This window comes from Perognathus longimembris, chromosome 8 (assembly GCF_023159225.1).
Source record: "Perognathus longimembris pacificus isolate PPM17 chromosome 8, ASM2315922v1, whole genome shotgun sequence".
NCBI classification, from domain to species: Eukaryota; Metazoa; Chordata; class Mammalia; order Rodentia; family Heteromyidae; genus Perognathus; species Perognathus longimembris.
Window position 1 is genome coordinate 1505303 of NC_063168.1, and position 138905 is coordinate 1644207.

General features: G+C 51.7%; 6 protein-coding genes, 1 long non-coding RNA gene and 1 other non-coding gene across 9 annotated transcripts in view; 3 read left to right on the plus strand and 5 right to left on the minus strand.

Moving 5' to 3' along the window:
* The first annotated feature begins 25652 nt into the window (after positions 1-25652).
* Positions 25653-32489, plus strand: Neurl3 (neuralized E3 ubiquitin protein ligase 3). Its single transcript, XM_048352332.1, has 5 exons — positions 25653-25748; positions 28972-29463; positions 30142-30192; positions 32033-32231; positions 32421-32489. The coding sequence occupies exons 1-4, from the start codon at positions 25721-25723 to the stop codon at positions 32224-32226; spliced, it is 765 nt and encodes a 254-aa protein (XP_048208289.1). The 5' UTR covers positions 25653-25720; the 3' UTR covers positions 32227-32231; positions 32421-32489.
* Positions 32490-43873: 11384 nt separating this feature from the next.
* Ncaph (non-SMC condensin I complex subunit H) lies at positions 43874-72438 on the minus strand. The gene is made up of 18 exons (XM_048352314.1): positions 72396-72438; positions 68422-68662; positions 68193-68283; positions 67083-67175; positions 66619-66757; positions 65889-66013; positions 60185-60371; positions 58247-58338; positions 57332-57531; positions 54006-54154; positions 53156-53259; positions 52687-52809; positions 49641-49739; positions 47764-47946; positions 46437-46553; positions 45376-45467; positions 44766-44841; positions 43874-43977 (listed from the first exon to the last, which is right to left on the minus strand). Exons 2-18 carry the CDS (start codon positions 68655-68657, stop codon positions 43918-43920), a joined length of 2166 nt encoding a protein of 721 aa, XP_048208271.1. The 5' UTR covers positions 68658-68662; positions 72396-72438; the 3' UTR covers positions 43874-43917.
* A 7083-nt stretch (positions 72439-79521) lies between these two features.
* LOC125356076 lies at positions 79522-86772 on the minus strand. The gene is made up of 3 exons (XR_007211811.1): positions 86762-86772; positions 85323-85326; positions 79522-80036 (listed from the first exon to the last, which is right to left on the minus strand). It is a non-coding gene; the product is annotated as an uncharacterized LOC125356076 (long non-coding RNA).
* On the minus strand, positions 80030-82281 carry Itpripl1 (ITPRIP like 1). The gene has a single exon (XM_048352319.1). It carries the CDS (start codon positions 81799-81801, stop codon positions 80161-80163), a length of 1641 nt encoding a protein of 546 aa, XP_048208276.1. The 5' UTR covers positions 81802-82281; the 3' UTR covers positions 80030-80160.
* A 1482-nt stretch (positions 86773-88254) lies between the features above and the next one.
* On the plus strand, positions 88255-119560 carry Snrnp200 (small nuclear ribonucleoprotein U5 subunit 200). The gene is made up of 45 exons (XM_048352311.1): positions 88255-88366; positions 88805-88968; positions 90272-90443; positions 92025-92217; positions 93865-93920; positions 95681-95779; positions 96587-96739; positions 96846-96945; positions 97419-97555; positions 98035-98118; positions 98211-98384; positions 98888-99025; positions 99250-99405; positions 99932-100102; positions 101200-101393; positions 101843-101966; positions 102668-102817; positions 103006-103116; positions 103990-104121; positions 104247-104435; positions 104711-104908; positions 106147-106299; positions 106423-106503; positions 106770-106853; positions 107494-107600; positions 107902-108020; positions 108286-108440; positions 108530-108719; positions 108908-109081; positions 110094-110254; positions 110720-110947; positions 111217-111408; positions 111502-111680; positions 111813-111964; positions 112725-112833; positions 113789-113897; positions 115579-115768; positions 115862-116026; positions 116234-116355; positions 116561-116704; positions 116802-116978; positions 117243-117403; positions 117489-117570; positions 118802-118894; positions 118992-119560. The coding sequence occupies exons 1-45, from the start codon at positions 88322-88324 to the stop codon at positions 119133-119135; spliced, it is 6411 nt and encodes a 2136-aa protein (XP_048208268.1). The 5' UTR covers positions 88255-88321; the 3' UTR covers positions 119136-119560.
* Positions 119561-119831: 271 nt separating this feature from the next.
* LOC125356981 lies at positions 119832-119938 on the minus strand. The gene has a single exon (XR_007212014.1). It is a non-coding gene; the product is annotated as a U6 spliceosomal RNA (small nuclear RNA).
* An 8721-nt stretch (positions 119939-128659) lies between these two features.
* Positions 128660-133931, minus strand: Ciao1 (cytosolic iron-sulfur assembly component 1). The gene is made up of 7 exons (XM_048352328.1): positions 133730-133931; positions 133146-133294; positions 132846-132957; positions 132305-132393; positions 131553-131754; positions 130446-130533; positions 128660-129328 (listed from the first exon to the last, which is right to left on the minus strand). Exons 1-7 carry the CDS (start codon positions 133866-133868, stop codon positions 129088-129090), a joined length of 1020 nt encoding a protein of 339 aa, XP_048208285.1. The 5' UTR covers positions 133869-133931; the 3' UTR covers positions 128660-129087.
* Positions 133932-134147: 216 nt separating this feature from the next.
* Positions 134148-138905, plus strand: part of Tmem127 (transmembrane protein 127) — a 15393-nt gene continuing 10635 nt past the window's right edge. Inside the window, exons 1-2 of one of the 2 annotated variants that reach the window (XM_048352333.1) lie at positions 134148-134287; positions 134639-134939. In XM_048352333.1, coding sequence (XP_048208290.1) covers positions 134696-134939 — 244 coding nt within the window. In that variant the 5' untranslated portion in view covers positions 134148-134287; positions 134639-134695. The remainder of the gene's footprint in view (positions 134288-134638; positions 134940-138905) is intronic. The other variant, XM_048352334.1, reaches the window with a different exon arrangement.

The window sequence follows — 138905 nt, forward strand, 5'->3', positions numbered from 1 at the left end:
CGGCTCAGGGAAACCAACGGGTTGCAAAAATGCGATTCCTTCGCCATTGCAAAAATCACGACTGCTGGGCGCTGGTGGCTCACGCTTGCCATTCTAGCTACTCAGGAGGCTGACATCTGAGGACCGTGGGTTAAAGCCAGATGGGGCAGCAAAGTCCATGAGACTCAACCACTAGAAAACCAGAAGTGGCTCAAGTGGTAGAGCGCTAGCCTTGAGCTGAAGAGCTCAGGGACAGCACCCCAGCCCAGAGTTCAAGCCCCATGACCGAGGAAGGAAGGAAGGAAGGGAGGGAGGGAGGGAGGGAGGGAGGGAGGGAGGGAGGGAGGGAAACCACAACCATTGGAAACTGCCTCAGCTACTAAACGGGTGGCAGAGCAAATCTGGCACCCCGAGCCCACATCATGTGACTACATTTTTTTTTTTGAGACATTTCACTAATCATGTAACTCAGGCTGCCTTAAACCCTCCATCTTCCTCCCTTGGCCTCCCAAGTGCTGAGATTACAGGCAGGTACAACATCATCTATTTTTCTGCACTAAGGATCAAACCCAGGGACTAGTGCACATTAGACAAGGATTCTGCCACTGAGCTCCAGCCTTGGGTTTTGTTTTTGGGTTTTTTTTTTTGAGACAGGGTTTCACCACACAGCCCACTTTGACCTCTAACGCTCAGCCCTTCTGCCTCTGCCTCTTGAGTGGTGGGATCGCAGGCAAGAACCACCATGTCTGGCCTTGACAATGTCTTCTTCTGTCTTTTGCTTTATGTTAATCTGCTATGGACAGGTCCTTACTCCTGGTCCACCACTGCCTCAGGAAATCCCTACCGTGGGAAACTGAGATTTCCCCCTCCATCCCAGATAAGAGAATGTTCTCAGGCCTGGGTGCTAGTGGCTCGCGTAGGAAAGCTGAAATCTGGAGGCTGGTGGTTTTAGGCCACCCTGGGGAGGAAAGTTTGTGAGACTCCATCTCCAAAAAATCAGCAGAAAGTGGTAGAGGGTCAGCCAAGGAGCAAAGGAATTAAGCAAGAGCGTGAGGACCCTATTTCAAACGCTGCAACCAGAAAAGCAAACCAGATGTGTTTAGGAACGTAAGCACACTACCCCCACCCAGAGGGCGGGAGGCACAGAGACCTCAGGACCTTTGCCACTGCTCACTCGCATTGTACAGGCCCGCGGCTCTCTCAGACACCTGCTGTCACTCAGTCCCAAGAGGGGGCAAACACGAGACGGGCCACGTGGCTTGTCTTCCTGGGGAACCAGGGCTCAGGATGAAGTCTGTCTGACCACAGGTCCCTTAGCAAAGCCCTGATAGGGACTCCGTTTACACGGGGGGAGAGCTATCCATCCGGAGGCCCATGGAAGACACAGACCCAGCCACCCTCTTAGCTGGCTTCAGTCATTCACTTCGCACCGATCTCCAGAAATGCTGGGTGTTGACAACTTCCAAGTTCTCAGTCCTTTGCTCTGATAGAGGAGAGGCCTTGAGCTCTGTTACCCCTCTTGCCTGTCCTCTCCGCCTGCCCTGCCCCTTCCTGGGCCTCACCCCGCCAAGGGCAGGGAAGGATCTCCACCTCCACTGGAGTGGTCCTGATCACCACGGGTTTCTCACTGGAGCAAACGGAATGGCACGTCACCGTCCTCTGGCTTCCGATACAGAGGTACTTGGGCTATCCCAATCATCAGGGGCTTTGTTTTAAAGGCTGTCGCTTAAGGTCCTACCAGGGGCATCATGAGAGCCTGAAGCCCGCTCCCTGCAACCGGCGGTCAGACTGCGAGCTCTGCCGACCATGCTCCTGGACAGGAGGCCACCAAACCTGGGGAAAGGGACCAGAGCTCCTGCCACTGCCGCCCAGAGAAACACACTCCCCCTCTCCTCGTTCATTCTCTTCCGGTCACTTCTGCAGCTGAGGAGGCAGAGACTCTCCTCACTCCCCCAGGTGTCTGCTGCCCACTCCCGGCCTGCCCTAGCCCCGCCTTTACCCAGTCATTCTTAAATCCCACTCCCAGGGAAATGTGCATTTGTAAAAAGGGTGCTGCTGGGGCTGGGGATATGGCCTAGTGGCAAGAGAGCTTGCCTCGTATACATGAAGCCCTGGGTTTGATTCCCCAGCACCACATATATGGAAAATGGCCAGAAGTGGCGCTGTGGCTCAAGTGGCAGAGTGCCAGCCTTGAGCAAAAAGAAGCCAGGGACAGTGCTCAGGCCCTGAGTCCAAGGCCCAGGACTGGCCAAAAAAAAAAAAAAAAAAAAAAAGGGTGCTGATGAAAATTAAGTTAGAGATGTGGAAGGGGTGGGGCTCTGGCCTGCCCAGCTCAGCTCTGTATGTCCTCATGAGAGGCCCAAGCATGGGGAAAGGGGGGCTACGCCTCACTTCTGGCTCTGGGAGGGAAGTGGATTATGAAACTGGTGACCCCACAGAGGCTGGAGAAGCCCACCCGTCCCTGGGTAACCGCACTGCTCAGTGTCTTGCTCTGAGCTTGTGTGTAAGGTTCCCTCCAGACAAATCCTTAGTGTCCCAGGGGCGGATCAAGATTAAAAAACCAGGGCTGGGAATATGGCCTAGTGGTAGAGTGCTTGCCTTGTATACATGAAGCCCTGGGTTCGATTCCCCAACACCATATATACAGAAAACGGCCAGAAGTGGCGCTGTGGCTCAAGTGGCAGAGTGCTAGCCTTGAGCGGGAAGAAGCCAGGGACAGTGCTCAGGCCCTGAGTCCAAGGCCCAGGACTGGCCAAAAAAAAAAAAAAAAAAGATTAAAAAAAAAACAAAAAAGCCTCACAGGACAATCTGTTGGGAATTAACTGTCCAACTCCGGGGAGTGAGGGGAAGGGAAGGTGGGAGAAAAATGAGGGGGGTAACAAGGATGAGAAGAAATGCACTCACTACCTTACATACGTAACTGTAACTCCTCTGTACATCACCTTGACAATAAAATTTCTTAAAATATGTAAAGCCTCTGCCCATCACAAAAATGTCTTTTAGGCCTCACTCTTTCAGTCCACAAAACAGTAATGATAACAGGGATTGTTGTTCCACTGTTTCCTTATAACACACCTAGAATCCACTCTGGTGGTGGTGTGAAGTGCAACATAGAAATCTACCAATATGGGGCTGGGAATACGGCCTAGTGGCAAGAGCGCTTGCCTCCTACACATGAAGCTCTCGGTTCGATTCCCCAGCACCACATATATAGAAAACGGCCAGAAGGGGCGCTGTGGCTCAGGTGGCAGAGTGCTAGCCTTGAGCAAAAAGAAGCCAGGGAAGGTGCTCAGGCCCTGAGTCCAAGGCCCAGGACTGGCCAAAAAGAAAAAAATCTACCAATATGCACACACACACACACACTAGTTAGGGTGTCAGTACTGAGTGACCACACACACACACACGTTAGGGTGTCAGTACTGACCACACACACACACACACACACACACACACACATTAGGGTGTCAGTACTGACACACACACACACACACACACACACACACACGTTAGGGTGTCAGTACTGACCACACACACACACACACACGTTAGGGTGTCAGTACTGACCACACACACACACACACATTAGGGTGTCAGTACTGAGTGACACACACACACACACATTAGGGTGTCAGTACTGAGTGGCCCATGCTCCCAGTGACATTCCTGAAATGTTACTTCCCCACAACCCCAATGCTTATAAGGAGCCCCTCTGGAACTATTTCTGGACTTTCTATTCTGTTCCATTCACTGTGGAATGCTGGCATCTGTGAATACTCTTAAGTTTTGTAGCTTTATGAAACAATTTTCTATCAGAGGATAAGTCTCTCATTATTGCACATACTGGGTTCGATCCCCAGGGGGAGGGAGGGAGGGAGGGAGGGAGGGAGGGAGGGAGGGAGGGAGGGAGGGAGGGAGGGAAGAGAGAAAAGATAAAAAGTTAAAAACAACAAACCACAAATCATCTGAACTTTTGAGTAATGTGGCCACATTTTCTAAAACTGAAGGAATGGATGAATGAAGAACTGAATACACCAGTGGGGTTTTGATGGAATGAAACATACAGTTAGAAGCTTCTTTGAGGAATAATGACAGTGTTTTGACACTGCACCCCTCTTTTTAAGACCACTGATTCAGGGCCCCCTCAGAGACTGGCAGACGCTCCTGCCTAGGCCCTGTGTCCTCCCCACCGAGTTTATTACTACTTTGATTCTAGAATGTTCTGCAGCTAGGCAATGGCACTAGAAAAGCCCTGATGTTCGACATAGGACTGCACTCCACAAGCCCCTTCCCTTTCTCACCCACAGCATTCAGGAGGACGGAAGGAGACCGGCTTCCGGGCTTGCAAGCCAGGCCCGCGAGCGAGCAGAGGCATCCGGTGGGGCAAGTGGTGGGCGGGGCAGGCAGGGCTGCCCAAGCCCCTGGTGGGCTATGGCTTTGATGTCTGCTCAGCTCCATGGCTTGTGACTGAGGCAGCTCAGCCTTCACATCAAGCTAGAGCAAAGGGCTTCCGTTCAGTCACGCATAGTAGAGCATGCTCCCCAAAGTGTGTTCTCAGATGACTCCTTCCCTTTCTAAACCGTAGGGCCACCGCTCAAAGACGGGTAGTGTTCTGGCCAGCCTTGGACCAGGCATCTTGTAGGCACCTTCCTCAACCACCCCAGCCCAAGGATGATTAACAGACGTCATACCTGAGGTTGACAGGCTCAACAGTCCGTCTCAGCCCACAAAGCTGTCCAGTGGCAGAGCCGCGATGCGGAATCAGAGAAATGGGACTGTTCCAAGACACCAAACCCTGACACTTCGCGCTGCCTAAATGCAGGCTGAGGGTACAAACTGGCCCACTTTTCCTGAGCGGGTCTGTCTCCCTGTCACACCATGAACACGAGCAGGTCTGTGTGGCAGCTCAATCAGCCAGAGCCAAGATGGGAGGGGGGCCAACCTCTACCACTGTGAATCCCCAGCCCTGGCCTCAGAGGAGAACTGTTGACAGTTATTGTGGATCCTGTAGGCAATTACCACCTGATACCAAGGGGCTGCTCTGGGCAGGGCTCAGCCTCCTACCTGGGACAAGCAGTTGGGGGTCTATGCAAAGGAAGGAAAATGGAGACAGTGGGGGCTCCCAGTGGTGGAGTCTCCCCTGGCTTATCCGTGACAGAAGCTGGATAGGGACAGCAAGGAGGCCACCGGGAAGTCAGGCCCCCTGTGGGTCTGTCCTCTGACATCAGATGAGCCTGGGCAGGAGGAGAGAGCTGGGAACCGCAGGCCCACCGTTTACCAAGTCTGCCACTGCTGCTCCTCGGTCTCTCTATCTGGGAGCCGTGCGTGCCGGCCTAACGGCCAGCATGCCAAGCAGAAGAAAGCATGAAGTGACTTTCCCACAAGCCACAACGGAGCCTGTGTGTGCACACCTCCTGGGCGACATCCCAAGCAGCAGCAGGTCCTGCCCAGCCTCCCCCCAACCCCAGTGGCTCACTACCCCCGAGGAACTCTCTAAACACCGGCCTGGGCATTGGGGACGAACCCATTTGACTCAAATACTCCCGATGTCCAGAGAGGGCCAGAGCCTAGCGCGAGGCCACATAGCTCCGAGCTGACTGGCCCGCTAGGTGTGGCGCTCTCTCTCTCTCTCTCTTGCTGGCCCCACTCACTCTTGGTGTGATGGGGAGGAAGTGACACTTCCTTTCATGAAAAGTCACTGGCTGGGAAGACTGCCTCAATTACAACAGTAATTGCAACAGCAGCCTCAATAACAACCAGCAGACAGGGCACCGCCCCCTTGCCTGAGGTGGTTGGCTTAAGTGTCTCTGGGCTCCAGCTGGAACAGAAACAAAGAGAGCCTTTGAAGCAGCCAGTCCACTCTGTGGCCCAGAAGCAGCCTGCCTGACAGTCCACCCGGGGGCTTGCTCCAGGGGGTGGGTTGGGCAGGGAGCTGCCCAGAGCCAGCTCTGAGAACAGACAAGCTGGACATACCCGGCGGACCTAGCATATAACACACCAGCCACAACCCAGCCTCGGCCCTCAGCTGGGGGTGGGGGAAAGGGACATGAGGGGTCTGCAAGCACAGCCCAGAGAGGAGTGCAAAAGCAGAGGGCATGGTGACCCCAAATGCCCAGGCCCCGGTGCTACCCAGCTCTGGGATGTCCTAGAAAATCCTATTCCTAGATAGGCTGAACCCCTACCACCCCTCCCAACCCAGCATGCGGGATGCTTGATGGTCACCTTAGAATTCCACCCATGGCTCCTGGCCCTTCCCTCAAGGAGAAACAAGACTGGGGGGGGTAATCTCCCAGCCACACAGCCAGAACCCCTTCCTGCAAGGGGCACCCCTAGCCCCTCTGCTTTTCCGCTTCCCTCCTACCACCCCACCCACCCCATTGTGGTCCTCCAACTCCCTTGCACAGCCTAAGAGGGGCCGTGGGCCGTTCCAGGGCGGTTCCCCACCCAGGAAACAGAAGACCCTAGGGAAAGGGGGCACGGGGTCTTGGCAGCTCGTCCCTCACTGCCAGACTTGGTTTCTCTGCCTGTAAACTGAGTCTGAAGCCCTTTCTACCCGTCCCGTCAGGTCCTAGGTCCTCGGTAGTCAGACTGGGCTCTAGAGACGGACAGTGTCTAGCTGCCATCGCCCACGTTCCTCTGCCATGGCACCACCTGTGGTACAGAGACCCTCACGCGTCACGCGTTCCCAGCCGTGGGGCCGGGCAGGGGCCCAGGAGCACCGGTTACCTCGGCGCGCCCCGCGCCCCTCCCCGCGCCCCAGGCTGGCCTTCGTACCCCGGCAGGCGGGGTGGGTCAGGGTGGGGGCAGCGGGGTCTCCGGAGCCCTGGGCTCCTCATCCGGGTGGCCAGCATGGGGGGGGAGCGGAGGGTGGTGCGGCCCCAACCTGGCCACAGCTCTCAGACGCGGCGCGAGGCGGGGGCGGCGAGCCCGGCCGGCCAGCGGCCTCCCCGCACCGCACCGCACCGCCCCGCCCCGCACCGCACCGCCCCGCACCGCCCCGCACCGCACCGCACGTGCCGCGGCCGGCACCCTCCGCTCCTGAAGAGGGAGGGGGGGAGGACACGCGCAAGGGGCGGCGGCCGGGGCCACCGGGACCCGGGGCCTGAGGAGGGCGGGACGAGCCGCGGGACCGGGCGCTCCCCCGCGCTCCCCCCGGCCGCGCTCCCCACGGCGCTTCCCGGCGCTCCCCCGCGCTCCCCCCGGCCGCGCTCCCCACGGCGCTTCCCGGCGCTCCCCCGCGCTCCCCACGGCCGCGCTCCCCGCGCTCCCCACGGCCGCGCTCCCCACGGCCGCGCTCCCCCCGCGCTCCCCACGGCCGCGCTCCCCCGCGCTCCCCACGGCCGCGCTCCCCCGCGCTCCCCACGGCCGCGCTCCCCCGCGCTCCCCACGGCCGCGCTCCCCCGCGCTCCCCACGGCCGCGCTCCCCCGCGCTCCCCACGGCCGCGCTCCCCCGCGCTCCCCACGGCCGCGCTCCCCCGCGCTCCCCACGGCCGCGCTCCCCCGCGCTCCCCACGGCCGCGCTCCCCCCGCGCTCCGGGCGAGTTCTTCAGAACCCCGCCAAGCCACTTTCCGGAAGCGGCGGCCGGCGTGGGAAGCGGCGCCGCGGTTCTGAGAACCCGCGGAGGTCACGGGGCGGGTCCGGAGGGTCCGGGGAGCCGGGGAGCCGGGGCCGGGGGTGGCCGGGGAGCCGGGGCCGGGGGTGCCGGGGAGCCGGGTGACCCTGGGGTGGCGGGGGTGGCCGGGAAGCCGGGGCCGGGGGTGCCGGGTGAGCCGGGGGAGCCGGGGCCCCCCGCGGTCACGAGGCCGCGCGGGAAGGGGGATGACAAGCCCGCGGGGCTCGCGGGAACGCAGCCCCCGACGGCGACGAGGGAAGCCCCGGCCGCCCCGACGCCCCAGCCGGTCCTTCTCTCGGGGAGCGCGCGAGGACCCCCGGCCGGGCCGCGGCCTCCCGCCCCGCGCCGCGCCCGCCCCGCAAGCCCCGCGCCCGCCCTGCGCGCCCCCAGCCCCGCGCGCCCGCCCCGTCCCCCCGCCCCCGGCGACGGTGCCCGGGCCCTCGAGGGCCGCGCCCGCCCCGCCCCGCCCCGCCCGGCCTCCGCGCGGCTTACCCATGGCCGGGCGCGGGCCGGCGCCGCCCGTCCGGAGACCCGCGGCGGGGACCGCACTCCGGACCCCGCGCTCCCGGCGCCAGCGACTGCGGGCGCCGCTCCCCGGCCGGCCGCTCCTCGAAGCCCCGCCCCGGCCCCGCCCCCGGCCCGCTCTCGGTTCCTATTGGTGGGCCCTTTTCTTTCGGTGCCCGCCCCCTGAGCCCGGTGACGCTTGGGAGTTGTAGTGGGCGCTGAGGTGAGGCCTGGCCAGAGGCCGTCGGGTCTCCCCCCTCCTCCTCCCCCTCCCCCTCCCCCCTCTCTTCCTTCCTCTCCTTCCTTTTCCTCTTTCTTCATCTCTTTCTTCTCTTTCCTCCCTGCCCCCTTCTTTCCTTTGGTTTTCTTTCCTTTATTCCTTCCTTTTCTTGTGCTGGTAGCGGAGCTCGAACCCAGGTCAGCCTGGACAGAGGTTCTCTTGTTTACACTCCCTGCTCTAGCTAGGAGGAGACGCGTTAGCACACCAGACCCAGATCTTTCTGTTGAGATAGGGAGTTCTTGAACTTTCTTTATGGCCAGGGCTGACATTGAACTGATCCTCCCAAGTAGCTAGGGTGACAAGTGAGCCACCATTACAGACGCTGTGGGTTGGTTTGTAGGGGCTGCACTTGCAGATTTGGTGACATATACGGTATTGCCAGTGTTTAGCGGCCACCCAAGCAATGACTACAGTGTCCATTGTGCCCCTCACTTCCAAGATGAGAAGCTACTCCTACCTCCAGGACAGCTGAGGTCGTGGTAGAGACACTGATGGGATGTTGTTAGGATGCGTCACGGGCCCTGAGTCCATTCTGTAAAGATCACTGGGTGAGGTGTGAGACCAGGTTCGGCATGAGGAACAGAACTGCCCTTGGGGTCACAGTCTGGCCAATTCCTCCCTCCTGGATTTGACATCGGGAGTCAGAACTCCCTACCTTATAACATCCAGGCCGCCAAGCACCGTCTTATAGACAGGGGCTGTTGTGCAAAGCTCCAGCAAGTCCACACCTGCCTGGCCCAACCTGGGAACAATATGACCTAAATTTTAATTGCCTCCTGAGGCAACTATTTGCAAGAGAAAGTAATTTACAGCAGCCAATGAATCCTGCTGAAGAACGGTATCTCCATTTGCCTCCCTGAAACATAACATTCTCCTTGCCCAAGTTTCTATCTGACACACCTCTGTCTCCAGCCCCTAGCTGCTCTCCTCCTTCCCCTGCAAACCACACGTTCCAGCCCAGCAGAGCCTGAGGGGCTGCCGGGTCGCTCCACGTCTTCATGTCTCTGTGCATCTCCAGAAGAAAAACAAACCACTGCTCATACACAAACACGTTCCTCCTGTAGAAACATCGCACATCTATCAGTCCTCTCTAGCACCACCCCCAATCTAAGTCTCTCCTCTGCTTATCAGGTGGATAAAGCCTTCTACAATGTTCTCGATGTATTTTCACAAATACATGTAACCATAGTGTAGTAAAAAACGTTGCTGTACTGTGTTTTAAAATAAATGATACAGGGGCTGGGGATATTATAGCCTAGTGGCAAGAGTGCCTGCCTCGGATACATGAGGCCCTAGGTTCGGTTCCCCAGCACCACATATACAGAAAACGGCCAGAAGCGGCGCTGTGGCTCAAGTGGCAGAGTGCTAGCCTTGAGCAAAAAGAAGCCAGGGACAGTGCTCAGGCCCTGAGTCCAAGGCCCAGGACTGGCCAAAAAAAATAAATAAATAAATAAAAATAAAATAAAATAAAATAAATGATACAGTCTAATGGTTGCATTCCCTAACAGATCATAAGGATCTGTCCCATTAGAGTACAGGTTAGTTTTTCTCTCTTGCCTGCTCAGTTGTGTGCCTTTCCAGGGATTTGCTATAGTGGCTCTGATCTCTTAAGGGATCTTCTTTTTTGGTCATGGGGCTTGAACTCTGGGCCTGGGCGCTGTCCCTCAGCTCTTCAGCTCAAGGCTAGTGCTCTACCACTTTGAGCCACGGTGCCACTTCTGGTTTTCTGGTGGTTAACTGGACATAAGAGTCTCACTGACTTTCCTGCCCAGGCTGGCTCTGACTGCGATCCTCAGATCTCAGCCTCCTGAGTAACTGGGTTACAGGCGTGAGCCACCGGTGCCTGGCTATTTTATTTTTTAAAAAACACTTTCAGGGAGGACTTAGCTAAGGCTGTCTGTTGTTGCTGCTGCTGCTGTATGGGTACTGAGATTGAACTCAGGGTCTGGGCACCGTCCCTTGGCCACAGTTCCACGTCTGGCTTTTTAGTAGTTGGTTGGAGATAACAGTGTCACAGATTTTCCAGTCCCAGCTGGCTTCAAGTCTCGGTTCTCGTTCCGCAGCCTCCTGAGTAGCTAGGATTACATGCGTGGCCCTCCGGCACTCAGCATTAAGGCTGGCTTCTAATTCCTCTCATTGGCCCATTTCGAGGAGGAAAACTTGACTTGGGGAGGTTTTTCAGCTGCTCAAGATCCTTGGCCATCTGGGTAACGAGCTACCCGAGGTCACACAGCAAAGTCAAGGCCATGGCTTCCTCTGGGACCCACAAAGCCATTAAGTGCCCAGAAAACTGAGCACATGGCCAGCTTTCTGCCCAGAGATGCTCTGTTCCCAGGCTCAGCAGTTGCAAAATGCCCCCGGGGCTTTTTTCAAAGGGCTTTAAGTGGGAAGTATTTTCAGTGCTGGCCCTGCCCCCCCCCCCCCCAAGCTGTCCAGGAAAGGCCTGCTCCGCAGTCGCTTCTGCAACCCTTGGAAAACAACCGCTGGAAACAGACGCTACCCAAGCTCGGGAATGGAAAAACCTGGCTCATGCTTTCAATGCCTCTTTTAGAAAAAAAGACAAGAATAGCCGTGGCCTTTGGGGGACGGCCGGGGGGTGGGGGGTAACGCTGGGGTAGGGCAGCTTCCCTTGTTGGGTTAGGACTAGGCTGGGGGTGCGGAGGGGGCGGTCTTCCCAACACCCCCACTTCACACAGGAGAAACCTGAGGCTTGGGGCTTTCCGAGCCCTGGAAGGAGAGCGTTGAATTTTCCTAGCGAGAGGAGAGAACGCTTAGGGGTCTGTGGGTCTGTCTGCATCCAGACGCGCCGGGACCAGAGCCCCCCACCGAGGCCTTCCACTGCGCCCCGCGGAGGGGAGCCCCGGGCCCACCGAGGCCTTCCACTGCGCCCCGCGGAGGGGAGCCCCGGGCCCACCGAGGCCTTCCACTGCGCCCCGCGGAGGGGAGCCCCGGGCCCACCGAGGCCTTCCACTGCGCCCCGCGGAGGGGAGCCCCGGCCCCACCGAGGCCTTCCACTGCGCCCCGCGGAGGGGAGCCCCGGGCCCCACCGAGGCCTTCCACTGCGCCCCGCGGAGGGGAGCCCCGGGCCCCACCGAGGCCTTCCACTGCGCCCCGCGGAGGCGAGCCCCGGGCCCCACCGAGGCCTTCCACTGAGGACGCCCCGCGGAGGGGAGCCCCGGCCCCACCGAGGCCTTCCACTGCGACTGCGCCCCGCGGAGGGGAGCCCCGGGCCCACCGAGGCCTTCCACTGCGCCCCGCGGAGGGGAGCCCCGGCCCCACCGAGGCCTTCCACTGCGCCCCGCGGAGGGGAGCCCCGGCCCCACCGAGGCCTTCCACTGCGCCCCGCGGAGGGGAGCCCCGGCCCCACCGAGGCCTTCCACTGCGGACGCCCCGCGGAGGGGAGCCCCGGGCCCACCGAGGCCTTCCACTGCGGACGCCCCGCGGAGGGGAGCCCCGGGCCCACCGAGGCCTTCCACTGCGGACGCCCCGCGGAGGGGAGCCCCGGCCCCACCGAGGCCTTCCACTGCGCCCCGCGGAGGGGAGCCCCGGGCCCCACCGAGGCCTTCCACTGAGGACGCCCCGCGGAGGGGAGCCCCGGCCCCACCGAGGCCTTCCACTGCGCCCCGCGGAGGGGAGCCCCGGCCCCACCGAGGCCTTCCACTGCGCCCCGCGGAGGGGAGCCCCGGCCCCACCGAGGCCTTCCACTGCGCCCCGCGGAGGGGAGCCCCGGGCCCACCGAGGCCTTCCACTGCGACTGCGCCCCGCGGAGGGGAGCCCCGGCCCCACCGAGGCCTTCCACTGCGCCCCGCGGAGGGGAGCCCCGGCCCCACCGAGGCCTTCCACTGCGCCCCGCGGAGGGGAGCCCCGGGCCCCACCGAGGCCTTCCACTGCGCCCCGCGGAGGGGAGCCCCGGGCCCACCGAGGCCTTCCACTGCGCCCCGCGGAGGGGAGCCCCGGCCCCCACCGAGGCCTTCCACTGCGGACGCCCCGCGGAGGGGAGCCCCGGCCCCACCGAGGCCTTCCACTGCGGACGCCCCGCGGAGGGGAGCCCCGGCCCCACCGAGGCCTTCCACTGCGACTGCGCCCCGCGGAGGGGAGCCCCGGCCCCACCGAGGCCTTCCACTGCGGACGCCCCGCGGAGGGGAGCCCCGGGCCCCACCGAGGCCTTCCACTGCGCCCCGCGGAGGGGAGCCCCGGGCCCACCGAGGCCTTCCACTGCGCCCCGCGGAGGGGAGCCCCGGCCCCACCGAGGCCTTCCACTGCGGACGCCCCGCGGAGGGGAGCCCCGGCCCCACCGAGGCCTTCCACTGCGCCCCGCGGAGGGGAGCCCCGGCCCCACCGAGGCCTTCCACTGCGCCCCGCGGAGGGGAGCCCCGGCCCTACCGAGGCCTTCCACTGCGGACGCCCCGCGGAGGGGAGCCCCGGCCCCACCGAGGCCTTCCACTGCGGACGCCCCGCGGAGGGGAGCCCCGCGCGCAGGGCGGTAGCGCCTGGCCCGGGTCGTTCCCTCCCGGGTCGCCCGGCCTGGTAAGCCAGGCGCATGCTTGCCTCCAGAGGACCTCGTGGAACCGAGGACGAGTGCGTGCGCAAACTCTGGAGGGTGCAGCCTTCCCGAAGGCCGAGGAAGGGCCGGGACGAGTCCAGCGAGAGGATGGGGGCGCCTGACTCCCCAGTGCAGCTCCGCGCAGAGCTGGGGTGGACAAGCCCCCCGGGAGGTGGGGGTGGGGGGCGCCTCGGCCGGGAGAGAACTACAACTCCCAGGCTGCCTTGCGAGGGGGCGTGGCGGGGGCGTGGCCGCGGCTTGGCGCGCGGTCGGGCCGTGGAGTCGGAGCGCTGGGAGGCGCGCGTCACGTCTGGGAACGGCGTCGCCGGCGGTGAGAGGTCCGGTGAGGTCATTCCTCTGGGCGCCGTTCCTCGTGAGAGGAGGAAAACACCGGCCTGCATCGGCGCGGGGAGCCGGGGAGCGGGGCGGGGAGCGCGGCGGGGCGGGGAGCGCGGCCGGCCGGCCCGGAGCTGGGCCCGCCCCCGGGGCGCTCGCTGCCCGCCCGCCTCGGCCCCCGGCCCCGCCCCCGGGCCCCGGCCCCGCCCCCGGCCCCGCCCCCGGGGCGCTCGCTGCCCGCCCGCCTCGGCCCTCGGCCCCGCCCCCAGCCCCGCCCCGGCCCCGCCCCCGGGGCGCTCGCTGCCCGCCCTCCTCGGCCCCCGGCCCCGCCCCCGGGCCCCGGCCCCGCCCCCAGCCCCCGGCCCCGCCCCCGGGGCGCTCGCTGCCCGCCCGCCTCGGCCCCAGGCCCCGCCCCCGGCCCCGCCCCCGGCCCCGCCCCGTGCCAGGCATGGCAGGTGCGTCTCACTACCCCCAGTCCTTGTGCTTCCCCACAGCACGAATAACCAGTGCCTGGCTTCAAAGAAATCAATTAAATAAATAAAAATTCAAAACCGGACATTTAAATCCCTGCATACATCAGCTCAGATGATGTGAGATTCTCTCCCTCAGTCCTGAGTTGTCAGTCAGGGTCAAAACTGGTGTATGAAGTGATGAGTATTTCCCTGCTACTAACTTTTGTGAAAACTCTCCCTCCCACCAAAAAGTAAATGGCACCCCTCGAGCAAGGGAAAATCTGAGGTTTGTTGAAAGACCGGCTGTCTTTAGCAGGAGTCAGAGGAAGTTAAGGAAAGGTGAATGAACTATCCACGGTACCGTGCAGAACGCTATCCACCCTGAGCTGAGCATTTGAGTGATTCCGGTGGTTTCTGTGCACAGCAAGGCCCTCAGTACCTCATAAGGGGACCAGTTGTCAACACAAGAATGCTTTGGATACGAAGTCTAAATAAGTCCAACTACGGGGGGGGCGTGTTTCTGAGCCTGTGCAGGAAATCAGTAAAGAATGCTTAATCCATGTGCCCTCCTCAACACACACACACCGACGCAGCCATCTCAGTGTAATTGGCCTCTTCTCTACGCCAGGGACACACACGTACTGCCCCTCTGCTCAGTGCTGTCTTCTGCTCACCCTCAAACTGAGTGAGCCCTCCACTCGCGCCCTGGGGAGCTGGAGCTGGCACCGGAGACTCCACACCCCACCAGTTTCCCAGGCTTCAAGCAGTGGCTTCACGATGCTCAGGTTCTCCCCGGGGCTCCAGGATCTGGCCACGATGTCCAAATGCAGAGAATCTTGGTGATTCCTCCCAAGCTGAGAGGTCCCCCCTCATCTCTCCAGTGCTGGAAACCAGGCTTTGAGGAGGAGGCCTTGCTCCAGTCCTCGCTGACCACTTGGTCATTTGGATTCATAGGACATTATTTGTGGGAGGCTGGCTTTGAACCCGTGACACCCTCCTTCCTCCAGCAGTGGGGATTGCAGGTGTGCACTGCCAGACCTGGGGTCTGCAAATATGAGAATGAAAGCCTTCAGACTTGGAGGGGTTCCGGCTCCATGGGATTCAAGAGCTGGGGATCCCCATGGCTCCCCACGCCCCATCCTAGACCAAAAGGCCTGGCTTCCATGTTCACCACCGAGGTATTGTCTTCCTGGGCACTGCCCTCGCTGACACGGGGACCGCATTGGAGCCACACTGGGCAGGAAGAACCCACTGCGGACCTGAGTCTAAGTTGCCCTGGAACCCCAGGCCATTTTGCCAACCATCGGTTTCCCTGTGCCAACATCGTCCAGCTGCTGTACAGCCAGAATCACGGGTGCCAGTCTACTTGCACATCCGTTCACGTGCGAGGGTACGTGTGCATGCAGAGGGTCCCACAGGCTCGCACACACATGCACACACTCATGGAGATTCACTAGCAAGTCTCTAAGCCCCTGGGGCTTCCGTCCCCACCTCAGGGTACCCCTGGATGGTTGATGGTCAGCCCTTTCCCCGCCCAGCTGCCTGTCTGGATCGCCTCCTGCCCGGGCCTTGGCTTCGGCATCTTCCCGCCCTGCTGGGTGGCACCGGCGGCCTGGAGGCGGCTGCTGCGGGGACGGCTCCCCTCCGGGTCTGACACCCCGTCTCCCTGCCATGCTCAGCAGTACCGCCCTGCAGGGAGGCCGCACCCCAACGCCCAGCACAGCGATCTTGTTCCCTCCGGCTCTCCTGCCCTGCTGACTTGCTGGCTCCGGCCCGGCCTGCTCCGGGAGTGCTCCGGGAGTGCTCGGATTCCGAGCAGCCTTGCCGGCTCCCCGCCACGTAGGCCCAGTCCCTCCGTGGCCCGTGGCCTCTGTAGATGCATTCCCCACACGACACGCGGCCCCGGGAGCCGAACTCCCGGACCACAGGAACACGCTGAGGTGAGGGGCGGGATGGTAAGTCCAGGACTCGGGAAGGAGGGTGAGGAGGAAGGAGGGGCAGGTGGACGCCCAGCCCCGACACCCCAGCCTGTCTCCAGCAGGCCTAGGCCGCATCCGTGCTGGGCAGGATTTGCCTCGGCACGGTGGGGGAGCAACGAGCATCTTTCCCCTCGGAATCTGGTACCCGAGTCCGTCCATCGTGCTCCCCGAGTCCACCGTGCTCCCCGCGCTCCGGTGCCCCTGTCTGAGGGTGGGCGCAGCCCTGCAATGCACGTGCGCTGGGCGGGCTTTTCCTGACACGGGCATTAGGCGTGTGCCGGCTGGAGGAAGCACCCCACAGTGCTGCTCTCACAGCCCCGGGCCGCGCACAGGGCGTGGGGGAGGCCTGGGCTGAGGTGGGGAGCCCCAGGCCCGGTTCCAGCGCCGGCCCCTCCCCCCCACACCCACATGTCCTGTTTTGTTGGCTTTGGGGCTTTTTTTCCTTTTAAATAAACAAGGGCTGTATGACACCCCTAATATTCGGGGTACGTTTTGAAACAGCTCAGAAATCCCCACCTCCCCTGTGAGTCAGCTGGGGACCCAGAAGCAGAACTGCGAGCGGCCGGGAGGGAGGCGCCGCGTCCCCGGTGACCTGAACCAGGGGCTCCGAGATCCAGGGCGCCCTGGTGCGGAAAGGAGGCCCGGGGGGGGGGGGGCTGCGCACGGCTGGAGGGGCTGTGGAAGGCCTGGGGGGCCCCTGTGCACGGTGGGAGAGCAGGAGCCCCCCCCCCCAGCTGGGCCTTTTCTCCGAAGGAAGGAGCAAATGGCTTCCAAGCATTCTTCCTTTTCCACTTTGGTGACTGCAGCACAGTGCTGGGCGGACCAAGTCCCCAATGTCCCCAACGACCTCGAGCGGCGGGGACACTCCAGGGGCTGGTGGGCGGGGCGGAGGGCTGCACACACATGCACACACACGTGCGTGCACACACACACACACGCACACCGACCCCTCCCCTGCAGCCCAGCCACCCTTGAAGGACCCGCAGGGGGTTTTGGAAATCGCTTTCCCTGCTCAGCCGGATCTGAGTCAAAATGGGGCTCTGGCTCAAACCGAAAGAATACTTGGGCTCGCCGAGGACGCCGCGATTTCTCTGGGCTCCCCCCACCATGGCCCCCAAGACGGGCCTGGCACCCACAGGACGCCCGGGGCGCCGGCATTGCCAAAAGCCCGGCCCTGCAGTTCTGCTTTCCACCCGGAAAAGGAACCTGGAAGGCAGAGGGGAGGGTGTGTGTGTGTGTGTGTGTGCACCGTGGGCTCTAGGGCTTGCACTCAGGGCCTGTGTGTGCGTGTGCGTGTGTGCGTGCGTGCACGCTGTGGGCTCTGGGCCTTGGACTCAGGGCCTGAGCACTGTCCCTGGCTTCTTTTGCTCAAGGCTAGCACTCTGCCACCTGAGCCACAGCGCCGCTTCCGGCTTTTTATTTTATTGAGGAATCGAACCCAGGGCTTCATGCGTGCTAGGCAAGCTCTCCACCACTGAGCCACACTCCCAGCCCCTGCCCTTTGCTTTCTTCGCTCAAGGCCGGCACTCTACCACTTGGGCCACGGCGCCGTGTTCAGGTGTGTGCTTGTTCACTGGAGATGAGTCTCACTGACTTTCCTGCTCCACCTGCCTTCAACTTGTGACCCCCAGGTCTCAGCCTCCTGCAGAGCTGGGATTACAGGCGTGAGCCGGCGGCGTCCTCGTTGTGGCTGTGGTTGTGGTGTCGGGCTGACCCTGGCAGGGCGTCGGGGCTGGCCTTGCTCTGAGCGTGCCTCACTGTTCTGAAGGTGACTGCGTGACTCTTGTCCTCAGCCAGCGCGGGGATCTGCAGACTCAGGCGCTCCCGCCCGCGGCAGGTGCGGGGCGGCTGCTGGCTCATCTCCCCGGCCGCGCGGAGCACCTGGCGCGGCGTGGGCCTCGCTGCTGGCTCAACACAAAACCCTCCCCGCGGCGGCACGCAGCTGCTCCCGCGTGGACGCGTCCTCCACACGGCAAGACAGCCGGCGGCTCGCCCCACGCGAGGGCAGGCGCTCGGAATGGCCAGGGACAAGGGCACCGTGGTCAGCCAAGCCCATGGGGAGGGTGCCCCCGCCGGCCCGTGGCCCCACCCTGCGCCCCGGGACGGCACCCCGGCGCCGGGCTGACCGGCACCGCCTCGCAGGTGGCCGGCAGCTGCGACGGTGGGGAGAAGTCTCCGGAAGGGGCACCGGGGTGGGTGTGGGCCGCCCGGGCCTCGCTGAGCAGCCGCCAGTGCCAACCCTGCAGACATCCAACAGGGTGGCAAGTGATCTGGGGGGTCCTCCATCCTGAGGGACGGAGGGAGCTCGCGTCTTCCAGAAAATGGTTGGGAACGATTTCCTTTTTAAAATGTGTGTGTGTGCACGCCAGGACTCGAACTCAGGGTCTCAGGGTGTTGGACGGGGGCCCCCGGGGCCGCTGTGCACCCCGTCCCTCGGCAGCGGCTCCCTGCTTTGGCCTGGGGATCTCCGAGCCCACGCTACATTCAGAGAACGGCCTTGCTGCTTTCCGCACGTCGTTCTTCCTGTGGTCGGCCCCCCTGTCAAGCGTGCTGTTAATCAGAAGATCAAGGGCGCCAGGCTGTTGTGGGGGAATTCACTGTTCCGGGCAGCAGAGGGTTAACTGGAAACCAAGGTTCTTAGGCTTTATTGAAAACTTTTCTACAAATGACGAGCGTTTCCCCAGTTGAGTATTTTGAAAAGTTCCACCACTTTCTAAATACATGACCTCGGTCGAGTTACCTGACCTCAGGAACCTCAGTTTCCTTATCTGCGAAATGCGCAGGGCGCTCGCTCTCGAGGCTGTGGAAGGCACTAGAAGTAAGAAGCAAAGCCCAGTGCACAGCGGAGGCTCCGGAGACGGCCGTTATCAGCTCCCCATCGCTGCTGTCAGGGGGCGGTTGAGGGCCGGGGCTTAGATCACACGCACGGCACCCCATCTGCACATGGCCGCGCTTCTGCCTCCATCCCAAACACACCACCCTGTACCACTCGCTGCTAGCTCCGGAACGCCGGCCAAGGCTTCGCACGCCATGCGCTCGGAGCCTGTCTGGAGCTCGCGCGCGCTCTGGGTTTGCCCCCTCCTTGAAGGAGGAGCAGCTCACGGAGGGAAGGACCTGGGCCCCAGGTCTCCAGCGTTCCTTCCCACTCCATCCACCTCCTGCCAGCCCCCTGCGCTCAGCCCAACATCCTCTCTCACCATGCGATCCGAGGGAGGGAGGGAGGGAAAGACCTGGTAAGATCCAGATTTAGACTCCTCCTAGCCCTTCCGGTCCTTGGCCTAGATTCTAATGATCCTCCTGCCTCAGCATCTAAGAAGCTGGGATTACAGGTCAGGGCCACTGCACCCCATCCCCAATTCCCTCACTGGTCAAGGAGGTTTGGGGTTGTTTGCTTGTTTTGTTTTTCTGTCGGTTCTGGGACTTGAACTCTGGGCCTGGGCGCTGTCCCTCAGCTCTTGAGCTCAAGGCTGGTGCTGTAGCCCTTGGAGCCACAGCGCCACTCTGGTTTTCTTCTGGTGGTTCACTGGAGACCAGAGTCTCAGGGACTTTCCTGCCCAGGCTGGCTTTGACTCACACTCTTCGGATCTCGGCTTCCTGAGTAACTAGGGTTCTAAGTGTGAGCTACTGGCGCCCAGCACAGCTGCCAGTTCTTTGTGTTTTATGCTTGGGCGAACATAGCAGGTGGGTCTTTAAAGCTTATTTGCTTAGAATGCTACTTTGTAAGGCTGATGGAGGATGTAGACGAGGTCATGACGCAAGTATGCCATTGGTCGTGGTTGTAATGTTCCTCTATAATTTTGGCAGCACAAACCAGCTAGCCTGTCATGAGGGAAGTCTAGCTTGTTGTTAGGAAAGGGGCTGTTTGACGGACAGCTCCCTACTCAAACAATCCACTTGAGCTAGTTTAATCCTTCATAGAAATCACTGAAATGGCTGGACACTGGGATTACGTCCTTATAACAAGGACGTAATCCCAGTTACTCAAACTGAAGAGATCAGGATAAGGAAGGATTGAGATGTGAGGCCAGATAGCCTCCTCCAACAAAAAGTCAATGAGATCTCCATCTCAACCAATACGCTGGGCATGAAAGGACATGTTATAATCGTAGCTACCCAGGAGGCCGAGGTAGAAGGAACATTATTTGGGGGGGGGGCTGTCAGGACCTCAGAAATGCTTGTCTGAAATACTATAGTGAAACCTGTTGGTGTAATTAAGATGTACTTTTTCTTAAAAAATTGACAGAGAGCCAGGCACTAGTGGCTAGGACTATGCCTGTCATCCTAACCACTCGGGAGGCTGAGATCTGAGGAATATGGTTCAAAGCCAGCCCAGGCAGGAAAGTCCATGAGACTCTTATCTCCAATTAAGAACCCAAAGAGCTGGAAGTAGCGCTATGGCTCAATTGATAGAGTGCTAGCCTCGAGGAAAAAAAAGCCTAAGCTTTGAGATTAAGTCGCAGGACCAGGACCAGAACCCAAAAAAGAAAATAGTAAAATAAAGAAAAGAAAAAAAAAAGATGGGGAAGTAAAACATTCTTTGACTGGAGTGATGCTGTCAGCAAGCAGAGAGGGCTAACCAAGAGGGTGCAGGAGAAGGAACAGGCTTGAAGATTATTCACACATAATATTATATTTTAACCAAATAACCCTTCCTATTGTTTTCTCTTCCCCTGCCCTGGAAACCCACTATTGGTGAATAGCTTTCTTCCTGCACATCGTGGCTGCTGTGTGTGAGTTCACCCTTAGGGGGCGCTCCTACCCTGTGGACGCCCTAGGGGTCCTGGCCCGTGAAAATGGCGCGTGGCCAGGCTCTTGGGATGCACTGTGGGAATGGCTTCATGTCCGTTTGTCAGCTCGGGCGTTCTTTGCCGTATGGATATCATAAATTTGGATGTTCACTTGTAACCTCTTGATCGCTTTTGTCCGAGATAGCCTCAACATGGGATCTTTCTGCTGCCTCCCGAGTGGCTAGGACTAAAGGGATGGACCACCATGTTGGGCCCGGCTGGCCAGCGTTGAAAGGGCCATTGTACCGCCTTCTTTGATCCTGACTGATACTTATATGGTCCTTGTTGTCCAGAGGGCTGGGTTTTCTGGCGTAATCCTCCCCGATTTCAGCCGTGGGGGAGGAGGCAGGCAGAAAACAGCAAAGTCCAGGCAAGCAACGTCTAGTCGTGGTCCCAGGGCTCCGAAAGCAGGGCTAGGAGCCGGGTGGCGGGCGGGCGCTAGCCCATCTGCAGACGGGGAGCGAGGAGCCTGCGGCTTCCCCATCCAACTTCTCAGGTCCGGAGGCATCTACGAGCTGGCCACCCCAAAAGCACCTCGTCCTGACAGGGCCTGGGCAGACTGAAGACTCAGTCAGGACCCCCCCCCCCCCTTCGGGGCGTGCCCATCCCGAGGAGGGGCTCAGGGAGGGCAGGGTAAGGGGCCAGGTTGAGGAAACCTCAGCTTCTTCACGTCCCTCTTGGCTTTGAAAGCACCCAGAGCCCCAGCACATCCCGCAGTACCGGCCACAGCCAGCGGAGGCCGCCGGGCAGCCGTCCCCGGGCCAAGCCTGCCCCGGGTCACCGGGCCAAGGGCCGCACATCTGGGAACCAACTTCAGCCACCACCTGCCAGGCACCGCCCTTGCTGAAGAGAGGAACCCGCCGGGACGACTTCCAGCCCATCTTCCAGCTCCAGCCAGCCAGTGCCTGCCAAGCTCCCGCTTGCCTGAGCCCCGTCCAGCGGCGGAGACCGTGAGGAATAACAAGTAGATGGTGACCAGACGTGGGGCGGCCGGAGAGGCCTGGGGGTGACCCCCCCCCCCGCCCCACGCTCCTGAACCGCACGCAGAGGCTGGGTCCCGGTTCTCTGACTGCCTACCTTGTGATCACGAGAGAACGCTGGGCTTCCTTGTGCCTCCGTGTCCCCCACTGTGGCGGGGGGCGGCGGGGGGGGGGGGGCGATGACACGGCGTTGCTGTGAGGATTCGCAAGTTCATACACTGCTGGTCGTAGAACAGAGGCGTCTAGCAGGGAGGGAAAAGCGCGGTGACTCCACTCAGCCCCGGGTTTCGTGACTTCACTCCCGCCACTTAGGACGGATTACAAACAGGACAAAAAACATGCATCTGATGAAGGGTGTGTGGTGTATGTGTGTGCGTACATGCCCGTGCGTGCATGTACGTGTGCGTGCGTGCACACATGCCTGCCAGTTCTGGGGCTCAAACCCAGGGCCTGGGCACTGTTGCTGAGCTTTGTATTCAGGTCTAGCACTCCACCATTGAAGCCACAACTCCACTTCCGGCTTTTTGATAGTTAATTGGGGATAAGAACTTCAGACTTTCCTGCTCAGGCTGGCTGCAAGCCATGACCCTAGATCTCAGGTTCCAGAGTCGCTAGGATTATAGGTGTGAACCACTACTACGCAGCTTATGTTTTATGACACCCGAGAGTCTTCCAAAATGAAGATCCAAAGGAAGGGGGAAAATCCAAGCAGACAGTATGATCGGACACACTGTGATATCCAAGTGTTCTTGGGCTGGCGCCAGTGGCTCACGCCTGTGATCCTAGCTACTCAGGAGGCTGAGATCTGAGGATCGTGGTTTGAAGCCAGCTCAACTCTTAAACTTCAATAAACTACCACAAAAGCTGAAAGTGTTCAGGCTGGGAATGTGGCCTAGTGGTAGAGAGCTTGCCTAACACACATGAAGCTCTGGGTTTGATTCCTCAGCACCACATAAAACAGAAAAATCCAGACGTGGCGCTTGTGCTCAAGAGGTAGAGTGCTAGCCTTGAGCAAAAAAAAGCTCATCATGGACGGTGCTCAGGCCCTGAGTTCAAGCCCCAGGACAAGCAAAAAAAAAAAAAAAAAAAAAAAAGCTCAAAGTGGAGCTGTGGCATAAGTGGTAGAACACTAGCCTTGAGCAAAAAGTAGCTCTGGGACAGCGCCCAGGACCTAGTGTAAGCCCCAGAATTGGTGCACGTGCGTGTGTGTACACATACACACACACACACACAAAGAAGCGTGCTTGGACAAAGGGGGTGCAAGAACCCGGTGCCCAAGCCCTAGTAGTGGCACATACACAAAATTCACAGGGGTGAGTGTACTGTGACCAGCTCGACACTCCCGTCTGATGGGTGCTGGCCCGAGCAGGCAGAGCGGCGGTGCCCACCCCCCACGGAGGGCCTGCAGATTGGCTTCCGGCCACCCGACAGCCACAACTTGCCCAGGAATTTTCCAGATAGGCTGAACCCACAGACTCGATTTCCTGATAAGATGCCATGCATAGCTCTTCCGTGGGAATGTGGTTTATCAGCAGGTTCTCTTGGCTCCTGCTCTCGGGAGCCACTTGATGCTACGGTAGAGCCGGGCAGGGGAGGAGGGGGGAGGGGCCGGCACTCACGGGGGCGGGGGAGGCTTCAGGGGGCCCGCGGGCCTGGGGAGGGGTGCAGAGGCCCCCAGACTGGGCCGGCAAGCTCCGTGGAGGGGATGAGGACGCTTGGCCTTAGGATCCCACGATTGCCATTGGCTGTCTACCACTTGCCGTGGCTTCTGGCAGAACCCAGTGTTACCGGAAGGGCAGGGCGGGAGAGCTGAGGGGGCAGGGTCGCGGCGATGTTTTGGAGGATGTTGTCCCCACAGCCGTACGTGTGGCGTGGAAGGGACCAGCTCATCCTGGCTCCTGCGTCCAGGCAGTGGAAGGAAGGGACCTGCAGGCTATGCAAGAAGAGCAGACGTGGAGTCTCCAAATTCCCTCTCTCTTGCACCCTAGTGAACCTGCTGCCAGCCCAACCCAGGGCAGCGCCACCGCCAGTTCCCCCGGGGACCAGACCTAGGGCTGTTTCTCCTTCCGTGCCTTCCGCGGTGGAGTTTATGGGTGGCAGAGCACTTTCATGACCTCCGCTTTGCACCTTAGCACCATAAGGGAAAACACAAGACAAGTCTGGTGCGGTGGCTCACGCCTGTAGTCCCCAGCTACTTGGAAGGCTGAGAACGGAAGATGGAGGAGCCACGCCGGGAGCGTCCATCTCCCCAGCGGGAAGCCAGACACAGCGGTGAGCACCTGGGAGCCCAGCAGTGATAGGAAACCTAGACGTGGGCAATCGCAGCAGTCACGCCCAGGCGAGAAGCAAGACCCGGTTCCTTTGTCGTGGTTGTTTTGCCAGTCCTAGGGCTTGAACTCGGGGCCTGAGCACTGTCCCTGACGTACAGAGGAGATCCAGCTGCGTAAGTCAGGCGATGAGTACATTTCTTTTTGGACAATGTCCCCCTTCCCTCCCTCGCTCCCAGTTTTTCCCTCCTGTCCCTATCCACAGGTTGTAGGGTTAATTTGCGACACCATGTTGAATGGGGAGGGCGTCCTGGCTACATGGTGGATGGGAGGGTCTGGCATCTTGAATTCAGAGTACCACTGCTGCACTCCTCCGCTCTTTGTCCCTCACAAGACTCTATTCTTAAAAAGAAAAAAAAAAAAGCCAGCCCCGGAGGTGTGGCTTAGGGGTATGACATCTGCCTAGGAAATACAAGGCCCTGAGTTCAAATCTGAGAACTGAAACAAACAAAAAAGCAGCCAAACTCACCCGTTAGTGAATGCAGGGCCGTCACTGCCCTCGGCCTGACTTGGAGTCTCCAGAAGATCTTGGCCTGGCCCAGGGGCTTCACAAGCGCCTAACTAATTTCAGCTTTGCTATCTAGAAGGCAGGGGGGTCCCAGGTTAGAAACACAGACTCCTACCAGGTGCCAGTGCCTCGTGCTTGAAAGCTGAGACCTAGAGGATCATGGTTCAAAGCCAACTTCACAGGGAAAGTCCAAGAGACTCCATCTCCAATTAGCTAGCCAATAACCAGGCTGGAAGGCTCTGGGGTAGCGCCCCAGCCAGGAGTAAAAGAAAGGCCTGGGTGAGTGTTCAAGGCCTCAGCAGGACTTTAGGCCTTCCGAGGCGATCTGCTTTTGGTATGACCCCAAGAGGTTCAGATGCCCCTTAGAAGCCCCCTTCTCTCAATGAGCCTCAGTTTCCCTTTGGAAGTGGGGGTGGAGGGAGCAGAGATCTTATTTCCAGAGAGACCACCCGGAGACCTAGGCCTTTGCTGTGTCCTCCGGTGGCACTCTGTTGGTCTTGGGGGACGGCTCGGAGCTGTGGGATTCCCCGCTCCAGCCCGTGGGCAGGACGATGGAAGGGGACCTTGTCAGCCGAGGGACACAGCGCAAACAGCTCCCTGCGTCCTAGAAGGCAGCTCATGCAGATCAACCCACTTCACTCGGAAACACCTTCCGGGTGCTAAGATCTGAAGCTGTGCGTATCCACCTTCGGAATACCAGAGTCACCCTCAGGTTACCAGAGTGCTTCCATTCTTTTTTATGGTATTGGGATTTGAACTCAGGGCTTCACACTTACTGAGCAGGCATTCTACCCCTCGAGGCACAGCTCCTGCCCATTTCTGCTTTATCTCAGGTGGGGTCTGGTACTTCCCCCAGGTCCCACCAAGCCTTTGACTATGATGCTCCTACTGATCGCTCCCAAATAGCTGGGCTCACAGGTGCCATGCCCAGACTTACTGAATTCGAAAGGAGTCGGCTGGCCTCGAGCCACAATCCTCCCAAATCTGCCTCCCCACTGGCTGGGATCGTAAGTGTGAGCCATCATGTCCTGACATCAAGTTTCCTGAACCCAGCCCAGGCCGGTGACAGCACAGTCTTCTGGGCAGGTGTGAACACAAGTCATCAGTAACACACCCTGGGCGATTATACCGCACAGCCACGTTAAGAAAGGAATCAGAAGTCAGAGAGAGGGCTGCCTGAAAGCTGGGCGCTCTCTGGGTGCTGCTTCCTTGTTCTCAGGCCGGCCAGATGACACGTGCCTTCCGCAAGCCAAGAGAAGGGATCAGGAAATTCCCTGGATGTGGAAACGCTCGCCAACAACACAAGTTAATCATCAACCTGTAATACGATCTGCGGCTTGTAAAAGGGGGACTTGAGTCTTCAGGAACCCGATCCCGCCTCCACCAGACGTCTAGCCTCCAGACCCAGGGCTCCACGCCCCAGGACCCCCGGCTGATGGGTGCCCACCTCAGCTCCAAGGCCGGTGAGTGGACGCACACCCTGCAGGCCCTGAGCCCGGCTCCTGACTCACCGTGCGAGGCACAGAGGCAGCCGCGGCGGGAGCTGCGGGAGGTAAAGGTGTGGTCAGTGGCATAAGGCCCAGAAAAGTCTCTGCCGTGGCCTGCCGGGCTCCCTGCGTGTAGTGAGCGTCCCGGCTCTGCTCGAGGGCCGCAGGGCTGGCGGGTCAGGTCCCGGGTCTCCACATGGCCTCCCCGCAGGCCCTTCCGCGGGAAGCCAAGCTGAGCTGCTGGATCACGAGCAAGTCACCGTGTCCGTGAGCCTCAGTTTCCCCATCTGAAGGCTGGGAATAATGCCATCCACGCTGTGGCTTACAGGGTTGCCAGAATGCCCAAACCTGAAGGGTGATTGATCGGCGAGGCTCTGAAGGCTAGGTGACTGACGGGGACGGAGATGGAGAACCACCTCTTTTTTTTTTTTTTTTAGTACTTTTTTGGTGGGGGAGGGTGTTGGTGATCCAACCCGAGGCCTGGCACTCTCAGCTAAGAACCAGGTGTCGTGTGTGTGTGCGTGTGTGTATGCGTGTGTGTAGTCCATGCATAAGATGCTGAGCCGGGGATTTGCCTTATGGCTGGGAATTGAGGTAACATCTACCGACTCCCCACGCTCTCCGTGCTCTCCCTGCAGGAGGGAGAGAAGCACAAAGGGTTTAGTGGGCGTCTGAACCCCGAAAGCTCTGACGGCTGTGGGGTGGTGAGCGAGGTCTGGGAGTCCTTGGTGAAATCGACCGAGGACCGTGTGCCCTGGAGGCCTCACTCTGTTGGTTGAAGCCACTTGTGCGTGTGGGGGGGGGGTGGGGGGACACCTCGAAGGACGGCTTCCCAGTAGCCAGGGTGGGTCCTTGCCAGCCCGGCCCGTCTCTGCTCACCGCGGGGCCGCACGGGGCGGGGAGGCTGGTGGGATCGAGGCGGCCCCTCCGTGGGAAAGCTGCTACGCCCCCACGGGGCTCAGGACGGGGCTGACAATGGAGCCCATGGTGGAGGGGGCTCCTCCGGCGGGAGGGGCGCTGAGCCCCGGGCCGCCCCGCCCTGGGACCTGCCGGCCTTTGGCCGCCTCCGCCCCTCCCTGTCCAGCGGCGGGCGGGCCCGGCAGCCCGGTCAAAGGCCCAGGAGCAGCCGGGGAGATGAGGGTGGCGCCCGTTTCCCGGTGCCGCGATGGGGAGCACCTCCAAACACCAGGTGTGGAGGGGCCCTGCGCGGGGGAGGCGGGCCAGGCCTGACGCCCGCACCGGCCTGGCAGAGCGAGGGGGGCGTCGGGCGCCCTCCCCCGGGCCCTGAGCCACACAGGGGAGGGTGGGGGCCACGGCGCCCCCAGCCTGCCCCTGCCCAGTCCCAGCAGCCCCTGCCCGGCCACGCGGCTGCCCCAGGTGCGAGTGGAGCCCACGCGGGGAGCTGTGCCCCCCTCCGTTCCCGCCCATGAATTGGGGTGACAGGAGGGTGCTCCCGCAGGTAGCAGGGACGGCCTCTCCGAGTTCGAGCCCTCCTCCCTTCCCCACGAGGGGCGCGGGACCTCGAGGCCGTTTCCAGGGAGGTTCCCCTCTCCTGGACCGCCTCCCCGACGGCCAGGCCCCTGAACGCCCTCCCTCCCGCCCGGGACCTGGAGACGGTTGCGTGGACTCCGTCTTGTCTCTGCTGACTGTTCGGCCCACGGAGCTCCGATGACCCAACAAGGACAGACCCCGTCCAGCTGGGCCTGCGTGGCGTCCGGGGTCTCCCTCCTTCCCCTTGGCTCTGTCCCCGCTGCCCGCCTGGTCGCCAGGGTCCCCGTGGGCGCTCCGGGCGAGGAGCAGGGCTGCCGGTGGTCGCCCGGGACCCCTGCGCTGACCGCTCCCTAAGCCCCCAGGAGCCCCCAGTCCACCCCGCAGGCAAGCAGCTGTGGGGGGAAGCGGGATCGGATGGGCCTGGGGGGGGGCAGTGAACACCTCACGTCCAGGGGCCCCGTCCCTCGGCGCCTGGGGAAGCCGGGTCTGCAGCGGGGCGTGGGTGCCCCGGCCACTCCGCAGCGGGCGCAGGATGTGGTTCTTGGCGGTGGCGGTGGCGGTGGTGGCGTGGTCTTGAACCCTGGGGCTGGGCGCTGTCTCTGAGCGCTCTGCCATTTTGAGCCACTTCCAGGTTTTTTTGAGTAGTTCACTGGATACAAGAACCTCACAGGGACTTTCCTGCCCAGGCTGGCTTTGAACCACAATCTCAGATCTCCTCCTCCCGAGTAGCTAGGATTGCAGACGTGAGCCGCCGGTGCCCGGCTAGGGTGGGCTTCTTCATGGCAGGGCCCCTTGGGCTGCTGCAGCTGCTCATTCAGCCCCCACCCCCGTCAAGCGCAGTGTGGAGAAGCATGGGTCGCGCTGGGCACAGCTGTGTGATGGGGAGAGATGGGGGCCCGCGTGAGTGTGGGGACGAAGCCCTCGGAGGGCCTTTCCGGAAGCCCCAGGGCCCGAGTCCCCCAAACCCCAGGGCAGGGATGCGGAGTCCGGGCCAGCGGAGGCTGGGAGTGGACTTTACAAAGCTTATCTGTGGCCCGGGAGGTCAGGCCTGGACTCACCGTGGCCTTGAAGGTGGCCCTGTGCCGAAGCAGAAGGAGCCCCTTCCTGGCTCTGCTGGACAGCGGCAGGTGTGTGTGCGTGTGTGCGCGCGCGTGCGTGCGTGTGCGTGTGTGAGCCGATTTGGGGCTGGGGGCTGGCTCAAGTTTAGACTGAGTTCATCGCCTTTCAGCAGCAGGCAGCCAACGTCAGCTTCGAAGGAGCAAGACCAGGGCGCGGGGCGACTGTGCCCGGGGGCAAGCAACGCCTGGGGGCAGGAAGCCCCCCCAGCTTCCTCCGGGCCGAGGCGGGAGGGAAGGGCTGCACACGCGGGGATTGCCCTTTCTGGCTGCCAGATGATCGCTGGTGGGAAGTCCCCGGGTTCGCCAGTCCACGGGAGGCCTGGGCCGGACCCAAGTCCGGATCCCGTCCAGGCTGCCCCCGAGCCCTTCTCCAGCGTGTGTCCCTGCCACCCCGGCCTTCAAGCGCTGCCTGCGGCCCCCTGTGGGGAGAAGCGGGAGCCTCAGGTGGGGGGGGGGGGAGGAGGACTGCAGCTGCCCGGCGCCCTCGGCCAGTTCTAGGTCGCTAGGGACGGATGCGCGGACGCCCAGCTAGGCCTGGGGTGCTGCCCCCCCCCCCGCGCTGACGGCCCCGCCCCCCCCCGCCCCCGCAGCCGCCGCGGCCGACGCCCCGGGAGCGGCGCTGCGCTTCCAGGAGGACGCGCGCGGCGCGCAGGTGCAGCTGGACGGGCGGGCGCGCACGGCGCAGCGGGGCGCCTCGTTCCACGACGGCCTCGTCTTCAGCCAGCGGCCCGTGTGGCCCGGCGAGCGCGTGGCGCTGCGCGTGCTGCGCCAGGAGGGCGGCTGGGGCGGCGGGCTCCGCGTGGGCTTCACGCGCCGGGACCCCGCGGGCCCGGCCGCGCCCGGCCCGCCGCCCTTCGTGCGCCCGGACCTGGAGGCGCAGAGCCCGACCTGGGCGTCGCTGCTGCCCGAGGGCTGCGTGCGCGCCGGGAGCGTGGTCTGCTTCTGGGTGAACCGCCGCGGCTGGCTCTACGCCAAGGTCAACGCGGGCCGCCCGCTGCTGCTGCGCCGGGACGTGCGCGTGGGCGCCCCGCTCTGGGCCGTGATGGACGCGGACGGCGCCACCGAGGCCATCGAGCTGCTGGGTGAGGCGGGGCGCGCGGGGCGTGCGGGGCGCGGGGAGGGGGACGCGCGGGGCGCGGGGAGGGGGACGCGCGGGGACGCACGGGGCCCGCGGGGACGCACGGGGACGCACGGGGCCCGCGGGGCGTGCGGGGGGGTTGGGAGGCCCGGCTGGCGGGGGGCGGGGGGGGGGGGAGTAGGGAGGCCCGGCTGACGGGGGGCGGGGTGGGGAGTAGGGAGGCCGGGCTGGTGGGGGGCGGGGGGCGGGGGGGGAGTAGGGAGGCCCGGCTGGCGGGGGGTGCGGGGGGCAGTAGGGAGGCCCGGCTGGCGGGGGGCGGGCGCCCCGCTCTGGGCCGTGATGGACGCGCAGGGCGCCACCGAGGCCATCAGGCTGCTGCTGGGTGAGGCGCGCGCACGGGGCCCCGGCCGCGTGGGTGAAGGGTGGCACCCCGCGGGTGGGGGGCTGGCCCGGGCTGTGAGTCTCCCGGGAAAGCGGCAGTGAGGATGGGGGGCTTGGGAGGAGGAAGCCACCCCAGGACTCGTCAGTGGGGCTCAGCTGGAGAGGAGCCTTTCAGAAAGCCACAGGGGAGCCCCGCAAGGCAACCCAGAGGAGAAAGGGGGTGGGTGCTGGCTGCAGGGCCGGGGTGGGCAGGAGCCCCCCAAGGGCTGCCCGTGACCCGGAGCCTCCCTCTCTGCCTTAGATCCCGCTGCGCCCTGGGTCTCCGGTGAGGATGCCGGGTCTGATCTCAAAGGTGAGTGGGCCGAGGAGGGGGACGGCCAGGCTCGGGGTCCTCTTCCTGGGTGCCCTCGTCAGGGGTCCTCCAGGCCCCATCTGCGAGAAACCTCACCGCTCTGCCATCTCGAGCCCTGGCTTAGCCTTCCACACCGCAAGAGCCTAAGCGGACCGCCTTCGGGGGCGCGGGAGGGCGTCCTGGGGCTTGAACTCGGGGTGCTGCTGCCCCTGAGCCGCGCGGGCTCAGAGCTAGGGCTCCACCGCAGCTGCATCTCTGGCTGTTTTGGTGCTTGATTGGACACAAGTGTCTCCCGGTCCCTCCCGCCTGGGCTGGCATTGGACTGAAATCCTCATTTTTTTTCCGTTTCTTTCTGTATCTTGGCACTGGGGTTTGAACTCAGGACCCCCAGGGTTTCACCATGTCCCAGGTTGTTTTAGTGATAGACATATACATTTGTGCGGGCGGGGAAATGCCTGCATTTTGTTTTCCTTTCCTATAAATTAGTCTTACGTGTGTATACACCACACGCACCTATGCAAACATACACATACACGTAGGTAAAACCCTTTATCCTGGGCGGGTACGTTTCAAGCTCCACCGCGGGCTGTCAGCATGGATAGTTCTACATGCTATGTTTTTCCTAGACACCCCTACTTAAGATGACGTCAAATGGATAAGTTAGACATAGTAAGAGATTGACCTCGACCGATGTTAAAATAGGACAGTGTTACCATCACAGGTATTTAAAACTCATGACGTCGTTCTGGAATTTCCCATTCAATAGTTCCAGACTTTGGGTAACTGAAACCTTGAAAAGCAAAAGCTCAGATAGGCAGCCTGTTGTGTGGGCAGTTTTCTTCGTGTGTGTGCGTGTGTGTGTGTGTGTGCGTGTGTGCGCGTGCCTGCACACGCGCTGGTCCTGGAGCTTGAACCCAGGGCACGCACGCTGTGTCTGAGCCTTGGTGCGCAGGGCCGGTGCTCTGCCCCTGGAGCCGCAGGTGCCGGCCGGCTTCGTGGTGGTTAATTGGCGGGGAGCCCTGCGGGCTTGGCTGCCCGCGCTGACACGGGGCCTCCCGAGTGGCGGGGGTTCCAGGCGTGAGCCCCGGGCGCCCGGCTCCTCCGGCTTGTTGGCTTGTTTTGCACGGTGCGTGTGCTCCCCACACGGCTCTGCTCCTCCGAGCGTGTGCGCGTCCGCAGCCTGGCTGGGTGAGGAGTGGCGCGCCCCCCGCCCCGGGCGCCCCTGCCCCCCGCCCCGGGCGCCCCCGACCCCCCCCCCCCCCCGCCGCCCCCCCCCCCGCGCCCCCGCCCCCCGGCCCGGGCGCCCCCGCCCCCCCGCCCCGGCCGCCCCCGCCCCCCCGCCGCCCCGGCCGCCCCCGCCCCCGCCGCCCCGGGCACCCCCGCCCCCCCCCCCCCGGCCGCCCCCGCCCCCCCCCGCCCCGACCGCCCCCGCCCCCCCCCGCCGCCCCGGGCGCCCCCCGCCCCCCGCCCCGGCCGCCCCCGCCCCCCCCCCCCGCCCCGGCCGCCCCCGCCCCCCGCCGCCCCGGGCGCCCCCCGCCCCCCCCCGCCCCGGCCGCCCCCGCCCCCCCCCCCCCGCCCCGGCCGCCCCCGCCCCCCGCCGCCCCGGGCGCCCCCGCCCCCCCCCGCCCCGGGCGCCCCCGCCCCCCGCCCCGGCCGCCCCCGCCCCCCCCCCCCGCCCCGGCCGCCCCCGCCCCCCGCCGCCCCGGGCGCCCCCGCCCCCCCCCCCCGCCCCGGGCGCCCCCGCCCCCCCCCCCCCCGCCGCCCCGGCGCCCCCCCCCCCCGCCCCGGGCGCCCCCGCCCCCCGCCCCGGGCCCTGACCCGCGCCGCCCCCCGCCCACAGCCGCGCCCCGCGAGGAGTGTGTCATCTGCTTCCACAACGCCGCCAGCACCCGCCTGCTCCCCTGCGGCCACGCCGACTTCTGCAGCGCCTGCGCCCAGCGGGTCTTCAGGGACTCCGCCCGGTGCCCCGTGTGCCGCTGGCAGATCGACGAGGTGGCCCTGGTGGGGAGCCCGCGGCCCGGGGACGACGCCTGAGCGGAGGTGGCCCTGGTGGGGTGCCCGCGGCCCGGGGACGACGCCTGAGCGGAGGTGGCCCTGGTGGGGTGCCCGCGGCCCGGGGACGACGCCTGAGCGGAGGTGGCCCTGGTGGGGCGCCCGCGGCCCGGGGACGACGCCTGAGCGGAGGTGGCCCTGGTGGGGCGCCCGCGGCCCGGGGACGACGCCTGAGCGGCGGCGGCGGGGCCAGCCTGCCCTCCTCGGGGGCGCCGACCAGCACCCCGAGGGCCGGGCCGCAGGCTCAGGACGGGGCCCCCGCCCGGGCACCCGCGTTGGAGCGCGCCCCACGGAGCGCCGCGTTCGGACTTGTCACTGCGCGGCTGAGGAGGTGCAACTGTCCGTCCATCCACCGTCCGTCCGTCCATCCGTCTGTGTGTGCGGGAGGCCCGGAAGCCCCGGGGGCCCCGGCGAGCTCTGCCCTCTTGTTTCTGTGCTGTGTGCTGGACCCGCAGCTCCCTTCGCCCTCACGCCTGAGGCTGGTGCTCTGCCGCCCGAGCCACGCTCCACGCCCGGCTTCCCAGCCCGGGCTGGCTTAGAACCGCGGTCCTCAGATCGCAGCCTCCTGAGCGGCTGGGGTGACGGGCGGGAGCCACGGTGCCCGTCACCCCCAGGTGCCGAAGCCAGAAGCAGGGCGGGTGACGAGGGTGAGCGGGTCACCCCAGGTCTCCCGGGAGGCAGAGGCCCCCGGGCCCAGGGGCCCCATTCAGCTGAGCCCGCGCAGATGGCTCCGTGCCCCCCGCCCTGGGGCTCCGGCTGACCTTTGCCCTTGCGTCCATCTGAAGGTGAGGGCGATGGATGTCTCCACGAGCAGCCCAGCCACCTCCCGCCGGCTGCGGGGTGGGGATGCGCGGCTGGGCGGCACCAGCCAGCTTCCCGCCGCGGAGACTCCCGAGGCAGCCCCGAGGGGCCTCGCCCGGGGTGCGGCCCGACCCCCGGGACCCCGGGGCCACGGGGGAGTGGAAAGAAGGGGACTGGCTTGCGGGCAGACGGTCCGATCGTCACCGCGCCGCTGGCCGCCTTCCTAACCTGGAGTGCGGCCTCTCCCGGGAGGTCGAGGGCCTGGTTTCTCTAAGGACCGCAGAACAGCACGGTTCTGGGTGCGTTCGAGCCAAGTAAATTATATGTGTGCTGTGAATTCACAGCAAGTCCCACTGGTGCAGTTCATACTAATAAAACATTCTGAACTAAGGTTGGTTTACCTTTTGGGTTTTTTTGGTGCTGGTCCTGGGGCTGCCACCCAGGGCCCGGACGCTGACCCCGGGCTTTGTGGCTCAAGGCTGGCGCTCTGCCACTGCGCCGCAGCTCCACGTCGGGCGCTGCGGGTGGTTGATGGAGGTGACGGCTCCCGGCCCCGGCCCCGGCCCCCCGGGGTGACGTCTCCCGGCCTCAGCCCCCCGGGGTGACGTCTCCGTCTCCCGGCCCCGGCCCCCCCGGGGTGACTCCAGCTGGGATCCTCAAAGCTCGGCCCCGCGTTGCTGGCATCACGGGCGCGAGCCACCGGCACCGGCGTTTGGACGTAGCGTTTTTAACCCTTTGCGTGTGCACTGCTGCTGTTGCTGCTGTGATGAACGGCCGAGCAGAAACGACTTAAAATGAGGGCAACAGGACAAGATGCTCACAGTGACAACAGGCTCACACCTGCCGCCCCAGCTATTCAGGAGGCAGGATCCGGGTTCAAAGCCCGATCTGGCAGACATGTCTGAGAGACCCTATCTCCACTTGGCCAGCGCCGTGTGGGAGGTGAGGCGAGCCTCTGGTGACCCAGCCCCCGGCCGGAGCAGAAAGTGGATGAGAGCGTGAGGCCCTGAGTTCAAGCCCACGCCCTGGCATGTCCTCACACAGACCCAGGCTCTCTCCCGCGACCCCCGCCTCACACGCAGATTGTCGTAGTTCAGGGTCGCGGGGACTCAGGAGCCCCGGCTGAGGCATGGACCCCGCAGCCAGAGGCCAGGAGACCGCGGCCTCCAGGCAGGCAGCCAGCAGGGAGAGAGGAGGAGGACCTGGAGGACGGTGAGCAGGGAGAGAGGGGGACATGGAGGAGGAGGACGGTGAGCAGGGAGAGAAGAGGAGGACCTGGAGGACGGTGAGCAGGGAGAGAGGGGGACATGGAGGAGGAGGACGGTGAGCAGGGAGAGAGGAGGAGGACCTGGAGGACGATGAGCAGGGAGAGAGGAGGAGGACCTGGAGGACAGTGAGCAGGGAGAGAGGAGGAGGTGGAGGAGGACGGTGAGCAGGGAGAGAGGAGGAGGTGGAGGAGGACGGTGAGCAGGGAGAGAGGAGGAGGTGGAGGAGGACGGTGAGCAGGGAGAGAGGGGGACGTGGAGGAGGACGGTGAGCAGGGAGAGAGGAGGAGGTGGAGGAGGACGGTGAGCAGGGAGAGAGGAGGAGGACCTGGAGGACGGTGAGCAGGGAGAGAGGGGGACATGGAGGAGGAGGACGGTGAGCAGGGAGAGAGGGGGACGTGGAGGAGGACGGTGAGCAGGGAGAGAGGAGGAGGTGGAGGAGGACGGTGAGCAGGGAGAGAGGAGGAGGTGGAGGAGGAGGACGGTGAGCAGGGAGAGAGGAGGAGGACCTGGAGGACAGTGAGCAGGGAGAGAGGGGGAGGTGGAGGAGGACAGTGAGCAGGGAGAGAGGGGGAGGTGGAGGAGGACAGTGAGCAGGGAGAGAGGGGGAGGTGGTGGAGGACGGTGAGCAGGGAGAGAGGAGGACGTGGAGGAGGATGGTGAGCAGGGAGAGAGGAGGAGGTGGGGGAGGACGGTGAGCAGGGAGAGAGGAGGAGGTGGGGGAGGACGGTGAGCAGGGAGAGAGGGGGATGTGGAGGAGGACGGTGAGCAGGGAGAGAGGAGGACGTGGAGGAGGATGGTGAGCAGGGAGAGAGGAGGAGGACCTGGAGGACGGTGAGCAGGGAGAGAGGAGGAGGTGGTGGAGGACGGTGAGCAGGGAGAGAGGAGGAGGTGGTGGAGGACGGTGAGCAGGGAGAGAGGAGGAGGTGGTGGAGGACGGTGAGCAGGGAGAGAGGAGGAGGTGGTGGAGGACGGTGAGCAGGGAGAGAGGAGGAGGTGGGGGAGGACGGTGAGCCCTGCCGGCGGCGTTGCTCCTTGGAGGGTGTTGGGAACTCAGGAGCGTTCCCGAGTGGAGGCAGCGCGCCTCTGTTCGGGGTCCCCGGGCCCTTCCTTGCTTTCTTCTTCCTGTTCACCATGGAGTGACGATGGTCCTCCCGCACACAGCACCGCGGGAGCTGCGCCCTCCGCCCCGCTCCCCCCGCCGCTCCCCTGGGTGCTGGCCCCCGTCACACCCGGCAGCCGGTGGAGGTGGCGGGGCCTGCGGCCTCCCGGACCCGGGGGGAGCTGAGCTACCGGGGGGAGCTGAGCTATCAGGGGGAGCTGAGCTGTCGGGGGGAGCTGAGCTATCACCATCGCGCACCCCAGCCGGGTTCCGTCCTTGGAGACGAGCGGTCAGAACAGCAGTGGCCGCGGACTGGGGATATGGCCTAGTGGTAGAGCGCTTGCCTCGTACACATGAAGCCCTGGGTTCGATTCCTCAGCACCACATATATAGAAAACGGCCAGAAGTGGCGCTGTGGCTCACAAGGTAGAGTGCTAGCCTTGAGCAAGAAGAAGCCAGGGACAGTGCTCAGGCCCTGAGTTCAAGGCTCCAGGACTGGCAACAAAACAAAACAAAACAGCAAAGCAGTGGCCGGCGAGCTTCACTCTGCCGGGAGGCTGCCATTTCTGCGTTGCTGCTTGCTTGGATGCAAGGTCCTCGGATCAGACCGGAGACGGCCTTGCTTCCCGTGAGCCCCAGAACACCCTGTGCAGAGCACCAGGAGAGGAAAACCGCCAGCAGAACTGTGGGTGTCTACTGTGCACAGGAAGCCAGCAGGGCCGAGTCCAGAGACCTGCTATGCAAACAGAGCGGGGGAGGACTCCCCAGGACTTGCTCGGGTGACCTCCACGCCGGCTTCCTGTCAGGCCTCTCGAGGGTCCGGAGGCCTCGGCCTGAGGACCACTCCCTATAGGAAAGGAGATTTTGAGCCCTTCAGTTTCCCTTCTCCCAAACACTTCAGTCAGCAGAACCGTGATGAGCTGCGTCTGACTGAATTCTTGACGGCGCTGGTGGCTCGCGCCTGTCATCCTAGCTACTCAGGAGGCTGAGATCTGAGGATCATGGTTCAAAGCCAGCTAGGCAGGAAAATCCATGAGACTTATCTTGAGCTGTGGCTCAAGTGGTAGAGTGCTGGCTTTGAATATAAAAAGCCAAATAAGAGCATGAGGGTCAAGCCCTAATACGAGAGAGAGAGAGAGAGAGAGAGAGAGAGAGAGAGAGAGAGAGAGAGAGAGAATCATATTTAGATCAAATTGCATAAGAGAAACTGGAAGAGAATATGGTCTGCTAATATGTGGCTCACAGTGTAAAGAAAACCCCTTTGGAATTAGAAATCTTCTATTGGCCAATTATTTTATAATAAAATTCTTATTTGTAGATATAGGAAAAGAAGCCACTGGAGAGGATGCAGGGAGATGGAGGAGTAGTTAGGGATAAAAATAAACAATTAAGGGCCAGCAATACAGCCTGGTGGTAGAGCGCTCACCTCGTATTCATGAGGCCCTGGGTTCGATTCCTCAGCACCACATATATAGAAAATGGCCAGAAGTGGCGCTGTGGCTCAAGTGGCAGAGTGCTAGCCTTGAGCAAAAAGAAGCCAGGGACAGTGCTCAGGCCCTGAGTCCAAGGCCCAGGACTGGCAAAAAATGAATGAACGAATGAATAAATAAATAAGAAAACAGGAGACTGTGAAACAATGATCATTCACTGGATAAAGATAGATCTCATTATTCTTTTTTTTTTTCCATGTATACAAGGTGTGCATTTTACCACCAGGCCATATTCCCAGCCCCCGATCTCATTATTCTTTTTTTAAAAAAATTATTGTAAAGGTGATGTACAGTGGGGTAGATTTCATTAATTTCAGATCCAATGTAACCTTTAGCCTACGACTGTAACTTCAATGTGTTTCCAACATAGGTTTATTACAGGAAGTGGCACTGGTTAATATGTAATAGGAAATTGTGCTTGTGTTTTACAGTTCAAACCATATTATAGCTCATAATATTTAATCTCCCTATGGGTCAAACAACTGTGGTATCATTGGCTTTGCTATAATTAACTGAACCAATATAAAAACTTTATAGAAGCCAGAGGGTAGTGTCTCATGCCTGTAATCCTACCTACTGAGAAGGCTGAGATCTGAGAATCTCTGTTCAAAGCCAGCCTGGTGCAGGAAAGTCTGTGGGGCTCTTATCTCCAATGAATCACCCCAAAGCCAGAAGTGGAGCTGTGGCTCAAGTGGTAGAGCACTAACTAGCCTTGAGCACAAAAGCTCAGCGACAGCACCTGGGCCCCGAGTTCAAGTCCCAGGACCAGTGTGCACACATGTACACACACACACACACACACACACACACACACACAGCTATATAGAATCTTCTGGAAATAGGTAAGTAGGCTTACCCTGCAAAATCTGATTTATGAGTTTTATTTTGAGAGCGTGGTCAGTGCTGATGGTTAAACGCAGGCAGTTAACGCTGACGATTCACCGTGGGCAGTTGTTAGTGAGTTGCTAGGTAAGCACCCGTCTCAGAGTCAGACCCCCCCAACCAAATTTTTGAGAGAAGGGGAGGCACTGAGGATTGAACCTAGGGCCTTGAACCTCCTAAGTGAGCACTCTGCCACCCACGCCATTTCCCCAGTGCTCTTCTTTTTGTTTTGAGATAGGGTTTTGCTAACTGCTCATCTGAACTCAAACTTTTTGTTGTTGTTTTGCCAGTCCTGGGCCTTGGACTCAGGGCCTGAGCACTGTCCCTGGCTTCTTTTTGCTCAAGGCTAGCACTCTGCCACTTAAGCCACAGCGCCACTTCCAGCCTTTTCTGTGTATGTGGTGCTGAGGAATCGAACCCAGGGCCTCATGCATGCTAGGCGAGCGCTCTACCGCTAAACCACCTTCCCAGCCCGAGTGCATTTCTCTTTGAACAATGTCAGCCCTTCCATTGCTCTCTCCCAATTTTTGTCTCCTGTCCCCACCCACAAGTTGTACATTTCATTTTCTCCAGTGAGTACCACTGCCGCATTTATTCACCCTTTGTCCCCCCATTTCTGCGTTCCTAAAGACAGATAAGCAAACAAGACAGAAAGAAAAAGAAACTCCTATTTCCATCTCTCGGAATTCGTTTAGGGAAATATTATTTTATATAATCAGAAGCACAGGGGCACTGTGCCTTTGTCCAAGCCCCAGTGTGGTCACTTCTAGGTGTGTGATCCAGGGGCAAATGCTGGGTGTGAAATTCAGCATACTCACATTTTTGTGCAGCCATCACCACTATACAATTTCAGAAGCATATTTATAGGAGTATCATACTGGGTATTTTTAAAAAAATTTTTTAAGTAGTTTTACAAAGGGATTTCAATTCCACAAGTCAGATTATGGGTACCATGCATCTTTATGTCATCCCTTCTATCATTCCCCCCATCTTTCCCAATCCCATCCATACCCTAAAGTTACCGTTCAACTTTTATATAATATACATTGAATATAATGACTGTATGAATTGAATTCTACAACCTTTTAACCATATCACATTGAAACATTGTACACATTAAATAATTTCCTACTTCCCTCCCACCCCAGCCCCTGACAACCACGATTCTATTTTCTGACTTCATGAATTCACCTAATCTCAATATTTCATTTTAGCAAACTTGCACAATAGTAGGGTTATTTTGCTTGGACCTTTTCATTCTGCACGTCTTCACTGTTCATCCAGTGCAACGTGCACCAGACCCCTTCATTCTTTTTCACGGCTGAATAACTTTCCATTGTAGCAGGTGCCACATTCTCTTCATGCATGCATCTTTCTAGACATGTGGGTTGTTTCCACCTTTGGGCTATTGTGAATAAATAACCTAAATTCACAACATTGTGAGTAAACTTGCTGTGAATGTGAATCTATCGATATCTGACCAAGTCCGTGGTTTTCTGAATCAGTACTCAGAATGGGAATAGGTAGTCATGTGATCATTACAAACGGCTGCAACACATAAACTCCTCCTAGACAGGGGTGAGGTCTGGAAGCGGCTCTCAATGGGAAGGGTAGGGAAGCCCGAGGGGCTGGGAGCCGCTGTCCTACTGCAGTGGCGGGAGCAGGGCCGACGGCAGGGAGAAGGCGCCCCTTGATTCCCTCTGCAACTTTGGGGTCTCTATTTTGTGTACACAACCCTGCCTGTCCACTGACTCCACAAGATCTGTGTTGGGCCAGGGGAGCTGGGAGCAGCGCCCCCAGAGTCCTGCCTGCTCTAGGGACGCAGATATCCTGGGGTCTGGCAGCAGGAAGAAAGGCAGTGTAGGATGGGTCCCCTCGGGGCTCACTGCAGTGTACACTGGCGTGCTGAGCCGTGCCGTGTACACTGGCGTGCTGAGGACGTGCCGTGTACACTGGCGTGCTGAGGACGTGCCGTGTACACTGGCGTGCCGAGCCGTGCCGTGTACACTGGCGTGCTGAGGATGTGCGATGCACACTGGCGTGCTGAGGACGTGCCGTGTACACTGGTGTGCTGAGGACGTGCCGTGTACACTGGCGTGCCGAGCCGTGCCGTGTACACTGGTGTGCTGAGGACGTGCCGTGTACACTGGTGTGCTGAGGATGTGCGATGCACACTGGCGTGCTGAGGACGTGCCGTGTACACTGGTGTGCTGAGGACGTGCCGTGTACACTGGCGTGCCGAGCCGTGCCGTGTACACTGGTGTGCTGAGGACGTGCCGTGTACACTGGCGTGCTGAGGACGTGCCGTGTACACTGGCGTGCTGAGGACGTGCCGTGTACACTGGCGTGCTGAGCCGTGCCGTGTACACTGGTGTGCTGAGGACGTGCCGTGTACACTGGTGTGCTGAGGACGTGCCGTGTACACTGGCGTGCCGAGCCGTGCCGTGTACACTGGTGTGCTGAGGACGTGCCGTGTACACTGGTGTGCTGAGGATGTGCGATGCACACTGGCGTGCTGAGGACGTGCCGTGTACACTGGTGTGCTGAGGACGTGCCGTGTACACTGGCGTGCTGAGGACGTGCCGTGTACACTGGTGTGCTGAGGACGTGCCGTGTACACTGGCGTGCCGAGCCGTGCCGTGTACACTGGTGTGCTGAGGACGTGCCGTGTACACTGGCGTGCTGAGGACGTGCCGTGTACACTGGCGTGCTGAGGACGTGCCGTGTACACTGGCGTGCTGAGCCGTGCCGTGTACACTGGTGTGCTGAGGACGTGCCGTGTACACTGGCGTGCTGAGGACGTGCCGTGTACACTGGCGTGCCGAGCCGTGCCGTGTACACTGGTGTGCTGAGGACGTGCCGTGTACACTGGTGTGCTGAGGATGTGCGATGCACACTGGCGTGCTGAGGACGTGCCGTGTACACTGGTGTGCTGAGGACGTGCCGTGTACACTGGCGTGCTGAGGACGTGCCGTGTACACTGGCGTGCTGAGCCGTGCCGTGCACACTGGCGTGCTGAGGACGTGCCGTGCACACTGGCGTGCTGAGGACGTGCCGTGCACACGGGCGTGCTGAGGACGCGCCGTGCACACTGGCGTGCTGAGGACGTGCCGTGTACACTGGCGTGCTGAGGACGTGCCGTGTACACTGGCGTGCTGAGGACGTGCCGTGTACACTGGCGTGCTGAGGACGTGCCGTGTACACTGGCGTGCTGAGGACGTGCCGTGTACACTGGCGTGCTGAGGATGTGCCGTGTACACTGGCGTGCTGAGCCGTGCCGTGCACACTGGCGTGCTGAGGACGTGCCGTGTACACTGGCGTGCTGAGGACGTGCCGTGTACACTGGCGTGCTGAGGACGTGCCGTGTACACTGGCGTGCTGAGCCGTGCCGTGCACACTGGCGTGCTGAGGACGTGCCGTGTACACTGGCGTGCTGAGCCGTGCCGTGCACACTGGCGTGCTGAGGACGTGCCGTGTACACTGGCGTGCTGAGGACGTGCCGTGTACACTGGCGTGCTGAGGACGTGCCGTGTACACTGGCGTGCTGAGCCGTGCCGTGCACACTGGCGTGCTGAGGACGTGCCATGTACACTGGCGTGCTGAGGACGTGCCGTGTACACTGGCGTGCTGAGGACGTGCCGTGCACACTGGCGTGCTGAGCCGTGCCGTGCACACTGGCGTGCTGAGGACGTGCCGTGTACACTGGCGTGCTGAGGACGTGCCGTGTACACTGGCGTGCTGAGCCGTGCTGTGTACACTGGTGTGCTGAGGACGTGCTGGACGTCCTGGAAGATCAGGGCGAGGGCAGCAGAGCCTGGGCGGTGTCTGGCACCGCCCCCTGCTGGTGGGACGCAGTGCGGCAGCCTGGTGCACGTCCCCTCCTCCTGTTGGGTTCTGCACCTTCCCATCCTTGAGTCCCCCAGGCCTAGGGCTTTTGCAGCTTTTTTTTTTTTTCCCTAATACTGAGGCTCGAACTCAGGGCCTGGGCACTGTCCCTAAGCTCTTTTGCTCAAGACTACAGCCCCACCATTTGAGCCACAGCTTCTCTTCTGGCTTTGTGGTGGTTAGTTGAAAAATCTCATGGACTTTCCTGCCCAGGATAGCTCTGAACTTGGATCCTCAGATCTGTCTCCTGAGTCTCTAGTATAATGAATGGGTGGTGAGCCCAAGGGCCTTCCTTTTTTTTGGTTTTATTTTTGTTTTGTCAGTCCTGGGGCTTGGACTCAGGGCCTGAGCACTGTCCCTGGCTTCTTTTTGCTCAAGGCGAGCACTCTGCCACTTGAGCCACAGCGCTGCTTCCGGCTTTTTCTCTATATGTGGTGCTGAGGGAATCAAATCCAGGGCTTCATGTATACGAGGCAAACACTTTACCACTAGGCCATATTCCCAGCCCCCAAGGGCCTTTCTTATAAGGGCCAAATCTTATATTCAAAAGGGTTTTTCCTTCATGAACGACTTAACACTGTACTGGAGATTAGCTTTCAACATATGAACACAGGTACATGTGCAGAACACAGTATCCACTTAATTCTTTCCTATTATAAGTAACTAAACTAATTCTTTTGTTTTTCCAGTCCTGGGCCTTGAACTCAGGGCCTGGGCACTCCCTGAGCTTTTGCTCAAGGCTAGCACTCAACCACTTGAGCCACAGCGCCACTTCTGGCTTTTTTCCTCATGTATGTGGTAGTGAAGAATCCAACCCAGGGCTTCACGCATGCGAGGCAAGCACTCTACCACTAAGCCACATTCCCAGTCTGTTTTAATTTTTTTTTTTGCGGGGGGTGGGGGGGTGGTCGTGGGGCTTGGCTGTCCCACGACCTTGGCTGAGGACCTTGGCTCCTCAGCTCAAGGCCAGTGCTCTACCCAAACTAATTCTAATGGACACAATAACCATGCAATACAGGGAGAAGCAGAGCCAGGAGGGGAATTCACTGAAGCAGCTCTATTCCAGCCCAGGGGATGGAGAAGTAGAACCGATCAAGGGGGCATGGGGTCGGCCGGTTCAACCCCCAGAACTAAAAGGTACCAATAAGCTAGAGGACCAGCACTCACTTGGCCGGGGGACATGCGCTAGAGGCTCCAGTCCCTGCAGAAACCTCAAGAGAACCGGGGGGGGCGGATATTCTGGGCAGTGCGCAGAGCACAATCCTGGGGGTGGGGGATTACACTGTTGTACGCGGTTCGGGGCTCAACAGTGAGCTAGGAGGAGTAACAGTTGGCTGCTTCCGGCTCTCCTCCAGGATCTTGTCGGCCAGCTAGCTGTGCCAGGAAGCCCAGGGCCTACCCAGAAGCCAGTTCTGTCCACCCATACCTAGAAAGCTTCGGGAGCTGCAGCAGTTCTCCTGCCTTGTGGGGCAGGGTGCCCTGAATTCTGTGGCGCTGCTCCCCCTCTGTGAGCGGCAGGGAGTGCTGGAGGCCTCCCACTCCACGGTGCTCCACCTCTGTGCGCCTCCCACCGCGGTGACCCGGGGCGCAGCAGCTCGGCGCCCGGACGCCGGGGCCTGCAGGGGGAGGCCCACCGAGAGGCCGGCCAGCACGGCCGTGGACCTCCGGGGTTCACACCCATCCGGAAACCTCCATTTCCAGCGGGGGACTTGGCTTTTCCCTCCTACGTGGACCTGTGGGCATCCTGGACCGCGAGGGACCCCATCCCCCTCGAGGGACAGAACCAGGCCTAACGCTGGCGCTGAAAAGCAGGCTGGGCTCAGGCATTCCATGCTTTTATTTTAAGGAATATAATATATACATGTTATATGTGTATATGTGTGTATGTACACACACACATATTCATCAGTGTGTGTATGATATATTTTCTGTACACGGACTCGGGAGCCCTTTAAGGACAATCTCAAAAGCCAGCTGAAGAGTTATTCTCTATAAGAGCAAGGCGGCCTGGGGTAGGGTACCCAGGGGCGCACGCGGAAGCACAAGGCCCCCGTCTCCTCCTTTGCCCTCCCAGGTGGTCCTCAGACACCGTTCTTCCTCGGTCATGTGGAGCTTCAGGCTGTGGCACCGGACTGTGACGGGGAGCGGGGAAGGACGAGCGGCAGCCCTGCCACAACCCCCCCCCCCCCATTGTCCTCGTCCCAGAGGGGAAGGCGCCGAGACGCCTACTGCCGCCTTCTGCCACGGCTCAGTCCTCTAGCCTCACACGGACGTCAGAAAGATCCTCGAACCCTTCCAGGGTCAGATTCTGAGGGAACACCAAGAAACACGGGGACTTTGAGAGACTGAGAACAGAACACACCAAAGAATCACAAAGCAGATCCGGAGGTGGCAAGGTGGTGACTACAAACCACAGGCTCGTCTCATAAAGAAAACGATGGGTGGGGCATGGCTCAAGTAGCAGAGGAGCATGAGGCCCTGAAATCAAACCCTAGTGCCACCAAAGAGAAAACACGACCATCATGCCAGTGTAACCGACGTGAGGTCAGGGAGCAGCAGGGCAGCCGGCGGAGACACAGAGGGTCCACTGCCGTCCACACGCGCCTCCGGGCACTCCACCACTGCCCGCGGCGTGTCCACGCCAGCTACCACGCTCCAGCCCCAGGAAACTGTCTCTCCTGGAGCTAGACAGCCGTCAGAAGTGTGGCAGAACAAAGATCCTGTCTAGCCACAGCTGCCCTGCCCCCACTTCACCCTGGAGGGGGAGACATGTTGGTGCTGACCCTCTCTCCACACCTCGTGGGGGGCTTTGCAGCTCAGAGGCCTTGTGTTAGTGGTGGTGGTGGGGCTTGAACTCAGGGCCTGGGGACTGTCCCTGAGCATTATCCTTGAGCTGAAGAGCTCAGGGACAGCATCCTGGTCCACAGTTCAAGCCCCATGACCGACCAAAAAAAAAAAAAAGCTATTCTATGAGACGTTTTTGCTCTTGTCATTTCTATAGAAAGCATAGAGTCCATGGGAGATGTGGTAAGAGGTTCCAGTGAGGTGACAGGAAAAAAGCACAGCTCAACACTCCCAGCTTTCCCAATAGCCTACCTTCTCATTGGCCAGATGCAGGAGACAGGCAAAAGCCAGAGGTATAGAGAGATTCTGAGCCATGAGGGGAGGCAAGCTGTAAGTAAAGAGGCAGATTTTGAGTGGATTACTGCAATTTGAAGAACAAAGATTCTTTCATCAAGTATGACTAATATACATATACTATAACTAAACTAATACAAAACAAAGAAATACCTCAGATGCATTTTATAAACAAGTTTGACCACTTTCGTATTTGAAATTAAGTACCGCCTATTCTATTTCAGGCACTGGCACAAAGAAATGCCTTTGTGTTGCTGTTGTATTCTTTGGCACTACTGGGGTTTGAACTCAGAGCCTTGTACTTGCTAAGCAGGTACTCTAGCACCTAAGCCCTGCCCACAGCCCTTCTCTTCTGTTTTGTCTCACTATATAGCCCCCGTTGGTCTCAGAGTTGTAATTCCACCTATTTCCTATGAAGATAAGACAGAGAAACTGATACAAGTGTTACTTATATAAAGCAGGCCTCCAACAGCAAGCCCATCATGCTAGCAAGCCTTGCTGAGCAATGTTAGCTAGGGAACGGAGGGAGGCAGCTGCCCCCGCCTGCCCTGAGTTTCCCAGTACTCACCTCTTGTGCAGGTCCTTGGTGAGCCCACTGAACATCTTTCCATCAGCTACCTTCACTGAGGGCTCTTCCTTGCCATTTTCACTGGGGTTTGCCTAACAAAAGAAACACATCTATAGGTTGGCTCAAGCTGGTTCTTGTCTAAAAGAACAACAGAAACTTACAAAGCTGTAGTTCCATTAAAAAAAAGTTTGCACCCAGCGGCTGTGGCTCAAGTCTATAATCTCCTGAAGGAGACACTGAGACTCGATGCCTTGTTCTTTGTTCTTTCACACTTTGCAGTGCAGCGTGTGGCTTGGCCTCCCCATGCACTTCCGCTATCACGTGCCATCACAGGGCCAAAGCAATGAGGCCAACCCATCACGGAGGGAGACTTCTGCACCTCTGAGTCAAAATAAGCAAATATCTGACGAGCTACTTGTTAGCGTAACGAAACTCAGCCAAGTTTTCTCGAATATACCCAAGACTGCATAGAATATGTTCCTTAAATCATTCTTGAGTGGTCACTACTCATCCAGAAGGTGTTAAGAGCAGTTGAGTTTGTAAAGCTCAGGGCATTTTTTGAGCAGGAAGGGTCCAAAAGAAGAGGAAAGCATCTAGTTAACTGAGAATTCCAATAAATTAGAAAAAGTTAATCAAGGTCTTACCTTATTCTCAAGGAAAAGGAACATAACAGCACAATGGTTTTCCCACTACTTTCTACTGAGAATACATACCCCAAATCAGAACTATTACATCAAAAGATCAAAAAAAAATTTTATGGCACTTGAACTATTTACTATTTACTTTCCAAAACTGGATAAGTACTTCAAGTTTTCCTCATTTCAATAGTGCGCAACACTGTTTAGCTACTAAACTGCTGCTGTTTAAATGCAGCATGGCAATGCTTTCATCTGTGTGTTTTCATCACCAGTGAGGCACTAGGGAGACCTTTGGTGTGACCTACGTCGGACGCACTTCTTACAGATGACACGTCTTCTGGGATGGTGGAATGTTAGCCCCACTGAGGCACTGGGAACTGCAGCTCTCAGCCCCCCTCCCCGACACCGGGCAACATTACCTACCTTGGCACTTGCGTCCTTTCCAGAGACTTCCGCCAGCAAACTCCACATGTTCTGCTTCAGCTTCTTCATGTCCATCTTCTTGGCAGTCTTGGCATAATGGATTTCAATTTTATTAACCTGAAATAGTATAGAACACAGTAAAACTAGACAGAAGGAAAAGCATTTACTATTGATTTCTGTAAAAAGTCTGGAGTTAAGTCAAGAATCCGGTTTTCACCATGGAATTACAGAGCTCCCTTTGGAGACACAAAGAGTCTCTCATGAAAAATCCAGCTTTTTGAGTGTGTTGGACACTGAGCCAAGGTCTTGCTATGTATATCAATTCTCCAATTCTCAATTTCTATGCTTCAGCCCCTCGAGGGCTAGGATTTCGCATTTCTTTTTTACTAGGAATAATCTCTATTAAAGCTAACTTGGAATTCCAGTGTAAAAAAAAGTAGATAAAAGAATAGTGAAAGCATCAGGCCTGCCACCTGGTATGGAATAACCTGGTATGGAAAAAATGCATGGTAATTTAACATGAACTAAATCTAGCCAGCAATTTTCAGAGCTACATAGCACTGCATTAGCGTAAAGGCTGTTCTTTTTGTTGTTGTTGTTGTGTTTGCCAGTCCTGGGGCTTGGACTCAGGGCCTGAGCACTGTCCCTGGCTTCCTTTTGCTCAAGGCTAGCACTCTACCTCTTGAGCCACAGCTCCATATCCAGCTTTTTGTGTGTATGTGGTGCTGAGGAAGTGAACCCAGGGCTTCATGCATGCTAGGCAGGCACTTTCATTCACATTCTTTATTTAGGTGACCAGTTCACCTCTGGTTATCCCACCAAGATCTTAGTTGCTGGGGATATAACTCAGTGGTGCAGCATTTGCCTTGCCTGGATGAGGGGCCTGGGTTCAAACCCTAGCACTGCAAAAATAAATTTAAAAGAAGAAAAGTTTTCCAGGTGCAGTGACTTATGGCTGTAATGCCAACTACTCAGAAAGTAGATTGGGAGGTCACAGTGTGAGGCTAGCCAAAGTAGTACGTTACTAATGTCATACTTGACAGTCTTTACCTCCTATTTCCTACATGGGGAGCAGAGAGTATTTCTCTCTTTCCTATTTTCCTCACTACAACCCTGTCATACTAAAATAAATTCTTGCTTAAAAACAAAACAAAACAAAAAACCCTCAAAAGTCCTATTTGAAAACCAAAGCACAAAGGACTGGAGGAATGGCTCAAGAAGTGGAACACTTGCCTAGGAAGCAAGCCCCAGTTCAAGCTTCCGAAAGAGCTGACGAGGAGGCAAGTTAAGTGGATTTCCCACACCGTTTCATCTACTTCTTCCTTACCTTATGAGGCTCAGCTACCAGGTTTGACTCCCCATACGTGGTGATATCTATTCCTTCGTTTCCAGGAGCGTCACCATTCTCCTGTGCTGTCTTAGGTGTATGGCAGGGATGAGATGTGAGGTCAAAGGTCCCAAGTGGTCCTTCAAATAGATTGTCCCCCTCTTCACAGTCACTGTCAGCAGCCTGGACAAGGAAACAGCTCTTAAGGTTCGGCAGGGGCTGTCAGCAGGTCGTAGAAGCACCCCTGCAACAGACTCCAAGCGCACAAAGTAAGAACAGACCATCTGAGAGTCTGTTCATTGGATACTCAGTGAGTCACATCAAGATGAATTTTTTTTCATTTCTTCCTGTTTCTCATGAGCCTTACTAGGAAAGTATGTTATCAGCCTAAGCCCTCTAAAGCAGAGGTTAAAGGAATTCAATAATCACAATGTCCAATGTCCCCTTAACCTGCTAGTCAGTTGAAGATTTATATTTTACAGAAAATTTTCCTGAAATACTGGAGACATGACTTGTGTCTGCAATATGGAGGTCAGATCTAGCCAGCACCATCATTGGCTGTTGAGGGGTGTCAGATTGACTCCATCTCAGATTAAAGAGAGCAGAAACCGACTCCATCTTCACTAAGCTCTCCCCCACCCTATCCAGGGAAGTTCCCCTTCGCTGCGATAAGACTGTGTAAACTGCTGGACCACCTGAGTAGTGGAAGGTTCAAGGAACGTTCAAGGTTAAACCCGTGCCCTCCCATGAGTAGGCATATCCGCCTTCATCATGTGTGCCCCGCCAAATCTGTGTGCCAAGTCTAACTAACATGATAGGATGGTTCAGACAGTTGCTATGAGGCAGATTGTAACTCCATTGGCTACCTGTGTGTGGCAGGCTTGACTATGTGGTATTTGCCTTTATAACCCGACCTCGAGTGTGGCCCGGGGCGCGCGGTCCTAGCTCCTGAGTCTGGGCTGCATCCCTGGCTGGTCAGCCTGCTTTTCACGGTTGTGGTTCCAGCTCCTGAGTCTGGGCTCCCTGGCTGGTCAGTATACTTTTTTTTTTTTTTGCCAGTCCTGGGCTTGGACTCGGCCTGAGCACTGTCCCTGGCTTCTTTTTGCTCAAGGCTAGCACTCTGCCACTTGAGCCACAGCGCCACTTCTGTATATGTGGTGCTATATATATGATGCTGCAGGATGGAACCCAAGGCTTCATGTATTCTTGCCACTAGGCCAAATTCCCAGCCTGGTCAGTATACTTTTTACTTCCCCAATAAATCCATCTTTTTAGTTGAGACTGTCTCTGAGTGGTGGACTCTTGGAGGGATGGGGGAATCATTCTACCCTTGGACCCGATTATATTGTGGTCCCCTCCCTTGGGGGGACCCCATTACACAAACCAGGAACTAAAGATGAAGAATGGCTTGTGCAAGTTCACAATAAGCTAACCATGTAGAATTAAAATCAGAGCAGGAAGCCTGGTCTCCTGAGATAGAGCTAAAGACTTCTCTTGTCCTACTAGACCACATCATCATCGCTTGTCTATATGTTTGCCATTCAGCCAAAATATTAGCTCCTTACAGCAGGAAGAGAATTTCTTGCCTATTCCTCTGGGATCACAGAACAGCCAGGATTAGTACTGTGGAGCACAGGATAGACTCATTTAGTAATGCCTGTCCACTGTTTGCTGCATACAGAGTATGAGGTAAGCAGGCCACCGCTGAGTGTTTCCTAAGGGTTGTTTAGGATCCTGCTTCAGTGCAGCATACCTGCAGCCAGAAAAATCCCCATTACATTTAAAATTCCCACAATCCTCTGTCATATGGTAAGCGAGATGAAAAATGGAAAAAGCATCATACTTAGAAGAAATGATAGGGCTCTTCTCCTCTTTACCTGTAGTCCAGGGCAAAAGTTGGAGGTGTCATTAGGGTTGTTGTAATCATAGTCTCCAATGTCTTCATAGTGCTCAGGGCCCTGGCCCTTCTTAAGAACCTAGAAAACATCAAAGAAAAAAAATGCAAAAAGCAATTTTTAGACAAGCAGCGACTTAATGAGGCTGGAAAAACCAAGCTTGGTTTTTTTTTAATATAATTTTATTGTTAAGATACTGTATATGTTTTTTTTTTTTTTTTTTGGCCAGTCCTGGGGCTTGGACTCAGGGCCTGAGCACTGTCCCTGGCTTCTTCTTGCTCAAGGCTAGCACTCTGCCACTTGAGCCACAGCGCCACTTCTGGCCATTTTCTGTATATGTGGTGCTGGGGAATCGAACCTAGGGCCTCATGTATACGAGGCAAGCACTCTTGCCACTAGGCCATATCCCCAGCCAAGATACTGTATATGTTTTTAATGTTGTCTGTCTTTTGAGCTATTCCTTTAAGTTTGCTACTAAAATACAGTAAACCACCAAAAAATTAAAAAAAAATATACATAGGAGCTAACATTTCCTAAGTCAGGTAAAGAGTCCATTTTGTTGTTGTTGGTGGTCATGGGACTTACCTCAGGGCCTGAGCACTGTCCCTAGGCTCTTTTGCCAAACGCTAGCATTCTACTGTTTTCAGCCATAGTGCTACTTCTGATTTTCTAATGGTTCATTGGACATAAGAGTCTCTAGAACTTTCCTGCCCAGGGTGGCTTCAAACCATGATCCTCAGATCTCAGCCTCCTGAGTAGTTCCGTTTATAGCATGAGCCACCAGCGGCCCGGCAGTATCTTTCTTTTTCAGACAATGTCACCCCTTCCTTTGCTTTCCCCCAGTTAATTTTCCACATAGTGTATTCTGAGTATCATGACTGCATTTCTTCACCCTTCCTCCCTTCCTTTCTGTGGCCCCCCTTGTCCACCTAAAAAGACAAAAAGAGAAAAACCAAACAATACCACCGCCACCAATAAAATCCCATGTTTCCACTTTCCGAAATTCATTTAGCTAAACGGTATTTTCAATGTTCAGAGGAATTGACTGAGCATAAGAATTGAACATAAGAATCAAGCTTGATACTTATGCTCAATCTCCTCCAACTGCCCAGTGTTAAAGCTAGAGATAAGCCTGGAGATTACCCAAATCTCAACTTCCTACAGCAGGCAGCAGAGCGCAGAGCTTCTGCTCAAACAAATCAACCAGAGCACCTCCACCTTGGATTTGCAATTATGTCTTCTAGACACTTTCATTGGAAGGGAAAAAAAATTCCTTCACTAAAAACAAAACTAAAGTTGTGAAGCTTCAAAACCAACTGCCCAAACTCACAATGTTTTTTAGGAGGTTGAAGGGTTGGCAGGCAGTACTGGAGTTTGAACTCAGAGCCTCTCAATTATCCAGTTCGCTTTGCTTGGCTAATATTCTACCTAAGCCACAGCTCCAGTCTGGTTTTTGTTGATTAATTTGGAGATCAAGTCTCCTGGGATTTTCTACTTAGGCTGGCTTCAAACCTTGATTCTCTAGATCTCAGCCTCCGGAGTAGCAAGGATTCCAGGGGTCAGCCACTGATGCCTGCCTTCAAAACTCTCAATGCTGGGCTGGGGATATAGCCTAGTGGCAAGCGTGCCTGCCTCGGATACACGAGGCCCTAGGTTCGATTCCCCAGCACCACATATACAGAAAACGGCCAGAAGCGGCGCTGTGGCTCAAGTGGCAGAGCGCTAGCCTTGAGCGGGAAGAAGCCAGGGACAGTGCTCAGGCCCTGAGTCCAAGGCCCAGTACTGGCCAAAAAAAAAAAAAAAAACAAACTCTCAATGCTTTTGTAATACAAGTAAAAAATAGCATTAAACAAAAAAAAGGACAACATTTTCTGCTGTTCCTTCTGTGACATAACTTCTAAGTCCCTCTCCATTTCTAACACTGCCCTCTGGGCATTTGCTAGCTTATCTCTAGCCAAACTTCCAGTGCTTATTAGTCCATTTACTAATGCGGCTCTGTGGAAGCCTGGCTATTTGGCTTCACACAGTGAAAATGAATCCCAAGGATAGGAGAAACTTGTGCCACACAATAATAGCTTCCAATTAAGAGCCAGGTACAGTGGCTAACAACGTGTTATCCGAACTAACTGGGATCTGGAGATTGGTAGGATAGCGGTTTGAGGACAACCTGGGCAAAAAGTTTCAGAGACTCCCTAACACAACCAATAAAAAGATGGGCATGGTTGTGCCATCTCTCACCCTAGCTACACAGGAAGCATACATAGGATTGTGGCATAAATATGCGACTCTATTCCAAAGCCAAAATGGCAAGAGGTGTAGCTCAAGTGCTAGAGATCTTGCCTAGAAAGCATAAGGCCCTGAGTTCAAACCTCAATATAAATAAACGAATGAATGTTGTGAAGAAAACAATAACAGAAAAATAAAAACACCAGGCCCTAGAGTGAAAGTTTCCTTCTACCACTTTTACCTCTGAATATGCAAATTAACATGATTAATCTTAATCACTAACCTGACTTCTCTAGATGTCTATTAGAAAAGCACACCTCGGTACACCTGTAACTAGATCATGAGGACTCTGAATAACTTAATCCACTGATGGAATTAAAATTTGAACAGTCCACCGGGAGGTGGTAGAACTGTAGAAAGTAGGGCTGATTGGAGAAGGAGGTCACTGAAGGAGTGTCTTTTCAGAGTCTATCTTGCCCTCTCCCTTCTTGCCTCTGCCTCTCTGCTTCCTGGCCTCCATGAGATGAACAGCTATGCTCTAGTCAGCTTCATGGTCTGCCCAAAAACAATGGACTGACTGTGGACTGTAAAGCTTTGAAACCTCGAGCCCCGAGTTTTACTCAGGTATTTGTCATAAACTGACAGATTCATCACATTATTAGCTATATATCCCTCCTCAGGCTCTCTTCTTTTTTAAAGGTGTGACTTGGCAGTCACATTATCTATCAGCCAGTTGATAACGCACAAGCCACCAACAGATATGGTAACAAGAGTAACTTAAGGACCCAAGGAACAGGCTTACCCTTATGCCTGGTTTGAGATGGAGCTGGACAAGAGTATCAATCTCATAGTGGAAATCGGTAGGAAGAGTGGTAGCTTTCCAGGTCTGGTTCTCTAAAGTGGTTTTGGTCAAAACAGTAGCAGCCTGTTCATTCAAAACAAATTTTAAAAAGCACTTGTATTAGTAATGGTCTATGTATCTTTTCTTTTTATTAAAGGTTGGGGCAACAGTAGTCTACCATCTGAGATCTCATTGTCCTGTATATTATTTTTCAAGCCATTATTCTCATTATTCCTGCTACAGAGTCTGAGACTACTTCTCAATGGTCCTTTAAGGGAATGAGAGAATGAGAGTATCCATTTATTAAAATTACAATGATTTTCTAGCGCTCTACCACTTTGAGCCTTAGCACCACTTTTCTAAAATCCTTTCTAAAAGAGAAGTATATAGAATAACTTAAATCACAGCTGCTAATAATCCAAACACAAACCTTTGTTTTTCGAAAATATTCATCAAAGTCAACATCATCATCAAAGTTAATTTCAAAGTCTTTCTTTGCACTCTTCTTATTTTCTGATAGGGACGTAGATTCTTCTGCAGAAATGAACAGATGACAGTGCTGTTCACCTCTAACCATGGCCTAAGCCACTTCCTCATTTCACAGACTCTACTGAACCATAAGGCAGCATTGACAGCTGAGCCTCCCAACAGCCGAGCACATAGGCTCGCACACCTCTTCCAGGGCTGCTGTGCTTCCGTGTGCACTGACTCCCTGGGTCCTCTAAGACGCTGTGGCCACTCCCACTGGAAGACACTAAGTGTGAAATTGTGGGACCCCCCAGACTCCTGACTCTAAGGTTATTTTTCACTCTTCTCAGTAGGCCAACTTTTTTTTTTTTGGGGGGGGGGAATGTCGGTTGTGGGGCTTCAACTCTAGGCCTGGGCACTGTCCCTCAGCTCTTTCACTGAAGGCTAGCACTCTACCACTTTGAGCCAAAGCTCTGAACTTGTGGTTTTCTGGTGGCTAAATGAAGGGACTCACGGATTTTCCTGCCCAGGCTATTTTAAACCATGATCCTCACTCACATCTAAGCTTCTTGAGTAGCCAGGATTACAGGTGTGAGCCATCAGCACCCAACTCAGTATGTCAATCTTAACTGACCCCTTCAGACCAGGCCAGGCAAGCTGGCCAATGGGGAGGCCGGCTCACTTGTGCTTCTTCCGCTTCTATGAAGGTATAAAGGGAGAGTGACTGGCACTTCCTTTCCTCGACTGGCTGGAGAGCTGGTCAGCTCCCATGCCTGCCTATTCTCTTAAAAGTTCCGTCTGGAAGTACATACGCTTGTGTCGAGGCCTAAATCGCCAGTGTTCTGGACCAGCCCACATCTTCATGGTCCGGGGACTGAAATAGGAATATTCTCCAGGCTTCATGGATAGAAAGGGACACATGGTACCAACGTCTCCATCTCCAAGGGAAATCATTTCTTTCCTATAATGCACATAAAATCATTTGTTCACATTTACATGTAAAATATATCGCTGGACATGATATCGAATCCCCATTCCACAAAAGGAGCAGCATTTCTATAGTAACTCCAATATAAATCCTTCATTAACAATCCCTTAGTTTTCACTTTTCCAGTGGTTTTCCTTTACTTAGTTTTATAACACATTCATATCTGTACATTGGATGTTTTAAAGCACTTTACAAAGTGCTAATTTTCTCTCTTGTTAATAGAGCTAGAGCGAAATTAAGGTGTTTGTGTGTATTTATATTTCTTTTCTTCTGAAATAGTTTCTTTTGGTTCCCTCCCAGAACTAGATTTGAACTCAGGGCTTTGTGCTTACTAGGCAGGTGCTCTATCACTTGAGCTACACACTAGCCCTCTCTGCTTCAGTTTGTTTTCAGTCTTAACACGTTTTGCCCAGGCTGGCCTTGGACCAAGATCCTCACATCCCGTGTCTCCCATGTTGCTGGGATTACAGGTACGCACCTTCGTGCCTGGCTTGTTTTCGAGATAAGGTCTAGTTTTTGGCCAGGTTGGATGTGAACTGCAATCCTCTCATTTCTACTTCACAAACTGCTGGGATTGTAGGCGTGAACCACCGTACTCAGCTCCTTAGAACTTTAAGTTTTTAGGCTGGGGATATAGCCTAGTGGCAAGAGTGCCTGCCTCGGATACACGAGGCCCTAGGTTCAATTCCCCAGCACCACATATACAGAAAATGGCCAGAAGCGGCGCTGTGGCTCAAGTGGCAGAGTGCTAGCCTTGAGCGGGAAGAAGCCAGGGACAGTGCTCAGGCCCTGAGTCCAAGGCCCAGGACTGGCCAAAAAAAAAAAAAAAAGAACTTTAAGTTTTTAAGCTGGGTGCAAGTGGCTCACGCCCATAATCCTAGCAACTCAGGAGGCTGAGATCTGAGGACCTCAGTTTAAAGCCAGCCTGGGTAGGAAAGCCTGAGAGATCCTTATCTTCAATAAACTACTAAGAAAAGGCTAGAAGTAGCCCTGTGGCTCAAGCAGTAGGGCACTAGCCTTGAGTAAAAGGAGCTCAGGGACAGCACCCAGGGCCAGCGTTTAAGCCTAGTACTGACCAAAAAAAAAAAAATTAAAAAAAAAAAATTTTATATAAGACTACATTGTTGAGCCAGGTGCCAGTGGCTCAGGCCTGCAATCCTAGCTACTCAGGAGGCTGTGATCTGAGGGTTGTAGTTCAAAGCCAGCCTGGGCAGGAAAGTTGGTGAGATTTTTAAATTTTTTTTTGGCCAGTCCTGGGCCTTGGACTCAGGGCCTGAGCACTGTCCCTGGCTTCTTTTTGCTCAAGGCTAGCACTCCGCCACTTGAGTCACAGTGCCACTTCTGGCCATTTTCTGTATATGTGGTGCTGGGGAATCGAACCCAGGGCTTCAAGTATACGAGGCAAGCACTCTTGCCACTAGGCCATATCCCCAGCCCCAGTCTGTGAGATTCTTATTTCCAATTCACCACTAGAAAACTGGAAGTGGCACTGTGGCTCAAGTGGTAGAGCACTAACCTTGAGCTGAAGAGCTCAGGGACAGCACCCAGGCACAAAGTTCAAGCTCCACCACTGGCAAAAAAAAAAAAAAAGGAATATATTGCTACTAACATGCCAGAATTTGAAGCTAGACAATTTTCTGAATATCAGCCTTGGGATCTTTCTACATACAAGGTTTCTTGCCACTCAGTGGACAACTCTTTGTTCTATCTTCATTATTACTCCATCAGTGAAGGCTCCAGTAGACAAGTCTGTAGTTCCTACTACAGTGAAAAGATGTTGCTCAAATTTAAACACTCAGTTCCTCAAAAGCTTTGGGGACCCTTTCCTAATCGGTCACCATATTCCTTCTGCTGCGTGTGATCTGTCAGCATGGCAGGTTTGGCTTGGGTTTTCGCCTTCCTGCAAGGAGTGGGCAGTGCTGGGAAGCCCGTTAGCATGCTACCCTCTAAAGGGAACAGCAGTGAGGAGACAGGAAGGAACTGAGGACCTGCACTGAACCATATATACATATACATATATCTAGCCTGATAGGCGAAAACACGCTAGAAAAGCAAAAGGAGAGCTTAGATTTTCTCCACAGAATAAATTTTTTTTTTTTTTTGGCCAGTCCTGGGGCTTGGACTCAGGGCCTGAGCACTGTCCCTGGCTTCTTTTTGCTCAAGGCTAGCACTCTGCCGCTTGAGCCACAGTACCACTTCTGGCCATTTTCTATATATGTGGTGCTGGGGAATTGAACCCAGGGCCTCATGTATACGGGGCAAGCACTCTTGCCACTAGGCCATATCCCCAGCCCCCAGAATAAATTTTTTTTAAGTGGCACTGTGAATCAAAATGGTAGAGTGGTAGAATGCTCGACTTGAGTGGAAAAGCCCATCAACAGTGCCTAGGCCCAGAGTTCAAGCCCCACAATCACCACCACCAACAAAAAAGAATATTAAAAAAAAAAGCAAAAAATAAATCTAGAAAACTGTAGTTGCATATTTATCATGTAATTAAATTTTTCCCTAATTTATGTTGTTTGGCGATATGCCTACGTCAGGTAGTAAGTACATCTCCTTTCGTGTAATATCATCTGTTCCCCCTTCTCTCCCATTCCTCCTCCCACCTCCACCTACGAGTTGTATAGTTCACTCTCATCACCATCCAGTGCAGCTGGTGCACGCCACTGCTGCACTTTTTCACCCTTTTTCCTCGGATTCTGGGCCCTCCCTAGACCTTCCTACAGATGTGCATGTGAATACACTGTACTTAAAGGTAAAGAATACAGGGTTATCAAAAAAAATTTTTTTTTAAGAAAAAAATCCTCTGTTTCCATATCTTTGGAGTTCAGTATGTATCTTATATCTTGTTTTATATACATATGAAGAGGCCCTTGGGTATTTAATTTTAAAATACACTAAAAAAAAAAAAAAAGAAAACACAGGGCAGGGAATGTAGTATGCTTGCCTAGCGTGCATGAAGCCCTGGGTTCCATTCCTCTCAGCACCACATACACAGAAAAAGCTGGAAGCGGCGCTGTGGCTCAAGTGCCAGCTTTGAGCAAAAGCAGCTCAGGGACAGTGCTCAGGCCCTGAGTTCAAGCCCCAGGACTGGCAAAAAAGAGAATGGAAAATGCCGCTGAAAACTTCGTGGGACCCTGAGAGACTTACTGGCCGCTCTGGACCTGGTGAGGCTTCTTCCAGTTCTGGAACTCTTCGTTATCCCCAGCTGCGGAATGGTCCTGTTCATCGCTGGCGTAAAAGTCCTCCTCCTGGTGTCCATCCAGGAGGCCGGCACTCTCCTCAACCTCGGCATCCATGTCAAACACCTGGTCATTCTTCTTAAACTTGTCCACAAGCGCTGACACGGACTAGCGGAACAAGAGAGGATTCTCCAGTTCTCATTCCCACGACTGCCCAGCTCACCCCAGTCCCCATTCCAGTTCCAGAACCATTGTGCTCTCGAGAGTCACCGCTGAGGAAGTTTACAGTGTGCAGAACAGGATGAAGCTGTATTGTCAGGCACGTTGTATAAACCATGAAACAGGAATCTGTATCCATTAATTTCCATGTGTGATCATTTCTTTTAGAAGTTGTAGTTAGTAGGTTAAAGGGACTTGCTAAAAATACACAGAGGAAGGCTTAACACATGACAATTTCTCAGGAAATTATGTGCCAAGAGACTTAACCCCAAAGAGTAGGAAATGCTTTTGAGCGTGACAGCAGCCTGAAACATAGGTAACTTTGATAACCACATTCAAAAGAAAATCTGACAAAAAATGTCCATTAATGAATGGCAGGGCAGCCCTGCCCTAGAGAAGCAGAAGGAATGTAAAGCTGACCTCAGAATCCATTCAACTCTGAGATGGTCCTTCTTGGGTTCGTTCACAACCCCACCCTCATCCACTTGGGCTTTGTATCCCTTTAGAAATGCCAAAGGAAATATTTTCTGTACTCATAGCTAAGTAAAAATGATGCCACAGTTTTGGTTCCTACTGGGTAGAACTAACATTAGGCAATGGAACTGAAACCACAAACCACTGGAGACATGCCCTGAGCCCTTGTAAGTCCAAAAGTTGACCACACCTCAGTATGTGTCTCACTGTCCCATTGAGTAAACTGGAACCCAGCCAAGGAAGGGCAGAGCTGGCGATCTTCCACACACTGCTGCAAGGGTGCTGGAGGGACAGCAAAGCCAGAGATTAGAGGTGGGTCAAGAATATTCCTCTTGACTGACATGAGGGCGCATAGCAGGAATGAGAGGAACAATCGCCTCACTCTTCTCCAGCAGAAGCTGGGATAGCAATGCTGGCTGGCCATCAACTTCTGGGGCCAGACTGTTCAGGGAAGCAAGCCAACGTACAGGTGCACACCACACTGGAATAAGGTTACACACTGTCATAACCAGAGTTAGTGAAACACTGTAGAGAAAACCTAAAGCAGACATCTGATTCTGAAATGAACCCTGTCTTATGTGATAGCCGGGAACCCAAAAACACTTCCTCTTAAAAGCACATGCAGTACATTGGCATATGATGACACATTTTTACTCCCCCACAAGACAAGCTCCAGATGACCTACCTCACAGGATCCGAGCCCCAGGGAGGACATGCACTTGAAAAACAGACTGCCAGCACTAACTTAGGTGGGAACAGATGCCATTAACATCCGTTTGGTCTTGTCCAAAGGGGGAAGACCAACTTCACTCAACACATAGGGGATCACAGGCATTACACTACATACTCCTGGTCTTCACACCATCTGTTTCCCATCCCGTGGGTGAAGGTGAAGAGGAATTTGGAGGGTGTTAAATGTTTACCAATTTGGCACAAGTGGATTGACAATAGAAAAGGTTGGTTCTTATGCCCCCTTCTCCTTAAGAACAAGTAAAAACAAGGCCTTAAGCCAGGCACCAGTGGCTAGTCCTGGCTAGTCAGGAGGCTGAGAACTGAGGATTGTGGTTTGAAGCCAATCTGAGCAGGAAAGTCTGTGAGACTCTTATCTCCAATTAACCACCAGAAAATGGGAAGTGGCGCTATGACTCAAAATGGTAGAGCATTATTAGCCTTGAGCAAAAAAGCTCTGAGACAACAAACTACAGGCCTCAATTCAAGCCCTACAACCAACCAAAATAAAAAGGCCTCTTGGGCTAGATGGAGGTCTCTTTAAGGGTCATTCCAAAATCCAAGCTTACCAAGTCAAGGAGAGTTTGACTATGACCGCGAGAACTGACCAGTGGATACCTGAGGTACATAGGCCATAGAGACCAAGGGACAATGGTTAGCCACTACCCTGCAGAGGAGAGCTGTGAGAGGGTTGCTAAGCACTACCTATTGGTATCCCAGAGGAAACTTCCAGGTGATTTAAAGAAGTGACCTAAGCCAGATTACCAGTGGCTCACACCTGTAATTCTAGCTACTCAACAGGGTAAAATCTGAGGATTACGGTTTGAAGCCAGCCCAGGCAAGACTCACCAAAAAGCTAGAAGTGGAATTATGGCTCAAGTGGAAGAACACCAGCCTGGAGCAACAAAACTAAGGGACAGCACCCAAGTATTCAAGTTCTGGTGCTGGCATGCACACGCACGCACACGCACGCACAAGCGCGCACACACACAGAAGCAACCTAAAACTGTGTGTGGTAAGTGGAGCACATTTGCAATTCCAACATTAGAATTAGAGGTTAAGCCAGGAGAATCTTGGGTTTGAAGCTAAACTGGGCTACATAGTTAAGACTCTGTCTCAAAAGAAGCCAGGCACAGGCTGGGAATGTGGCTCAGTGGTAAAGTGCTTGCCTAGCATGCATGAAACCCTGGGTTTGATTCCTTGGTACCCCATCAGAAAAAGCCAGAAGTGGCTCTGTGGCTCAAAGTGGCTGAGCACTAGCCTTGAGCAAAAGAGCTCAGTGACAGTGCCCAGGCCCAGAGTTCAAGCCTCATGAGTGGCCCTTCCCCTTAAAAAAAAAAAAAAAAAAAAAAAAGGAAGGAAAAAAGAAAGCTCTGACAAAAAGCAAAGCTGAATTTACCTTTTAAATCTGTCATTTCCACTGAACCTAAATCTGGTAACTCAGGAGGTTCTTCTGTGGAGAGGACCAGGATATCAGAAGGAAAAAGTAGCTCACTTCTGTAGTCCTGGCAGTGAAGGGTGGAGAGAAATACTCCTGTGTTGCACTTGTCAAATGAAGCTGCAGTCTTCTGGAACATGGGGTCAACCTGAACACAAGAGAGAGAACCCAGGCATTAGGGGAGGTCGCAGAGGACATAAAAATGCTCACGCATTAGGCCTTGCTCATCTGCAGGTGTATCCATGGGACTGCACATGATCAAGAAGGGGAGAGGCTTTCCAATCCAGCATGTAAAATTTCACATAAGAAAGGGGTCAGGGGAATAAATGTATCTTTTCCAAGCAGAGTTCACTGTGAAAAGTGTATACTGTATCCATCCTATTTAGTTACAATTAAACCTGAAATGTATCCTTTTCCTGGTCTCCTTCCACAAGTTGGTTTCTAAGTGAAAAATGTATACTGTATCCATCCTATTTAGTTACTATAAACCTGAAGTGTATCTTTTTTCCTGGTCTCCTTCCACAAGTCAGTTTCTAAGTGGCTACAAATAAAATGCCCAATGTCAAAGTGACACATGTGGTACATGCCTGCAATCCTTCCTACTTGATAAGCTGAGATCCTCAAAGTTCAGTCAGTCCAGGTAAGAAAGCCCATGAGAATTAAGAACCCTATCCTCAATGCTCAACATCCCTGCTAGTAAAGGAAATGCAAATAAAAACAACCCTGAGATACCACCTCACCCCAGTTAGAATGGCCTATACTCTGAACTCAGGAAACAACAAATGCTGGAGGGGCTGTGGGGAAAGAGGAACCCTTCTCCATTGTTGGTGGGAGTGCAAATTAGTACAGCCACTTTGGAGAACAGTATGGAGGTTTCTCAAAAAGCTCAATATAGACCTACCCTATGACCCAGCCATACCACTCCTAGGCATCTATCCTAAACAGCAAAACCCAAGATATCAAAAGGACATTTGTACTTCCATGTTTATCGCAGCACAATTCACAATAGCCAAAATTTGGAAACAACCCAGATGCCCCTCCACAGATGAATGGATCCAAAAAATATGGTACTTATACACAATGGAATACTACATAGCGATTAGGAATGGTGAAATATTGTTATTTGCAGGGAAATGGTCAGAACTCGAACAAATAATGTTGAGTGAGACAAGCCTAGAACACAGAAAACAAAGGGGCATGATCTCCCTGATATATGACTGTTAACAAAGGGAGATGGAGAGACAGTAGAGACCAAGTCTGTGAACACTGTATATGTGCTTGATACATTGTATACTGCATATGGGTCTACCTGACCTAGACAAGGGATGGGAAAACAGGTTGTAAGATATCACAAGAAATGTACACAATGCCCTACTATGTAACTGCACCCTCTTTGCACAGCACCTTGTAAAAAAAAAAAATTTATGTTCAATTGATAATAAAAAAAAAATAAAAATAAAAAAAAAAAAAAAAAAAAGAACCCTATCCTCCCATCTCCCCTTCCCTTCCTCCCTTAAAGTTAACCAGAGTGATGCCTTCCCACTTGTTTAGAGCCCCTCATCTAGAAGCTTGTGTAGATTTAGTTCATGGATTGAAACTCAGCATTTCAAAGTTAACATGTGCATACTAGCCTGTATTAAATCTGAAAACACACACACACACACACACACACACACACACACACACACACTGCCCTTTTAGCAGAACTGAGCCTTTTTGATTTAGTTTGTTTTTCAGATAGGGTCTTGCACTTTTGTCTGGGTCAGACCTAAGACAGTGATCTTCCTCCTTTGCCTTTAAAGTATGTAGTCCCAAGCCTGGCTTTAAAGGAGTGATGGTACTGGGGACTGAACTCATTTGCTAGTCAGGTGCTCTACTGTTGGCCTTGGCTTGTGTTCATTTTTCTGAGATAGGATCTTGCTAACTTTTTTTTCCCCTGAGTTGTTATTGAATCTAGACCTTCCTGTCTCTGCCAAATCGCTACGATTAAAGATGTGAACCACCACACCAGCTAGTTCTTCACTATTACATAGAATTAAGCCAGTGTCAGGACAGTGGTTCTTTCAAGCAGATCAGAGTTATATTCCAGAGTAAATCAGTGGAAAAATGGATGACCGCTGACAGCATAGCTTAGACAGATGAAACCTTTGAGTCAAAGGTTCACAGTAAAGAATTGTCAGCCAAAGCTGTGGGCAGACAACAGACTATATTGTAAAGGCTAAGGCATTCTTAAGTAAATCCTGTCTCTAGCCAAACATGTACTTTCCAGCTCCCTAAAAAAAATAGAACTTTTTTTCTCTGTGGCATTTGCTTATACCTCCATCTAGAAACACCTCCCAGCCTACATGACAAATACTTAGCCTTCCTTTAAGACTCTGTTCAGTTTTCACTTCTCCCATTAACACTGAGGCCTCCCTCCTACTCCTTTCTCCTACAATATGCACCTGCGACTTGTGCTCTGCTAGTATAAAAACCTGAAGCAAAGTCAGATTTGGATCCCCACACAAGCACTTTGCACACAACATACCCAAGAGAGATCAGACACTTTTATACAGAATCTTAAAAAAGAAATCTCCATGACAGCTCCAAGAGGAAAAGCAATTGCACAGCCAAACACTGATAATCCTCTTCCTTTTTAAATCTTCCATGCCTTGGGCTATAAGTTGACAGCAGATTACAGAACAAAATCCTTTCCAGGATTGGAGAACACAGCATTTCTTCATGACTTTTTATTTCACTTGACATAAACATTCCATAGCCGACAGTCACAGGCTGGTAAGAAATGTCACTCATTGCTAACTCTGCTCCTCAGAACCACAAGAGAAGCTAGGACAGGTCTGGGAAATAGTTGGCTTTCTTCAGAATCACATCTGATAAGAAAGAAAGGGCTGGAAAACAGAATTTCCCGTCATCTTATACTTAATAATTCCTAATTTGAACATTTCCCTATAGAACCAAAAGGAAAAGCAAGAATGACAGTGGATTTAAATTCCAGATTACCCGTTAAGAGGGGGAAACTTGGAGAATTGGTGAGGGAAAGATAAGGTAGGAAAAGGAAAGCCTCTTGACATTCACTGACCCACTAGAATCACTTAAGTGTGTTTAGCATATTAACATACATAAAGCCTCTTGACACTAACTGACCCACTAACACAAAACTCAATGTGGATGAGGTCAGCAAGACCTGTTCTTGTTTTTGCCAGTCCTGCAACTTAGGACCTGGGCTCTGTCCCTGGGCTTCTTCTGCTCAAGGCAGGCACTCTACCACTAAGCCACACTCCCAGCCTCAGCTATACCTGTTTTTACAATAACCAGAGACACAGAGCCTTTTCCCAGCTGACACAGCTAACACAAGAGACCCAGATAGAACTTTATACCATCTACCTCTATGGTCAATGTGCACTTGCAATAGGAAAATAAAACATCCTTCTCTGTCATCTGCTACCCTCTTTCCACCCAGCCTGGGCCTAAGTTAACTCCACCTTCTTCTGGCTTCTCCCTGCCTATGCACAGAAACTGCAACTCCTTTATAGACTGGAGCCACCAAGTGGCCCAGAGTATTTCAGACCTATCTACTCTAGCCTACCACTACAGTGAACCCAGCAGGGTCCAACATCCCTACCCTCACCCTTTGTTCTGAGACCACTGGGACTGATATTACTGCCCTTTGACTTTAAAACAAACAAACAAAAAACCCTCACACACAACAATTCTGCATGGCCCAGACTAGCCCGTGAACACTCTCATTCAGGTATTATGTACCCCCCCCCCACCACACACACACCAGGGTGCTTAAGGCCCAGTCAGTCCGTTACCAGTAAGATTCCCTAGATTGCCCACTTCTTTTCTGAAGGTTCTCTCGACCTGCTCGCTCTAACTCATGCACTCCTCAGGGGACAACATCACTCTCAGGGAATAAAATCTGGGGTGTTAGGGGAAGGAAGGAATTTAGATAGGATTTGTGGCTCTCTAAGCCTCAATCTACCTGACAAAATCATATCCCTTAGTATTTCATTTCAAGAGGTAGGAACACGATGTGGGGAGGGCAAGGGCAAGGCGACAGGCTGAGTGGCCCGGCTGCAGCTGAGGCAGGGGCTCCCGGGGTACCCCTACCCCACCCCCACCCCCGGCAATCACTGGCCAGCAGCTCTCTCCTCCCTCCTCTCTTTTGCAGCCATCAACGACATTATCTCCACAAGTCTGTTGTCATCAATAAAATCGGCTGCTACTGCTCACTCGACCTTCATGGCATTTGCTAGCCCCACGACCCCAAATTGTAGCAAGTCTTCTAGATAACCACCTATTCCAGTGTCTACATTCCTCTCTCCTCCTATCTGTTTCTCCAATTATGGAAAAAACAAACCTACAAGGATGGAGAAAGAATAGTAATGAATCCCTGTGTAAATTCCCCAATGGGTAATATTTTGCATAACAGCGCACACTATCTATCTATCTATACATATACAGATATCTCAAGACTCTTACTTGTGTACCAGTTATTAAGCTATTGTCTCTTATCTACCTACCAACCTACCGTTTCTCTCCTCCACTTGGTCCTGCTGGGTTTGGGGCATTTTGGCTTTACTACCAGGTTGGTTAGGGTTTACCAACAGGATCTCCAAGTATCTGGACTATGATCTACCTATTTTAGGCTTCTTGTCATAGCTAAAAGGTATGACCACACTGTACCCAAATCTTCATGTTTTAAACATTTTTCTGCCTGGCTGGCCTCAAACAACAATCCTCCCAATCTCAGCTATAGGTGTGAGCCACCAATGCCTGGCTTTTTTGCTATTTTTATGTGGTACTGAAGTTTGAATTCAGGGCCATGTGCAGGCCAGGCAGGCACTCTACCACTTGAGCCATACCGCAGCTTTTATGCTTTCTGTATTTTGTTAAGTTTTAGTGTGTGCCTGGGCTGGCCTGAACCAGAGTCCTATTCACACTTCCCAAGGAGCTGGGTAATAGGTAGACACCACCACCATGCCTCGCTTTTCTATTGGTTGAAATGGGGTCTTGGGAATTTACTGTGCCTGAGCTAGCCTTGAACTGTGTGATCCTACCAATCTCAGTCTCCCAAGTAGCTAGAATCTTAAGTGTGCTGCCCTACCCAGTTAAACAAACAACATTTTAAAAAGCAAAAGAAAACAAAAGTAGAACACCATTTGCATGAAACTAGTAATTCTTGTTCATTCTTTAACAAGCATTCTTTCAGTGAATTTCTTAGGATCTGCTAGATGATAAAGCTGTTGAGACCACTTAGCTTCAAATACTAGCTCCTACACTAGATACATTATTTGGGCATGTGACTTAATAGTTTTGTGCTTTAGTTTCCTCTTTATTAAAGTAATAAGGATGCTGTGATGGCGATGAGAGGTAACACAGTATGGGCTCAGGAAAGCATATGGTTCCCAGTGTAATTACAACAAACATTAACTGTCATCACCACTGCTACATACACTTGGAAATAAAACTAAATGTTTGGTCATCAGATTTCTCTGTAATTTTCTTTCTATGTCTTTTTCAATCATTATAAAGCTAAGGAATGTCAGAGATACCAGATGAGTAGTTTACTTTGAGGCTTGAACAAGCACCGACAGGCTTAAGTCTCAGCTCCAGAGGATCTGAATTAGTCAGAGACCACAGTATGCATATTCTTCCTCACCTCACACTTTCTTTCTGTTTCTGAGACATTGAGGTTGTTTATATTCTGCTCGATGGTTTTGTATGAATGCTTTTTCTTTGGCTTCAGGGTCTTTTTGGTTGTTCCTGTTTCAGTAGCACTTCCATCTATAAGAAAGAATAAGATTGTGTACTGTAAGAACTGCTCAGAAGGGGCTGGGGATATGGCCTAGTGGCTAGAGTGCTTGCCTCGTATACATGAGGCCCTAGGTTCGATTCCCCAGCACCACATATACAGAAAATGGCCAGAAGTGGTGCTGTGGCTCAAGTGGCAGAGTGCTAGCCTTGAGCAAGAAGAAGCCAGGGACAGTGCTCAGGCCCTGAGTCCAAGCCCCAGGACTGGCCAAAAAAAAAAAAGAACTGCTCAGAAGCAAGTGACTGATTTTACTAATTCAAGTTCTTCAAAATCCTAAGGAGTGGCCACAATTTAAACATGTGAAATTTTATCAAATGGGAGGGGAGGGAGGAGGAAAGAGAGGAAAGGAGGAAGAACAAATAAATAAAACAATTATTATTAATCATGAGTTCTCTACATAATCAAGTAAGCTAGATTTCTGTGATTTTCTCACACAAACTATATATTCTTCCGTAACGTCATGTTTTCAATAACACTGATTTCTTAGGACTTCACTCCAATATGTCTGTCACTCAAATTACTACTTGGGAATATGTTAAAAAATAAGCCCCTTAAATTCAGAGTCCAGCCCACATACCTGCACCATGGCCCTCTACTTCATCTGGAGGTGGCGCATCTTGGCCCAGCCCTCCAAGGACTCTGTATACGTCAGCATGGACAGCGTCCACACGCACAGCGTAGATCTTGGTGCTGGCATCCAGGGCACCAGCAGCCACCTACTCAAACAATTAGAGCTGTATTCACAACCATGCAGGGAAAAGGCAGTGCTAAACAATTAGAGCTGTATCCACAACCATGCAGTGCTAAAGGAAGCAAAACCTAACAGATTTTATACAATGTTTACTTGTTACACACACAAAAAAATAAGATGCCCCTAAGACTGATGGGAAATAAACATATCTGTTTCTCTGCATTTCATCAATTAAGGTAAAATAACTTGCAATGGGGAAAGTATTTACAGGATTTCATTGTTTTATGCTAAGCATTAGAAATAATTAAGATTTTAAGTCAAATGTAAGAGAAAGTGCATATCCTTCTTACTTTAAAGTTAGTTGGTTCCGTGTCCTTTTGTTTAAGAATCTCTGACATAAAATCAATCAAGTGCAAGCCAAAAGCATTCTTGGTAGTGATTTTCTGAAAACAGAAAATTGTAGAAAGGTTTATTTAGTTTGGGCACTTAAAAATACTACTACTCTGAACAGAGGAAGCTAAGTTTGTACATAAGAATACCCAAAACAAGTTTGATAAGAAATGTACTCACAGAATAATTCTTTTCATTGTGACGGTTAAAATGCATACTGTGAGGGCTGGGAATATGGCCTAGTGGCAAGAGTGCTTGCCCAGCATGCATGAAGCCCTGGCTTCTATTCCTTAGCATCACATATATATAGAAAAAGCCGGAAGTGGCGCTGTGGCTCAAGTGGCTGAGTGCTAGCCTTGAGCAAAGCCAGGAACAGCGTTCAGGCCCTGAGTCTAATCCCCAGGACGGGGGGGGGGGGGGGGGGGCGGAGAATATATATATATACACACACACACACACACAGAGATAGATGTATATGCATATATATGTATGTGGGTGTGTATGTTGTAACTTAAACCCAATTTAAAAAATGTGCTCACTACCTTATTATGTAATTGTTAAACCGTCTGTATGTCACCTTGACAATAAAATAAAAAAGAATACTCAAAGTGAGGTGCCGATGGCTCATGCCTGTGATCCTAACTACTCAGGAGGCTGAGATCTGAGGATCACAGTTCAAAGCCAGCCTAGGCAGGAAAGTCCAGGAGACTCTTATCTTCAATTAATCACCAGAAAACTGGAAGTGGTGCTGTGGCTCAAGTGGTAGAGCCTGGAGCTGAAGAGCTCAGGAACAGCACCCAGACCCTGAGTTCAAGCCCCACAACCAACAGAAGGGGGGAGAGGAGGGGAAGAAGCAACACTGGAAAGTAAAATAATTATCATATACCCTCCACAGAATCAAGGAAGCTATATTTCCCATTATTCTAGCTAGTGGTTCATAGCTGCAATCCCAGCAACCCAGGAGGCTTGAAGGCGGGAGGATCTTGAGTTCAAGGCTACCTGAGCTACGCAGCAAGAACCTGTCTCTAAACAAATGTGAAATCTTCAAAAATAAACCAGCAAATACTCACATTTTCAGTAGACAGTTTGATACAGGTGGAATAATGCTCTGTAATCTGTGTGTTTGTAAACTTAGAGATGGTAGTAGAAGTATCAGTACTCCTAAATGGACAGCAAAAACAAAAACATAGCAAGAATCCATGATAAGAGAACTTTTCAAAACCCAGAACCTAAGATTACCTAAGATTACTACAGCAGGGCCCACAATGCAAAAGAAAGCCAGTCCAGAGATTCACCCACCTGTTGGAGGGGGAGGCTACCAAACAAGGCGAGTCTGTGCTGAACTGCAGGTCAAGGAGCCTGGAGCGCCTCCGCTGCATTCGCTCCTTCTCGTCGTCATTCTGAGGGAAGTCATCAAGGACTGGGGTGCCAGGAGTGCTAAGAGGGGCCTTCCTGGGCATGGGCATTGAGAGCACCCGTTCTGAAGGAGAGAAGGCACTGCGGGGGCGTCCACGGGTCTCTGAAGAGTTATTCATTGTGGCTGGCAGCAAAAGAATAACACTTGCTTAATTCAATGGAACAGTTCCTGAACCTAAGATTTAGGCCTGGTAGTGGGGGGAGCCTTACAGAATGTTCCCTAATAATATCTCCTCTTTTTCTAATATATGTTAGACCTTCTAGAGTTTGGGTTTCTTGGGTGAGAGGATGGAGCAAAGGTGATAAAACAAACAGACCCTTGGGAGATATTGTGAATGCAAGAACTGAACGGGATATAAAGATGAAAATAGTACTGACAGTGTAGTGCAACTGTAGAGCACCTGCCTTGCACGTGCCAGGCCCTAGGTTTGATCCCTTCACTGTGTGTGTATGCAGGGAAGAGGGAGAAGATAAAACTGCTGTCCCTAATACACTCACAAACCAACAGGACAACAGAAACCTGTCCCCCATAGTGTCGGACAAGGGAGACACAGATGTTGAGGAAGTGTGAAGCATGGCTATAGTTGAACAGGTCACCTTCAAATCTCTGCTCCTCAATGTCCAGTGGGAAGACAGAGAATATCACAAACATGCAAAATAAATACACTATTTCAAAGAACTACCCTCAGATTACTTTGCTAATTGCAAAAGCACAGTCTTTTATAATAAAAGATTTAGCAGTTAGCACATTAAGCAAGTATCTGAGTGTAGCTAGACTAAAAATGAGACATAAAACTTACTATACTCTGAAATGATACAAGTTTTAGTATCATCCAGGAAATATTATAGCCAAATATGTTTAAAATTTAACCAATGCTTTAAAACTAACTTGCAGTTTTAATAGATACAGGAGACTGATTAATAAATTGAATACTACAATGAAACACTGAGTCAAGTCTAGATTGGGGGACAGTGGACAAGATAATGGGCTTTAAAGTCAATGTTGCCAGACATCGGTGGCTCATGCCTGTAATCCTAGCTACTCAGGAGGCTGAGCTCTGAGGATCAAGGTTCAAAGTCAGACTTGGTAGGAAAGTCCATTGGACTCTTCTCTAATTAACCACTAGAAAACGGGAAGTGGCCCTGTGGCTCAAGTGGTAAAGCGTTAGCCTTAAGCTCAAGGACAGCACCCAGTCCCAGAGTTCAAGCTTCGAGACCAACAACAACAAAAAAGAAAATCTTGCTTTAACCTCATTCCATCCCTTACTAGCTAGAGAAATCTTAAAGAACTCAAACCTGATAAAGGGTATAGTTCAGTGGTAGAACATAAGGCTCCGAGTCTGATCCTCACCATTATATGAAAAAAAAATTTAAGAAAAAAAAAAAGAATGTACAAACTTTAGCTGGTTTGGAATTGATGACACAAAGAAAAAAATACACATAAACATTATGATATACTTTATAGGAACACATTTACAAAGTAACACTGGGGACGGTAGCCCAGTGGTAGAGAGCTTGCCTAGCATCCACCAAGCCCAGGGTTTGGTCCCTAGCACCACTAAATTATCGCCCATGTGAAGGGAGGTGATCATGAAAGGGAAATAAGAATAAATGTAAGAATGTAATAAATGTAAGAACGCTTCATAATCCCCTGTGGTTCCCTATAAGTTGAAGTGTGTGGTTAGCAACATAACTCACCTGAAGCCAAAATGAACAACAAATTGTCAAAATAGGAAGGAGACAAGAGACATTTTTAGAGGAGAAGAAAAAAATCAAGAGGACTTGTGACTGTGGATGTGGGCACTGCAGAGTAAGGAAGGGAACAGAGTCTTAGAGAAAAGAGACTTTAACAAAAATGGGAAGCATAAAGGAGGAACTTAACAAAGGAAACTCAAGCTGGGAATTACAGGCATGTTTTAATTCTTCAAATCTTTTCATCTTTGCCTTTAACATTATGCATTATTAACAGATGTTACTGAGCTCAAAATACTCCCTTGTAGCTCCTTCTTTGTCTCCCACGATTTTTCATTCTCTTGGGTCTGGCCTTCATCTTTACTACTTCATGAAAACACTCTTGTCATCATCAACTACAATTTCCATGTTGTTATAGGCTCTGGTCATTTCACTGGCCTCATCTCTCTTGAGATTCAGGAGCATTTAGGAGAGCTTCTCTCCTTCTAGAAACACACTTGGCTTCAATGAGATCCCTCTCGAGTTTTCTCAGCACATCTTTCCTTACTCAGCTTTAAATATGGCTCCTGAGTATACTCACTACAAGGTCTTTCAATGCTCTCCCCAGTTCCCAAGGCTTTACTATCTATGATGATAATGATGATATAGTAGTACCCATTTTTTTTCTTATCCATGTGTTACTCCTAAGTGTCAAACTCTTACGCAACTGGCTGATTCCTCCACCCAAACATCTCTACAGTAACTCACACTTAACCATGCCCAAAACATAATTCCAGTTTCCAAATCTCTTACCAGGTAGGGCCTAATAAGCCCTACCTGTCTAACATCACTCACTAAGCTTAATAACAATGCTCTAGTTCAGTCCTACCCAAACCAAGAGCTTCCTTGCCTTCTCATTTTTACATGCTTCTGCCTCAAACATGTTCCTAAGTCTCTGTTTAAATCTCTTCCCCGAATTACTAAAGGACCCCCCATACTCTGCTAGCCACAACACCCTAGTCTTCCCATCCCGCATCTCCAACTGTCAGGATACAGTTAGACAAAAGAGATGAGAAAATAAGAGTTTCTTCAAGGCCTCAGTCCTTAAAAAGGAAAAACACAGAGACCTTGGGAAGAGAACACAACGTCTTAGAGACTCACAGGTGACCAGCCTATGTGAAGATAAAAATAGCCCACCAAGACAAATGCAGCAGCATACTCAGCAGAAACTATGTTGGAAATGGGCTATACAGCTTGTGGGTAGGGATGGGAGGGAGGGACTTGGAGAGAACTGCCACCTGTTTAAGTCTGCGCCCAGTACCCGAGTTACCTAGGTAAGTGGCACACCTGGAGGCAGGTACCTCCGCCTTCTCTGAGGTCACATCCAGTCCACCTGGCCAGACCTCCCACCTTTCCCTATATAATCTGGCTCAAGACGAGTCCCCACTCTTTTTCCCTTCTTCCTTCCCCTCTGCCTCCCCGTGCCTCCATCTTGCGTGTGCTGGCAGTTTGCTCTCCGCCTGAGCCATGTGGGGGGTTTCCACGCGTGGAGCCCTGCCGGGGGTGGACCTTACAAGAACAAAGGAAGGGGTGACAAGTTCCAAGGAAGACAGGTACTCAGCACCTGACTTACAAGACGGTAACTCATCTATCGGTACACGGCCTTTATAATGTCTTTTGTTTTTTTAAATCCCACCAAGGTCACAGATGTCATCAGAGGCCATGGATGTCCTAAGGACCGGAGCAAGTCTTTGTGTCAGCCTACAGTGAACAGACAAGAGTGCCTGGAGCCAACACCTGGGCGCCCAGCGCGGCCCGCCCCGCGTTCCCGGGTGGGCCGGGCTCGGGACGCCTACCGCCCGGGCGGCCTCCACCCCGCGGGCCGGACGGGGGCCGGGACTTGCTCACAGACCTCCTCAGCCAGCGTGTGCCGAGGGCCCCGAGGCGGGACTCCCGGTCGGGGCTCGGGGAGCGGAGGACGAGGCGCGCTAGCGCCCGCGTCCCGCCCGGCGGCGCCCGCCCTCCGGCCGGCCCGCCCTCCGCCGGCCGCCGGCGCCCCGAGGCCCGCGAGGCCCCGCTCCGCACTCCCCTCCCGGGCTCCCGGGCCGGCCCTCCGGCCCGAGCGCCGCTCCCGCGGCGAGCCGCGCCCGCCCGGCACGCCGCAGCCCCCTCCGGCCCGGCCTCACCCGTGCCCCGAGCGTCCGCCGCCGGCCGCGTCGCCACAGCGGGTTTTAAATCGCGCGCGTCGGGACGCGCGAGCGCGCTAACGGCCGCGTGACGTCGCCGGGGGCGGGGCCGAGCGCGCGCCTGCGCGGGACGCCGCTCCCCGGGCGCGCGGGCGGAGCGCCGGCCCCGGCCGCCCGGGGGCTCCCTGCCCGCGGATTGGACTGCCGGCTGCGACGGGGCGGGTAGGTCCCTCGCTTTCTAATGGCGAAGGCGGAGGAAACGAGCCGAGGCACCTGACACCGGGGCGAGAGGCGGTCCGAGCGGGGAGAGCGGATGCGAAAACGAGTGTGTGGTGCAGACGGTGCTGGCACGCGTGGGTGAGAGGCCACGGGGCGTCCATAGCATGCATGTGTTCTTTCGATAATAAAGGTCCCCGCTCCACCCACACGCTTGTGAGAAGCTTCCTGAAAGCCGTCACTACCCTCTCGCCCCGTGTGCTGGCCCCGGGGTTTGAATTCGGGGCCTGGGCCCAGTCCCCGAGCCGCCCCCCCCCAGCCCCAGCTCCACACCTGGCTTCCCCGGGAGTTAGTCGGAGATAACAGCCCCACAGACTTCACTGGGGACGGCAGTTTGAAGTCACGGTGCACCGACGGAAAGCAATAATTTAGAAAGTGAGCAGAAGCCAGGCACCCGTGGCTCGGGCCTGTGATCCTAACCACTTCGGAGGCTGAGACCTAGGGTTAAAGTTTGAAACCAGGCTGTTCAGGAAAGTCTGTGTAACTGTCATCTCCAGTGATCTGCAAAAGGTCAGAAGTCGGGGCGTGGCTCAAGTGGTAGCAGGCCAGCCTGGAGCCAAAAAGCTAGAGGACATTACCCAGGCCCTGAGTTCGAGCTCCAGTACCAGCAAAAACAACAAAAACCCAGAAAAGTATGAAATGCTGCATCCATTCAACAACATCTGACCCCACAAACGATATTATGTGAGGGAAGGCCAGGACAGCTCCCTTTTTAAAAAAAAATTTTTTTTTAAGCCAGTCCTGGGGCTTGGGCTCAGGACCTGAGCACTGTCCCTGGCTTCTTGTTTTTGCTCAAGGCTAGCACTCTGCCAACTGGAGCCACTTCCAGCCTTTTCTGTATATGTGGTGCTGAGGAATCAAACCTAGGGCTTCATGTATATGAGGCAAGCACTCTTGCCACTAGGCCACATTCCCAGCCCCAGGACAGCTTTTCTTAACTATCCCTAAAACATCCTTTAATTTCTTGTAACACATCTGTCACATTTTACACAATATGTCTCATCAAGGAAGGATGCTATTGGCATTCAGAGTGAAACTTGGTTTTTTAGCCTTAATAGAGTTTCAAGTCAGAGCTTTACGCTTTGGCCAGATACCACTGAGCCATGTCTCCAGCACTGTTTTGCTGTTGTTTTGTGATTATTTTTCAGATACGGCTACCTGAGTCCACAATCTGCCAACTTTAGGCTGCCCATAGTTGCTGGGATTACAGATTCGTGCCATCCTCTCCACCTTCCCTGTCAGAGGAATTCTTGTAGACTTCCTTCCCTGGGCTGGAATCTCAATCCTACTAATTCCTCCTCTCAAGTAGCTAGGACTATAAGTGTGAGCTATCTGCCCCCCCCCCATGCAAAAATTCTCAACATGGGGGCCTCTTCTCATTGTAGGATTGTTCAGCATCCCTGACTCCATCTGACCACTAATTGCCAGCAGCGCTCCTTCAGTCATTTGGCAATTGAAAGCTTTGCCCTTTGTTAAAAACGAGTTTTAAAAAATTATTGGAGCTGGGAATGTGGCCTAGTGGTAGAGTGCTTGCCTAGCATGCACGAAGCCCTGGATTCAATTCCTCAGCACCACATAAGCAGAAAAAGCTGGAAGTGGCGCTGTGGCTCAAGAGGCAGAGTGCTAGCCTTGAGCAAAAAGGAGTCAGGGACAGTGCTCAGGCCCTGAGTCCAAGGCCCAGGACTGGCCAAAAAAAAAAAAAAAAAATCAAGGGAAAAGTGAGATAAAGGTAAGAAAAGGAATTTAGTGTCCTTCACCTCCCAGTCACCCACATCAGTACCCAGTAGTTGGATGTTTCCTGCATATACACACACACCTATGCACACACCATACACACACCTGTGGGAACCCATATATGCAGAGCCATAAGGTCGGCCTTAGAGAATTGGAACGCACTGGAACGCCATTCTGGGTCCCTCGGAATGCTGAGGGCAGCCCTAACAAGACCTATTGCGCATGATCTTCACTGGACCTTGGAGCTTGCAGGTGGCCTATTCAAACTGGCTGTTTACTGCTCATCTTCACATCCTGTGTTCGGGAAGTCACTAATCCTAGGTTTGTTCCCCCCAGAGTAGTGCCCTTATCTCTTAAAGATGGCTACCTTGCTTTCTGCACGTACTCCCCTATTTGATGATTAGTAAAAGCCCTGTTCAGGGGAACCTCTAGGTCTGTTGCTGGAGTGAGGCAGCAGGTCCCCTGGTACCCCAAAACCAGTTTCACGGTCCGGTCTCCATCACTGCTCTGCTCCCGGCTATGGCGGGACAAGGCGCCCAGGATGGTTTGCAGCACACACCCCATTATTGTTTTGTTTTGTTTTTTTGCCTCCTAATCCTTTCAATGCAGGCCATTCTCCTTTCTGTCCACCTCCTTGTTAATCTGATCTCCCCCTTGAGCTCATAACGGTGTTTGCCAAGTATAAATCTGGTCTGTCATTCCTACTTGTCCCCAGCACTTCCTCCCTGAAGTCTAAACCCTTCAAAGGTTCCATTGTCCCCTGTCCCCGGGGACTATATTTTTGCCTGGGTGGGGGTGAGGGGGTGGGGGTGGAGGGAAGAATTGTTTCTTTAATTCTTTTAGCATTTTCTATACTGACACGTAAAATAAGATGAAACTTAAGTGAGTTCTTTACAAGTCAGTCATTTTATACATCTGTCATGAAAGGTGAAAAATCTATTATGAAAACTGGACAACTTATACCATAAAAAAACAAATTAGAAACACTTCATAAAAAGATGTCTAAATATAAAATGAACTGCTTCACTCTTAGGGCCCTTTGGATTTTCCGGAAGGCTGTTTGAAGTGATGGAGTTATTGTAATAACATCAGTGGGCGCTTTGCCCTTCAATGAGTGTCTTCACATCCTCCTCTTCTGGGTTCTGATGTACACATACTGCTTCCTCAGATACGTGCATCCCGGTACTTACTCTTCAGCTGTCCGTTTATGTATTTCTCTGTCTGCTCCATGGTCAAGTTCATGTAGCCATCCAAGCAAGCCAGGACCATTCAATCTACTCCAGTGGCCATCTGATAAATAGCTTTAAGAAGTCATTGGGGGTGCTGGGAATATGGCCTAGTGGTAGAGTGCGTGCCTAGCATGCATGAAGCCCTGGGTTCCATTCCTCAGCACCATATAAAAAGAAAAAGCCAGAAGTGGTGCTGTGGTACAAGTGGCAGAGTGCTAACCATGAGTAGAAAGAAACCAGGGACAGTGCTCAGGCCCTGAGTCCTAGGCCTCAGGACTGCGACCAAAAAAAAAAAAAGAGGAAGAGGAGGAGGAAACGGAAGAAGAAAAACAACTCCTCATTAGGGGTTTGCTTTTGACTCACTTTTTTCCCCCAAGTCCTGGGGCTTGAACTCAGGGCCTGGGTGCTGTCCCTGAGCCTCTTTGTGCTCCAGGCTAGACTCTACCACTTGAGCCACAGCGCCACTTCAAGCTTTTTCTGAGCCAGGCTGCCTGGGCTGGCACTGAACCATGATCCTGAGATCTCAGCCTCCTGAGTAACTAGGATTACTGGCGTGCTACCTGAGTTCAGCTTTTCTAGACTTTTTTTTTTTTGCCCGTTCTGGGCCTTGGACTCAGGGCCTGAGCACTGTCCCTGGCTTCTTTTTGCTCAAGGCTAGCACTCTACCACTTGAGCCACAGCGCCACTTCTGGCTTTTTACTAGTTTATTGGAGATAAGAGTCCCACAGATTTTCCTGCCCCAGCTGTTTTTGAGCCTCAGTCTTCAAATGTCAGCCTCCTGAGTTCACAGGATTACAGGTGTGAGCCACTGGCACCTTGTGTCACTTGAGGAAAGTGGGAACGGGTTTGCTCTTCAGGCTTCCGTGTTTTCACTAAGTACAAGGAGTGGGAGGGTACTAGGTGACAATGAGGTGGAAGCCCCTAAAGAACTAACTTGGAACCTCTGGAAGAGGAAGGCTGCTAGGTTCTGTGACAGAAATGAGCTGGGCTGGGAATATGGCCTAGTGGTGGAGTGCTTGCCTTGCATACATGAAGCCCTGGGTTCGATTCCTCAGCACCACATATATAGAAAAAGCTAGAAGTGGCGCTGTGGCTTAAGTGGCAGAGTGCTAGCCTTGAGCAAAAAAGAAGCCAGGGACAGTGCTCAGGCCCTGAGTTCAAGCCCCAGGATTGGCCAAAAGAAGTGAGCTCCCCGACTGCAGGGCTCTCGCGTGTGCCGGGAGGCCGGGCCAGCTCATCTCCGCGTCGGAGGGCCAGGCATTCCTAGTGCCGACAGGTTTTTCTCGTCCTGTTCTGAATGTGATCTTTGTTTTAGAGTTTAGGCTACTGAGGGTGCCAAAAGATTGAATGATATGTCAGTGATAGCAGTGGCATTGAAAGCTCAATTCCTATTTGTGAAAATAAAAAATGTGGTGGGGTCCTTCCCCATTCCTAGGCTTCCAGAAAAACCATACTAGAGCCGTTCCTTCCAGATTGTACTCCTCCTTCCCCTGAATGCAGAGGGAACCGCTTTAGTTTAGGAGATAAATAATAGAGTTAACTGGCACCTGAATAAGCAACCTTCTGTCTTTATGCTCACTCTGATCTTCCAGCCTTTAGCTGGCTCGTCAGAATGTATTCCTGAGAGAAACCACCGAATCGCTGGAACATGTAGTGGAAATGTCTGTGCATTCATTTCGGCCTCTGAGAAAATGCTTTTAATTTTCATATGTAACAGGAAATTCTTGACCTCCTAAATACTGGGCTAAGAACCAACAATTTCTGTCTTGTAGGATTTCCAAAATATTAATGTATCTCCTATCTTAAAATACAGTGTTTTTCTTTTTTTTTTTTTGCCTTTCACAGCATTTTTACCCGTAATCTTGTTTAAAGACACTGAGAAGTTGCTGGTGCAAGTCCTTTCTCCAGGCTTTGCCACTCATTAGCTCTGCTGATCAGTTACGTTGCATGCCCTTGGGGGCTGGAAATTCGACCTAGGGGTAGAGTGCTTGCCTCGTATACATGAAGCCCTGGGTTCGATTCCTCAGCACCACATATATAGAAAAAGCCGGAAGTGGCGCTGTGGCTCAAGTGGCAGAGTGCTAGCCTTGAGCAAAAGGAAGCCAGGGACAGTGCTCAGGCCCTGAGTTCAAGCCCCAGGACTGGAAGAAGAAACAAAAAAGATACATGCCCGTTCTGTGCCTGTGTCCTCCTATGTAAAACAGAGTTGGTAAAAGGCCTGACTGGTGACGCTGTCAGGTGAGGATTAAGTGAATGGCCAGACACACAGCAGTTAGAACCGTGCCAACCCCCATTGGCAACGCATCCTGGGGGCTTTTGTTTCAGAATAAAGGTTGACTTCCTATCTGAAGAGATTTCCCTTTTAATTGTGAGAGTATTCCCAGAGCATTCCACATCTGGTCTTTCCATTACTTTTTTTTTCTGTACTCTTTCTTGTACCTTCTGCCCCACCCAGGCTGACTCTTCTCTTTGTAATCTCCTACCCACTCATAGCTTCATGTTTTCTATTAGACTCGAAACCACCATGCAGACCCAGAAAGAAATCCTATCCCCTTCTTTCTGCCTGAGCAGATGTCTAGAGCTTAAGCACGTTGTTTGAAGCCATTAAGATCTTCTGATTTGGTTGATATTTTGGTTTGGGCATTCTGGGCCTAAATATTCCTTAGCATTCTGAATTTTTCTTTCGTGGCTTCGGGCCGTGCCACAGGAGCTGCAGGGCAGCCTGGTTGAAGGGACGTTGAGAAACACCAGGATGCACGGGAGGGAGCTGTCAGGGTAACGAGAACGTCCTGGGAACAGCATTTGAGAATGTTTACCTTCAGGGTTTTACTACAAAGATTCTAATTTATCCAGAAAATGGCCTCCTTGATTGATTTGCTAAACAAAAATTATGTATGGATATTTAAAACATGGAAATCCTACCAGCATAAAAGCATTGCTTCCTCACCTTGAGAGCAGTACTGGCAGAAGCAGTCGCTTCCGTGCAGTAGGGTCTCCAAATATTGATAGTTGATAGAATACTTCAACTTCTTTTCTGAGTGAAGGGTGTGAGTTCCACTACAAAAACCCTAAGGGCATCAGACGGCCCCCCACCTGCACCCCAAAGGTTGAGTCCAATTCAGAGCCAGCAGCTCTTCCTCGCAGTGCAGGATGGGAACACTGATATTTCCAGAAACAACCACACCCACAGCTATCCTAACACTTCTCCTCAGAGTGCTCGAAGTTTTGAGAGAAGGGGAAAATACCCCTATCTCTAGAATCAGGACTCTTAATTAGGAGCTGAACTACTTTCCAGTCCCTTTATGTGGTCCAGCTCCGTCCAGCAATGGGCCTGGATTATTATGACTGTGATTTTTCACACGCATAGTTCAAGTAGTCATTTTATCATTTTTGAAAAGAGAATTCAAAAGCATAGCCAGAAATGTCTGGCTACATATGGTAGCTAAACTTTTCCATTTAACAAACCAGGTCTTGCCTTTAGAAACAAAGTAACTATTACCTAGAGTCCTCACAAAGATTTTTCTCATGAAGGGCTTTATAATAACATTTCTAGGCACTGAGAAGGTCATCCATCAGTCGGTGGCTGTCATGAATTATAGGAAATTCGTTATCTCAATTATGGCACAGGCCTCCTTTGGCTTAATGCTTGTGAATCAATGCTAATACATACTTAGGGAGTACTGAGACTTTTCTCAGATGCCCAAAAGTAGTCATGTCATATGAAAGTAGGACTAATTAAGAAAATGGAGCCAGGTACCAGTGGCTCATGACTATAATCTTAGCTACTCAAGAGGCTGAGACCTGAGAATCACAGCTCAAAGCCAGCCAGGGCAGGAAAGTCTGTAAGACTCTTATCTCCAACTAACCAGCAGAAAACCAGAAGTGGTGCTCTCTTTGGAAGAACACTAGTCCTGAGCAAAAGAGTACAGGGACAGAGCCCAGGCCCTGAGTTCAAGCCCCATGACTAACAACAACAACAAATAAAATGGAAAATCAACAACATGTTAGTTATATTTTCAAAACAGTGAAGGTATGAACAATTAGATCGTAAAGTATGAGAAGATGCCTTGGCAGTATGAGAAGTTGCCTTCACAGCATTTGGGACAGAGTGAAGTGCCACCCACTGGGATGATATTTAAGCTAACAGTTCCACAAGAAAACCGGTTCACAAAGAAACTCATTCTCACACAAGGAGTACACTGGAACAGAGGTATTCTCTGGTTCTCTTCTGCTTCCCGTGTTGATAGAGAAACACAGCTTCCTAGGATCTCAACTCTTAACAGCAAGATTCCGTAACAACTGTTTTCCTGGGCTGTCTTTGGGTCATTATGAAAGTTAAGACTAAGAAAACCTCAGCCCCACCCTAAATCAGGCCTTCCGAGCTGCATCCATCCTTGTGACTCTCACTCGTAGCTCCCACTGGCAAAGTGAAGGCCACATATACCACTGATCTATGTGAAAAATAAACTCTTCTGCAGTCTGGGGAATCAGAATACCTTCTCCCATTTTTTTTAATGGCCTTTCTATTAAAGTGCTCCAGCCGGTGGGGCACAGGGCAGAGTTTTCACCTGGGTCAGAAGGTTGTGGAATTCCTCCACTGCCTGTGAGTGTGCCACAGGATTTAGCACAAGGTGTTGGAAGAGATTGACAGGCTCAGCATCCCGAAATGTCTTAGGGATTGGGATAGTCAGGGGCAGGAAGGTGTTGCCAATGAGGAAATGTTGGAGAGACCTTTGCTGGATACCACGGCCCAAAAACCAGAGGAGGTCCTGGAGCCTCTGAGAGAGCTTGTTATACTGCCAGTCTGCCAGGGGCAGCCGTAGCAACAGGTGCATGAGGGCTGTTTTGAAGTGGTAGGAGGTAAGGATGGGGCGGGAGGCCCCAGTGGGAAGGCTCTGGTGGTCCCAGAGACTCAAAATGATTTGGAGGCACTTGAGGTGGCATGTGTTCTCGGGAGCAAAGCGCCCTACCAGCTTCAGGAACAGGTGTTCACAGGCCGCCACGGACTCAGGCCAGTCCACGCTGGTGAGCTGTTCTTGCTCCGAGGCCTGACTCACCAGGTAGACCAAGGTGTCTTCCCGCTGCACCCCCAGGAGCAAGCTGATTAACAGAAAGCGGCCCGAGCGGTATTCCACCCTGAGGTTGCAGGAGGTAGAAGATGGAGGGAGGGTGAGCTTAAAGTCATATTTATGGGCCACCAGGGCCCACGCATGGCCCACCATGTTCCGGAACCACTGCACGGTCTTACACACGTCCAGGTGGGAGCCTGTGCAGAGAGCAGCTTTCATAGGGGAGGTACACTTGCCCAAAACCAGCGAGTGGTCCTTGTGGTGGTGCACCAGGCACAGCACGTCCCCCAGGGCCTTCTCGTGCTTGCACGTACACTCGGACTCTACGCGCACGCAACCACAGCGGCGGCCTAGAGCCGGATCCCTCATCTCCAAGATAAACATGGTGCCCTGTGGCGGAACGATAGGCACCAGGATATCAAATTTCTGGGTCTCATGGAGGGTCCCCCACTTCTCAAAGGCAGCCCCAATGCCCAGGCAGTCCTCCAGGCGGGGGTGAGCCTCCTGGCGGGTGAGCACCCGGCAGGCCTCAATGAGATCATCCACAAAGCTCTCCACAAACTCGCAGGTGCCGGGCAGGTCACGAATGGCATTTTGGACGTAGTGTTTGTAGAACGATTCCAGGGCCTCCTGGGAGGGGAAGTCAGTGAGCCAGTTGTATGTGGTGATGGGCACAATGCGGACTTCCTCCTCTTCCTCATCACTGCTGGACTCAAAGGCCGGCTCGTGTTGCATGTTCTGTCTCAGGAGCTCAAAGATGAGAAAAAGGCAAAAGAGGCCCGCGTTCCAAAGGTTTCCTAGCATCCATCCCAGAGGACCCTCCTGGCCGTTAGCCTGAAATGGCCACCTGTCTTTCTTCCCCAGCACCAACTGGTCACCGGATGTGTCTCCTCTCCAGAAATTCTCTACCTTCTGCTTCTGCTCAGCTGCTCGCTTTTTCTCTTCAAACTCTGTCTCCAACAGCCGCATCTCCTCACTCATGCGCTTCTCCAGCTGCCGACTCCTGGCTAGTGTGTCCAGGTCCATCCGGTCACTGACCATCAGGGGGTGGTGAACAACATACATCACTGCCAGGAACAGCAGGCTTATCACAGCCATGGAGGCCTCTGCATCCGAAGAAGTAGGAGGGTAGGGGTCAGTGATGATCTTCTGGACGCATCTGCTCTCCAGCACATAGTCCCCAGAGCCCTGTCCAAAACGATGAACGTCAGCTGCGCAGGAGGAGCAGAAAGCTCACGGAGCTAGCCTTGGACAGAGTAAATGTGGCCTGCCGAGGAGGAGATCTGGGGAAAAGGGAGACAGTAGGATGTGCCTCTCTGTCTTTCTACTGCTTTCCTTCCACATGGTATGGATGGTATTTAGGTTTCCCAAGGACAGACATGGGACTGTTTTCATTCCAGTGTAGGACGGGGAAGGGGACCCTCACTGTGGGGTGGCCTCACCCGACTCATCAGTCCACCTTGGGCACCACAAATGCCCTGCGGGTCCCAGAGGTTCTCCCTTCCACAGGCAGGAAGCACTGTGTCTGCCTGGGCAAACCTTTCCCGGTGCCCGGGCAGCCGGCCCCAGCCCCCAGTCACGGGGCAGCGGCCCACTTCCTCTGTGACTTCACAGTTGTGGGAATTCTGCGGGCCCCGGGTCCTCTGACCGCGAGGCCACGCCCCTCCGCGGGCCACGCCCCTCCGCGGGCCACGCCCCTCCGCGGGCCACGCCCCCTCCGCGCGCCGGGCTCCGGCCCCGCGCGGATGCGCCCCGCCGGGTCCTCCGCGGGCCGCTATGTGTCCGGCCTCACCCCCCGCCTCGCGCGCCAGGGCACTGAGAGCCCACGGCGGGGGGCTGCCGCGTCCCCACCCGCCGCTGAGGACCCCGGCCTTCAGCCCGCGGCCCTCGAGCTTCGGGGCTTACCGCGGTGCGTGGAGAGCGCCCGGGCGGGCGAGCGCGCACCCGGGGCCGGCTCCCCCTCCTCTCCGGAGAACCCGGCGCCCCTCCAGGAGCCCTGGGGACGAAGCGGCAGGCGCGGGCTCTGACTCCAACGCGGAGGCCCCTCGGCCCCTCGCCACGGACGGCTTCCCCCGACTCCTCACCCCGGAGACTTGCCTCCGCCGCCGCCGCCGGCCCAGACCTTCCGGGGCCTCCGGCACCCGCGCCCGGGCCACTCGCCCCGGCGTCGGCCGCCACGGGGTCTTCAAGCGGCCGCTCAGCCCGGGCGCGGCGCTCTTCCCGGCGGGATAGGAGCTGCCGGCTCACCGCGGGACCGGCCCCGCGGCCCTGACGCCCTTCCCTGGGTGCAGACCCTACTGGTCCCGGCGTCGGTGGGCCGTCCGCCGGCGGCGGCTCGGAGGGCGCGGACTCGGGGTGGGCGCGGCTCCCGCCCTCCCGGCCGCGCCCGGCCGCCCGTGCAGGCTCCTCCCACTCAGCCGGGCCGCCCTGCAGGCTCCTCCCACCCTGCCGGGCCGCCCTGCAGGCTCCTCCCACCCAGCCGGGCCGCCCTGCAGGCTCCTCCCACTCAGCCGGGCCGCCCTGCAGGCTCCTCCCACCCAGCCCGGCCGCCCGCGCAGGCTCCTCCCACCCAGCCGGGCGGCCCGCACAGGCTCCTCCCACTCAGCCGGGCCGCCCTGCAGGCTCCTCCCACCCAGCTCCGTGCAGGCTCCTCCCACCCAGCCGGGCCGCCCTGCAGGCTCCTCCCACCCAGCCGGGCCGCCCTGCAGGCTCCTCCCACCCAGCTCCGTGCAGGCTCCTCCCACCCAGCCGGGCCGCCCTGCAGGCTCCTCCCACCCAGCCGGGCCGCCCTGCAGGCTCCTCCCACCCAGCCCGGCCGCCCGTGTAGGCTCCTCCCACCCCAGCCTGGCCCCCCTCCCCCTGCAGGCTCCTCCCGCCCCGCCCCCGCCCCCGTGCAGGCTCCTCCCACCCCGGCCCCCTGCAGGCTCCTCGCCCCCCCCCCGTGTAGGCTCCTCCCACCCCAGCCTGGCCCCCCTCCCCGTGCAGGCTCCTCCCACCCCGGCCCCCTGCAGGCTCCTCGCCCCCCCCCCCGTGTAGGCTCCTCCCACCCCAGCCTGGCCCCCCTCCCCCTGCAGGCTCCTCCCGCCCCGCCCCCGCCCCCGTGCAGGCTCCTCCCAGCCCCGGCCCCCCTGAAGGCTCCTCCCGCCCCGGCTCCTCCCACCCCGGCCCCCTGCAGGCTCCTCGCCCCCCCCCCCCCCGTGCAGGCTCCTCCCGCCCAGCCCCGCCCCCCGTGCAGGCTCCTCCCAGCACGGCACACACCCTCCGCTAGCGCGAGCACCCTGACCTGCGGCTACCCGGACTCCTTGCTGGGTGACACAGAGGGCATAGTAGGATGTGTTGTCACTCTCACGCCATTCAGCTTGGGGACAAACAAATACCTCAAAAATTCAGGCGTAAGGATGGTGGTGCCAAACTAGGAGTTGACAAGTAGTGAGAATCCTAAACCTACTAGCTGCTCTGCCGATTACCTGAGTACACAGAAGAGAACTTTGTAAAGTACGGAAGCTGAGTATGTGTAATCAGGAATTAGACCAGCAGAATGGGTTTTCTGAAACACACAGCAAGAAAGTCTTTCCTCTTCCTAGGCCAGGCTATGTGCCCAAGGAGAAAAGGAAAGGATACCAGAAACTAAAATCCATCTCCCGAAAGATAAATCATTCTAGACCTTGCACCGTAACACTGTAGAAGGACCATCAAACAACTGGGCCGGTACCTCCAAAAAACAAAAAAAAAACTTGCTGGGCTCGAGCCTGTAATCCAAGCTACTCAGGAGGCTGAGATCTGAGAACCACTGTAGCCAGAAAAAGTCTGTTAGAACTCTCATCTCAATAATTTACCAAAAAATCTGGAAGTGGAGCTGTGGCTCAAGGGATAGAGCACTAACCTTGAGCAAAAGCAGCTCAGGGACAGAGCCCATGCACTGCACTCAAGAACCAGCACAATCAATACACAAACAAATAAAACATGTTAATTGTGGAGCAAGAAAGAATGCTAGCCAATTGTGGCTGAACATCCGAAGTTACATTTTTGTAAACTTGAATGATGAAAAGTAGAACACGTTTTTTGTTTTAGTTTTTATTCTCTTTAAATAGTCGAACAGGGCTGGGAATATGGCCTAGTGATAGAGTGATTGCCTTGCATACATGAAGCCCTGGGTTTGATTCCTCAGCACCACATAGACAGAAAAAGCCAGAAGTGGGGCATATTCTCCCCTACTTTAAGTTGGCAGCCTTCATCTTGGGTCACCCACAGGTGACAGGTGGCCAGGCCTGGCCACAGTTGCCCATTTCCCCACCCAAAGTGCATGTACCATACCCCCAGCCCCAACAGCGGCAACAACGCGTTGCTGCCCATTCGGGCTACTCTCTCTGGTCCCAGGGCTGTTGCCAGTGTCCAGATACAAAAATGTTAACTGTCCTTTCTGACTCAAACTGGCTGTAAAGAAATTCTCTGATCTATCCGTGTCCAGTAGGAGGTCATAAAACCTTTATTCCTCAGGGGCCTGCCCCATGCCCGGAAGGAAGATATTTGAGAGGTCTAGAAGGATCTGAACAGACAGGCTTTGCCAGGTTTCCCGACTTGGTTTATTATTATGAGACTGTACTATTTTGTCCAATCACATTTCTACATAGCTGTCCCTGCTTCAGTGTACCTAGGCTAAAATAGACCCTGTGACTTTTGGTCTTGATTTTGATGGTCCCTATGTCACATAAAACTAAACTTGTTATGTTTCTCTTTTGTTATAAGAGCAAACCTTTGCCTCCCCTTTACCCGTGGAACATTGAAACATTCACTGTCTGGGGCAATGTGGATGTTTGAACTCAAGGACGTAAGTCATTACCACTTGAGTCATGCCCCCAGCCTTTTCTGCTTTGTTTTGTTTGTTTTAGTTTATGCCTGGCCTGTGATTCTCCTTCGATCATAGCTGTAGTAACAAGTGTGAGTCACCATGCCCAGCTTTGTGTTGACTGGCATGGGTATTGATTGGCACTGACTGCATATACTTTTTTCTTGGCATGTACTGAAACCATTCCTCCCTGATTGCTATCTCCTGAGAACCTAGGATTAGAGGCATGTGCTACTGTGCCCGGTGACCTCTGCTTTTTTTTTTTTTTTTAACTTTTAAGCACTAAATTGTGCACAATTCTTCAAGAAATGTATTTGTAAAGTTTTATCTTTTTATAAAGATGGAAGTTTGTGCTAAAGGTGCAGCACAGCACAGTAGTAGAGTGTGTGCCTAGCTTGCTCAAAGCCTCCCAAGGAGCTGGGATCACAGGTGTGAGTCACTGGTGCCTGGTTTAAACATGTCTTGCTGAGGGCCTGTGGCTCATGCCTGTAATCCTAGCTACTCAGGAGGCTGAGATCTGAGGATCACGGTTCAAAGCAGCCCAGGCAGGAAATTCTGTGAGATTCTTACCTCCAATTAACCACTGGAAAACGGAAAGTGGCAAGCGGTAGAGCGCTACTAGTCAGGGACCACGCCCAGGCCCAGAGTTCAAACCTCAAGACGGAAAGAAAGAATTAAAAAAAAAAATCAGTCTTAACAGCACACTGTTCCTCTTTCCACTTATGACTTTCAGCGCTCAGTGCCTTGATAGACTAAAGAACAAAACGTGCTTTCTAAAGAACCAGGCGCACTGGGACCGCCTGTGTGCCCACAGCCGCGGAGCACCCTTGCCCCCACCTGCCTTTTCAGGGCTCCCCCGGGAACCCCGGAGAGTCCGGCTGGCAATGACTAGGGCGCGTCATCGCAAGACCACTCAGGATCTGGGGGCCGAGGGTGAGTGGGCCACGCACCCCATCGCGCAGATAAGCACAGTGCCTCCGCCCAACGGCCACAGTCGTGGGGCTGCAGAGCCCTCAGCCCTGGGCAGTCCTCACCACGTCATCCTTTGTTTTCTTCTGCCTGGATTACAGTTAACCTGTTATCTTGCCTATCCTGACAATAAGGACGATTTTTTTTTTTTCTTTTCAGGCGTGGGGCTTGAACTCTGGGCCTGGTCTCTGTCCCTGAGGTCTCTTTTTGCTCAAGGCTAGCCTTTTACTTGAGCCACACCACCACTTCTAGCTTTTTCTGTTTATGTGCTACTAAGGAATTGAACCCAGGACTTCACACAGTCTAGGCAAACACTTTACCACTAAACTACATCCTCAGCCCATGGAACAGAGTTTTTTTTTTTTTTTTTTTGCCAGTCCTGGGCCTTGAACTCAGGCCTGAGCACTGTCCCTGGCTTCTTTTTGCTCAAGGCTAGCACTCTGCCACTTGAGCCACAACGTCACTTCCAGCTTTTTCTATATATGCGGTGCTGAGGAATAGAACCCAGGGCTTTATGTATATGAGGCGAGCACTCTACCACTAGGCCACATTCCCAGCCCTGGAACAGAAGGTTTTTTGTTGTTGGTGGTGTTTTTTTGTTGTTGTTGTTTGCCAGTCCTGGTGCTTGAACTCAGCGCCTGAGCACTGTCCCTGGCTTCTTTTTGCTCAAGGCTAGCACTCTGCCACTTGAGCCACAGCGCCACTTCTGTCTTTTTTCTATATATGTGGTACTGAGGAATTGAACCCAGGGCTTCATGTATACAAGGCAAGCGCTCTACCACTAGGCCATATTCCCAGCCCCGGAAGAGGTTTTTGATGGTCATCTTTAGAGGGAGGCAGCATGGCTGGGCACCTGTGTCTCATGCCTGTATTCCTAGCTACTTAGGAGGCTGATATCTGATGATAGTGGTTCAAAGCCAACCTGGGCAGGAAAGCCTATGAGGCTCCTATTCCTTTTTTTATTTTTATTTTTTGCCTGGGCCTTGGACTCAGCGCCTGAGCACTGTCCCTGGCTTCTTTTTGCTCAAGGCTAGCACTCTGCCACTTGAGCCACAGCGCCACTTCTAGCCATTTTCAATATATGTGGTGCTGGGGAGTTGAACCCAGGGCTTCATGTATAGGAGGCAAGCTCTCTTGCCACTAGGCCATATTCCCAGCCCCTGAGGCTCCTATCTCTAACCATAAAAAAAGTGGGAGGAGGGGTTGTGGCTCAAGTAGAGAACAACAACCTTGAGCAAGGTAAGGGACAGAGCCAGGCCTTGAATTTAAGCCCCAGTACTAGCACTTAAAAAAAAAAAAAAAGGCAGCATAATGTGCACGTAGACATGAGTAAAGTCAGCAGCCTTCACACTGCCAGAAAGTGATCTACAAAGCCAGAGGCTGGTGGCTCGCTCCCGTACCCTGGTACTCAGGAGGCTGAGATCTGAGAATGGAGGTTCAAAGCCAGCCTGGGCAGGAAATCCCCTCCTATTAACCACCAGGAAACCGGAAGCGGTAGGAGGGGCACGCGCACGCGCACGCACACGCGCACGCGCACACACACGCGCGCGCACGTGCAGTCACCTTCTCGGGAGCAAATACCCGAAGGAGAAGCGAGCCTCGGGCGGTCGGCAGCCGCCCCAGCCCGCGGGGAGGAGCCCGTCCCCCGACGCCCCGCCCACCGGCGGCGCGCGCGCCGGAAGCCCGCCCTCGCCCTGCGACCCGGAAGCGGAAGGGGCTTCGCCCGCTGCGTCCGGCGTGCGTCGCGCTGGGTCGGCGCGGGCCGGGGAAGCGGATCTGTGAGCGTCCCGGGCGGCCGCAGCCATGGCGGACGTGACGGCCCGCAGCCTGCAGTACGAGTACAAGGCGGTGCGTGGGGCTGCGGGACGGCGTCTGCGGCTCGAGGCCGCGCGGAGAGCCGCGGAAGCCGGCGGAAGGGCGGGCCCGGGCGGGGGGGGCGGCCCGGGCCGGGGGCGGGGGCGGCCCGTCCGGGTAACCCCGGGGCTGTCCGGGGAACGTGAGAGAGGCCGGCGCGCTGCACGGGGGCCCTGCCGGCTCTCCCGGGGCCGAGCCCGCCCCGCCCACCGGCTTCCCCCCCGCCAGCCGGGCTCCTCCCGGAGCGCGGGCTGTCGAGTCGGTCAGACGGCACTGCCCTCGGACCTACTGTTAGGCCACGTCATTAACCCCTTAAGGGAAATGCCCTTTTGCAACCCTTGGTTGCTACCACTCTTCCATCCCCCGGTGACCCCGTGGTAGAGGGATTGACCCTTCTTCTGCCGAAGCCTTGATAATGTGTGGTATTTTCAGAACTCGAATCTCGTACTCCAAGCTGACCGCTCTCTCATTGACCGGACCCGTCGGGATGAACCCACAGGAGAGGTGTTGTCCCTGGTTGGGAAGTTGGAGGGCACCCGTATGGGAGATAAAGCTCAGCGCACCAAACCGCAGATGCAGGAGGAGAGAAGAGCCAAGTAGGTACCAAGGCCGACACTATTAAATAACTTACTGGTACTTTTTATTTTCTAACATGTGCATTGTTTCTGATCTGTAGACAGATGTTACTTTTCAACATGCTTATCCCTTGTGTCCTCCCCTTACTAGGCAAGCGCTCTTGCCACTGGGCTATATCCCCAGCCCCTGTCCTCCCCTTACTGATTTCCCGATTGTATTTGTGTTTGTGTGTGTGTGTCTCCGTGTCTGTGTCTGCATGCACATGTGCACACAACATGGGCCACTGGCACTGGAGCTCCGACTCAGGTTCTGGACACTGTGCATTGAATTTTTTTGTTCAAGGCTGGCACTCTACCACTTGAGTTATGGCTCCACTTCTGATTTGCATGGTGGTTAACTGGAGATAAGAGTCTCATGGCTATTTCTGCTGGGCTGGCTTTGAATCTTGATCCTCAGATCTTAGCATGCCGAGTAGGATCACAAGCACGAGCCATTGGTGCTCACTGGCCTATATCGTTATCGTTACCTTTTTTTTTTTCTCTGTGCATTACAGGTGTGAGCCACTGTTGTTCGGCATATTATTTTTTTGATCCCGAATAGCTCTGTATTTTCCGTCATACAATAAAAGCTGAAGATTCGAAGGCCTGGTTTAGATTATGTAATTGTACTTGAAATTAGTTCATTCCTCCTATGCAGAATACTTCCCTAGTTTGGTCTTAACTTGTTGGGAGTCAGTAGAAGTAGATTGCACCTAGACTTAGTTTCTCTAGCTCGAAAAAGATTATTCTAGTGGCAAATTAGTCAAGATGCTATTAAACGTTTTATGTATGATATATATGTTATACATATCTTTTTGCACAAACTGTACAGATGCATTTTTTTTTTGGTTGGGCCTGGACCTGGGCATTGTCCCTGAGCTCTTCAGCTCAAGGTTTGTGATCTGCCACTTGAGCCACAGTGCCACTTCTAGTCTTCTGGTGGTTATTTGGAGATAAGAGTCACGGACTTTGCTGCTGGGGCTGGCTTTGAACTGTGATCCTCAGATCTTAGCCTCCTGAGTAGCTAGGATTCTAGGCGTGAGCCACTGGCGCCCAACCAAATGTCATTTTTAAGCTAATGGAATCATGTCTCATAACATTTAGTACATCTAGTGAGACAATGATGGGACTTCTATCACTATCTCATAAATAAGTGTCCTGTGAAGGATTAAGGCCAAGTGGAAATCATTTTCTGAGGTCCATGTTACTTTCTTCAAATTCTAGATATGTAAAAAGGAGAGTGGGCTTGGTCTAGTCATTCAGCAGCATATCATGTATCCATTAGGCGAAGAAAGCGTGATGAGGACCGACATGACATCAATAAGATGAAAGGTTATACTCTGCTGTCAGAAGGCATTGATGAGATGGTGGGCATCATCTACAAGCCTAAAACTAAGGAGACCCGGGAGACCTACGAGGTGCTGCTCAGCTTCATCCAGGCTGCTCTTGGAGATCAGGTGAGGCAATGGGGGTGAGGCCAAGTGCTTGGAGAGTGAGACGGTTACAGCTGGGAGGCCACAGAAAATCTTGTCCCTGGGGTGAGCAGGAATTAGCTACCAATGGTTGGATACTTCTATGTAACTCTCCAAATAGTGGGAATTAATACTCATTTTCCATCTTAGAGGAGAAAAATTTGAGACAGAGTAACTACTAACTTTCTCAAGTACTTGTGTCTTGTAGTCAGTCTGTAAATCCAGGTAGTTTGTCTTTTGAACCTACCCATAATCATTATGCATGTATTAGATTGGAGGCCTTACGAGAGGTTTTTTTTTTCCTGCAGGTTCTGGGGTTTAAACGGTCCTTGTGCTTTGGCTTGGTATTTTTTTTGCTCATGGCTGAAGATCTATCACTTGAGCCACATCTCCAGTCCTATATGATGAGTCTTTGAGCGGCTCTTGTAGGTGGATGCTAGAAGAGAAATAGGGACAGAGAATTACCAAAAGTGTGACAGGATAGTAGAAGACTGCTTAAAAATGAGACAAATTATTGTGATATCTATGTTCTGATTCTGAGGACCATCTACTTAATTTTTTTTCTCTCTTTAAATTAAAGAGCTTTTTTTTTTTTGACTGGAAATGTGGCTTATTGGTAGAGTGCTTTCCTAGCATGCATGAATCCCTGAGTTTGATTCCTTAGTACCACATAAACAGAAAAAGCCCGAAGTGGCATTATGGTTCAAGAGGTAGATTCCTAGCCTTGAGCAAAAGAAGCTTAGGGACAGTGCCTTGGTCTTGTATTCAAGCCCTAAGGCTGCTAAAACAAACAAAACCCCACTTTTTTGTGTGTAGTTTTAGGGATTGAACTCAGGGCTTCTCCCACCCTGTCTATAATCTTGCTCTACCATTTTGCTATATCCCTAATCCCATCGTAGTTGTTTAAAAACCAAAACAATAGGGCTGGGAATATGGCCTAGTGGCAAGAGTGCTTGCCTCATATACATGAAGCCCTGGGTTCAACTCCCCAGCACCACATATATAGAAAATGGCCAGAAGTGGTGCTGTGGCTCAAGGTGCAGAGTGCTAGCTTTGAGCAAAAAGAAGCCAGGGACAGTGCTCAGGCCCTGAGTCCAAGCCCCAGGACTGGGGAAAACAAAATAAAACAAAACAAAAAATAATAGATCTTTTTGAAAAAGTAATAAGTCAGCATTAATGGACATGATCAAAGCTTAGAATACTGCAGGTTTTGCTTTTTTTGGTTTGTTTGTTTTTCTGCCAGACCTGGGGACTAAACTCAGGGCCTGAGCACTGTCCCTGGCTTCTTTTTGCTCAAGGCCAGCACTCTACCACGTGAGCCACAGTGCCACTTCTGGATTTTTTTTCTATATATGTGGTGCTGAGGAATCGAACCCAGGGCTTCATGTACACAAGGCAAGCACTGTACCACTAGGCCATATTCCCAGCCCCAGAATACTGCAGGTTTTGAAGTGGTTTGGTCCTTTGCCTCTTAAATTTCACAAAAGCTGGTCAGTGATATTCTACATATCACCGTTTTAAATTTCTTTCTCCTCACACTCTTTTTTTTTCTCTTTTGGCTACTAGCCACGTGATATCCTTTGTGGGGCAGCTGATGAAGTTCTGGCTGTCCTGAAGAATGAAAAACTTCGGGATAAGGAAAGGCGCAAGGAGATTGACCTGCTGCTTGGTCAGACAGATGATACCAGATACCATGTGCTGGTAAACCTGGGTAAAAAGATCACAGATTATGGTGGAGACAAAGAAATCCAAAATATGGGTAAGTGAACTTTTTATAAACTGGTTGTTGTTGGTTTTTTTTTAAAGCATTTTTTAGAATCATTTGTTGAAAGATCTGACCATCTGGGGTTTGAACTCAGAGACATGTGCTTGTTCAGCGTGTTTGACTAATGCTATACCATTTGAGCTATTCCTCCTCCCTGGCATTCTGCTGGCTCTTTTATTTATTTATTTATTTATTTTTGTCGGTTATGGAGCTTGAACTCAGGGCCTATGTGCTGTCCCTGAGCTCTTTCTCAAAGCTGGTGCTCTACCACCTTGAGTCACAGTTCCACTTCTGGTTTTTGAATGGTAAATTAGAGATAAGAGTCTCAGAGGGGCTTTTCTGCCTAGGTTGGCTTCAAACTGTGATCCTCAGATCACAGTCTCCTGAGTGGCTAGGATTATAGACATGAGCCACTGATACCCAGCTTTGGTGGAGATGGAGTTTAGCAGATCTTTCTGAACACACTGGCTTCAAACCATAGTCTTCCAGATCTAAGCCTCCTGAGTAGTTAAGATAATAAATGTAAGCTACTAGTACCTGGCTAATTTTGGAGAATTAGGAGTGATAGACACTAGAATTTCTTCCTTTAAAAAAATTTAATTTTATTGTCACAGTAATGTACAGAGGGGTTACAATTACATATGTAAGATAGTGAGTGCATTTCTTGTTATACTTGTTACCCTATCCCTCATTTTTCTCCCATCTTCCCTAGTATTTCTTGATTTGAGTAGCTGTTTCTTACTCTGGGACCTTTTTTTTTTTTTTTGCCAGTCCTGAGGCTTGCACTCAGGGCCTGAGCACTGTCCCTGGCTTCTTTTTGCTCAAGGCTAGCACTCTGCCACTTGAGCCACAGCACCTCTTCCGGCTTTTTCTGTTTATGTGGTGCTGAGGGATTGAACCCAGGGCTTCATGCTTCAAGGCAAGCGCTCTACTGCTAAGCCATATTCCCAGCCTTTGGGACCTTTTTTTTTTTTGCCAGTCCTGGGCCTTGGACTCAGGGCCTGAGCACCGTCCCTGGCTTCTTTTTGCTCAAGGCTAGCACTCTGCCACTTGAGCCACAGCGCCGCTTCTGGCCGTTTTCTGTATATGTGGTGCTGGGGAATCGAACCCAGGTCTTCATGTATACGAGGCAAGCACTCTTGCCACTAGGCTATATCCCCAGTCCCTTCTGGGACCTTTTTTTTTTTTTGCCAGTCCTGGGCCTTGGACTCAGGGCCTGAGCACTATCCCTGGCTTCTTCCCGCTCAAGGCTAGCACTCTGCCACTTGAGCCACAGCGCCGCTTCTGGCCGTTTTCTGTATATGTGGTGCTGGGGAATCGAACCTAGGGCCTCTTGCCACTAGGCTATATCCCCAGCCCTCTGGGACCTTTTAATTGTGTAGAATATAGAAGAGAACTTAGGTAGGCCCTGTGGGTTAAGGATTGCAGGTCTGAGTGTAGGTTGGCAAATTGGAGATAGCCTTGGTAGCATGTGTTGGTGTTTAATGACTTTCTTCTTTGATCATCTTAAGTTTTTCTGAATATCCTTAGACTTTAGTTGTGCCCTAACAGGAAGCAAGTGATGCATTTGGGGAGGAATTGAGGCTGAGTACCTGTTTCATTAACCATTCATTGCCATCTTTTCTTCCCTCATTGGCTCAGATGACAACATCGATGAGACATACGGAGTAAATGTGCAGTTTGAGTCTGACGAAGAGGTGAGCAATAAATGAGACACATGTCATACATATGTCTCAGTTTTTGAAGTTAAGGTACAGAAATCCTTTAGCTTAAGTCATCAATTTTGTGATGTTTTGTGAGTGTCAAACTTAGAAATCTAATGTTATTTTGCTAAAACATTGTATGATTGTCTTCAGGTTTTCTAAGCATATTTAAATTAATAAAAGTAATGTGAAAACTTTAAGTAGGTCAGCAAAAAGAAAAGATAAGAGATACAACACAGTACATATGTCTACTAAGAATGCATTCCAGTATGGTTGATAGCATTTTAACCATATTACAATAATTTCATACTTTTTAGTATAGAGTATCACAGCCAGTTTCAAAAGAACACATGTACCCCAGCAGTATAGACTGTACTGTATACTTGTTTGTTTAAATAGCAGTTGTAGCTAGGTGCCTGTGGCTCATGCCTGTAATCCTAGCTACTCTGGAGGCTGAGATCTAAGGATCTCAGTTTAAAGCCAGCCCGGGGCAGGAAAGTACAGGAGACTCTTATCCCCAATTAACCATCAGATAACTGGAAGTGATACTGTGGCTCAAGTGGTAGAGCACTAGCCTTGAGCTGAAGAGCCCAGGGACAGGGCCCAGACCCAGACTTCAAGCCCTATGGCCGACAAAAAAAAAAAAAAAAAAAAAAAATAGCAGTTATAGCAGTTAGTAAGATAAATGTTTACTGTGTTAACAGAATTTGTAACTGAAGAGGAATGAATAGGCACTTGAAAAACAGTTGTAAAGTTGAACTTGGGGTACACTGTTCAAGGCTAATCTGAGCTGCATAATGAGACCTGTCTCAAAAAAATCATACTTAAGAGTTTTCAGTTGGGGTGAGTTTGTCTACTGAAAAAGAAAATACCATCCCTAAAATTTATATCAGGATAGAAAAAAGGGGTACAGCACAGGATAGCAGAACTCTGACCCAAGAGCCAAGAATTCTGAATTTCACTCTTGTTTTATATCTTGGGCCATTTTGCCTGTTTCTCTTTCTATACAATGAAGTGATTGATAGAGATGGATGACTGCAAAAATAACCTTCCTACAGCAAAATTCATTGGACTTTAAGTAGCAGTAGTATTTTGCTCATGGCAGTTCACTTATGACTAAGTAACTACCATGAACTGTTCCAGATATGTGTATTGTGCAGTGTGAGTAAATGAGCGGAAAGCAAGACAAATGTGTTGTCTACATTACTGGCTCACGGTCTGCTTTCTCAGGCATTCTCTGTATATTTCTCTTCTGTTAGCAACTTTTTTTTTTCAAATGCTTTGTATGTTTCACAGAGAATGTCACCCAGGAGGTTCCCTTTTGGGAACTAAAGTGCATATATCTTTTTTTTTTTTTTTTTTTTTTTGGCCAGTCCTGGGCCTTGGACTCAGGGCCTGAGCACTGTCCCTGGCTTCCTTTTTGCTCAAGGCTAGCACTCTGCCACTTGAGCCACAGCGCCACTTCTGGCCGTTTTCTGTATATGTGGTGCTGGGGAATCGAACCCAGGGCCTCATGTATACCAGGCAAGCTCTCTCGCCACTAGGCCATATCCCCAGCCCCTAAAGTGCATATATCTTATAAGTCCATGCCAAGTGGCCAATGGGCCTTCCATTAAAGTACTATGATATGATACGGCCGATCTTGATTTCCCAAAAGCCATTCTCGTGGCTCCATAACCGTGAAGCTCATTTAGGTTGTTGTGGCAGCACAGGTTCATTTCTATATTATAATTGAGGTTGGGGTATTTCCACAGGAAGGTGATGAAGATGTTTATGGGGAGGTTAGAGAAGAGGCATCTGATGACGACATGGAAGGGGATGAGGCTGTTGTACGCTGCACCCTCTCAGCAAACGTAAGTAAAATCTCTTTCCCTTTCCTCCAAGACCAGGCTATTTTTATAATTACTTATTTCTTCCTCATACCTACACCCTCAGTTATCTATTGAGCTTTGTATATTTGTTTCTTATGTTTTGTTTTGTTTTTTCCTTGTGAGACTGGGACTCAAACTCGATATCTGATGTCTGCTCATTGGCAGGTGTCCTATCACCTGAGCCATGCCTCCAGCCACAGTTTATTATCTTTAAGTAGTTGTACAAAGAGGTTTCAGTTCAGCAATTTTTTTGTGGGGAGGGGTGGTATTGCTGGTCCTGGGCTTAGAAATCAGGGCCTGGATGCTGTCCTTGAACTTTTTGTCTCAATGCCAGCACTCTACTACTTGAGCCACAGCTCCCCTTCCATCTTTTTGGTGTTTAATTGGAGATAAGAGTCTCACAGACTTTCCTACATGGGCTGGCTTAAGCTACAATTCTCAGATCTCAGCCTCCTAAATATCTGGGATTATAGGCATGAGCCACTAGCACCTGGCTTACCAAATCATCTTGATCATTGTCAATCCTGAACCATGTTTTGATAGAGTGACCCTTGGTAGACATTTAGTATCCTAATTTTCTTATGACCAGTCATCCTGTTCCTTACAGGCATGGGTTGATGAAATCTTAGTTTGCTGTGCTCTCAAATTCATTGTAGAAGAGCTGTTTCTCTCTGGAAAGCCCTTAAAATAATGTGGGATGTAAGCTGATGAGTGACTTGTTGTGAGGTGATGAGAAAGTAGTGGAGCAAAGTGGTACCTAGTAAGCCAAGTACCTGTTTACCTTTTTAGCTTGTCGCTTCGGGTGAGCTAATGAGTTCCAAGAAGAAGGATTTGCACCCTCGTGATATTGATGCATTTTGGCTCCAGCGGCAGCTCAGCCGTTTCTATGATGATGCCATTGTGTCACAGAAGAAGGCTGATGAAGTCTTGGAGATTTTAAAGGTAGGACTAAAATAATATTTCTGTGCAGCGCATCTTAATAGGTAGAATGGTGTATGGAGCAGCAGGTGTCTGTGCCTTTAATTGTGGCATTACCTTCTTTCTTCAGACAGCAAGTGATGACCGGGAATGTGAAAATCAACTGGTTCTACTCCTTGGTTTTAACACTTTTGATTTCATTAAAGTGTTGCGGCAACATAGAATGATGAGTGAGTATACAGTGAGCTCTTCCTGCTGAGAACTGAAGTGTGTGTGTGTGTGCACACGTGTGTGTGATGGGAGAGGAGGAATGCACTTGCAAGTGTAGCAGGATTGTATTGCATTCATGTTTTCATGCTGAAACCATGAAAATTAGTATACACATTGTTTTGTGCCAGTCATGAAGCTTGAACTCAGGGTCTAGGCATTGTCCCTGAGCTTTTTGTGCTCAAGCCTAGCGCTCTACTTCTGGACTTTTGATGTTTAATGGGAGATAAGGTTCTCACAGACTTTCTTTCCTTTTTGGGCTGGTTTCGAACCGTGATCCTCAGATCTTAGCCTCCTGCATTGCTAAGATTATAGGTGTGAGCTCTCAGCACTCGGTGAAAATTATTATTCTTATTTTCTGTACCCAAGAGTGAAGGTTGATATTTATCTCATCCCCTCATTCCCATCTTTCCTTTCTTCCTGTTGTGGTTGGCAGTTTTGTACTGTACCTTGCTGGCCAGTGCTCAGAGTGAACCTGAAAAGGAGAGGATCATGGGCAAGATGGAAGCTGACCCAGAGCTGTCCAAATTCCTCTACCAGCTCCACGAGACTGAGAAGGAGGATCTGATTCGAGTAAGGGCTGGTTTGGCTTTTCTATCTTGTTTCTCAGGTGGAGGCTGAAATAAGCACTTCTCTGAATTCTTAAGGTTTGCTAGTGAGTACAGATTAGAATGAACTCAAGGACATTGGTGTAGCTGATGGATTTCCTTTTCAGTACCATGGGGACTTTAATAGTACTTAATATAATCTAATACTTAACATGCGTGTTGGCTTACTATAGAACTCACACTTCTACCCTTTAGGGACAGCTATTGTTACTGAGTTGTTGTATGTCTACTTCTCAAATCCCTGTTCTGTGCATTGTTCTTTAGTGGTATTTTTTTTTCTCCTTTGATCTTTTTGGTGGTCTCTGGGCAGGGATCTAAATGTCAAGTACCATCTTTAGGTTTGGGGACCTATTAATCAACCCCTGTCAGGAAAGCAGGCACTGGAAAGAACAAAAACCTAGAGAGGTGGTAACTCATTGTGCTTTTTATCTTTTGCTTCTATAGGAAGAAAGGTCCCGGAGAGAGCGAGTTCGTCAGTCCCGAATGGACACAGATTTGGAAACCATGGACCTGGACCAGGGTGGAGAAGTGAGTTGTAGGCCATTTCCCAGGCTGCAGTGGGTGGAAAACTCATTTGTTCAGGTTGCTTATTTGCTGCATATTGTTTTGTATGTTACTAGGCACTGGCTCCACGGCAGGTTTTGGACTTAGAAGACCTAGTTTTTACTCAAGGGAGCCACTTCATGGCTAACAAACGCTGTCAGCTTCCTGACGGATCCTTTCGTCGACAGCGGAAAGGGTATGAAGAGGTGCATGTCCCTGCTCTGAAGCCCAAGCCCTTTGGTTCAGAAGAAGTAAGTGGATTGCTTTTTTTTTTTTCTATTTCCTACTTGGTTTACCTCTCAGTTGAGATCTTAGCCATTACCCTCAATATACCCTGTCCCATAAGCAGTTTAAGAAGCAGAAGCTGGGGCTGGGGATATAGCCTAGTGGCAAGAGTGCCTGCCTCGGATACACGAGGCCCTAGGTTCGATTCCCCAGCACCACATATACAGAAAACGGCCAGAAGCGGCGCTGTGGCTCAAGTGGCAGAGTGCTAGCCTTGAGCGGGAAGAAGCCAGGGACAGTGCTCAGGCCCTGAGTCCAAGGCCCAGGACTGGCCAAAAAAAAAAAGAAGCAGAAGCTCCTTCAGAGTTCCTTCTGATTTTCAGCCAAAGGGACAACATTGACCTGTGTAGAGGCCTTTTAGAGTTAGGAGGCCGGGAGAGTGACAGTATAGGAAATCCCATTGACCTCCCCTGAAATGAACGGTTTGCTTGCTCCTGGATACTTCCAACATGAGATTTCTTCCTTTAAGCAACTGCTTCCAGTGGAAAAGCTGCCAAAGTATGCCCAGGCTGGATTTGAGGGCTTCAAGACATTGAATCGGATCCAGAGTAAACTCTACCGTGCTGCCCTGGAAACAGATGAGAATCTGCTGTTGTGTGCTCCTACCGTAAGTTCTGCCCTGCCTGCTTTTTCTCTGGTGCAGTGTCCAGAGTTTGGTGGTGAGACTGATGTTGATTCCTGCCCTTAGCCCCCAATCCTTTATTCTTGGTTGGAAAACATATTAAATGGTGGCATAAGAGGCTCGGTTCTGATTTGGAGATAAGTCTCTGGAAGTTAAGAAGGCGATTATAGCCGGATGAACAGGCCATCTCATCTTTGACCTTTTTTTAGGGTGCGGGGAAGACCAATGTGGCCTTGATGTGTATGCTCCGGGAAATAGGGAAACACATAAACATGGATGGCACTATCAATGTGGATGACTTCAAGATCATCTACATTGCTCCTATGCGGTCCTTGGTGCAGGAAATGGTGGGCAGTTTTGGAAAGGTAAGAGTTACAACTTTGCTTCAATAGAGCCTGTGCATTACTGCTTCTTGTGTGAGGCTTGTCCACATAAATACTTGTTTTGCTTTTGTTTCTCATTTGAAAGGCCTGAGCACTGTCCCTGGCTTCTTTTTGCTCAAGGCTAGCACTCTACCACTTGAGCCATAGTACCACTTCCAGCTTTTTCTGTTTATGTGGTGCTGAGGAATGGAACCCAGGGATTTGTGCATACTAGGCAAGCACCCTACCGCTAAGCCACATTCTCAGCCCCTTAGATTTCTTTTAGGACTATTTATTCATTTGGTATGAATCGCCTGATAAGTTACCTAATCCTGGTCCCCTACTGTGAGACTGCCTAGAAAGAAAGAGTGCTTTCCAGACCCCTTCAAGCATTCTTTTCCTCCCTTCCTTTCCCTCCTCACTTCCTGTCCACTCCTGGGCCTTGTATATACTAGGCAATTACTCTACCACTGGTGACATCTCCAGCTGCTGTCAAGCATTCTTGCCTGTTGTGCCTTTTCTCCCTTAGCGCCTTGCCACGTATGGCATCACTGTTGCTGAGCTGACTGGGGACCACCAGCTGTGCAAGGAGGAGATCAGTGCCACACAGATCATTGTGTGCACCCCCGAGAAGTGGGACATCATCACCCGCAAAGGTGGTGAGCGCACCTACACTCAGCTGGTGCGGCTCATTGTGCTGGTGAGTAGGGAGAGACCTGCTGTGACGGGGAAGGCTTGCTTGGGTGTTGGGTCAGTGTTCCTTCAGGCCTTTCTGTAGGTACTAGCCACTGTAGTGACAGCCTTGATGTTGTCATTAGGTGAAAATCTCATAGTAGAAAAGCTTTCCAGTTGTGCATACATTATTCCTCACATTTATGTCTGAAATAGACAAAAAAATCACTTCTCCCTAGAACATTGAAGGGCTTTACAAATGAATCGCTCGTTTTCAGAGACAGCAAGTCAGGACTCATGACATTGTGTTCCATGTACACAGAAGTATCCAGTGGGGAAAAACCTTCCATCCAGATGCCTATCTTTTAGGAAGGCTAGAAGAGATAGCACATGCTGCAGCATTCTAGAGCAGGAACTGGCAGTCTGTGACACTAGGTTTTGCTCTATTATAACTTACCCATGCTTGCCCATACTTACATATTTACAGCTGCTTTTGTACTACAGTGGCAAAGCTGAGTATGTATCATGGGGTCTGTATGGACCACAAGCCTAAGATATTATCTAACCCTTTGAGAAAAGTTTGCTAACTCTACTGTAGATCTTTGCTACTGAAATAGCAGTGTCTCTGCTGTAATAAGAACTTGTGAGGATTGTTGGATTCCCGGGCCCAGTCCATATCTTTGAATACGGTGTGCACATTAACAAGATTCTGTCTTTCTGTGCATGCTGAATTGGAGAAGTGCTGCTGCAGGCCATGTGAGCTCATCCCAAGTGCTGCAGGGTAGCTTTGTTTTTAGTAAAGGGACTTGCCCGGGCGTGTAATACAAATGCAAATGTTTAATACAAATGCAGTCTGGTCAGAGACTTTATTTTTTTCCTAAAAAGTTGACATTAAAGTTATGAACGTATTCCGGTTTTCTTGGTATAAAGTAGTACAGTGAAGTAGCCTCAGTTCCTAGGTTGCTCCCTGGGGATATTTCATGATAAATATCTTTTTTTGAGTTCTTTGATGGTAAGATTTACCTTATCTTCATTAGGCCTCTTAGCTTAAATACCTATAGAATGAGACAAGTCTCAGCAAAGGATGCCATATTCCTGGTCATTTTCTGGTCTCCCATTCCTTAGGATGAGATCCACCTTCTACATGATGATAGAGGTCCTGTCTTAGAAGCTTTGGTGGCCAGGGCCATCCGAAACATTGAAATGACCCAAGAGGATGTCAGACTCATTGGTCTCAGTGCTACCCTTCCTAACTATGAAGATGTGGCCACCTTTCTGCGTGTTGACCCTGCTAAGGGACTCTTCTACTTTGACAACAGGTATAAGGAAAGACTAAGGTGATCTTCCTTCTTGCCTTTGAGTTCCTTTTATTTTTTTAGTGGCATTAGGGTTTGAATTTATGGCCTGTGTTTGTTTGATCAGTGTACCACTACATGAGCCATGCCCACAGTCCTTTTTGCTTTATTTTTCAGTCAAGGTCCTATGCTTTTTATTCAGGGCTGGCCTTAGACCCTGATCTTCCTATTTATGCCTCTTGCGTAGCTGGGATTGTACTACCATCTTACTAACCGATTGCCCACACTGACCTTAGACCGTGACCCTCCTTATTTTCACCTCTTGAGTAGTTGGAGGTCTGAAGCATCGTGCCTAACCAAGGCCCTGCCCTTGAGTGTGAATCAAAAGAGGAATGTCGCTCCCAGGGAAATGTTCTCTGTACCTGCAGTAGTCCCTGCTACAAGTCTCATTGATCTAACTGTTGCATTTCTAGCTTCCGCCCAGTGCCTCTGGAACAGACTTACGTGGGTATCACCGAGAAAAAAGCTATCAAACGTTTCCAGATCATGAATGAAATAGTCTATGAGAAAATCATGGAACATGCTGGAAAAAATCAGGTCTGTTCATAATCTGTTCTTGAACTTAGTATTTTCAGCTTGACAAAAATAAGAGAAGATACAGCACAAATCACCATTATCAGAAATGAAATGGCTTGTTAGTATTGAGCCAGCATTAAAAGGATGGTAATCAGGGGTCTGGGAATAGAGCTCAGCGGGATGTAGCTCTGTGGTAGAACATGTGCTTACCAGGTATAAGACGCGAGTTTGATTCCCAACACTGAAAACAAATAAGTAGAACAATAAGGTAATACTGTGCATACTTAAATTGGCCAACTAAATACTTAATGTACATCTGTGGAAGTGGAACTAGGAAGCTAATGGATAGGGAAGGGATAGTTGGATAGGAAACAGATTTATTCTCTTACAGCTACACCATCATGTATTTTAGACTTTCATTAGGAATCTGGACAGAGACTTACCTGAGAACCGTGAATTTTCATTCGTACCACCTCAAAGTGAGCTGCTAGGGTTAGTTTGGTTTCCCAGTTGCAGAACAGTGTCAGTGTCCACCGTGGGTTCCTACCCCTTGGGTTTTGCCAGTCCTCTGTAGACTTTGAAGCCAGCATACATTCTCAGATTGCCCCTTTCCCCAACTGTAGCTTCTTGAAATGGTGTGGCCTCTACTTCCTGCTATCTTGGTGCCAAAAGAGTGGCTGCTGGGGCTGAGTCTCTTGACTGTAGCAAACTTTTCTCTGTAGGTGCTGGTGTTTGTTCACTCTCGTAAGGAGACTGGGAAGACAGCCAGGGCCATTCGGGACATGTGCCTGGAGAAAGACACTTTGGGTCTGTTTCTTCGAGAGGGCTCTGCCTCCACAGAGGTCCTTCGGACAGAAGCAGAGCAGTGCAAGGTGAGGAGGGGCCACTCTGCTTACCCTACCTGGTAACTGTTTGTGTTACCAGGTAGGTCCAAAAAAGCTCCACTGTTGGTGGGGTGTTCTTGTTTGATATAGGTCCAGGGGAATGGTGTGGAGTCTTACAGGAAGTCTAGCAGGCTTACAGGAAAACTTGGCTCATCCCATGGTCTTTCTCTTTGTAGAACCTGGAGCTGAAGGATCTTCTACCTTATGGCTTCGCTATCCATCATGCAGGCATGACCAGGGTTGACCGAACTCTCGTGGAGGATCTTTTTGCTGATAAACATATTCAGGTAAGGTTAGGAAAAGCTTTTTGGTTTTGGTTGGTCATGTGGCTTGAAGTGGCTTGAACTCTGGGCCTGGGCACTATCCCTGAGCTCTGCAGCTCAAGGCTAGCTCTCTACCACTTGAGCCACAGCACCACTTCCATTTTTCTCATGGTTAATTGGAGATGAGAGTCTCACAAACTTTCCTATCTGGGCTGGCTTTGAACCGTGATCCTCAGATCTCAGCCTTCTGAGTAGCTAGGATTACAGGCATGAGCCAATGGTACCCGGCTACTTTTTTATTTTTAGTGCACTGTATCCATATTGGAAGGTTGTGGGTACAGTATAACTCCCATTCTTTAATATACTACCTGAGGGAAGAATGAGTGAGTTTAGGAAAGTGTGTGAGAAGCATAGCAAGCACTTTTAAACAGTGTCTCACAAGATGGTGAGGTCTTTGTTCCTTTGTTAGGGTGGTCTGGTTTTGAATTTTCTCTAGCCTTTAACATAGGTCTGTACTTGTGACTCAGGTTTCTCTGGAACCTTGAAATGTTAGTTCTTGAAAGAATGAGGAACTTAAGGAGCCCTTTCCTCATTACTGCGGTATCACATTGACAAGTACTACCACACAGATGTCGTTCTATGTATTATTTTCCTTGTCACCATGACCAAAGTCCTGACAGAAATGAGGGAGGAAAGATTTATTTTGATTGTTTCCAGAATCTCACAAAATAGCATCAAAAGGTAGAAACCAAGCATTCAAAACATGAGTCTGTGAGGAGAGTTTCACATTCAAACCATGATATTCCACAGAGCTCCACTCGGCTCTGAAGTCAGAGATGTCGGGTATATTTAACCTCTGGTAGCGACTGTTCTCACTGCCCTGCCTTGTGCCTACAGGTTTTAGTTTCCACAGCAACTCTGGCTTGGGGTGTGAACCTCCCTGCTCATACCGTCATCATCAAAGGCACCCAGGTGTACAGTCCAGAGAAGGGGCGTTGGACCGAGCTGGGAGCACTGGATATTCTCCAGGTACAGAGCCTTTGGGTTTGTTCTCAGGACAGGGACACTGGAAAGATTCAAAGGCTAAGTTCTACAATGCAGAGTCTGATCAAAACTCAAAGCTCTCCAACTACCCCATTCTTCCTTTGCCTTAGATGCTGGGACGTGCTGGACGGCCCCAGTATGACACCAAGGGCGAAGGCATACTCATCACATCTCATGGGGAGTTACAGTACTACTTGTCACTCCTCAATCAGCAGCTTCCTATTGAGAGCCAGATGGTATCAAAGCTGCCCGACATGCTCAATGCAGAAATCGTGCTGGGGAATGTCCAGAATGCAAAGGTAGAGAAGAGCTGTGCTCTTAGGCCGTTAGGCCTTGTTCTGGTGCTTCAGAGACTTGAGTTGAGAGGGGTGGGATGGTCCTTATTGTAGTGTACAGGGCTCTGCATCCTGCACCCACATGATCTTCAGTTTAAGTTTCTGAGGTCTGTGGCAGGCACAGATCTTGGAAAGGACCTGTCCTTTTATTGATGTAATACTATCACCATTCAGAAGACAGCGTGATGTTCATTGAACATCAGCAGCTCTCCACGCTGAGAACCATGGCTCTCTTGTAGGACGCGGTGAACTGGCTTGGCTATGCCTACCTATATATCCGAATGCTCCGGTCACCGACCCTCTATGGCATAGCGCACGATGACCTAAAAGGAGATCCCTTGCTGGATCAGCGCCGGCTAGACTTGGTTCACACTGCTGCACTGATGCTTGACAAGAACAATCTGGTCAAGTATGACAAGAAGACAGGCAACTTCCAGGTAGGCGGCGTGAGGGGGCTGAGGGGGAACGTTCAGCAAAAGTTGTAGGCTCATGTGAAACTGTTTTAGATTTCTCTTTGATTTGAATTTCCTGCCTACAGTTGCCTTTCAGATAGAACAAAGATTAGAGTATCTTGGTGAACATCTGAAATGATACTTTTTTTTATTTATTTTCAGTTCTGATGCTGGTTTGTTTTTCCTAGTTGTGGGGTTTTGAATTCAGGGACTGTGCACTGTCCCTGAGCTTCTTTGTACTCAAGTCTAGTGCTCTACCACTTGAGCCAGAGCACAACTTCCTGATGATGGTGGGGTTTGCACTTAAGGAACTCATGTTCTTACTCAGACTTTTTGCTACTGCTTGGTGTCTACCACTGGAGGCACACATCTCGTCCAGCATTTTGCTGGTTAATTAGAGATGAGTTTCACAAATTTTTCTTGTCTGGCTGGCATTTGTGTTTTTGCTTTTGTTTTTTGCTGATCCTAGGACTTGAACTCTGGGCTTGGGCACTGTCCCTGAGCCTCTTTGTGCTCAAGGCTAGTGAGCACTCTAGTGCTCTACCACTTGAGCCACAACAGCACTTCTTGCCTTTTCTGAGTAGTTTATTAGAGATAAGAATCTCCTGGACTTTACTGCCTGGGCTAGCTTTGAACCACAATCCTCCAATCTCAGCTTCCTTTTTTTTGTTGTTGTTGTTGTTGGTCGTGGGGCTTGGACTCTGGGGCTGGGGCACTGTCCCTGAGCTCTTCAGATCAAGACTAGCGCTCTACCACTTGAGCCACACACAGCGCCACCAGTTTTCTGGTGGTTAATTGGAGAAAAGAATCTGGATCCTCAGATCTCAGCCTCCTGAGTATCTAGGATTACAGGCGTGAGCCACTCACGGCAGGCAGGTCTCAGCTACCTGAGTAGTTAGGATTACTGGTGTGAGCCACTGGTGCCCAGCTTCTCTGTTTGGCTTTGAATTGGGCCTCAGGTTCCAGCTTCTGAGTAGCTAGAATTACAGGGGTGAGCCATTGGCGCCTGGCACTTTTTTCATAATTGCAGTTGCAGTAGAACATCTGTTTTTATGTGGGCATCAATTTTCTATGTGTCAGTTTATTTGCCACTACCTCATGTACGTAAGTCTTTTGTACCAGGATTTTATGCATTTGTCCTAGTAGGACAGTAATTGGGTGCTCAAGCTAGAGGTTGGGGCTTCCTGGTGGTCAGCCTTGCCTTGAGCCATCCTTCTCTGTAGGTGACAGAGCTGGGCCGCATAGCCAGCCACTACTACATCACCAACGATACAGTACAGACCTACAACCAGCTGCTGAAGCCCACTCTGAGCGAGATTGAGCTTTTCCGCGTTTTCTCCTTGTCCTCAGAGTTCAAAAACATTACTGTGAGAGAGGTGAGCCTGTCCAGCATGGAAGGGGAGAGGGGCAGAATGCCCTGGTGCTAGATGGCTTCCTTTCTATTTTCCTTGGCCCCATGGCTTTTTTTTTTTTTTTTCCCCTGTCTCTTCCTGTGGCAGGAGGAGAAGCTGGAGCTGCAGAAGTTGCTGGAGAGAGTGCCCATCCCTGTGAAGGAGAGCATTGAGGAACCCAGTGCAAAGGTGAGCGCATCGTTCCTTTGCTTGGTGGATTTTATAGTCTTCCAAAGGTGAGCTTTGAACTTGATTCATATGTGGTAATCCCGCACTTACTCATGGCGTATTGGAGATTGGTCCTAGGGCCTTGTGAACGCTGTAGTTATTGTTTGTAAAATAAGACCTGTGGAAGGTTTCTCTTCTGGGCACATGTTCCCTGAATAGAAATACAGTTTGCTTGCTTGGGCTGCTCAGTAATTGGCCTCCTACTGGCTGTTGTTGCTTTTTTCTAGATCAATGTGCTTCTCCAAGCCTTCATCTCTCAGCTGAAATTGGAGGGCTTTGCACTGATGGCTGACATGGTGTATGTTACACAGGTGAGGACAAAGTTGTATTTGGGAGATGAGCAGGGAGGGTTCCAATAGTTGTAGTGCCTTATAGAATGGGTGCATCTTAGACAAAGGAGGCTTGAAACTAGTGAGCTAGAAGCAATGATTAGTGTGTCCTAACTGGCTAGTAAGGAGATTCTGTGTTTCAGAATCTTCACTGGACTGACTGATCGTGAATATGGGGAAGGACGGGCTTTAAGAAAAGCTGTGAGGAAATCTTCACATCCCATTTCCTGCACGGGGAGCAGGAAACGTTTCTTTCCTCATCCTATAGCTTCTTACTTTAAACCTGTTGTACTAAAATAAATCCTTGCTAAAGCTTAAAAAGAAGAAAAAGGATTGCTGGTTGTCTCTGTAGGTCCCGCTAGAGACAAGGTGGTCCATTGGACAAAGCCTGCCTTTCTATAGAGAAAGGACTTCTCATTGTGGTACGGGATTCATTTATAAATTCAGAAACGTCAAAGGGTTTTTATTAGCTATTCTTTGTCTTTGCCTAGAAGGGCAGAAGGAAGGAGTAGTTACAGAGGAGGCTGGTGACATGGTGTGCACGACTGAGGTATTAAACTGTGAGGAGCTAGGCCAAGGGATACTTGATCTTCTACGACAGGAACACTTCCTCTTTCCCTAGTCGGCTGGCCGGTTGATGCGAGCAATCTTCGAAATTGTCCTGAATCGAGGGTGGGCACAGCTTACAGACAAGACCCTGAATCTCTGCAAGATGATCGACAAACGCATGTAAGAGCCCAGTGAACTGGTGGCAGTCTGCATGAGTTGGGGCCTACACTGGGAGTGTGATGGAGAAGCCTCAGTCCTAATGGCTGAAGTGTGGCATGAAGCTAGGTGAAAGTGGAAAAGAGAAGAGGTCCCTTTGGTCCCTTTAGGGCTCTGGGGAACTGGGGGAATGCCAGCCACTCGTGGCTCTACTCTCACAGTTTTGAAAATCTTCCTCTAATGATGGTGTCTTTTATGGTTATGGGTAAACTCTTGGGAGCTGTGATGCAGAATGAATTAGCAGCTTTGTCTCCTTCCTGGATAGGTGGCAGTCCATGTGTCCTCTGCGTCAGTTTCGTAAACTCCCAGAAGAGGTGGTAAAGAAGATAGAGAAGAAAAACTTCCCCTTTGAGCGTCTCTATGACCTGAATCATAATGAAATAGGTGTGTGAGGAGCTCTTGTCTTATCCTGTGGCCTAGATGTCTTTCTCAGCTTCCATAGTTCCAGTTTGTAGTCCTGTGCTGACTTCTCATATCCCACTGAAGTGCAGACTCAATTTTGTTCTCAACTCTTTGAGTGTTCTTGGGTCTAAAGGGAAAACTTACCACCTCATATAGAATCTGCCTCCACAGGGGCCTCTTGGGCCCAGTTTGTAGGTACGCTAGGCTGGTGAAGCTGCAGCTCCCGTGCTCTCTAATTTTCTTATAGGGGAGCTTATCCGCATGCCCAAGATGGGGAAGACCATCCACAAGTATGTGCACCTGTTCCCCAAGTTGGAGTTGTCAGTGCACCTACAGCCCATCACGCGCTCTACCCTGAAAGTGGAGCTGACCATCACTCCAGACTTCCAGTGGGATGAAAAGGTTCGGCGTGCTGGGCAGGGTCCTGGGTAGGCAGGGCCGAGCCCCGTGGTGGCTCACCTTGCTTTTACAAACTGTGCTTGCCATGGCAGGTCCATGGTTCATCAGAGGCATTCTGGATTCTGGTGGAAGATGTGGACAGCGAGGTGATTCTGCACCATGAGTATTTTCTACTGAAGGCCAAGTATGCCCAGGATGAGCACCTCATTACGTTCTTTGTGCCTGTCTTTGAACCACTGCCGCCTCAGTACTTCATCCGAGTCGTGTCTGACCGCTGGCTCTGTGAGTGTCTTTTCTTTGAGTCCCCCTGGACAGTAAACAGATGTCTTGTTCTTTGCCCTGGCCTTGCCATTGTGGGGAAAGTATGGTGTGGACACCTAGGGTTCCTGCGGCTCACAGTTTGGAGTACTTTGGAAGTCTGTTAAAGGATTGCTTCCTACACTTTGTTTCTTTTTCCCCCCCTCTGGCAGCCTGTGAAACCCAGCTGCCTGTCTCCTTCCGGCACTTGATCCTTCCAGAGAAGTACCCACCTCCAACAGAACTGTTGGACCTACAGCCCTTGCCCGTGTCTGCTTTGAGGAACAGTGCCTTTGAGAGCCTCTACCAGGATAAATTTCCTTTCTTCAACCCTATCCAGACCCAAGGTGTGTATTTGAATCTCAGGTAGTTGGTAGGTTACCTTGGGGGCCTTTTCCAGTCATGTAGAGATAGGTGTGCTCTGTGACATGGGTCACGCAAGTGCATGGTAGTCCTGGAGCTCCTGAGTGTGGCTCTTGCGCCTCACCAGGACATTTCCCTCTCACAGATGTACTTGTTGAGTGTTTGATTTGACATGCTGCTCTGCATGTCTTCCTAGGGAGGCACTGTGCCTTGCTCTGGTGTTGTGTGGTCTTATTTTTTTCTTTTGTTGTTTTGAGACAGTCTCATTGACTCTTTACACGTCTACCTCCTAAATGCTGGGGTTACACACTGCCTCTTTGCCAGCACTATTGTTTCTTATGCTCAGAGTTAGTTCTCTGCCTGCTTCTGAAGCTCCAGTGTTGAGCCAGACTGTGGCATTGCTTAAGGGCCTCCCACCCCCATCATAAATAGTAAGTAATTCACAGAGCAGGCACTGTGTTGTAAGCACTTTGTTGTGGGGGGAATCCAGCAAGGATTTCTCTAATCTTTCTCCCATCAGTCCTTTGAGGGAATTACTATTTAGTACCAAAGAAGCTCCTTTTATAGATAGGGTACCCCAATTGAACTGGCTCCAGTAAATACAAAACTTAGATCTTAAACCAATGTTGTTATTAGGGCTCGGGCTCTGACCTGCTATGTTAAACTCTTTTTATTAAATGCAAGAATGTTGAAGGGGCAGAGGGAAATGTCCTGATTTCTGAGAAGCAAAGAAGGATGCCTGGCTTCTTCCCATATTGCCTTCCTGAAACTCTTCCTGGCTACCTGAACTTGACCTTGGGCTCTCCTCTAACCTGTTTTATGGGAGGAGAAGCTAGGTAGCACAGCCGGCAGGTCAGCTCCTGTGCCATGGCACCATTCTTTGTTCTGCACAGTAGCCTGCCTTCGTGTTTTATAGTGTCCTTGGTATTGACCATTGATCTGCCTCCTAGTCTGCTGTTTCTTTTCTGGTGCTCAGCCTTTCCTCTTGCTTTCCAGTGTTTAACACTGTGTACAACAGTGACGATAATGTGTTTGTGGGGGCTCCCACGGGCAGTGGGAAGACAATCTGTGCCGAGTTTGCCATCCTGCGGATGCTACTGCAGAACTCCGAGGGGCGCTGTGTCTACATTACCCCCATGGAGGCCCTGGCAGAGCAGGTGCGTGACACGCTGTGGCCCAGAAGCCATTGCAACTTCATTTCAGCTCAAGGGTCTCTCAGCTCTGTTATCCTATCATCTCAAGGCTGGGATAGGACTAGAATGTAGTAGTGTGAGCCAGGCATGTGGTGCACACCTGAAGTTCTTGCTGTTCAGGAGGTTAGTTCAAAGCCAACGTGGGCAAGAAAGTCTGTGACATTCTTATCTCCAATTTACCACCAGAAAACCAGAAGTGGTGCTGTGGCTCAAAGTGGTAGAGTGCTAGCCTTTGAGCAAAAGAGCTCAGGAACAGTGCTCAGGCCCTCAGTTCAAGCCCCATGACCAACAAAAAAAGAAAGAAAGTAAAAGTATTATGAGATGAGATCTGCGTAGTAGCACTTAATTCTTTGACCTCTTAGTTTAATTCCTAATAAGTGGGAAATGCCCTCTGTGGCTTGCTTACCTCTCCTCTCCCCTGACGGCCAGGTGTACATGGACTGGCATGAGAAGTTCCAGGACAGACTCAACAAGAAGGTTGTGCTCTTGACTGGGGAAACCAGCACGGACCTGAAGCTTCTGGGCAAGGGCAACATCATCATCAGCACCCCTGAGAAGTGGGACATACTTTCCCGGCGCTGGAAGCAGCGCAAGAATGTCCAGAACATCAACCTGTTTGTGGTGGACGAGGTTCACCTCATCGGAGGCGAGAATGGGGTATGGCTTCACCGGGAGCAGGGAGCACATGTAGACTGAGAGTGGCTCGGTGACTTTGGGACGGGGCCTTGTGTTTTGGCTAGAACTAGGGGTTTCTCCTCCTAGGAACAATGTGGGCTGCATTGGGGAAGGGAACCAAAGACAGGGAGCCTTCATTGTGAGGAAGAATCGTATTATTTCAAAGCTGTTGAATGGTCATACAAGGGAAATTGAGGCAGAAGCCGGAGAGCCTGGGCCTTGAGTGACGACTCCTCCTCCTCCTTTCTCAGCCTGTCTTGGAAGTGATCTGCTCTCGCATGCGCTACATCTCCTCCCAGATTGAGCGACCCATCCGCATTGTGGCTCTTAGTTCCTCGCTCTCCAATGCCAAGGATGTGGCTCACTGGTTGGGCTGCAGTGCCACCTCCACCTTCAACTTCCACCCTAATGTGCGCCCTGTGCCCTTGGAGTTGCACATCCAGGTAGGACCCGCTCTCTGGGCCCTCGGTGGCTGCCGAGATCTCCCCTTAACCCAGCTTTGGTGACCGTGGGGCCATTTCTTCTTTGGTCTCCAGGGATTCAACATCAGCCACACACAGACCCGCCTGCTGTCCATGGCCAAGCCGGTGTACCATGCTATCACCAAGCACTCGCCTAAGAAGCCCGTCATAGTCTTTGTCCCATCTCGGAAGCAGACGCGTCTCACTGCCATCGACATTCTCACCACCTGTGCGGCAGACATTCAGCGGCAGAGGTGGGGTAGAGGTCACCCCACGTAGCGCCTGTCTCTCTGAAGGACATTGTGGAGGCATGGGCTTGGGTCTTAGGTGATGAAGTATGCTGGCGTTGGGATCCTCCGAGCTGAGTGAGTGTCCTTGCCATCCAGGTTCTTGCACTGCACTGAGAAGGACCTGATTCCATACCTGGAGAAGCTCAGTGACAGCACACTCAAGGAAACGCTGCTGAACGGGGTGGGCTACCTACATGAAGGGCTCAGCCCTATAGAACGACGCTTGGTGGAGCAGCTCTTCAGCTCAGGTAAGAAGACCTCACGGGTGATGTGTCTGTGGTGGAACACTGGTAATTTTTACAATATTGTTGGAATTGTTCCTCTCATTTGATTCCCCCCAACACTTGTGACAGGTGGGACGAATACCGCTTCTTGCCAGATGAGAAGACAGGCAGGCATACAAACTCATGCTGTTTCACAACTTGATTTTCTAGGATCCAGGACCGTTGACTACTAGCCCTGGTTCTGTGTTGGATGTCAATCTCTAGGATGCTTACACTTCATAGATGTAGCATGCGGTAGAACATTGGCTGATGTTTGTTGTTGACCTGTAGCATTCAAGTATTGCCCATTTTGGCACTCTTTAATAGAGCCTCTGTGTAGATTCTTCTGCCAGAATCATCCTTGAATTTGCCTGATTTGGAGTTTCCCTGTGAGCTCGATTTTGCTGCAGTGTGTTGAGTAAGCCTCGGCTGAGTTAGTGTTAGCTGTTTCCACTAGCAGGTCAGCCAGCATGCAGTAGTAGTCTCAAGTCTTGCTTTCCCCGGGCTTTGGGCTCTTCTCTAGGATTGTTTTGTTCCTCTCAAATGGTCCCAGAACAAGACACCAGCCACATGGCACGGCTTTACCCAATACTGTATTCGTTCTCTTTCATCCTGGTAGACCTTGTTTCTAACCATTCTTACTTTGAGTTTTGAAATGAAGCACATGATGTACCTGTCTGTGGGACAATGTACTACTTCTCCAGGCAGTCCTACTCTGAGGCTTTTTCTCCCCTCTGCTGCTTAGGAGCCATTCAGGTGGTAGTGGCTTCTCGGAGTCTCTGCTGGGGCATGAGTGTGGCCGCCCACCTGGTGATCATCATGGACACCCAGTACTACAATGGCAAGATCCACGCGTGAGTATGATTGGTGCTTGGTATTTAAAAAACAACCTCTTTCCTATATGAACATACATTGTAGACACACTAGGAAGGAAGCACAGAGCTAGGTAAGGTTCACCATAGCTAGATAGGTTCGTTGTTGTTTGGCAGTGCTGGAAACTAAGCCCAGTTTTTCACAAATAGTAGGCAACTAGTTTTTAAGAGTGTTTTCAGTATTAGTTTCAAGACCTAGGCTCCCATTTTATTTTTTGCTGGTCTTGGGGCTTAAACTCAAGACCTGGGTGCCGTCTCTGAGCTTTTCTTAACACTCAAGGATAGCACTCCACCACTTGAGCCACAGCTCCCGCTTCTGGCTTTTTTTGGTAGTTTAGTGAAAAGAGTCATAGATTTTCCTGTCTGGGCTGCCTTCAAACTGTGATTCTCAGGTCTTAGCCTTGCTCAATGTTTTGATCATAGCGGAGCTTTCCCTCTTGAGCCACAGCTCCACTTCCAGCCTTTTGCTGGTTAATTGCAGATAAAAGAGTCTCAGAGTTTTCTGACTGAGCTGGCTTTGAACTTTGATCCTTAGCTCTCAGCCTCCTAAGTAGTTAGGATTATGGGCATGAGCCACTGGCACCCAGCATGTGTTCGTGTTTTAATGTCTGAATTGGTTTCTTGGTTTGAGTTAACTTAGATATGACTTTGCAACATGTAAAATAGCTCCTGCTTGGAAAACTTGACCCACACATTTGGTCTGTTGAGAGAAGTTATTTAGCTTTGCTTATCAGGTAGGACCTTAACTAGAGATTGTATGACCTTTCCATTTGAAAACTCAAATGATGGTGAGCAAATGAAACAAGTTCATCAGCAGTTTTGCTGTAATTTGGCCCTATCTCCTTGTTTTTGCTTCTATTCTTTCCGATGGGAAGGCAGTCAGGGCTCCTAAGTGTGGTCTCACTGGTGAGCTGCCTTTGCTCTCTCTCGCCCCCAGCTACGTGGATTACCCCATATATGACGTGCTTCAGATGGTGGGCCATGCCAACCGCCCTCTGCAGGATGACGAGGGGCGCTGCGTTATTATGTGTCAAGGCTCCAAAAAGGTGAGCTCTAGACTTGTGATACCTTGAGGACCCGAGCCGTGGAACAGCCCTTAGGCTTTCTTTTGGGTAGATGTCTTTCATTTTAGTTATTTTTTGGTTGGTCATAGGGCTTGAACTCAGGTCCTGGACACTGTCCCTGAGCTTTTGTGCTCAAATGTAGCACTCTTAACACTTTAAGCCACAGTGCCACTTCCAGTTATCTGGTGGTTAGTTGGAGATAAGAGTCTCATGGATTTTTCTGGCTTCAAACTATGATCCTCAGATCTCAGACTCCTGAGTAACTAAGACAGGAGTAAGTCACTAGCACTTGGTGGTAGATTTACACATTTTTGCTTTTATTAATAAGCCCTAGTCAAACAGAATTTTACTACTTTTTTGAAGAGGGCATCATGTGATAAATTTATTATACCTTGGCGCATTTTCCACTTTGAATTCCAACTGTATACTGTATAATGAACTGCTATTCTGGAAATAAAACATCTTAAACAGAAAACTATAAATTCTTCTTAAAAGTGCATATAATTTTGAGTAATAAGAAATACTAATAGGAGCTGGGAGTGTGGCTTAGCAGTAGAGTGCTTGCCTAGCATGCACGAAGCCCTGGGTTCGATTCCTTAGTACCACATAAACAGAAAAGGCCAGAAGTGGTGCTGTGGCTCAAGTGGCAGAATGTTAGCCTTGAGCAAAAGAAGCCAGGGACAGTGCTCAGGCCCTGCCTGAATCCAAGCCCCAGGACTGGAAAACAAACAAACAAACAAACAAAAACACCCCAGAAGTCAGTGATACACCTCATGCTCATGGTGAATTGAAAATGGGTGATGTACTTGGTGTCTAGCCTCTAGGAAAGACATCCTGCCTTCCACCTTATTGTGCAACTAAAGAGGAAAATTGCCCAGAACTCATACTACCTGTTTTTTATTTTATTTTTCTGTCAGTTGTGAGGCTTGAACTTGGGGCCTAGGTGCTGTCACTGAGCTCTTTTACTCAAGGTTAGCAACCTCCCACTTATAGCTACAGGGTCACTTCTGGTTTTTGAATAGTTAATTGGAGATAAGAGTCTCACGGTGACTTTCTTGTCCGGGCTGGCTTTGAACCTTGATCCTCAGATCTCAGCCTCCTGAGTAGCTAGGATTACAGGCATGAGCCACTGCTGCCTGGCTGCTGCCTGGTGTTTTGCTGCTGCTGTTGACTCCATGTTTTTACCAGTCTTTCTTCTCTAGTTAAACGCTTTACCTTTCATCATGTATTGCCTATTGCTGTGCCTCCGTGGTTTGTTATATCCTATATCCCTTTTGCCACAGGGTATTTATTATAACTAGTGACACCATTTTCTAAATATCTTTTCTTCCATGTTGGGCCACTCTCTAATGATTTACCCATGCATGGCACTTTGTGATCATGTTACCCTTTCTTTTTTTTGGCTACCTTGTTTTTTTTTTTTTTTTTGCCAGTCCTGGGCCTTGGACTCAGGGCCTGAGCACTGTCCCTGGCTTCTTTTTGCTCAAGGCTAGCACTCTGCCACTTGAGCCACAGCACCACTTCTGGCCATTTTCTATATATGTGGTGCTGAGGATCGAACCCAGGGCTTCCTGTATGTGAGGCAAGCACTCTTCCACTAGGCCATATTCCCAGCCCCCATGTTACGCTTCTTTATTACTACTTCCACTCTTCAAATCCACAGGATTTCTTCAAAAAGTTTTTATATGAGCCTTTACCAGTGGAATCTCACTTGGACCATTGTATGCATGACCACTTCAATGCTGAGATTGTCACCAAAACAATTGAGAACAAGCAGGACGCTGTGGACTACCTCACCTGGACCTTCCTGTACCGCCGAATGACACAGAACCCCAATTACTATAACCTGCAGGGTAAGGGGCCTGGAAGCACATGCTGTTCTTGGTGGGTTTGCAGCTCTTGCTGGACATCTCCCTGACACTCCCACTTGTGGCTCTTGTCCATAGGGATTTCCCATCGTCACTTGTCTGACCACTTGTCAGAGCTGGTTGAGCAGACCCTGAGTGACTTGGAGCAGTCCAAGTGCATCAGCATCGAGGATGAGATGGATGTGGCACCTCTGAACCTGGGCATGATCGCTGCTTACTATTACATCAACTACACCACCATTGGTGAGGGCCATGGTGGCTTTGCGTAGCGCTTCGCTGTGGGCTCTGGAGCCCACTGGGATGAGACCCGGCACTCTGCAAGTGTTCCACATTTGTCAGAGCTGTGCTATCACGAGAGAGCAGTGCAGCCCAGCAGTTAGTTCCTGTTCCTCCCTGGTTCTTTTCCAGACCAGCTCTTGGCTCCTCCCAACTTTTCTTCTTTTCTTCCAGAGCTGTTCAGCATGTCCCTAAATGCCAAGACCAAGGTTCGAGGGCTTATTGAGATCATCTCCAACGCAGCAGAGTATGAGAACATTCCCATCCGCCACCATGAAGATAACCTCCTGCGGCAGGTGAGGGCCCCGGCTTAGAACCTAATGTAGTTCTCTGGAGCACATAGCATCCTCCCATCAGTCACGTCCCTCCTCCTCCTCCTTCCACCTCCATACATCCCCACAACTCTCCGTCGTCTCCTTCCTCCCTTCTGGTGCCTTTGGTCTGAGCTGGTCTTGGGCAGGTCACAGGTGTACCATCAGCTCTTTCTCTTCCCCATCACAGTTGGCTCAGAAGGTCCCCCACAAGCTGAATAACCCCAAGTTCAATGATCCACATGTGAAGACCAACCTGCTCCTGCAGGCTCACCTGTCCCGCATGCAGCTCAGTGCTGAGCTGCAGTCAGACACGGAGGAGATTCTCAGTAAGGTAGGGTGTGAGCGCGGAATGGTTTCGGGTGATCTGACCCGTCGCCTTGGAAGGCTAGTTCCCAGGCTCCCTGCTCTCGTACTCTCCCCTGGTGCAGGCAATCCGGCTCATCCAGGCCTGTGTGGACGTGCTCTCTAGCAACGGGTGGCTCAGCCCCGCTCTGGCAGCCATGGAGCTGGCTCAGATGGTCACTCAGGCCATGTGGTCCAAGGACTCCTATCTGAAGCAGCTGCCACACTTCAGCTCGGAGCACATCAAACGCTGCACGGACAAGGTGAGCCGGCTGGCCCTGGATGGTTGGGTTGGGAGCCTGGGGGAGGAGCGGTTGTAGAAGATGAGGCTCAGCAGGAGAAACTGCGGATTCCTCTGAAGGGGTTCTTGGAGTGTTGAGCCACTGGGGGGATGCCAGCTGTGTTTTCGGGAGCTGTTCTTAGATGACATGCCAGCATGCAAAGTTAGTATTAGCAGTCTTTTGGAGCCAGTGTCATTTGCTTGTGGTTGTGCTCTCTCCTCCCTGACCGCTGTGACCTCCCTGCAGGGAGTGGAGAGTGTGTTTGACATCATGGAGATGGAGGATGAAGAACGAAATGCATTGCTGCAGCTGACTGACAGCCAGATTGCAGATGTGGCCCGCTTTTGTAACCGCTACCCTAATATTGAACTGTCTTACGAAGTGGTGGAGAAGGACAGCATCCGGAGGTGAGGGCCAGGCGTCATTCTGAGGCCTTCTCTGCTGGGCACGGCATGGCCACGTCACTCACATGCGGTTCTGCTTTCCCTGCAGTGGCGGGCCAGTTGTAGTCCTGGTGCAGCTCGAGCGAGAAGAGGAAGTCACAGGCCCTGTGATTGCGCCTCTCTTTCCACAGGTATGTCCTGGCAGCTGGTTTTACCTGTGTTGGTTTAAAGCACTGAGCTACTTCCCACTCGGAGAGGGAAGTGTAGAGTGGTAACAGACACGAAGCAGGTGATTCCTAGATACTCAGTAGGCTGAGATCGAGAGGATAGCAATTCAAAAGCCAGCCAGGGCAGAAAAGTCTGCCAGATTCTATCTGCAAAAGTAACTAGTAAAAGCCAGGTACGAGGTTGTGCCTCAAGTGGTAGAGTGCCAGCTGCACAAGCAAGCACAGGGCCCTGAGTTCAAATCCCAGTCCTAGCCTGCCCATCCCCAAATTAACTTACAAGGCTAAGAATAATGCTTTGGGTTGTGTATTCTTTTCTTTGCAGCCTTTTAAATAACTTAGATGATGGGTCAGTCAGTTGGGCAGTGTTGTCAATGACTATTGGTACGCGTTTGTGAGCTGCACATGGTGGGTGCCACATGCCTGTTACCCCTCTCCTCCAGAGACCACAGGTAGGAGGACTGTGGTTTCAGGCAAACTTAACAGGAGACTCTTACCTAAGAGGCAAAAGTACTGGGAGTGTGGTTTAGATGGTCACCTGAGTTCAATCCCCAATATGGGAGGAGAAAATGTCACTGAAAAAATGAAAGCCACACTCCCGCTAAACGTCTTTAAATGGTATCAGGACAACTGAACTTTCTGGTTGGTTTCTTTCTCATTTTTACTTCCCTTTGCCTCTGGTTACATGGTTTGTTATCACTAGAACAAAAATCTGATCCTTGGGCTGGGAATTCACCTGAGTGGTAGAGCACATGCCTGCCTAGTCAAGGCCCTGGGGTCAATCCCCAGTACTGTAAGGAGAAAAGATCTGATCCTCCTCCTATTGGAGGAAGAATAATTGAGGCTTGGTAGCAGGTACCAGATAAACTTCATCTTTAGTTCTAAAGAGTAGTTGTCAACAGGCTCTGCAGAAGAAGTGTGTGAAGCTGCGGCAGGTGGGCTCTGTGGCCGTGGAATGGCCAGCGCAGAGGCAAGACTAGAAGTGTGCCCACCCCCACCCCTCACTGCGCCCGGTCTGCTTTGGATCCTCTTTGCCGCTAGTTCATCTCCATGTTAAGCTTTCTTTCGTGTAGCATGTGTGCCCTGGACTTAACAAGGGCTCTGAGGGACTCTTAAGCTGCTAATTCCCAAAGACCAGAACTCTACTCATGGTTGGCTATGGCCATGAACTGCAATTTTGGGGTTTTGATCATTGCAGAAACGTGAAGAAGGCTGGTGGGTGGTGATTGGAGATGCCAAGTCCAATAGCCTCATCTCCATCAAGAGGCTGACCCTGCAGCAAAAGGCCAAGGTGAGTGTAGGCACTGGCCCAGCACTGCCCCGTGGGGAACAGGTGTGATCTACTCCCCTGGCTTTGTGCTGACCTGATCTCCGCCTGCTCTCTCTAGGTGAAGCTGGACTTTGTGGCCCCAGCCACAGGTGCCCACAACTACACGCTGTACTTCATGAGTGACGCCTACATGGGATGCGACCAGGAGTACAAATTCAGTGTGGATGTGAAAGAAGCGGAGACAGACAGTGACTCGGATTGAGATGCGGCGGTCACTGTCGTGTGGAGAAGAGCTGAGTGAATCAGGAGTATGTAGAGCTGAGAGGTCTTGGCTGCGGAGACCTAGTCTGTTGACCTGAGGCCCGGCCAGCCGTAGCTGATGCTGCCCTCGCCCACTTCCACTTACTTGCCTCCCTCAGCCCCCTTGCAGGCTCCCCTCTGGGTCTAGTGTGCAGCTGTCATGTTAAATGTAAACCATGTACAGAATTTTTAGGCGTGTTCTTTGTAGTTCCTCTTGAGTCAGATATTCCAATAAACAAGAGAAACCATGTTGTCTTGATTTCAAATAGAAAATTTCTTTTTGCAGCCTGAGGCCTACTTTGGTCATTAAACTTGGTTTGTGGAGTACCTCTGGAGGGCTTCCGTCTGGGGTAGAGAACATTGCAATGTAGCTTTCTCTTTAATTGCTCTCTCACCTCTGCCCTTCTTCAGTACCAGTGTGTGAACCCACTCAGCAGCACCGCTCTGGGAGCCGACTTCTGCTTGGCTGTTGGACCACAGGTTAGGAATTCTTGAGATTGCAGTGTGAAATTCTGCAGTCTGCCCTCACAGGAGGCAGCAGTAGAACTGGGGGCAACCAGTCTTGGTTACTAAATTTGTAATCCAGATTTTCATAGTTATCTCTTCAACGTTTCTCCTTCTGTTGTTTATTAACTATTTTGTAAACTTTTTTTTTTTTTTTAATATGGAACGCTTCACGAATTTGCGTGTCATCCTTGCGCAGGGGCCATGCTAATCTTCTCTGTATCGTTCCAATTTTAGTATATGTGCTGCCGAAGCGAGCACTATTTTGTAAACGTTTTTGTTATTGTAAATGATGTGCAGCGGGGTTACAGTTAAATAAGTCAGGTAAGGTTTACATTTTTTTTATGGGCAGTGTCACCCCTTCCTTTGCTCTCTTTTTTCCCTCCTGTCCCTTCTGTTCTTGGGAGCTTGTTTGGAGGTTCTAGCAGGGGAGCACACCCTTGACTGAAGACCAGTTGTCCCCTGTCGGGATGCAGGGATGGCCATCTTTGACTGATCCTACAGCTTCGGGAGTTACGCACAGGTAAAGGAGGAAGGGGACACCCACCGAGCCAGCCACATCAGCCCTGGTGATCGGTGGGGTGCCAGATGTTGCAGCAAGATTGTCCTTCCATCTTCTATTGTTTTTTAGAAATGGAAAGACGTTAAGGTAATTTCTGAGAGGCAGTTTTCCTAAGTAAATGATTTGGTCTTAGAACCCTTGCTAAAGGAAATCAAGAGCCCCGGAGCTATTATTATTCATTGATAGAACAACTCCCCTCCCTACCCCGGGGGCTCAGACTGGATTGGGTGCTGTTCTTGAGCTTCTTTGGTCTAGCACTTGAGACATAACTCCACTTTTGGGTGGCTTATTGGAGATAAGAGTCTCATAGACTTTCCCATGATCCTCAGATCTCAGCTTCCCGAGCAGCTAGGATTACAGATGTGAGCCACCAGTGCCTGGCTATAACATCTCATTTAAAAGTAATATGTTAGATTAACATTAGGTTTGTAATCAATTTAAGACCTGGCTAAAGACAACTCAGGCTTCTCAGCAGCTTCTCTGTTCAGTCTTAGGTATGCTTGAAGTCATTAATATCTCAAATAGGGTTGGAAAGCTTTTAAAAACATTTTGAGGTAATTATGGCCATTCTTTAATCTTAGACTATATGAAAATTCCTTAAAGGTAGCATGGATTGCCTTCGTGTAAACTCATTCATGTGTCCTTGAACTGTTAAACTGTCTTATACTTTTCTTTTGGTCTTGGGGCTTGAACTTAGGGTATTGTGCTCTTGCTTAGCTTTTTCCACTCTCAATCACAGTTCCACTCCTGGCTTTGGTTAGGCGGAAATAAGACTCTTAGAGATTTTCTGCCCTGGCTGGCTTCAGACTACAATCTTCAGATGATTTTTTGAGTAGCTAGGATTTCAGGTGAGAGCTACTGGCATCAAGCTCTGGCTTGTACTTTCAATGAATAATTTTGTAACACCATTGCATTGGCCATCTGGCTAATTTTACTGGGTTATGTAGACTTCCCAAAGATCAATGCATTTCATTACACAAATCACATTTCTTAATGTCAATATCAATAAAGCTCATTCACAGTGGCAATACAAATATTCAGAAATCCTAATTTGGGTTTGTAAGTTTTTGTTCTGTCATTGGTAGTGAATGTCATTGGCTCATACTGTTCATTTTTCTGGAAATTCTAGTGAAACAGCCAGTCTAAATACCATTACTTGCTAAGTCTTTTTAGTAAAAATGGTATGCTAGGAAGAACATGACTAATTCAGCCTGCCACCCAGTTGCTCAACTGTGTAATTAAGACAACTGTATTTCAGTGTGTGGAATTTCTCTGCGTGTTTCCCATCTTGTCAGTGCATTGGAAGTGTTCTCAAAGGTCGGCATTTAATCATTTTTTTTATTGCTTCTATTAAGTACAGGTCTAAGTGAGGTCAGCAATATTTCTGTTATTGGTGCAAGGTAATGACTACAACTACTGGTTAGCTGGGTGCTGCTGTTTTGATAATGCCATATGCTTCCCCTAATGGGTCTCTGACTCCTAGGTATCTGTAGACCACCTGGCAACAAACCGCTTTACAGACTGTCCCAGGTATCTTCCACACTCTAAGCTCCTGATTTCCTCTTGTAGGTGTTAGGGCGACACACATGCTTTCACTTGGCTTTTTCTTTCAAGGCTAGCACTCTGACACTTGAGCCACACCTCCACTTCTGTTACTGTTGTTTGCTAACCAGCAAAATTAACTGGAGATGACAGTGTCAGGCACTTTCTTATCCTGGCATGCTTTGAACTGATCATCACATCTCAGCCTTCTGAATAGTATCACAGGTGTAAGCCACCAGTGGCAGGATTAAGGCCATGATTTCTGCAGGATAAAAAGATTAAATGGAAGAATAGCTCTGGGGACAACCCTCATATCGAAAACCCGCTTCTCTCTCAAGAGACAAGTGGAGACTGAAGAAGTGACTACACAGGCAGTGTTTCTCAACTTGTCACTGCCACTCTTGTAAGCCTAGTTATTAGACTTTCTCCTAATCATCTCACCTTGAATTTTTTTCTTACTTTATTGTTCTTTTAGAGGTGATATAAAGCAGGGTCACCAGTTACCTTTACATACATCAGGTAATACATTTCTTTCTTTTGCATAGTATCATCTGTCTGTTCGTTCATTTTCTCCCATTCCCTCGCTCTTCTCCACCCATGAGCTGCATGGTTCATGTTCATCAATGTCCAGTGCAGCCAGTGAGTTCTGCTGCAACACCCAATTTCTACTGATGCTGTTCCCTCCCCCCACCTACCCTCAGATGTGCACGTGAATACACCATAAATGAGGTAAAGAATACAGTCATGAATACACCATAAATGAGGTAAGGAATATAGTCATCAGAAAAGGAAAACACAAGAAAAAGCTCCTTTGTTTCTGTATCTTTGGAGTTTGTTTCAGTATGTATATTTATATACATATGAAGAAGCACTTTGGTATTACAACGTGGGTGATTTTCTCCTATGACTATCCTCTTTTGATCTCACTGTGAGTGTCTAGAATCCTAATAATGTTCCATTGCATTTTAAATCTAACTTTTCAGTATCGGAGACCATGTGCCATTTCCTTCTCTGATCTTGGCATACCTCACTCAACATGATTTGTTATGGTTCTATTTCCTCCCTGCAAATGCCATTATTTTATCCTTTCTGATGGCTGAGGAGAATTCCATTGTATATAGGTACTGCGTTTTTTTGGATCCATTCCTCTGTGGTGGGGCAGCTGTGTTGTTTTCATGTCTTGGCTATTGTGAACAGTGCAGCCATGAACATGGAAGTGCAGGTGTCCTTGTCGTGTCCTGGTTGCTGTTTGTTGCTCAGGGTGGATGCCTAGGAGCGGAACAGCTAGTCATAGGGGATGTCTATTTTTTTTGAGAAACCTCCAGACTGCCTTCCTAGAGTGGTTGTATTACTTTACATTCTCATCAGAAATGCAGTATGTTTCCTTGCATTTGTTGTCAGTTCAAAATATTGGCCAGTCTAACTAGGGTAAGATGAAATCTCAGAGTTGCTTTGATTTACATTTCCTTTATGGCTAAGTATGATGAACATTTTCTCATGTGTTTACCATTCTTACCCATTCTTCCAAGAAGTCTCTCCTTACCTCCCTTGCCCATTTAGTGATTGGCTTTTTGATTTGGAAGGGGTTAGTTTCTTGAACTCCTTGTATATATTGGATATTAGGCTTTTCTTTGTATGATGTATTGCTGGTAAAGATCTTTTCCCAATTGTTTGTCTGTCTTCCTAATTTAGTAGCTATATCCTTAGCTGTACAGAAACTTTTTATTTTAGTGTAGTCCTATTTGTCAAGTTGTGCCTCTGGGACTCTATTCAGGAAGTTCCTGCCTATACCTGTAAGTTCTACTTTCTCTCCTACTCTGTCCTGCAATAGTTTCAGAGTTTTGGGTCTGATGTTGAGGTCTTTGAATTCACTTTGAGTTGATATTAGTGCATGGTGACAGGCTGGGATCGCCTTTGAGTTTTCTGCATGTGGCTGCCCAGTTTTCCCAACATCAGTTATTGAAGAGGCTACGTTTTTTCCACTGTATGTCTTTGGCTCCTTTGTTGAATATCAGATGACTGTACATGTATGGTTTTATTTCTAGGTCCTCTAATCTATTCCATTGATCTTTGGGTCTATTTTTGTGCCAGTACCATGTTGGTTTTTTTTTTTTTTTTTTTAATGGCTCTGTAGTAGCATTTGAAATCTGGTATTGTGATACCACCTGCATTGCTTTTTTTTTTTTGCCTAGAATTGCTTTGGGTATTGTAATTCTTTAATTGTTCCAATAGATTGTTTTCTCTATCTCAGTAAAGACTGTCATTGGGATTTTGATGGGGAATTTGTGTAACATAGAAAGTCATTTGGGTGTGGGTTTTTGTGGGTTTTTTTGAGGCTATTGCAAATGATTTCCCTTTCTGCTTGTATATTGTTGGAATACAGAAAGGCTACTGATTTTTGTGGGCTAATTTTGTATCCTGCTACATTGCCAAATTTGCTGATTAGTTCTAGGAGTTTGGAAGTGGAGTTTTTTGGGTTGTTCAGGTGTAAGATCATGCCATCTGCAAATAGGGAGAGTTTAATTTCTTCTTTCCCTATGTGGATCCCTTTAAGGCCTTTTCTTGCCTTATTGCTATGACTAAAAATTCCAGAACTATGTTGAAGAGGAAGGGAGAGAGTACGCATCCTTGCCTTGTTCCTGATTTTAGGGGAAATGGTTTTAGTTTTTCCCCATGTAGTATGATATTGGCTGTTGGTGTGTCATGTTATTTTCTATTGTTTTAGGGGATGTTCCTTCTATTCCTAGTTTCTCCAGACCTTTTACATGAACGAGTGTTGTAGTTGGTCGCAGGCTTTCTCTGCATCCAATGAGATGATCGTGTGGTTCTTGACCTAGGCTCCCTTGATGTGACGAATTACATTTATTGATTTGCATATGTTAAACCAACCTTGCATTTGTGGGATGAAGCTTATTTGGTCCAAATGTATGATTTTTAACATTTGTTTCTTGATTATGTTGGATTCTCTTTTATTGAGGAGCTTGCATCTGTGTTCATCAGAGAAATTGGTCTGTAGTTTTTTTGTTGTATTGTTACAGATCCTTACCTGATTTGAGGATGAGCGTGACATTGGCTTCACAGAATTAATTTGGGAATTGCTCCCTCTGCTTCTATTTCATGGAAAAGCTTCAAGAGTATTAGTATGGGTTCATCTTTAAAAGTCTTAAAGAATTCAGTGGTGAAACCATCTGGGCCTCGGCTTTTTCCTTGTTGGAAGACTTGATTACTTCTATCTCATTGTGTGTTATTGCTTTGTTTAGCTGGTTTACATCTTCTTGGTTCAGTTTTGGCAGTTTGTATGTTTCTAGAAATTCATTTCTGCTAAGTTTTCCTTCGTTAATGGGTATAGTTTTTTTTTTTTAAGTAGTCCTTTATAATCATTTGGATTACTTGGATGTTTGTTGTAATGTTCCCAGTGGCATCTCTGAAGTTGTTGATTTGAATTTCCACTCTTCTGTCTTTTCATCTCACAAGTGGTCTGTCAATTTTATATAAGAAAACAAAACCCCCAAAACCCCAGCCTTTTGTTTCTTTGGTTTTATGTATTATTTTTAAATTTTCTATCTCATTGATTTCTGCTCTAGTCTTTGCTATCTGTTCAGTAGCTTCAGATTTGACTGGTTTTCTAGCAGTTTTAATTGCATCATGAGGTTATTTACTTGAGCTATTTGATGTATGCACTTAGTGCTATGAACATTCCCCTTAGTATTGCTTTTGCTCTACTCCAGAGGTTCTGTTGTGATGCTTTCATTTTCATTGAGTTGTAGGAAGTTTCTAATTTTGTCTGTGACCCAGGTGTTATTCAGTAGTGTGCTGTTCAGCCTTCATGCATTTGAATAATTTCTGCAGTATTTATGTTTTTCTGTTAAGAACTAGTTTGGTCCCACTATGGTCGGACAGGATGCAAGAGATTTTATCAATCCTCTTACATTTGCTTGGGTTCTTTGTGGACTTTGTGTTTTTCTTTGGACAATGCTATGATGTTTTGGAGAATGTTCCATGGGCTGCTGAGAACAATGTGTATTGGATCATTGCTTACTGGCAAACTCTGTAGATGTCTAAGTCGATTTGGGTTATGGTATTATTTAGTTCAGAGGCTTATCTTTTGTTTGGCTGACCTGTCCTTTGGTGAGAGTGGGATGTTAAAATCTCCCACCATTATTGTGTTTGGGACTATCTTGTTCTGTAAGTCAGTGTTTAATGTATTTAGGTGCTGCGTTGTTTGGTGCATAGATACTGACGGGTGATTTCCTCTTCATGGATCATTCCCTTTATTAATATGTAGTGGCCTTGTCTGTCTGTACTGATTTTAATGAGAAGCCTATTTTTATCAGGTATCAATATGGCATTTGCATAGACTTTTTTTTTCCATGTCTTCACTCAGTTTGTTTTTACCTTTGGCTGTGAAATGGGTCTCTTGGAGACAATAGATGGATGGGTCTTGTTTTTTGATACAATTGGCAGTTCTTTTCTTTTGATTGGGGAATTGAGTCCATTAATATTTAGGATTAAAGAGATGTCATGTTTCCTGCCATTTACTTCTTTTCCTGTATTTTCTTTCCTCTCTTCCTGGGCTTACTGCAATTGGTCTTCTAGTCATTTTTGTCTGATGTATTTCCTTGATTTTTATTTTTTTTCAGAGTATATTCCTCCTTTAGTATTCTTTGCAATGCTGGTTCAATTGTAAGTGATAGTTTTGGGTTGGCAGTTTCTGATCTTCAAGTGTGTGCTTGGATTATACCATTCCATGCTCTTCTTGCATTGAGGATTTGTTTGGTGAGGTCTGCAGTGATTCGGATTTTCGTTCCATTGTAATATAGTTCCATCTTTGATTTTGCAGAATTTAAAATCAGTTCCTTGCTATTCAAGTCTAATGTTTTTACTATGATGTGTCTAGAAGTGTTTCTTCTTGGATCCTGTCTACTATGGGTTCTATATGTATCTATTAGGCAAGTGAGATTTTCCTTCTTAAGATGGGTTGAAATGTGGCTTAGTGGTAGAGTGCTTAACCTGCATGAAGCCCTGATTGATTTCTCAGCAACACATAAACAGAAAAAGCCAGAACTGACACTTTGGGTAAGTGCTCGCCTTGAGCAAAAAGCAGCTCAGGGACAATGCTCAGGCCTGAGTTCAAGCCCAGGACTGGCAAAAGAAAAAAAAAAAAAAGGAAGTTTTCTGTTTTATTTTTCTGAACAGGCTTTCCATGCCTCTACTATTAAGTTATTCCCCCTCATCGATCCCAATTATGTGTAGATGTAATTTCTTGGCCAAGTTTCTCTTTGCTACATTCTGAGTATTTTTTCCATAAACTTTGACTTTGTTCCAGCTCCTCTATTTTAACCTTGCCTCCCGATATTCTATTTTCCATTTCACTTACTCTATTACCTATGGCTTCCACTCTTGTTTGCATTTTGGAATTTGAGCCTCTTGTGCTTTTGATATCAGTTCTACGTATTATTTTCATCATTTAAAGAGGTGTATACTGTGTCTATCTGCATCTCTTTTGAAATCTCGGATTTCCTTTGTCATTTTTTTTGTACTATTGAAATTGTTTTTGCATTCCCCCTTTTGTTTCTTTTCTTTTTGCCAGTCCTGGGGCTTGAACTCAGGGCCTGAGCACTGTCCCTGGCTTCTTTTTGCTCAAGGCTAGTTCTTTACCACTTGAGCCACAGCGCCACTTCCAGTCTTTTCTGTATGTGTGGTGATGAGAATCAAACCCAAGGCTTCATGCATGCTAGGCAAGCACTCTACCACTAGGCCACATTCCCAGCCCCCTCCCCTTTTATTTCTTTGGCCAATTCTGTCATTTCTTTAATGGTTCTTTAGTCTTCCATCTCTTCTTCTTCACTTTCACTGGGGTCCTTCCCTGGACTGTTGTTGGCTTTTTTCTCGATTGTCCATGAATCTTGTAACCTTTAATTGTAATTTCTGCATTTGACTTCTGGCCTGAGCTTGGCCTGTTCTGTCCTGACTGGTGGCAGTCCTTGCTTGGCCTGTGCTAGTTCACACGGGGTAGGCTAGCCCAGGCTGGGTCCCTGGCCCATCAAGGTCCTGCGCACGCACTGCGCCTCAGGCTAGCTGAGAGGAGCTCAGTCCAGTGTGCAGTGGGGACTGGGTTAGATTTGAGCCTTCGGGACAGGCATGGGCTTCAACACGACTGAACTCCCCATGGGTGCGCAGGATTTTGTGTGTGCCTTGGCACTGGGTTGGATCTCTCCCCGCAAGTGGCTGATGCTTGGCCTGCCGCAGCGTGTATGCATGCTTGGTGGCTCAGGGGATATGACCTACTGGCAGCTGTTTGGTTGGAAATGTCTGCCGCACAGTGCTGGGGATAGTAGCTTCAGGCCTCTGGGATAGACGTGGGAGGTTGCCAAAGGGGTGGGCTCTGCCAGCAGCTCCTGGCAGGGGCCGGTGGGCACACTTGGAACAGGAGTGCTGTCAGTAACCGGTGCGTGCTCCATAGAGGGAGCTGGCACACGAATGTGGTTTGAGGGTCTCAGCAGGGGGAGGACACATGGCCAGTGAGCAGCACACCTATGTGTTTCATGGTTCCTTACAGAAGAGCTGCTGGTTTCTGAAGGGCTCACCTTGGAAATATAATATCACAAATTAATGGTTTTTTTACGTGCTGTGGTCCTGAAGAGGAACACAATCTTTTTAAGACGTGTCTGCTGCCACCCTTAGAATACTTGGATTGTGACCAGTAATTTCCCTTTTCTCATCTTTCCCCATTCAATTTTCATATTCCTAGTTGCCATCATAGCATGACACAGGAGTGTGTATTTAGGAAAAAGTAGAGGTATCCCTTTATTCCTGATCCAGCCACCTATCACCGCCCCCCGCAAAAAAGAAAAAAAAAAATCCTTCAATTCTGAATGTCTTAAATGCAAGGATTTATCTAGAAATTGAGGAAGCAGAACTATCTCAGACAATTCACATGGAATTCTAAAAAACTGTGAATGTTGTTATGAAATAGGACTTGGAATACAGATGCATATATCCATAAAGTTCACAATTTTGGGTCTGAGAGACACCCTTTCCTACATATATATAGCAATTATAAATACTTATTCACCCCAAAATTTAACACCGTGCCCTAAAGCAAGCATAATTTGTGGCATAATAATGTACTGATGTTCTGTGGTCCTACTGAGACCCTTAAGTCAAAAGAGGGAAAACCAAATGGCCCCGTGACTCCACGCTTGTACAAAAATCCGAACAGATGAGCCAAGTTAGATCTTCAGTTCTTCCTTTGGACTGAGAAAGTCTTGAGATATTTTCTAGAGGGAACCACAGCTCTCGCAAGTCAGAGGCCTTCAGGCCGATGATACTTCCAGAACGCTACCTCTCCGTCATCACTGCAGGAAGCCAGAAGCCCGGGTTCCTTGGGGTTCCAGGCCACACAGTTGACGTCCTGGGAGTGGGCCTGACTCAGGTGGGCTGTCAGGGAGAAGGTGGGCTGCTGCGGGTCTGAGCTGGGATCCTCCTCAAACACTCGGATGGCATCATCCCCACAAGCTGTAGCCAGGGCGCCTGTCAGCTGACACCTGGGAGGCACACAGGCAGCACTGGCTAGGGAGGTGCCCTCTGCCTCCCCAACTAGGCAAATTAGGTAGGGAAATTTGCTCTAGCCTCTTGTTCCCAATTTCAGCCCTCAGCGAAAAGGTTCTTGTTGAAGAGCTTTCCTAATGTTAAGAGCCACAAACGCCAGCCTTCTAAAGTCTGCAGGTGCTTCTATCCAGCTAGTTCCCCACCCCCATAATGTAAACTACATAATTACCCTACATATAACTGACTGGCACTTTTCTCACTTTGCATAATACCTATGGCGTGAAGTATTCTTATCCTATTTTTCTAAAGGATATAATAGACTTCAATTTTGTCACAATTTAAGCTTGTTTTTGTTAAGTATGTTATTCCCAAATGTTTGCTAGAATGGTTTGATGCACATGAACTTTTTTCATGGTTTGAGATTGTTTCCTAGATCCAACTTTCAGGACCAGACTTGTCCTCTCTCCTTTCCTGTATGAATGGCTTTTTTCAAGCCTCCTTACTGGTGGGCAAGTTGCAGCTACCAAGCCATTAAAGACCCAGTCACAATCTATAGGTTCACTAATTTCAGGACTACACCATACTGTGTGAGCCCTAAGGACTCGTGCTGCCTTCACAGTTTGGGATCTGTGTGTGCGTAGAAATGCACATGCGTGAGTGCTGGTACTGGGTCTTGAGCACAGGTCTTGGGCACTGTCCCTTAGCTATCTGCTCATTTCTACAGGTCTACCATTTAAGCCACAACTTCACTTCTGGCTTTTTGGTGGTGAGAGGTAAGAGTCTCAAAGACTTTACTGTCCCATCTGGCTTCAAACTACCATTTTCAGAGCTTGGCCTCCTGAGTAGTTGCTACAAGCATGAGCTACTGGAACCCAGCTCAGCCTGGGATCTTTGTTTTGTTTGTACTGCTTATGCCCATGGTCTTAACCCAGACCCAGACCCAGACCCAGGCTGGATCTAAATCAGCTGCTATAAATCCCAGGCTAACTACTTCTTAAGACTGACTTGATCTGAAGAAAAGGAGGTAGTCTCTCTGAGTTTCCATGTGAGAAGAGCAAGGGCCACGAGATCTCTAAAATCTCTCCTGTAAGGCATGGGAAGTGGAGGTCTTACCAAGCAACATCATAAATGGTCCTGGAGTGGAAGCCGGACAAAGTGCAGATACATTTCCAACTGGGGTCAGTGCCGCTGGTCGCCACCCCTGCACGACAGACTTCCCTTAAGCCTAAGACATTGTTTATGTCCTGGGAATAACGACAACGCTGCAGGAGGACCCAGCGTGCCCTCCCTCAACCCACCTTCAATCAGTCAGGCCCCTACCTCCAGCCTTTTGTCCCCATCCTCCTTATCTGTCTCATACACTGTGGCAGAGAATTCTAAGAAGCATCCCCATTCTCCTGCAGGCCATTATCAAACTACCCCTGCATTGTAAGGCCACCCAGTAGATGAGGCAGCCCAATTCACTCCTCCCCCATCCCTTCTATCCTCGGTCTCATCTTAAGGAATTACCTTTCCTCATGTTAAGTCCAGTCACTCCCACCACTACTCATGCACTACCAGTCACTACTTATGCTGTTGGGCATTCTACCGGGAATCTTGTGTGACAGTTAGAAGCCTACATACCCTCTCAAGTTTGGAATGAAATGCCCTCTCTCCCAAATCTTTCCCCAGTTCTTCCAGCACTCTTATCTGAAGCCCTCTTATGGCGCGTTTTATTTACTTATTTTGTTTCCCCCCTTCATGTATATGAGGCAAGCACTCTAACACTAGGCCACATTCCCAGGCATTTTTTTTTTTTTTTTTTTGGCCAGTCCTGGGCTTTGGACTCAGGGCCTGAGCACTGTCCCTGGCTTCTTCCCGCTCAAGGCTAGCACTCTGCCACTTGAGCCACAGCGCCGCTTCTGGCCGTTTTCTGTATATGTGGTGCTGGGGAATCGAACCTAGGGCCTCGTGTATCCGAGGCAGGCACTCTTGCCACTAGGCTATATCCCCAGCCCGCAGGCATTTATTTATTTATTTATTTATTTATTTAAGACTCTCTCAGGGACTTTTCTGCCCAGGCTGGCTTTGAAAGGCGATCCTCAGTGTCCCCCTCCTGAGTAGCTAGAGTTACAAGTATGAGTCACCAGCTCCTGGAGATGTTATTTTTAATTTGCTGCGACTCACAAGTGTATGTTAATGGAGGAATACTGTCATTTAGCTCTACTACTAGACACTCACCTTGTTCGTTGCCTGGTAGATACTGGCGCCAAATGCGGACAGTTCGGTCATCACTGCAAGATGCCAGGCGCTGGCCACTGGGGTCAAAGGCCAAGCTCCATACAGTAGATTCATGGCCCTCAAGGGTGGCACAGCAGACCCAGTCATCTTCTTCTTCCTGGTACAGCTTCACTGTGTCATCATAGCTGGCAGAGGCTAACAGCTGTGAGAGGAAGAGACCCAGGGTTTGTCTGTATGGCCTAGGAAGTAATTGTGCTTCCAATACTTCCTTCTTCCAGGACAGGATAGTCCCAGAGATCTGTTTTATAAGAGGAATAATTTTTTTGTTTTAGCTTATGTTACACAGAGAGGGGTTTCATTGTTAAACGTCCACATTAGGGGACTAATATTTTTCAGTCACACAGATAAAGCCCTGTAAAAACCAGCTTCAGGCCTTAGCAAACAGGACAGCTAGACACAAGCTTCCACACCAGAGTTCCTACCTCCCAACAAACCTGACTTTTTGAGTGTGCCATTACTGGGGCTTGAACTCTGGGCCTTACACCCTTGCTCAGCTCCATTTTTGCTAGAGCTCTACCATTTGAGCCATGCTTCGTTCTGGCTTTTTTGCTGGTTAACTGAAGGTAAGAGTCTTAGGGATTTATGTGCTCAGGCTAGCATCTAACCTCGATCCTCAGATATCAGCCTCCTGAGAAGCTAGGATTATAGGCACAAGCCCCCGGTGCTTGGCTTTGGCCTAACTCTTAACTCACCTCCTGGGTGGGATGCCAAACCACATGCTTGACATCCTGTGTGTGGGAGTTGAGAACACTGACACATTCATATTCATCCTCTTCATCAACTGTGGAAGAACATAGGAAAGGAACAGGCTAGGTGAACTGTCAGGGACCTAGACAGGAGTCTCTGTGAGCTAGTTATCATAAGGTCTGCTTGGGCCTGTGAGGGTGCCTTGTTTAAAGTCTCTGTCCAGTACCTGCATTACCTAAGTAACTGGAACACCCCGAGACAGTCGCCTCCCCCTTCTCCTAGGTCACACCCTGGACTGCCCCCCTCCACGCCTCCCATTGGACTCTGGGCTGGCCACCCACCTCCCACCTCCTCCCACCTGGCCACACCTCCCTCCCCCCTTTTCCAGACACATCCATCTCCACCATGGAAATCCAGGGGGGCAGCAGTTTGGAGACAAACTTTCTCTCTCTTACTTAAATACCCCATGAGTGATGTTCTCTTCATCGGTTACCTACCAGTTGGCCAACAGTTATCAATGCCATGCCACGAGGGGCCTGGACCTACCTTCCCAGACCCACACACTCTTATCTCGGCTGCAAGTGGCCAAGAGGTTGCCAGATGGGGACCAAGCCACTGACTTGACCTCATTTTCATGGCCCTCCAGAGTGGTTACACACTGAAAAGGAACAGGGATAAGTATTAATGGCAGCGGAGACTCGTACAGTTTACCCCAAATCTAAGGTCATGAATTCCACAGGGCAAGATTGAAGTGAGGGGTGTGGTCTTGCCAAAGGTGCAGCTCAGCTGGCCCAGGGTGGCTCCGAGGGGCACACACGGGGACATGGTCCCACCCAGTCTGGTTACCTCAAAATCATCCTGGTTCTTCTTCCAAATACAAGTGGTAGCATCAAAGCTGGCGGAGGCCAGGTAGCTCCCACAGGGGGACCAAGCCACTTTCCGAACAGTACGCTGGTGGCCTTCAGAAAGGACAGACTTGCAGATCCAGCTGTCACCTACAGGCAGAGGGCAAGCCAGGCTCTGGAGCTGGGTGGTAGGGAAGGTGCGGGAGCACCGTCGGTGCGTTCGACCACCAGGGACAAAAGGCGAGCCCCACACCGGGGTCGCGTCTCCGCGGCGTGCTTGGCAGTGTGCTTTTCACGAACGCACCTGGCTGCTTCCTTCGGAGGCACTCTCCTACTTACTCACTCGTTTATTTATTTTGAAAAACCACTTTCAACGACTCTCCGAAGCCGCAAACGACGCTGCGGGCTGCCGCCTTCCGGCCCCCTTTCCCGGCCCGGGCCGCGATCCCCACTCCCCGCGGCGGCCCCGGCCCCCGGGGCCCCCGGCGGCGCAGGCCCCGCCCCGAGGCCGCTTCCCCCGCGCCCGTCAGCCCGGCGCGCGGGCCCCGGCCCCGGAGGCGGGAGCCCGCCGCCCGCCCCGCTTACCCTCGGCGCCCCAGACGCGGATCCTCCGGTCGCCGCCGCAGGAGGCCAGCAGCGTCCCCGCGGGGTTCCAGGCCAGGAACCAGCAGCGGGAGTCCGGGTGCGCCGGGACCCGGCTCAGCAGCACCAGCGAGTCCTTCATGGCGGCCGGCGCCGAGTCCCAGCGCGCGCGTCCCCGCGGCGTCCCCGGGAGAGCCCGGCTTCCGCCCCCGACCGCCCCGGGAACCGGAGCGCCCGCGGCGGCGCCCGCACGGCCTTCTGGGAGTTGTAGTCGCGCCTCTCGGCGCCGTCGCGGGAAGCGCCTCCAGACCGCTCCGAACTACCAGTCCCGGCAGGCCCGGCGCCGGGAGCCGGCGGCGCGCGCAGCGTGTGACGTCGGCGGGGACGGGGCGGGGAGCCGGAGGAGGCGGCGGCGGCGGCGGCGGAGGAAGCCGGAAGTGCTTCGGCCGGGGTCGGCCTGGGCGTTGCGGGATTGGGGCCTGGGATCGCTCGGCCCCGGCCGCCGGAGGAGCCCGTGACGGGGCGGCGCGGCGCCATCCCAGCCCCGAGGCCTGCTGACCGGTGAGGAGCGGGGGCCGGAGCGGAGCGGGTCTCTTCTTTACACAGGTCGCCTCCCACGCCCCCGGTCCCGCGCCCCCGGTCCCCGTCCCCGCGGCCCGGCCCAGAGCCTGGGTCCCGGGGCCGTCCCCGTCCCCCCTCCCCCGCCCCCGGTAACCGACCCCTCGCGTCCCCTCCCTCTCGATCCCGGACGCCCGGCCCCCGCCTGGCCGCGGCCCCCGCCGCCCTCCGCCCCGGTCCCGTCTCCCGGCCCCGCCCCCCGGGTCCCCGCCGCCCGCCCGCCCGCCCTCCCCCCGGGGCCGGCCCTCACGGCCCGGGCCTCGGCCCCCCAGCAGCTCGCTCTCTCCGGGACAGGCAGGCTCTGCGCGCCCCGCGGAGGCCCGCGCCCGGCTGCGGCGGGCGGCCCCGGGCATGTACGCCCCGGGAGGCTCAGGGCTGCCCGGCGGGCGCCGGCGGAGGAGCCCGGGGGGCAGCGCTCTGCCCAAGCAGCCCGAGCGGAGCCTGGCGTCGGCCCTGCCCGGGGCCCTGTCCATCACCGCGCTCTGCACGGCTCTCGCCGAACCTGCCTGGCTGCACATCCATGGAGGCACCTGTTCCCGCCAGGAGTTGGGAGTCTCGGATGTGCTGGGCTACGTGCACCCGGACCTGCTGAAAGGTGAGCTGTCGCCCGGCGCTGTGGCCCTTCCAGGCCTGGGGAGGGGGGTGGGGAGCAAGGCAGACTGAGGGGACTGGTCGGGGCAGAGATCGCCAAGGGTGGGGAGAAACGTTTGATCGAGGGAAAGAGCCCCGTTCTTGCCTGGTGTTACGCCCACCAGGTGGCTCTGTTAGGGGTCCAGCCCCTTCATTAAATCTGATGTTACTCCACGAGGCACCTACTCGCAGTCATGCTAACCCGGACTGCTGCTATTTTAGGATCTGCCGGGAGGACACTGTACGTATATAGAGAAAAGATGAGGGTGCTGGTGTCACAACTAGCCATCCTCCTTCTTAGGAACCTGTAGAATAAAGGAAAACTTACTTTGAGGTAGCCTGACTGATGGGGGAAAAAAAGAATCTTTAATATTACTGGATTTTTATTTTATTTTTTGCCAGTCCTGGGCCTTGGACTCAGGGCCTGAGCACTGTCCCTGGCTTCTTTTTGCTCAAGGCTAGCACTCTGCCACTTGAGCCACAGCGCCACTTCTGGCCGTTTCCTATGTATGTGGTGCTGGGGAATCGAACCCGGGGCTTCGTGTATACAAGGCAAACACTCTTGCCACTAGGCCATATCCCCAGCCAATATTACTGCATTTTAAAAGATGTTTTACTTTTCTAAGATTATTGTTAGAGAAAAAGGTGGGAGGGTCTAAGGGCATCAGAAGTCAGTAACATTGCCACTCAATAATTGAAGTTTGGTGCCTAGAAGCCTTACAAGTATGCCTGACTGAGGTAAGGTTGGTTGGTTCTACATTATGCTTGCCAGCCAGGTAGGCAGAAAGAAGAGGAAGTCCAGAGCCTAGAGCAGGCCTGTCCTAAGGCTCACCACAGTTCATTTGGTGGTCCTATCCTATCTCGGGATGAGGGTGAAGGCACAAAGATTTGAGAGCAACTTGCCCATCCTGGGTGTTTTGTCTTTTTTCCTCCGTGTGTGTGTGTGTGTGTGTGTGCACGTGTGTCAGCACACGTGTGCTAATACTGGGGCTTGGACTCAGAGCCTGTCCTGGAGTTTCTTCGCTTAAGGCTAGTGCTCTACCATTTGAGCCACCGTTCCATTTCTGGCTTTTTGGTTGTTTAGTTGGAGATAAGTGTCTCACAGACTTTCCTGCCTGAGTTTCTCTTGAACTGGGGTCCTCAGATCTCACCCTCCTGAGTAGCAAGCATTACAGGCATGAGCCATTGGTGCCTAGTTAGAGTCTGTTTTTTTTTTTTTTCCAAATTTTTATTATCAAACTGATGTACAGAGAGGTTACAGTTTCATACGTTAGGCATTGGATACATTTCTTGTACTGTTTGTTACCTTGTCCCTCATACCCCTCTCCCTAGAGTCTGGTTTTTAACCTAAAAATGGTTAGTGGACCCCAAACAATCCTTAGTAACAACATAGTTCATCACCCTCAAGGGCTTTTCAATCTTTCTTGGAGGTGTTTGTTTTTCCTTTGCCACTCTGTGACGCATTCCAGATGTCTCCTGCCCTTTGTATTAGAAGCCTTTCATGTGAGATAGCGGCATTGTTTCTCGAAGGATTTGAGTCCTGGGATTTGATGAAAACCCACTGTGTGTTGGGTTGGATGCCAGTTCTGCAATGTTGGCTGAAAAGCTTTATCATGTGGCCTACTATCTTCTTCCTGTTTTGCTTTCCTCTTGAGTTGTAGAGGCTTTAGGATGATTTTATAGGCAATGGGGTAGGGGCTTCTGGTTTGTTTCCCAGTTTCACCCTCGTGGTATATTGGCAGTGTTGGCTCTCTCAAACTGAAGTTGTACAGCTTTTTTCTTGGCCTGTGGCTAATTCCAAAAGACCATCCAGTTTGAGTGTCTGGATGGCTTTTCTCTCAGCGCATTCCCCAAGGTTTGCCTTGTTGGAGGCGGCACTGTCACCTTTCTGCCACTTCATTTAGGCCTTTGGCACTTGATCCCGTGGTGTTGCAGTGTTTCGGTAGTTTAACGCCATACACAAACTGAGAGAATTCATGATGCCTCCTGGGGTGGGGCTTCATAAACTTTATGTGACAGAGGGAGAGGCAGTCTGTCCCTACATCCTTATTGCAGAGATCCAGGAACCAGGGAGCAGAAAAGTGATTTTCCCAAGGCTTCCCAGCTGGGTAGCATTGCTGAGGCTACTTCCTATCTGTTGACTATAAAATGGTATAGTCTCTGTATGGACTTTATCCTTTGTATTATACCAGCTGCTGTAAAGAATAATCTGGGTGCAAGTGGCTCATGCTTGTAATCCTATAGAGACTCAGGAGGCTGAGATCTAAGGATCCAGGTTCAAAGCCAGCCCAGGCAGTAAAAAGACTTTGTGACCTTCTTCTCCAGTTGACCATCAAAAAACTGGAAGTAGGGCTGGGAATATGGCCTAGTGGCAAGAGCACTTGCCTTGCATACCTGATGCACCAGGTTCAATTCCTCAACACCACATAAACAGAAAAGGCCAGAAGTGGCGCTGTGTCTCAAGTGGTAGAGTGCTAGCCTTGAGCAAAAAGAAGCCAGGGACAGTGCTCAGGCCCAGGACTGGCAAAAACAAAACAAACAAACAAAGAAAAACTGGAAGTAGAGCTGTGGCTCAAGTAGTAGAGCACTAACCTTGAGCAAAAGAACTCAGCACCCAGGCTCAGGCCCTGAGTTCAAGTCCCAGTACCAGCAGGGCCAAAAAAAGAAGAAAGAAAAAAGAGGATCCTTGTCCAGGCATGTTAAAAAACTAAGTTCTTACTGTAGCTTCTTTCCTCACATATATATTTACTCCTACAATTTTTTTATCCCAGTCCTGGGCCTTGTACTCAGGGCCTGAGCACTGTCCCTGGCTTCTTTTTGCTCAAGGCTAGCACTCTACCTCTTGAGCCACAGCGCCACTTCTGGCCTTTTCTGTTTATGTGGTGCTGAGGAATTGAACCCAGGGCTTCGTGCATGCTAGGCAAGCACTCTACCACTAAGCCACATTCCCAGCCCGCTCCTACAAAATTTTTTTCAGACCCGATTTTGTCTTTTTCTAAAGCATGTTGTTTTTGCCTTTACGTAGTATTTGCTTTGTTTGTAGAGATCTTAGCCCATGTATAATGGGTTTCTTTTATTTATTTATTTTTTTTGCTAGTTTTGGGTCTTGACCTCAGGGCCTGGTCACCACCCCTGAACATCTTTTGCTCAAGGCTAGTTAGTGCTCTACCACTTGAGCCACAGTGTCTCTTCTGGCTTTTTCAGTTTATGTAATACTGAGGCATCAAACCCAGGGCTTCAAGTTGGTGAGTCTGAGTCAAAGCCAGTCACTCTTCCACTGTCAGGCTTACAGCCTCAGAGGCTGTAGCAAATTCAGCCAGTTCAACAAATTCTCAGTTCTCTACTTCCTCAGTGGTTGCCTATTTTTTCTTACTTCTTCAACCTGGGCCCAGGCCCAGAGAAATGCTCCGGCCTTTAGTGGCCCTAGGAAGGGGACCTTCAAGACCTTCTACCTTACCAGTGTAGCCAGGAAAGGGCAGTTCTGCCAACAGCCTCAAGAAGCATCTTTGGAGAATGAGTAAGTTGAGGGTTTGAGGTTGGGTAAATGATGATTGACAGCAGTCACTGAAAGATCAAGGGCCTTCCAGAGAGGGCTTGTGACCCAGGAGGTATCACTGGCATCCCAAATTGTCAGGTCTTGAGTGGAGAGGGAGATTGTCCTCAGGCAGCTGGGTTAGCACCACTGATGGCACAGATGACCATTCAGCACTCCAGGGCCCTGTTGGTGGCTTGTGTTTAGAAGCCTGTCTGGAGTAGGTGGGAAGCTGATGGTAGAGAGATGGCCGAGGCGGTGTGCCGTGCCTCCACCCTTCATCTTCTAGTGGTTATTGTCAGTCATTTCCCAGAGCGGGAAGGAGTGGAGGATGAGGGGAGATGGGACAGCAACACGGGGCTGGTCAGAAGCCACTCTGGCCTTCCTGCCTGCAGCTCT

Excerpts from the sequence above, each read along its gene's own strand:
- Itpripl1 (XM_048352319.1), bottom strand. The coding sequence starts at position 81,801 with ATGGCTGTGATAAGCCTGCTGTTCCTGGCAGTGATGTATGTTGTTCAC.
- Ciao1 (XM_048352328.1), bottom strand. The coding sequence starts at position 133,868 with ATGAAGGACTCGCTGGTGCTGCTGAGCCGGGTCCCGGCGCACCCGGAC. Across the intron at positions 131,755-132,304 it reads TTTGGCATCCCACCCAGGAG|CTGTTAGCCTCTGCCAGCTA; the intron begins GTGAGTTAAGAG and ends TTCCTCTCACAG. Across the intron at positions 129,329-130,445 it reads ACCATTTATGATGTTGCTTG|GTGTCAGCTGACAGGCGCCC; the intron begins GTAAGACCTCCA and ends TGTGCCTCCCAG.
- Neurl3 (XM_048352332.1), top strand. The coding sequence starts at position 25,721 with ATGGGTGCCCACCTCAGCTCCAAGGCCG. Across the intron at positions 25,749-28,971 it reads CCACCTCAGCTCCAAGGCCG|CCGCCGCGGCCGACGCCCCG; the intron begins GTGAGTGGACGC and ends CCGCCCCCGCAG. Across the intron at positions 30,193-32,032 it reads TGCCGGGTCTGATCTCAAAG|CCGCGCCCCGCGAGGAGTGT; the intron begins GTGAGTGGGCCG and ends CCCCGCCCACAG.
- Snrnp200 (XM_048352311.1), top strand. The coding sequence starts at position 88,322 with ATGGCGGACGTGACGGCCCGCAGCCTGCAGTACGAGTACAAGGCG. Across the intron at positions 101,394-101,842 it reads CTCTTCTACTTTGACAACAG|CTTCCGCCCAGTGCCTCTGG; the intron begins GTATAAGGAAAG and ends TTGCATTTCTAG. Across the intron at positions 110,255-110,719 it reads TGGAGGCCCTGGCAGAGCAG|GTGTACATGGACTGGCATGA; the intron begins GTGCGTGACACG and ends CCTGACGGCCAG.
- Ncaph (XM_048352314.1), bottom strand. The coding sequence starts at position 68,657 with ATGAATAACTCTTCAGAGACCCGTGGACGCCCCCGCAGTGCCTTCTCT. Across the intron at positions 52,810-53,155 it reads AATATTTTCGAAAAACAAAG|GCTGCTACTGTTTTGACCAA; the intron begins GTTTGTGTTTGG and ends TTGAATGAACAG. Across the intron at positions 45,468-46,436 it reads GAAAGGACGCAAGTGCCAAG|GCAAACCCCAGTGAAAATGG; the intron begins GTAGGTAATGTT and ends TTCTTTTGTTAG.